The following is a 117,004-nucleotide window of genomic DNA, read 5'->3' on the forward strand; positions in this document are numbered from 1 at the left end:
AAAAAAAAAACACCCTCCACAAGGGCACCTCGTGACAACATTTTGTCATGCTGGGCTCGGTTCAAACACACTTGAAGGGGGCAACCATGACCTACCCCCCAAAAAAGGCGCAGGGTCACCATGTGACTCAGGGGACGTGCCAAATACAAACACGCCTTTGGCCTTAGCGGCACCTCACCTGGGGGGCGCTCACAGGATACCCCCTTTCACACGCCCGCTACAAAGGGCCGCATCTGGCCTCACTGCCCGGTCAGTACCCTCACATCATGGGTCACACGGAAATCTCGCCGTCAGAAACTCATACGCAAGCATTTCTCCTCGGCGACGACTTGGCGCCACCTGCTGGGGAAGACGGGAAAGGGCTTCACAACTGCAGTCCTCTCGGCACCCTGCACTGACACACACTGGCTCGCACACAGGTTCCTGGAAGCAAGTTGGCAACGGTGAGGTGCTCTGCTCTGCTCGATCGTTCCATTCCAACAGACATATTTTCAATCAGAATGGATGTTTTCTTTTAAAAAACACAAATCTTATTTAGGTACCATAATATTCACACACGGAGTGCAAGAAAATAAACTACCGTGCAAACCTTTACGTTTCAAAAAATATCGCTTCTCTTTCCTCACTTTATTTCACACCGTTAATCAATTTGGCCTTTCAGTATCACAGGATTCAAGACATCATCAACGATGACCCTTTCACATTTAAGACACGGAAAACGACACATCAAGTGACTGGATGCCTCAAGAATGGCCGCCTCTAGCTGAGGATCGCGGGAAGAACGTCTTCTCGCGATACCCCTGCGACTCCATGGACGGACCGGCTGCTCCTGAATGATGGGCTCCCGGGAACTGACTGCCTCAAGAATGCCCGCCGGCAGGTGAACGGCTCACATCCTGAACGCACCGGGTCACCGTGCCGGTGCGGCAGTCCCCGAGGCCTCCTTTGCCAGGGCTGCGGCGGAAAGACGGGACACATCCACACCCGTGACTTCAGTCCATTCACCGACGGAATCGTGGCCGCCATGGACAGCCTCCATGATTTGCTGGGTTTCTTTTTTGACTTCTTTTCTGACGAGATGTTGTGGGACCTGAAATTTCAGCACCAAGGACAGAAGCACAGTGTGTATTCCTGCACGGCCACAAGAGGGCAGCAGAGGATCGCTTTGGCGCGGAACTTCACTGACTGACGGCGTCTTTGCACGTTTGCTCACCCGACCGTACTCTCTTGTCTGTCCAAAGGCAAGAAAAACGCTTGCAAATCCGTTACCGCAAAATGGCAACTTTCAGCATCTCCGCCTCCTCCTGCACGATCACGGGACTTAGCTCACAGGGCACTCCTAGGCGTTAGGTCCCTCCCTGCAATTTACCTGAGCCTCACTATTACATGGACAGCCTATTTGTTTTCGAGAACACCTCTTGCACTCTTACTTATAAAAATTTAAAACTTCACACACCTGCCCTCTTCTTTTGGGTGCTTAATCCTCACACAAGGATATTTGCTTCTTTGATCTTTCACAGAGAGCGGAAGGGAGGGATGAAACACGCAACACACAGAGAGGAAAACCCATGTCACGGACACACATCCGTGATTGCTTACCTCCCGTACTCACAGGGGATCAAACCCAAAACCCACAAGCGTGTTCTTCGCTGGGAATCGCGCGAGGGAACCTCCCGCGAGCACCCACACATTCTAACCCATGACCGCAACCGACAGGCCACATTCCTGCTTCCTGAATTAACAACATTCGTGACTGCCACGACCTGCGGCAGAGCCTGGACTCTGCCTCCAGAGACGCTGTAAGATGGCACCGCGCAGCTCAGTACGCGGACAGGGAAGTGCTGCTCCACGTGCTGCTGTTCAGATGTAGGACTTGCTCCGAAAAAGTGGTCCGTCACACAGGAAAGGCTCCCCGATCTCCACCCCGCCGCTCAAATCGGGAATAATTCATACTGCTTGCCCTTTAGCTGTGACCTAATGTGGGTGCGGGCCCAAAAATCCCTTATTTTACTAGGCATGTAGATGCAAAGAATCTAAGGAGATATCCTCCTCAGCGTACAAAATTTAGGGATACTTTTGGATCGTTTCCATTAAAACTTCTATGCTGTTCCCATTATTTACATGAAAATGAACACAAAAAGCAGTTAAGTACTTGGAAGGCAGATGTTTGGGGACATGGTGAACCGGGCTGAGATTTGGGAAAAAGGCAACACACTTGGAAGCTTACAGAATTTCTAAAAATAAAACCACAACCAATACCACATGCACAGCTGGGGATGCTCAACAGCCTCCTGTGGCCGCTTCAACACCTAAAGCTGAGGCCTTTAGGCTGACGTTCCCTTCCTAACACCAGGGATCGACATGGGAATCTCCGAGGAAGAAATGCGGGACGGCTATAGGTTCTTTCTTCACTTCAACAACACTTTAATGTCAACATGCAGAGTGCAAACCTGCGGTCCTCTTTCTTCACATCTTTGCAACGCTACATAAGTTATACATCCACAGGCTAAAACTATACTCTTGGCAAGCTTCACATATCAACAAATCCCCCCCCCCCTTTCATCTTCACTCACTTTAGAGAGGATGGCTGGGGAGGAGATACCGAAACCCCGGAAACACCGGACGTGGGATCACACCTGCATGACGACTCACGTGGCCACGTTGTCACACCTAAAACACACCATTTTTGGGAGAACGTGCATTTACACTGGGGAATGGGACACACAAAATGGCTCGGCACGCGATAACACATAGGAGAGCCTGACGGGTGGCTGTGGCTCCTCACAAATAAAAGTCACGGCAACAAAGGGCAGCCGAACCTCAACGGCCTCGCCTGTGGCCCTGGCTGCTTGTCTGGCCCACTGTGTCGCCTCCCGCATCACACCTGGGGGGAGCTCTCCTCACGTCCTACACACGCAAGTCGCCCACTCGTGGCCTCGCACCCGGCCGGCGCTATAACCGCTGAGCTAACAGACTACGGCTGCAAGTGATCTGCTGCTTCACTCGTGTACCAACACCACTTTTTACAGAATGCACATTTTTAATAATGGCCTCAAGAAACATATTGACCATAAAAAATTTATCTTTGGACTTGGGGCTGTTCGGACACCTTCTATTCTGTTCCGTGCGTTTCTCTATTGGGCCCGAACACTGTGCCTCGGTATAACCACGAGGAATCTCACGAAGGATCTCACTTCCTTTGCGAGGAACTGGAAAATTATACACGGTGGGATGCTCGGCTGTTTGTGTGGATGTGTGCACACAAGTTTTAAAGTGCGGTACTGTGAACATTCGTGAGCCTAAAATCTCACTACGACTGAGGAAATAAAGTTCGGCATGGTTACAGTAAAATCTGACATCTTTTGGGGGGAGAATAGAGGGAGATTCCACACTTGACAGTTTTAGTTTACATTTGTTCTTATTGATCTCAGACAGAGAGGGAGAGGGACAGAAACAGAAGCATTGATGTGACAGAGAGAAAACATCAATCAGGTCATGTGCGTGCCCTTACCACCAATCAAAATGGGACTTCTTGGTTCATAGGTAAATAATCATTGAGCCTCGCTCGCTGGGCTGGCTGTATGTTGCTATTTCCGTTACCTGCTTATTACAAAGAGAATGCGGCCCTGACTGTGTACATTACGTGCCAAGGTCATGAGAAGCTTTACGTTGCTGCTGTTCTAAGGTTGCTTTCCGCATCGGGCCTGTTTCCATCACGACAGCACCTGGGAGGTGTTGTATGACTACAGGTCTAGTTCGACCTTCTGCAGATGGGTTCATTACACAGCGGGAAGGTAAAACCATAGAAGGCTATGTCTCTACAAGGGGGCCAGTGATTTACCAAACGTTCTGCATTGATCACGACACATCACCCCCAACAGTTCATTGGGGGGAATAAACAGTGATACGTACCAAGTTTACAAACATTTCCCAAGTAAAACATTCACACCTAGGAAGTTTTCAACGTCCTCATTTAATTAGACTTAGGAAGGGAACCTTGTACGCGAAATGTCATTGACTAAAATAAAAAGTATGTATAATACACATATTTCATACATCAAACAGAAAACTGCTTTGCTATGATTTATTATTCAAATAATAACTATATACAACAAGTTTGACATCACTTTCCAACCCACTGTTGTGTAAATGGATGTCCAGACAGCTCTTGTGTCTTCCACGGAGTCGCCGTTAAGTAGGTGGTGTGCGTGCACATGGAAAACAGGGTTCTGGGGTCCTCGACCCAATCACAAGGGACCTACGGGAGGATACGGGGAACCAGCGTGGTGGCCACAGGTTACCACAACTCATCTCTACAGGCCACTGCGGCCACAATTGTCTATCGATCCCTCGCTCTATATGTCCCGTGGTCTGTATGTCACTCGGTCAACGATACCAGGTGATTCTGCTCGCATCTTCTCACACCAGGTGACTCTGGGAGCGGCGGTGAGGGCCACTACAGGGGAACACGTGCGGGCCCCTCCTCTGTCCCTTCCACACCTCCCTCACACCTGGCTTTCCGCCGCTCCTCCCGGCCTTGCCCCCGAAGGCTCGCCCCTGACGTGGTGGCTTGGGATTCCCTGCGGGGACCTCCCTAAACCGGCCTCGTTGTGTTGTGTCACGACCTTGGCAGCTGGGGTACACTTAAACATTTTATTTTTATGTTCTAAAACATCGCGTTCAAACACATCAGCGTGGCTGAAGGCTCTGCTCATGATAGTGCTTTTCTTGCCTTTCTAGAGAGGGATGCTGCTTTTTCACACCCTCTAGACCTTTTCCTTCTTTGTACTTTTTTCTTGTGTATCTTTTCGTTCATTCTTAACAGAGAATATCTTTTTCCCATTAATTTTTTTAGACACAGTGGAAGGGAGGGAGGGAGGGAGGAAGGGAGGGAGGGAGGGAGGGGGAGGAAAAAGAAGAAAAAAGAAACAAGAAAACATGAATATGCCAGAGATGCATGGATTTTGGGCTCTCACAGGAGACCAGACAGCGGCTGGCCGTGATACCTGCATCCCAGGTATATGCTCTGGACCACGAATCGCACCAGTGACCCTTCCGTGGGCATCCAAAGCTCTAACTACAGAGCAACACCGGCCAGGGACGTATCCCTTCTGCTTAGCGGATGGGAGCAAATGTCCCCCTTTCAATCTAGGTCTCACACTCATCGCTGATGTTTCTCTCTCCCTCTCTCTTCCTTTCTCAAATAGTAAACATATATATTTCTAAAAAAACCACTGTGTTCACACACAAAACTTTAGGTTGAATCTTTTTCTCCTCGTACTACCATGTTCCCATGATAACCCTACATATGGAGGTACCATCAATAAAGGCAGCCTACAGAGTACTGGCTGCATCAGTAAAGGACGCCTGTCTACTACTGACTGCCTTGTTAAGGGCGGCCTCCCGGTACTGACGGCTTCAATAATGGCAGCCTCTAGCTTACGGACTGATATACTGAATGCACAGGTTCACAATGTAAGTGCGGGACCAAACACCTCCCTTTGCAGGGCTGGGGCGGGAAGGGGTGCAAAATCCAGACCGGTGACTTCAGTCCAGCTAGGGAAGGAATGATTCCCGCCCTGGACAGACACACTCGATGATTTTGAGGATTTTTCTTTGTTTTGGTTTTTGTTCGTTTTTTTGTATTAGGGTAGAATTATTGGTTGTGTTAACTGGAATTTCAGCACCATGGACACAAGCGCACGGTGTTATTCCTGAAATGGCCACAACATTAACCTGGTAACTAGTAACCGGTAACCTGGTAACCGGTAACCTGGTAACCAGTCACCTGGTAACCAGTCAACCAATAACTAGTAACCTAGTAACTACTAACCTGGCAACTAGTGACCTGGCAAACGGTTACCTCGTAACCTGTTACCTAGTTACCAGATAACTAGCAACCAGTAACACGTACCCTGAGAACGAACAACCAGTATCCTATTAACTTCTAAACTAATAATTAGTAACGTTAAGAAAGGACACCTGCGTCCTGCCTGCATCATTAGTGGATAATGGCGGCCTCTCCCAGAACACTGCTCCTCTCAATACTGCAGCACCTCGCTGTACGGACTGGCTGCCTCCATAATGGCGGCATGCACGGTACCCACTGCCGCAATCCTAGCGGCCTCCGTAAAACGGCCTGCCTCGAGGACGGCGGCCTCCGACCTCCACGCCGCCTCGGTGCAGGCGGCCTGCACCTGCCTGCCTGCCAGGGTAAAGGACGCGGGCCCCGTAATGGCTGCCTCGTTAGCGGGGGCCTCCGCCGTACGGAAGGTCTCACTAATGGCCGCCTGCAGCCTACGGCGTCCCTCAATAACGGCGGCCTCTCGCGAGCCCGCTGTGTCTCGCGGCACTCAGCACCTCGCTGTACGGACTGGCTGCCTCCATAATGACGGCATGCACGGTGCCCGCTGCCGCAACCAGAGCGGGTTCCGTAGAACGGCCTGCCTCGAGGACGGAGGCCTCCGATCTCCACGCCGCCTCGGAGCAGGCGGCCTGCACCTGCCTGCCTGCCAGGGTAAAGGCCCCGGGCCCCGTACTGCCCGCTTCGATAGCGGGGACCTCCGCCGTACGGAAAGTCTCAGTAATGGCCGCCTGCAGCCTACGCCATGCGTCTATTAAGGCGGCCTCTCGCGAGCACGCTGCGTCTCACGATACTTAGCACCTCGCTGTACGGACTGGCTGCCTCCATAATGGCGGCATGCACGGTGCCCGCTGCCGCAACCAAAGCCGGCTCCGTAGAACGGCCTGCCTCGAGGAAGGCGGCCTCCGACCTCCACGCAGCCTCGGTGCAGGCGGCCTGCACCTGCCTGCCTGCCAGGGTAAAGGACGCGGGCCCCGTACTAACTGCCTCGTTAGCGGGGGCCTCCGCCGTACGGAAGGTCTCAGTAATGGCGGCCTCTCGCGACCACGCTGCGTCTCGCGGTACTCAGCACCTCGCTGTACGGACTGGCTGCCTCAATAAGGGTGGCTTCTAGGTTTCCAAGGGGTTCATGTCAGTGCAGCAGCCGAGGCCTCCCTTTGCAGGGCTGCAGCGGGAAGAGGTGAAGAACCCACAACTGGACTTCGGTCGTTCCACAGATGAATGATTGCCGCCCTGGCCAACCTCGCTGATCTTGTGACCGTTTTTTTTCCTGGGTAGAATTTTTGGTCGGGTTCACTGGGCTTTAGCTGGCATTTCAGCACCACGGACAGAGGCACAGTGAGTTATTCCTGTATTGGCCACAGGAGGGCAGCAGAGGATAGTTTTTTCACTGACAGCTTCCTTTGGAGGTCCAGTGTAATAAGTATATGGTTCCACAGACAGACGTGTATAGTATAATCAGTAACTTACTTGGAAGAAAATGTAAGCGTTCATCTCATAAAACCAGTATATAACTCTGCTCTACGATTACATTCTGATAAATCAAAAAATAAAGAGTCCTTACTCTTAGCACATTTCTACAGGATTATTTTATCTTTCATTCTGAAACAGACAGCCATAGGTATCGAGCAAACCCCTTAAGTTACACGAAAACGTTTCCAAATGATGGTGTTGCAACACCAAACTATTATCTACAATATTTTAATCACAAAAAATTGCTTACAACTAATGTACTAGGATAAAAAAGTGCTCAGTAAGAATAACTTTAATGTCACAGAATTACCTTCAAAAAATATGGAACAATATTGGAATTTACTAGGATCCTGAAAAGAGCGACTCATTTGGATGCTTCTCAAATACAGAGTAATGCACATTTTGCAACACAGATTCATTTTTTGGAACACAAATTCACCTTTTACCCTTCAACTTCATCTTTAGCAAAGCAAAGTCATCTTTTGCAAAGCAAATTCTCTCATTCCAATGACAATTCACCGTTTCCACATATGACCCTCACCCTAACCCTGACACCGACCCCGACGCCTCACCCTGAAACCCTAACATCAACCCCAGCCCTAGCCCCGGTCCCAGCCTTGACCTCTAACCCTTGACTGCCCTCAAATTTATATTTTTTAAAGCGAGTAGAGGGAGCGTCAGTGGGAGGATGAGGCGCAGCCTGCCCAGCGGATCTTGCCGAGGGACTGGCCTGCTTGCATGCCCTGCAGTGGCGGCGGGCGCAGCGGTGCTCCCCAGGGAGCAAGGGCGGAACCTGGGTCCCTGCACGCCATCTGGCATGGGGCATCCCGGGTCTCCGGCCCGCTGACCGCCGTCGTTAGGGCCCTCAAGATGATCAAGGGCATATCAACCGCATGTTTGACAAGAACCTGCGGGACCTGATGCGTGGCATCGGGGAGGACAAGCCCACAATGACGCTGGAGCCTCCCCCGACACGTGCCTCTCCTTTGGCCTCCATCTTCACAGCCAGCAGCACGGCCTCATCTATCTCTCTGATTCTGACCCTACTGCCTCCCCCTTATAAGGGCCGCTTTAATCACACTGGGACCTGTGGGGAATCCAGGGTGATCCCCATCTCAGGACATAGAAAAGGCTTGGATTTCTCCCTGGAGCTTCTGGAAGGACCTGTCTTGTTACAGCAGCTGCAGGACAATTTAAGTCTCACCTCCTTCCCCCAATCAGCTCCAAACAGCCACTGCTCCTTTACCATAAGCCCCTAAAGTGTTGCTGTCACAAAGGCTGCTCCACGACACAACCCCTCGTTCCTCTGAAATACATTAGCCTCCAACTGCTCTTCTGCCACCATCTTGCTCACTATCCACCTTGAACAACACCAGCCCTGGGTTGTCCCCACTGGGACTGGAAAAGTCCATCACACCACTTAGGAAATAAGTCATGGAGATGTAACTGCAGCATAGACAATAGAGACAGATGTGAACTAGACTTATGGAGTGATCGCTTTGTAAGGTATGGAAACGTTGAATCACTATGTTGTACACCTGAAAGTAATGTATTACTGTATGTCATTTAGAGTTAAAAATAAATTCAAAATAACAACTAAAGTGCATACAATTCATAGCTGCTGTTGCTCAAGGGTTAGAGCATTTGCTTGCCAGACATACACTCACCGCTCTGGTTAACAACGGCACCAAAGAACATATTAGGCAGGGTGGGTGGGTCACCATAAGGGGAACCTCAGTGCAGCAGTCTACGGGGGCCTCTCTTTGCAGAGCTGGGGCGAGAAGAGGTAAAGAACACAGAACCGTGCCTAGAGAATGATTGCCGCCCTGGACAGCTTCGAAGATTTTGTGGGGGTGGAATTTCAGCACCACGGACAGAGGCACAGTATGTTATCCCTTGAGTGGCCACAGGAGGGCAGCAGAGGATTATTTTTGCGCAGGAATTGGCTGACAGCGTCCCTTAAGGGCTAACATACTAAATACATTGATCCATAGACGTGTACAGTATAATCAGTAACTTAATTAAAGAAAAAAAATAAGCGTTTATCCCACAAAACCAGTGTATAAGTCTGCTCTATGATTACCTTCTGAAAAATCACAAAATAAAGAATGCTTGGTCTTAGCAAGTTTCTACAGGATTATTTTTTCTTTCATTCTGAAAGACACAGGCATAGGTATTGAGCAGAACCCTCTGAGTTACAACAACAGGTTTCAAAACCAAAGGATTAACAAGAATCTTTTATTCAGAAAAAAATGTGTTTACAACTAATTTACTAGGAGAAAAAACTACTCAAACTTAATAACCTAATGTCACTGCAGTAACTTGAAAAAGTACGAAGCAATACTGGAATTTACTAAGATCTTGGAAAGGGCGACTCATTTTGAGGCTGCTCAAATACATTCAAATTCTACATTTCCAAAGCAAATTCACCTTTTCCACCTCTGACACTGGCCATAACCCAGACGCTGACCCCTCACACTCACCCTCGGCCCAAAACCCTAACCCTAACCCCAGCCCTAGTCTCGGCCCCAGCCTTGACCTCTGACCCTTGACCGCACTTCCGATTTATATTTTTAAAAGTGAATAGAACCCGTAGCTGGTGTGGCTAACTGGTTAGAGCAAAACTTGCCAGACATACACTCACTCACTACTCTCTACTTGAAAGAGGCACCAAGGAACATCAGGCAGGATGGTGGGTCACCTTAAATGGAACCTCAGTGCAGCAGTCTCCGGGGGGGTGGGGGGGGCTCGCTTTGCAGGGCTGCGGTGGAAAGAGGTGAAGAACCCAGAGCCGTTACTTCGGTCCATCCTGGGAGGAAATGATTGCCGCCATGGACAGCTTCAGTGATTTTGTGGGGTTTTCTTCTTTTTCTGAGTAAAATTTTTTATCGTATTCACAGGGCTTTAGCTGAAATTTCAGAACCATGGACAGAGGCACAGTGTGTTATTCCCTGAATGGCCACAGGAGGGCAGCAGAGGATTACTTTTGCACAGGAATTGGCTGACGGCGTCTTTTGAGGGCTGGAGTAGTAAGTATATAGAATCATAGATGAACACAGTATAATCAGTTACTTACTTAAAGGAAAATATAAGCGTTTACCCTATAAGACCACTATATAAGTCTGCTTTATGTTTACATTCAAATAAATCAAAAAATAAGGCATGCTTGCTCTTAGCAAATTTCTACAGGTTTATTTTATCTTTCCTTCTGAAAAAGACAGAAACAGAGATCAACCAGAACCCTTTCAGTTACAAGAACACGTTTTGAAACTACTGTGTTTCAACACCAAACCATTAACTAGAATCTTATGTTCAGGGGAAAAAATGTGTTTACAACTTATTTCCTAAGAGAAAAAAAAATAGTAATAATAACCTAATGTCACAGAAGTAACTTGAAAAAATAGGAAGCAATATTAGAATTTACTAAGATCCTGGAAGGGGTGACTCATTTTGATACTGCTGAAATTCAAATAGACAAATTCACCTTTTGCAAAGCAAATTCATCTTTTTTAAGGTATTTTTTAAATTTTTATTTTTATTGCTTTCGGAGATGGAGAGAGAAATACAAAACATCAATGATGACAGAGAATCATGGATCGGCTGCATCCTGCACGCCCCGTACTTGGGATCGAGCACGCAAACAAACCATGTGACCTTGACATGAATCGAACCTGGGGTCTTGCAGTCCGCAGTCCTATGCTCTATCCACTAAGTCAAACCACCTAGGATTCACCTTGATTTTTGTCTGTTTGTTGTTTTATTTTGGGATGATTTCTAACTACTCATTCAATGTCTTTCACCGGTTCCACACTATACTGAATTTCTGATTTCTCCTTAAGTAGGCTGGATCTGAAACTCTTTACCCCTCCACACAAAAAAGATTTCCCCCCCCCTCCCCTCCTGATCAGTGAGTCCCAGGGTGACGGCAACAGCACTAAAATTTTCTTCCATTTTACTCTGACCACAGAATGTGTGTTCCCTGTGTAGGGCCCTCTTTTGAGATAAAGTCGGGGAGCTTGTTGGTTGTCTCTCCCCTCCATCTGTCCTTCTCAAGTGGCCCTAAAGAAGGCTGGGTCAGGCTGTAAACCTGCAATTTTCCCAGAGGTTGCTGGAGTCCACAGAGATTGTCTACTATCCATTGGACAGTTATGAGCCTCCTGCAAAACTTGTTCATTTAGAACCCCCATCCTTACCTCCTTCCACAGAGTTCCCCAGGGATGTCCAGGCCCAGTACACTAACCCCTACACTTACTCTTTCTTCCTTCATCTTCCCTGACCCCACACCCCATCAAGCAAGGCTCAAGCTTCAAAATGCCGCTCTCACAACATTGTAACATTCTGTCCCAGGAGAGCCTGGCTGAGGGAGCAGCACCCCCAGATGCACAGTGGAAAGCCATGGCCAAGCATTATGGATGGAGATGCCTCTGAGAGGTCGGTGGAGGGTATTTTATCAGGAGTAGGGAGCAGCTAACAGATGCCTAGGCAAACCCCACCTCAACCCCCCTACGTATGCTGTCCAGGCAACTACTGTCTCTCAGCACCTTCCCCAGAGGCAACCTGGTCTCCCTTGCTCATCCCACTATCCCTTCCGGAGCATCAGACCCAGTTCCCCATCTTCAGAGCTTAGTGAAAAGAGGAAATAGCCAGATTCCTCCAATGCTTCATTCATTCAGGCAACAAATGTTTTCCAAATGTGTCCCTGGGAGACAAGTATTCCTTCCAAAACCCATTGTTACATTTCTTTGGGGTCAAATCTCATTTTGTTCACCACGGAGTGGGCAGGAGAGAACATATGCCATTCCTAGCATTCCTCTCCACGGCCTCCCACAGACGGCAGGTGAGACCTTGGAACCGCCCTCCTGCAGTGGGTTCTTGCCATTCCCAGCTGTTGTCCAGGCCAATAATAACTGATGTGGCCAAACACCCAGGCCCAGGATTACCCATGGACACCATCCCTCCTTGCACCCCCACAACCTCCTTCATTCCTTAGAGGCCACAGTCCAAGAAGAAACACTCAGGGGCCACCTGAAAGGGGAGGCATCTTAAGGAAAGTGCCAGAAGGACTCACTACCCACAACTCCACCTTCATCAGGATCTGCCCTTGGCCTTCCTCAGAGGCAGAGCAGCCACAGTACTGAGGGGCCGGACCTACAGGCCGCTTGGCTGTGTTCCCTGAACTCCTTCCTGGCATGTATTTGAGATCCTCAAGCTGTAGCAATCGTTCCGATGACCTTCAGTGGGCTTCCGTAAGCATGGAAATCTCCACCCCACCCATATTTTTAAAGTATGTTTTTATTGATTTCAGAGAGGAAGGGAGAGGGAGAGAGATAGAAACATCAATGATGAGAGACAATCGTGGATCAGCTGCCTCCTGCCAGCCCACACTGGAGATCGAGCCAGCAACCTGGGCCTGTGCCCTGATCGAAAATTGAACCGTGACACCGTGACCCCCTGCTTCAGAGGTTGACACGGACTAGACAACCTAATAGCCACGGGCCACCAGCACCTGCCACTGAATGCCCCTTCCCAGGAAAAAGCACAGCAAGGGAGGGCCTGACCTTCCATCTGCCTTAAGTGTCACCCCTCACCCTGCTGTCCTAACCACACGCCTCTCAATAGAAGCCTTGACCTGACTATGGGGCTCACTCCCTCCTGTCTACCATGCTCCACATCTGCAGGGGCAGCCAGAGCCAACGCCAGCCAGTGGCTGAGCACGACGTCCAGGCTGTGTCCAGAGAATCCCTGGAACGACTCACAGGTGTCTGGCCTTGGACGTCTTCCACATCTCCACTCCCCAACGGTGGGGACAGCTCCAGAGCACCAGGACCCACATGCCTGGAGACAATCTCTTTCTAACCCTTTGATCCAGTAGCAGGAGCCATATTCTACTAAGAGACAGTGATCTCATGGAAAAAAATAGTCATCTGAGGGCCAAACAGCGATGTCAAGTCACTTAGTGTAAGTGTGGGTGCTGCTGAGGCTTCCGCTCAACTATAAGCGATGAAGGAAGCACTGCACCCCTGATTTTTAAAAGAAAACCACACCACCCTCATCTACTTACTGAGACTATGGATGGAGATAAATGAGAGATGACCCCACACTCAAGGCTTCATCTTCTCAAATTTATTGAAGCTACAAGGGGAGATAAGACATGCCACACAGCCTTGAGATTCGACAGGAAGTGAGCCGTGAGCCATGAAAAGCTAGCAAACTAGACATTTCCAAAGGAAGGAGCAGCCACCTCTAGCTGAAGGCTAAGCTAGGGCTTTCACACCGAGGCACCAGCCCTGAAGCAGAGCCTTGAACGCGGCCACATTTTCCTTAGACACTGAGGCAGAGTACAACCCAGGAAGGACTGAGCCAGGATGCCCAGGGCACGCTCACACGAACCAGGCAGGGGGCTCGCCATCGTACGAAGAGACGGGGGCCAGACTGAGCAGTTTCCTGGACTGAGTGGAGCCATATGGGCAGAGACCCAGGCCACACAGTGAGCACATGCAGCCCGGCCCGCTGCCCTGAGCGCTGTCCCTGAGGTGCGGGCCTCGCCTGCAGTCCCCAGGGACTGACCTCGTTTCTCTCTCCCAAGCTCAGGGAGACAGATCCCTCTCTCTTCTTCCAGAGTGTGCAGTGCAAGCTGATCACCACACACCCGCTTTCTCAACAGCAGGAAATGAAGCAAACTGCTTTGAGACTGCATTCTGCCTTGAGGGAGGGCAAGCTACGGGCTATGGTCATTTTCCTGTCAAGGTTAACTTGTTTTGGGAAACAGTTTAGTTCCTAAGGGTGCTGGCTTGTTGGGAAATGGGTGGGACCCGGGCGCCTGGGAAGGGTGGAAATGAGGAATGATCAGAGCCATGTGGATGGCAGGGGAGAGAGGGTTGGACTCAAGGGAACTCAGAGAGTCTTCAAAAGGATGCCAGACCTGGAATTGTTTCCTGCCTCTGCCTCTCTTCTCCCCATTGTTAACGTAAGAAACATCCAAACCTCAAAAAATACTTTTAAGAATTTATTTGAATCAAACTGAAGACAATTACCAGAAAGATCTCAGAGAAGGACACTTCTGGAGGCCTTTTTGCATTTCCCAGACGAGGGCTGGTTACAAGATAGTTAACAAGATTATTGCTCGATTGAGGGTACTTCTGCTTATTTTTTCCTTCTTCTTTTTTAATAATTTTTTTAAGTTATGGCTTGTTACAAAGGTGTGTGAACCTAGATGTGAAGAAGAAGAAGAAGAAGAAGAAGAAGAAGAAGAAGAAGAAGAAGGAGGAGGAGGAGGAGGAGGAGGAGGAGGAGGAGGAGGAGGAGGAGGAGAAGGAGAAGAAGGACAAGAAGAAGAAGAAGAAGGAGGAGGAGGAGGAGGAGGAGGAGGAGGAGGAGGAGGAGGAGAAGGGGAAGGGGAAGGGGATGGAGAAGGAGGAGGAGGAGGAGGAGAAGGGGAAGGGGAAAAGGAAGGGGAGGGGGAAGGGGAAGGAGGGGGAGGGGAGGGGGAGGGGGAAAAGGAGGAGGAGCAGGAGGAAGAGGAAGAGGAAGAGGAAGAGGAGGAGGAGGAGGAGGAAGAGGAGAAGGAGAAGGAGAAGGAGAAGGAGAAGGAGAAGGGGAAGGGGAAGGAGAAGGGGAAGGGGAAGGGGAAGGGGAAGGGGAAGGGGAAGGGGAAGGGGAAGGGAAGGGGAAGGGGAAGGGGAAGGGGAAGGGGAAGGGGACGGGGACGGGGACGGGGACGGGGACGGGGACGGGGACGGGGACGGGGACGGGGACGGGGACGGGGACGGGGACGGGGACGGGGACGGGGACGGGGACGGGGACGGGGACGGAGACGGAGACGGAGACGGAGACGGAGACGGAGACGGAGACGGAGACGGAGACGGAGACGGAGACGGAGACGGAGACGGAGAAGGAGAAGGAGAAGGAGAAGGAGAAGGAGAAGGAGAAGGAGAAGGAGAAGGAGAAGGAGAAGGAGAAGGAGAAGGAGAAGGAGAAGGAGAAGGAGAAGGAGAAGGAGAAGGAGAAGGAGAAGGAGAAGGAGAAGGAGAAGGAGAAGGAGAAGGAGAAGGAGAAGGAGAAGGAGAAGGAGAAGGAGAAGGAGAAGGAGAAGGAGAAGGAGAAGGAGAAGGAGAAGGAGAAGGAGAAGGAGAAGGAGAAGGAGAAGGAGAAGGAGAAGGAGAAGGAGAAGGAGAAGGAGAAGGAGAAGGAGAAGGAGAAGGAGAAGGAGAAGGAGAAGGAGAAGGAGAAGGAGAAGGAGAAGGAGAAGGAGAAGGAGAAGGAGAAGGAGAAGGAGAAGGAGAAGGAGAAGGAGAAGGAGAAGGAGAAGGAGAAGGAGAAGGAGAAGGAGAAGGAGAAGGAGAAGGAGAAGGAGAAGGAGAAGGAGAAGGAGAAGGAGAAGGAGAAGGAGAAGGAGAAGGAGAAGGAGAAGGAGAAGGAGAAGGAGAAGGAGAAGGAGAAGGAGAAGGAGAAGGAGAAGGAGAAGGAGAAGGAGAAGGAGAAGGAGAAGGAGAAGGAGAAGGAGAAGGAGAAGGAGAAGGAGAAGGAGAAGGAGAAGGAGAAGGAGAAGGAGAAGGAGAAGGAGAAGGAGAAGGAGAAGGAGAAGGAGAAGGAGAAGGAGAAGGAGAAGGAGAAGGAGAAGGAGAAGGAGAAGGAGAAGGAGAAGGAGAAGGAGAAGGAGAAGGAGAAGGAGAAGGAGAAGGAGAAGGAGAAGGAGAAGGAGAAAAGCAATAGTCGGTTTGGCTCAGTGGATAGAGCGACAGCCTGCAAACTGAAAGGTCCCAGGTTCAATTCCGGTCAAAGGCACAGGCCCCGGTTGTGGGCTTCATACCCAGTGAGGGGCTCGCAGCAGGCAGCTGATCAATGACTCTCATCATCGATGACTCTATCTCTCTCCCTCTTCCTTCCCCTCTGAAATCAATATATATATGTATTTTAAACTGGAACAATGGACAGGGTTTGGTTAAGGCTAAGAAAAGCCTTTTAGTCGTAGAGAAGTTGTATGCCTGGCTTCAATCGATCCGAGCCTATGAGGTAGAGTGAAAACAGGAGGTGTTTCCTAAACCTGCATCCTATTATGAAAAGCTCTGCGTGCCTGCTACTCTGTAAGAGCCCAATTAGAGATTACAGGAACTCCATCCCTGGTGACCCAAATGGGCAAAGAAAAGTTACCATCGATGGTGAGTGTGTCAACCATCTGGGCACAAAAAGAGTCAGAGGCCTCAAAGGGGGGAGTGCTGACCCTTCAGTATTCACAGAGGGTGACTCTTACTCACTCACAGTCCAGACGAGGACGTGTTCCCGGTTTGCAGGGAGCAGATGGGAGACGAGAGAGAGCCTCACAAGAGAGGCGGGGAGACTCGTGTGGCGAACTCCGATTAGCACCGAATGTTCTTGTGCAAGGAAAGGCCTTGGTTGAGAAGCCCTCTGACGCATTCCGGCTCGGGCTGTTCTGAACTTTCCACTCACTGCCCATTAATTACTGTGGAGCCGGCAAAGAAGGAGCCTGTCCTGGATCTTCGGCCAAACAATGTGCCACAAACAGGGCCAAGCCACGCACAGCCTTGCTCAGAAGCTTGGGTCTTATCCTAAGAGTGATGAGGGTCAAGAGGGAGTGAGAACGAGTGACGTCATTGGGCCTGGCCTTGACAAGCCTGTGGGAGAGAGGAGCCGCGGCTGTGAAAATCAGGAGGGATGGCCTGCTCCTGGGGAATCAGGCGCCTGTACGGCTCCCTGGTGCCTCCTGCAGCCCCGGCTCCCAACACGCCCTCTTCAGCTCCTTCCGGGGGCATTTCCCGACTTTACCTTTCGGAGCCAGCACAGCCGTTGCTGGAAGGCCTCCAGTCTCAGGCCAAGCTGTGGAACACAGGGTGGGGAGAGGGACGCGGAGGGGGAGAGTAGGTGAGGCGGGCTGCGGCTGGGCTCGCTGAGAAAATACAAGGCAGCCTTGTGTGGGGCGCAGTGGGTTACACAACACTTTCCACCTGGCCAGGAGCCGGGACGAAGGAACAGGGGCTGCCAGGAAAGCCTGGGAACTGCTGCTGCTGGAGGAGCTAGGGCGGGGCTGCAGGGGCCAGAGCGGAGGCTGCAAATGAGGCTGAGCTGCGGGAGCCCGTCACCCTGTTGGCTCTTTGGCTGGCAGGTGCCTCATGAAGACCTGGCCCGAGTTTTCAAATATGCGGGTTTCTCAATCCCCCTTGGGCCCACAGTGCTCCTCCCCACCACTCCCCAGCCTGCTGGTTCCTTCTTGGCCAGTCCGTTCCCATAAATGGGATGTTTTGGGGCACAGGGGAGTGGAGGGGACAGGTATAAAAGGAAGTGTGAGGCCCCAGCTGGGCACAGGAGCACAGCAAGAGGCCACACCATGTCCCTCTCTGCTGCGGCCAGGATGGGTGTGAGGGTGGCTCAGACAGGTCTCTGCGCTGACCACGGGTCTGGGTTGTGGGTGTTCAGGCTGAAGGGCCCAGACAGCCTACAGAGCCACTGCAGGAGGCGTATGGACCCGCTGTGGGGAGGGCAGAGGCAGTGCAGGGAGACGAAGCAGAGCCAGGGGAGAGGGAGAGGAGGGGAGAGGAAGTAGAAGAGGGGAGGAGGAGGGGAGGAAGGGCAGGTGCACTTGCAGGGTCTGACCCTGGTTCTCCCACAGGCTTTGTGATCCTGCTGGTGCTGCAGAGCTGTAAGTAACCCCCTTGGGTCCCGGGAGGCGGGGGTGGTGACGAGAGTGGTGAGGAAGGATTGGCAGATTAATGTTTGTTAAAGGGAGGTGATGGTTGTCTTGATGTTTATTTTAATAGTGTCTACTTTTCTGCATAGTTGAAATTTTTCAAAATACAAATATTTCAAAGGCTCGGGTTCAGTGAGGCCTGGGGGAGCCCAGTGCCAGCGTGGCCGGGAGATGCCCGCTGTCCTGCCTCCAGGACCAGGAGGCAGAAACGCTTCCTGGGCAGCAGGAGGACTTGGGAGCCCTGCCCTGGGGCCCAGCTTGGGGGAAGGGCTGAAGGGCCCGGGGCTCACAAGCCAGGACGCCCAGAGGAGGCAGAGAAGAGGCAGCAGAGCCTCTCAGGTCAAGGACCCCCTCGGGGCCTGCCGGGTCCACCCCAGAGGCCGGGGTCTCCTCCAGGAACCCTTCTGGACCTCACTCCTCTTTCTCAGCCTGGGGGCTCCCAGAGGCAGAGGTGCCGGAGCCGCCCCTTCATTCACATTCTAACTTGGCTCACAACTCTGCCCTGAGGGCTGAGCTCAGGGCCCAGCGAGAGGGTCCCTGCCTGGCGGAACCCTGGCCGAGGTCCCACCCCACCCAACGTTTCTCCAGGTGCCGCCTACAATCTGGTCTGCTACTACACCAGTTGGTCCCAGTACCGAGAGGGCGTCGGGAGCTGCTTCCCAGACACCATAGACCCCTTCCTCTGCACCCACGTCATCTACAGCTTCGCCAACATCAGCAACGACGAGATCGACACCTGGGAGTGGAACGATGTGACGCTATACAACACGCTGAACGCACTCAAGACCAGGTTGGGCCAGGGCGGGGGAGGATGGAGGAGGGCGGCTGGTCCAGGGCAGGGCACCTCTGCTCCAGCCCATGGCCCCCAGCACCCGCCTCTGGGTGGATCATCCGAGGCCTTAGCTTACGTGGGAGGCGGTGACGAAGGTGGGTGCTGGGCAGTGTTTGGGGTGATGATGGAGGCGGCTGGAGAAAAGGGAACCACTGAGCTCTCAGAAGGGAGGCCGCCCCGTCACTGTTGCTGTCGCTGTCGCTGTCCCTGAGGGTGTCTCCCCGGGGGCATGGACCTTGCTGCGGCTCCATTTCCCCATATCCTGGGGGGCGGGGGGAGGGATAGGCAGCCCACCTGAGTCTTAGAAACCGAATCTCAGGGCTGGAAGGACCTTGGAAGCCAAACCTGGGCCACCCGGTGTCTCAGCACTTACGCCACCTGCCTCACGCCTCCTCCTGCCCCACAGGAACCCCAACCTGAAGACCCTCCTGTCCGTGGGAGGATGGAAATTTGGTTCTCAAAGGTAGGACCCCTCCCCAGACGAAGCTGGACGAGGAGTGCAGAGGCATGAGGGTCGCAGAACCCCAGACTGGTTCAGCACAGGGGCCGACATACCATCAGGGCCCCACCTCGTGTACAACCAAGAAACCAGAACCCACAGAGCCAGAGGGATCTTATGGTTCCTTTTTACCACCTCAGACCTGAGGCTGGAGTGAGGGGGTGGAAAGAATGGGAAGCGGGTGGAGAGCCTGGGTGGACTTCCCGGGGTGGGCGGCGTGGGAACAGGGCGTACAGAGAGGGCGGGGCGCAGCCACAGCAGCTCCCATTTAGTGAGTGGTTACTCAGTGTCAGGCCATTGGCACATGGAATCCTCACCAAGATAGTCTATTCATCCCCACTTTACAGATGAGCTCACTGAGACCCAGGTTACAACCTGTGCGAGTGGCTTCGCTAGTGGGTGACGGAGTCTCCCTTGGAAACCAGGGGTGTCTGGCTCCAAAGCACACGACTGGAAGTGGGTCCCACCGTGGCCGTGTCTCCTGGGGCTGTGGGCTCAGGCTCCTATTCTTCGGGGCACAGAAACCCCCCAGAGGGGACCGTGCCCAGCGTCTAAGCACTAAGCACTCTTCCGTGGTGATTTCGTTCCTAGATTTTCCAAAATAGCCTCCAACGCCGAGAGTCGCAGGACTTTCATCAAGTCGGTGCCACCGTTCCTTCGGACCCACGGCTTCGACGGGCTGGACCTGGCCTGGCTTTACCCTGAACAAAAGGACAAGCAGCATCTCACCTCTCTGGTCAAGGTGCTGGTTGGGTCCGGGACAGGGGCAGGGAGGCGGGCGGGACCAGAAGGGGTGGACAGAACTGTCTCCCACTGATGTCCTGTGAGGGCGGGGAAGAGGAACTGAGGCCTCCATGCTTCAGGGTGCTGAGACCTGACCCCAGAGGAGGACCCGCAGGCCTGTGTCCAGAGACCCCGCAGAGCAAGAAGACGCCGTGACCACGGTGGGGCGGGGTGGGGTCAGTAAACAAGCACCCGTGTGTCATGCCCACTTAGTGGGTGTCACTGTGCACAGTCCCTATGACGGGGACACTCAGGCACATCCAGGGAAGGCAGCCCAAGAATTCCAGGGACCGGGGAGCGGCCGTCCAGACAGATTGCCCGCAGCACCCGGCACGCTCACTCTGGTCTCGTGTGCCTGCGGGCACAGCGCAGACCAGAGGGCAGATTCGGCCACAGTGCCCTAGAGTCCAGCTGGGAGCTCGCGGTCCCTCCAGGGCAGGAGTCACTGGGTGACAGGGTGGGGGTGGGCACGAGATAAACCCAGGAGAAGGTAAGTAGGTCTGGGGACAGGACCGCTGAGGTGCCACCAATGGTTCCCCGGGGCCCTCAGGGAGCTGTGAGGTGCTCAGAGCTGGCCTCCCACCACGGGCTCTCTCCCACCCCCGGGGCCCCTTTCACCTGCTGCCTCCCTCCCACCAGGAAATGAAGGCTGAGTTTGTAAAGGAAGCTCCGAAGGAAACCCAGCCGCTGCTCCTGAGCGCCGCAGTGTCCGCCGGGAAGGTGGCCATGGACAGTGGCTACAACATGTCCCAGCTGGCCCAGTGAGTCCCCGCCACTGCCCTCCGTGAGAGCCAGAGGCAGCTCAGGAGGTCGCACTCCCTCTCTGTGTCTCAGTCTCCCCCTCCGTCATGGGAATAAGACCACCTGTCCTTCCTTTTCACTTGGGTCTTGGACCGACGGTGGAGAGGGTGGCTAAGAAGGAGTCTGTGGGAAAGGAAGCAGGAAGAGCTTACACACCAGCCAGCCACGCCCGGCGCTGTCCGCACGCGGCTGAGAGTGCTCCGACCTGGGCGGGCTTTTCCTGTCCGGGTGGCCATGGCACCCTGAGAGGCTCACATAGGCGGGTCCCCCAGCTCCTCAGCCTGCCCCCCGACCCCCCAAGTGAGGAGCAGACACAGCCAAGGGCCTGATGGCAGGTGGGGCTAAGGCCTGGGCATCAGGAAGCCAGGAGTGAAGGACAAGGGCTCCCCTATGACATCAGAATCTTCTTTACCACCTTCGAGAGGCGCAGACTCGGAGCCTAAATGGACCGGGAGGAGGGTAGAACTCAGGCATTCGCCCCCAACACCTGACGCTCAGGCCCACGAATCTACCTGCTGCCTCACCTGTGTGTGTGGTCCAGGTCCGGTGCCCTCTGTCCTGCTGTCTGTTGATGACATTTTGAAAAAAATATATTTTTATTGATTTCAGAGAGGAAAGGAGGGAGAGAGAAAGAGAGAGAGAGAGAGAGAGAAACACCAATGAGGAGAGAGGATCATGGATTGGCTGCCTCTGGCATGCCACACACTGGGGATCAAGCCCGCAACCCGGGCCTGTGCCCAAACCAGGAATCAAACCTTGACCTCCTGGGTCATAGGTCAACACTCCAGCAGTGAGTCACACCGGCTGGGCGATGGATGACACTTTCAATCTGCTCTCAGCACAATGAATGTATGGGCTGGAGGGGTCCGATCTGGGAGCCTGGACAGCAGGTCATGGGCAAGACTGGGTTTGGGTGGATGGCTCGTCTCTCTAGTCTGCCCTGCTCACATCTCGCAGGGCTGGCAGCTTCTCTAGTTCCCACCTCGCTGTCCCTCTGCTCCCACAGACACCTGGACTTCATCAGCCTCCTGACCTACGACTTCCAAGGAGCCTGGAGCCAGACCACGGGACACCACAGCCCCCTGTTCCGAGGCCAGGAGGTCCCCAGTTCGGACAGATACAACAACGCTGTGAGTGCGGGAGGGTCCTGCTAGGCAGGGGCGAAGGGCCCAAGTCAGATGCTGGGACTGAGGCCCAGGGGCCACGCGTCTCCACAGTCTGAGAACAGAGGCGGCCACCCCTCTGTGGAGGAGCCAGACCTCAACTGACGGTTCCGGGGGCCACGTGCAGGCCGAGGGGGGACGAGAGGATGGCTGGGGCCGGGGCCGAGGAGGCCAACCGGGTCTAGACCTGCCTTCTGCGCACCGTGGAGCTGAGCCCGCCGCCCGGTTCACAGCTGTAGGAGCTGACCCTCCTCCCTGTGCTCAGGAGGCTTTTTGACACCCACGCTGTGCGGTGCCCTTTAGACCGAGGTTGTGGGTCCCTGCGAGGAAGGGGAGCCCAGGTGTGTGTAGGACAGACTAACGGCTCCACTGCCTAACCCCCCCTCCCCCGACCCAGGACTATGCGGTGAGCTACGCGCTCCGGCTGGGGGTCCCGGCCGAGAAGCTGCTCATGGGCATCCCCACCTTCGGGAAGAGCTTCACGCTGTCCTCTTCGAACAGCGGAGTGGGCGCTCCCAGCTCAGGGCCCGGGCTGCCCGGCCAGTTCACCAAGGAAGTCGGGATCCTCGCTTACTACGAGGTGTGGCTCCGAGAGAAGGGAGCTCCTGGGGAAGGCCAGCCGCCCACCCACCCCCTTCTGCTCTTTCACTGTTCCCGGGGACCAGCGTCCAGCTGAGGGGGAGTTGGGCACACGGTCTCCTCTGGCCGCCAGCCCCAGGTGCTCTGGTTTCTGGCCGCCTCTGCTGCTCGCGGCCCGGCAGCTCGGGGACATGGGCCGCTGATCCGCACATGCGAGCCGGAAGCCGGGCGTCTGCCCGAGGGCGCACGTGCCTGCGGGGCTGAGAGAGGCTGGAGGAGTTGCACCTTGTGCCCTCCAGCCCCTCACCCTGACTGTCCTCTGCTCAGATCTGTGACTTCCTTCCTGGAGCGACCGTGCATCAACTCCTGGACCAGAAGGTCCCCTATGCCATCAAGGGAAACCAGTGGGTGGGGTATGATGACCAGCAGAGCGTCAAAACCAAGGTAGGTCTCGCAGGCCAGGCCCCAGGAGGAAGAGGCAGAGGAGGCCCAGGGTACCCTGCTGGAGGGCGATGCTGAGTCACCTGGGGAGGGGCCAGGACAGCAGGTCCCCCCTACGCACATCGGGCAGGAACCCAGCGCTGTCCCCTGGGCCTCCCTGCCAGGTGCAGTACCTGAAGAACCGGCAGCTGGCAGGAGCCATGGTGTGGGCCCTGGACCTGGACGACTTCCGGGGCACCTTCTGTGGCAAGAACCTGCTCTTCCCTCTCACCAGCGCCATCAAGGAAGCCCTGGCTGCCGCTTAGCGCTCCGTCCAGCACACGCTGGACAGGCACTGCTCCCGGGGGCCTTCCTACCCAGGAGATGGTCACCTGCCCCGCTGAACCTCGGTCTCCTTCCCGGGCCCTGCACAGGGGCCAGCTCTGAGCTCTGGGCTCAGCTTTGTGGACATGCAGGGGGGCGGGGCTGTGGGCAGTGAGGGCTGGATCCCCACAGTGTCAGGTAGGGACAGCGCACACGCTGAGGAGTGAAAACGCTGCTCCCTCCCCGGCCTCCTCGGCATAGGCCCCCACGAGCAAGCTCTTCCACCCAGCACAGACGTCAAGCAGGAAGCAGCGACCACACACGTCACGGCCTCCGCACAGCCCGGCTTCACACCTTGGCCAGGAGCGTCCTCGTGCCTCCCTCCCAACTCCCCGCTGATCAATAAAGCTCCACAGCATCCGTGTTGGCACTTGCTGGCCCGTCTCTGAGACCCATGCGCTCCCCTCTCCCCTCTCTTCCGGTTCCTCTCTCCCAAGCTTGGGGCCTGAGCTTGCAGAAGGGGCGGCCAGCGTGGCCACCGCTGGTGCCTTGGGAGCCCCCAAAGGAGGCCGCCTCTTCAAACCCGCCTGCCGTGGCTTCACCCGGCAGGTCTGGGAGCGTCCACTGAAACGCACTGTCATCCAGACCTCTCGACTCAGCTCCTGGGGAGAGAGCCCTGTGTCTGGAAGGCCAGCAGGACGGAGAAGGGGGGACGCCCGATCCTAACCTTCATCTGCCAGGGGAGAGGGGTAGGAGCCAGCACAGGGCCGGGGTACAGAGCTCTCTCACCACAGCAACCCCCTCCCCTCATCTCTCTCCTGGGACACTGGGCCCTCAGTCCAGCAGGGCTCCTCAGACAGGCTGGCCTGGGACATGGGGTGGGCAGGAGGGGACGTGTGGGATGATGTGCTGTGTAGCCAGAGAAAGTCCTCGAGGATTCATTCGTGGAGGCCCTGGTGTTTGGACTCTGTGACTTGGCCAGTGGTTTGTGACGCTAGTTTCAGGCGTGCGGAAGGAAATTCCTGTTGCCTGCATTGAAATCTGAACCAGCTGGAGCTGCACAGATGCAACTGGTCTCAAGGTCACAGCTCAGCCAAAGGCAAAGAAGGTGGGGACCTGGCCAGAGCCTCGGGGTCCGGGACATTTCCCCGCTGGCCGGTGGGGCCAAGCCTTCCCTAATGCCTGAAAGAAACACAAGCCACGCGTGCTTTCGCATGATGCTATACCCCGCCACACAAGGGTCTTGGAAAGCCCGGGCTATGAGCCCTCCAGGGCAGCCACCCCCTCCGCCCTGCCCCCTGGAGCCAGCCTCCCGCTAACTGGGACACGCCCGGCAGGGTGACTCAGGGTCCTGCCGTTAGTCAACTTCACTTATAGCTGCAGACTCAGCGCAAGGGATGGGGCTCGGTCTCCAGGGCCCACCCCCTGCCCGGCAGGACCCTGAGTCACCTGGCACAGGCCCCGCACGCCACTCCCCGACAAGGACAGCCAGGGGTGAGAGGCAGCCTCACGCCGTGGCCTCACCCCGGGGACGGAGAAGACTGCCTGCGGCTGAGGACCTGCACAAGTTTCATGTGTGCCTAATTTTCCATGGTGGGGCATACCGTACATGCTAAAGCATGCCTGGCCTGTATTTCTTTCCTTTAAAGAATTGCTACATTGCCCTAACCGGTGTGGCTCAGTGGATAGAGCGTCGGCCTGCGGACTGAGAGGTCCCGGGTTCGATTCCGGTCAAGGGCATGTACCTTGGTTGCGGGCACATCCCCAGTGGGGAGTGTGCAGGAGGCAGCTGATGGATGTTTCTCTCTCATCGATGTTTCTAACTCTCTCTCCCTCTCCCTTCCTCTCTGTAAAAGATCAATAAAATATATTAAAAAAAAAAAAAAAAAGAATTGCTGCATAGTGAAAACTGTGTAGCCACCGCCCAGGACAGGACATGAGACCTCGGTAACGCTCCTGAAACTCCTGCCACGGTCTGCGTTTGCATTCGATGTGGGTGGGATGACACCATTGTGCTTGGTGGGTGCAGACTCACTCAGTCACCTTCACACCCCACTGCTGGGGCAGCTCTCTCCCGAGGTGCCAGCTGTGGCGCAGGGTCCTGTGGGGACGTTTCCTGCAGGGCTGTCTCCCGAGAGCCTCGGGGCGGCACCGTGCGGCGTGGAGGGTGCACTTTTTGCACTGTGCCCGCTCCCATCTCAGGTCTTCCAAAGGGACTCCTCCGCCCGCACGCCCAGCAGCAGCGACAGCTCGTGTCTCCGTCTCCCTGACACCCAGAGTTGTCCGGATTACTGCATGGTCACCAATCTGACATGTTCGTGGAGGCATGAACCAGTGAACAGAAACACGTGCCTGCCTCGTTTGCTCCCCTGCCAATGCCCACGCCAGGCCCTGCTTTGAAGCGTCTAGAAGGTTCCGAGTGCTGGCTTCCTCCATGGTCCTTCCCACGCCTGCCTTACTGACATGAACCCACCCCAGGGCTGGGGGTCTGTCAGCTGCGCTGTGATAGGTGGGGCAGCGGAGGCCCCAAGAGGATCCTGCCAGCATCTCAGAGAGGCAGTGACAGGGGCCCTGGACGCCCTTCCTGGGATCCGTTGCTGAGAGACCCACCTTGGCACCCCAACTCCTCCCTCTCTAGGGCCCTCGGCCCCATACAACACAAGGGAGACCCCCTGGGGATGGGAGGGCAGGGGCACAGCTCCCAGGGGAGGCTATTTCAGGCTGTCTGGGCCCCAGCCCCAGACTCCGGAGCCTGGGCACACGTGACCCCCGGGAGGCCAAGGCGGCCTGAGCTGGGTTCACCCTCCAGATGGAAGCTCATTGCCACTGCCCTGACCCCTGGCACAGGCCACTGCCAGCGTCCTATCTCACCCATCTGTGCCTTCCTCCCATCTGGGCACCAGCACCCCGGCTGCTGGGAGCCAACCCGGGTGATGGACGACACAGTGCCCTCTCAAGGGACCCTCCGTTCCTCCCCCAGAGCTATTCCTGGCCTGGGCGCCTCCCCACTCCCAGCCCCCACCTGGCCTGACCCCACAGCTGGGAACCATTTGGCTGGGGGTGGGGCAGCCCTGCCTATATAAGCCTGGTCCTAGGTGTCCCAGCACCCTGGAGGCCCAGACCCTCCACGCTGACCTCGGCACACTCAGCCTGACCACAGCCAGCCCGGCAATGACCGCGACCTCGCAGGCCCCTGACTATGGTCAGGAGGAGCCCGCCTCCGAGGTGCCCAAGGTGCCCACAGAGCCCTCAGGAGAAGGAGCAGCATCGGAGCCCACGGGGGAGGAGCAGGCTCCCATGACAACCCCTGAGGCTCCTGCCCCCGCGGCCTCGCAGGCCCCTGACCATGGTCCGGAGGAGCCCGCCTCCGAGGTGCCCAAGGTGCCCACAGAGCCCTCAGGAGAAGGAGCAGCATCGGAGCCCACGGGGGAGGAGCAGGCTCCCATGGCAACCCCTGAGGCTCCTGCCCCAGAAGCCACTACACCTGCACCTCGAAGTGAAGGTAACCAGAGGTGGGGCAGGCGGAGGAGGGAGGCAGGCATGGCCGAGGATGGGGGCACTCTGAGCCACACCCCTGTCCTCTCCCCTCCTTCTCCCGCAGACGTGCCCAGTGCCCCCCTGAAACTGACCGTCGAGGATGTGAGCGACAGCTCGGTGACCGTGAGCTGGGAGCCTCCGGAGACGCTGGGGAGTCAGGGCCTCCAGGGCTACGTGCTGGAGCTTCGCAAGGAGGGAGGTGAGCTCTGGGCGAAGCCCCGCACGCACCAGGGAGTGGGCTTGGGGGCCTCAAGCCCCAGACCCCACTCAGTGCAGGGAGAGGCGAGGAAGCAGGAAGCGTGTCCCCAGGAAGCGCTTGACCACCAGCTCCAGGGAGCCCCTGAGTGACAGCACACAGGATGGCGACAGGGGGCATTCCTCTGCGGAGAAGTGAGGGAGGGGACGCTTCTCGGAAGACCCCACGGGGGGAGGGCAAGCAGGAGGCAAAGCAGAGGAGCTGGGGGTGGAGGGAGAGTTGGAGATGGTGAGTAGAAATGAGACACATTCCTGTTTCCACCTCCATGGCAGCCAAGTTCGGCCTGGCCCCGGTCTCTGACCCACCTTGCTATGCAACTTGGCCACTGTGCCCACCCCCTGAGCTGGAGAACCCCCTCTGGCCACTAGCCCAGGCTCCTCCATCAGGTGTCCTCAACGCCACAGACACGAGGGGTCGGGAACGGGAGGAAAGGGGGACGAGGCCCAGCTCCTCGGCGGGAAGGGTGCCCATGCCTCTCCCTCCTCAGCCTCGGAATGGGTGCCCGTGAACGCCCGGCCCATGATGGTGACCCAGCAGACCGTGCGGAACCTGGCCCCAGGAGACAAGTTCTTCTTGCGCGTGGCTGCCGTGAACCCTGCGGGGGCCGGCCCTCCCGCGACGCTGGACCAGCCCATCCACATCCGGGAGATCATCGGTGAGGCCTTGCGTCCCATCCCCAGCCTGTCCCAGCACTCATGGGATGGATGGAGAAACGGAGACCGATGGGCAGAGGAGACAGGCAGTCATTCCCGTGCCTATCACGCGGGCGCAAGCCACGTGCTGCCGCCATCTGGCCTTTAGAAAGTTCCAGGTTCACAGCAGCGATGACCCTCTGAAGGTCCAGTAGCCCATTTCTCTGAGTGCCCAATGCCCAAGCCTTGGGAAAAGGGTTCCCTGACCCAAGAATGAAGGCTCAGGCTCCCCAGGTCTCCTGCCTCAAGTCCCAGTGCTAGACTCCTTCTGCCGTCCTCCTATCTAGTCTTCCCCCCGAGAGCCAGGAAAGCTCACCCCTGCTCATCCCTGCTCATTCCTCTGGCCTGGGTTCCAGGGCTCCCATGGGGTCCAGGTCTCTGGTGGGAGGAAGACAGGGCCCTCAAACGGCCCATGACGATTTCTCCATCCCCAGAGGGCAGCACCGCCCTGGGGACCCAGCTGTTTCCCTTGCTAAGATTTCTATTTGTGGGGTGCACCAGCCTCAAGCCTACCCCTGTTCCCTGCCAGAGCCGGTCAGGTTTCAGTCTGTTCACGGCCGTGAGTCATTCCTTCGGATCCAAGGTCTCTGGGGACAGCCCAGGGCGCAGTGAGGAGAGACACAGGCCAGCAGGTGACTGAGGCCTCCTCACATCGTCCTTGCTCTGCGCCTCCAGCCTCAGAGGGGGACCCACAGGTCTGAGCAAGGCCTCCAAAAACAGGGCTTTTCAAGGCCACAGGACGGTCAAGTTTGGGTTCAAGGAGATAATCTCAGCTCCAGGGCCCGGGAGATGTGACCACGGCAACTTAGAATCCTTGGCTGTCAAGCTGGGCCCCAGCGTCAGGGACTCGGGAGACCCAGCCTCTGGTGCAGCCCCTCCCAGAACCTGTCTCCACACAGGACCTCTCCTGCCTCCAGGGAGCGGGAATGTTCTCCCTGGTTTTCAAAAGCCAAGGGTGCTCCCAGCCTTTGACTCTGCAGCGCAGACACGGAGACCTGTAGGGAGGGCCCGGGACCCGCCCTGGGCCCCAGGGAGCTCCGGCTCTGCCCATCGCTGACAGCCAGCCTCGGCCCCTGCTGCTCCGCTAGAATTCCTCTGGCAGCCGAGAAGGGGATTTCCTGGAGAGAAGAGGGGAGAGACTGTGAACAAACAGGGACCAGCCAGCCCTCCTGGTGGGCAGGGCAGGGCGGAGGCCTGTCCAGGTTCCTCAGCTGCTCAGCTGTCCCTCATTGGCCACCTGCAGCTGCCAAGCATTCCACCCTGAAGCTCCCAGAGCCCAGTGCCCACACAGCTAATCCTCGGAGACACAGTGTTCCTTCTCCCTGTCCCCTCCCTCCACCCGAGAGCCACCAGCTGCCGCCACCTGTCCGCCCAGAAGCCTCAGTCACCACCCCACCCTCGCCTGGGGCAGCGGCTTGGCTGTGCTGCTCCCCTGGGAATGCCCGTGGTGCAGGAATGCCCGTGGTGCGAGCTGCACCTCGTTAGGAGATGGTAAGGACCCTGGTGTCCTGTCCTCACTAGATTCCAGAGAGGCTTCCCGACTGACAGACTGGACGGTGTGTGTGCGGGGGAGGAGGGGCAGAGAAGAAGGGAATTGTCTGCTCTGGCGTCTTTTAGGAAGGAGACCTCCTAACCCTCCCACATGACCAGGAGGCAGAGCACGGGCACTTGGGGTCTTGAAAGGTCTTGGACTCTTGGGTTCAGAAGCCTAGGCTGTGCCCCCTTTCTGGAATGCAGGCCGGTGGGTGAGGATCCCCGACGTCTGGACCCAGGAATCGGGGCTGCAGGAGAATCCCAGTCAGCAGGGTCCAGGAGCCTAGGGAATCCAGATGCTTCTCCATCCACGCCATGGAGGCCCTTCCCTCCTGGGACTTTCTGGCTTAGTTCCCCAAGGGCTTTAGGGGGGTTGGGGCCCCTCGACTTCAGGAGCAAGCTTCATTCATCCCACAAGATGGCCCCACAACACACCCAAGAGCCCTCCTGCCCAGCCCACAGGCCTCACCAATCAGCAACCCGCTGCTGTGCTGAGCTGACTCTCACTTTGATGCAGAGGCCCCCAGGATCCGTGTGCCCCGACACTTGCGTCAGACCTACATCCGCCAGGTGGGAGAGATGGTCAACCTACAAATTCCCTTCCAGGTGTGTGTGTGTGGAAATCAGGGTACCAGCTTGGGTGCAGATCAGGGCCCCTTTGGGGTGGTCAGAAGAGCCCAGGAAATGTCAGGGTCTCTGGGGGGGTCTGCCTGGGATCCCCAGATGCCCCCCTCCTGCACGTTGTCCAACCTGTGGATGATGCAGCTCGCCCAGGGCTGGCTGGGCATCCACATGGTGAGAGTCTGGGCAGCAGCTGGGGCTCCAGCCTCTGCTACCCCTCCTGGGAAGACTGGTGGGGACAGCTCTCTGCACACAGCTCCAAAGACCACAGCATGGGGTGGCTGTAGGGTGCTGGCACCTCCTTGCACACCCTGAGGGCTCCTCCCTCCCAGGGGAACCCCAAGCCTCAAGTCTCATGGACCCACAATGGCAACGCTTTGGACAGCAAGAGAGTGAGTGTGCGCACTGGAGACCAGGACTCCATCCTCTTCATCCGCTCGGCCCAGCGCTCAGACTCAGGCTGCTATGAGCTCAGTGTGCGGCTGGAAACCCTGGAGGCCCGAGCGGCCATCAACATCCTGGTCATTGGTATGGGGCAGGGGAGGCAGTGTGCCTCGCCAGGGGCCTACACACCCCCACCTCCTACACCGCAGCTGACGCTCACGGGGTCAGGCCAGGGGAGTGCGATAGGAGCAAGATCCTGGGGGTGGGGGTTGTCCGGCCAGCCCAGCCCAACCCCTCACTCCCCCTGACACTGCTCCTGCAGAAAAGCCCAACCCGCCCAGCAGCATCCGGCTAGTGGACGTCTGGGGCTGCAATGTGGCCCTCGAATGGACGCCGCCCCAGGACACTGGCAACACTGAGCTTCTGGGCTACACGGTGCAGAAGGCGGACAAGAAGACAGAGGTGAGGCTCTGGGCCCACCTGGGTGCGGAAGTGTGAGTGGGGCGAGGGAGGAAGTGGACGAGGTGGGGGGAGGCCCAGCCCACTGAGAGTCGGGGACTGAGTTCAGGTCTGCCTACCACTAGCCTGACTCCTCCCGAGGCTTTTGGCAAGATCCCTTTCATCTCTGGGCCTCATTTCCCCCATGAAGACTGCAGGGGGCAGAGGGGAGGGAGGGTGCTCTCTGAGGACCCCAGAGAGATCACCCGAATGACCCAGAGTGACCCAGAGGCCCCTCCTCCCAAGTGAAAGTCCCTCAGGCCCAAGGTAGATGCTGCAGCCTCCCAGGGAAGTAGCAGCGGGGTGAGCAGGGAGGGTGAGGAGGGTGGGCTGTGATGACAGGGCCGGGTCCACGCAGCAATGGTTCACCGTGCTGGAGCGCTACCATCCGACCACCTGCACCGTATCCGACCTCATCGTGGGCAACTCGTACTCCTTCCGGGTCTTTTCGGAAAACCTATGTGGACTCAGTGACTCGCCTGCCGTCACCAAGGAGCTGGCTCACATCCGGAAGACAGGTAGGTCTGGGCCTGGATAGGAAGAAAGCCAGTCCCAGCAAGGCTGACTCTCTTCCCACCTCCATCTCCACATCCACCTTTTCCTGGGTGTTAGCTGCCCTCTCTGAGTACTTCTCATGGATGCTACTTCACACACAGCTATGCACAGCCATGCACACACACACAGCCACCCACAGCAATGCACACACACATATCCATGCACAGCTACGCACACACACAGCCATGCACAGCAATACACACACACACAGCCATGCACAGCTATGCACACACACAGCCATGCACACACACATCCATGCACTGCCATGCACACGCACACATCCATGCACCGCTATGCACACACACATCCATGCACATCCATGCACAGCTATGCACACACACATCCAGGCACAGCTATGCACACATATGTACACACACACAACTGCAAAGGGATGGATGTGGTGGACTGACTTAACAAAGACATCCGAGTAGTCCCATGCAAATAAGAAGTGTCCCTTAGGCGAGGGAGACTGCGTATTTATTCCAAATATGCCATGTGGCTGCAGACATCATAGTGGTCACTGGGCCTCACGGGCACTGTCCCAAAGGAACCAGTATGAGGGCAGTGGGGACAGTGAACTCTGGCAAGTTTGCTGATTACACAGACCTCCCAACCCTAATATAACTCCACGTGGATGGACAGGAGAGACGCAGCCTTTACTCTCTCCACACGGGGCAAGACCCCTCACGTCGAATGTTAAATCCCAGGCCTTTTCTCCGTCGCCCTGCGTGCTCCAAGGCCCTTCCCACGTGTGTGGGAGTCTGTGTGGGCGCCGGAAGGCACACTCTTATCAGCAGCCTAAGCCGCACAGAATTAGGAAGAAATTTTTGTTTAAAAAAGAAAAGCCAGTTATTTCTCCAAAGACAAACAGAAATCAAATGTAGTATCTCCGGGCTGCTGGCCTCCACCATCAGCCAAGATCATCTCCTCTCTCTGGCTCTCCTGCCCACCCTCTCTCAACTCCCCTTGCTGAGCCCCCCAGATCTCAGCTGTGCTCTGCCCCTGGCAGACATTCTGTCCCTGCGTCCCCACACACTGGCCAGGAGCCTGGGGCCCGCCACGGAGCTCCAGAGGCGGGGCAGGATGGCATGGATTGTCATCGTCCTCTGGACGCTAAGATCGTCCTCCAGGCCGTCAGCGCCACAGTCGTCAGAAGATGCCTAGATGGAAGCTGTGGCGATCATCTGGGGAAAGGGCTGAGGTCCGTCCTAACATATCTCCTCCTATAATCTCAAATTTACCCCATTTTCTCCCATGAACCCAGAAATTGTTGCCAAACTTAAAGGGTTTGTTGAGAGAGACTTCTCAGAAGCCCCTTCCTTCACCCAGCCCCTGGCTGATCACACCACCACCTCCGGCTACAGCACCCAGCTCTCCTGCAGTGTCCGAGCATCTCCCAAGGTGAGGCGCAGGCCCAGCTGTGCCCTGGGGGCGGAGGACAAGCAGGGTGGTGGGGCTGAGGAATCTGAGCAGGCATCTCAGCCAAAGCCTGAGGATGGCCTGGGGGAGCTTGTCCCAGCCCACACCCTTCCCGCCTCCCTGTCCCCGTGCTCCCAGCCCAAGATCATCTGGATGAAGAACAACATGAACATCCAGGGGGACCCCAAATACCGCACCTTCTCTGAGCAAGGCGTCTACACCCTGGAGATCCGGAAACCCAGCCCCTTTGACTCCGGGGTCTACACCTGCAAGGCCGTCAACATGCTGGGGGAGGCGTCTGTGGACTGCCGGCTGGAGGTCAAAGGTGAGGGTTGGAGGAGGGTCTCTCCTTAGGGACTGCCATGGGGGAGAACAGGAGATGTACCTCTTCTCCCGCAGGACTAGCGGAGGCTGCGCCCTGAAAATCCGCAGGACCGGGCAGGGCGATGGCGCTGGGGCTGCTGGGACTGGCCTTGCTCGGGAGGGTGGCCAGATGTGGGAGAGGAGTAGCAGCGTCCGCCTGGGAGGTAGCCTTGAGCTGCTCTGGTTTCTCCACCCCCAACCTGGTCCCCAGAGGACCCCCAGCTCTAACCTGTGGGGTCTCTTCCAGCCTTAGCCACACACTGAAGAGCGCGGAGGAGGCTGTGATGGAGACACAGGTAAATGGCTGACCTGCTTCCTGTGCTGAATCTGGGCAGAGGCGGGCAGATGAGAAGGGGAGGGGCAGTCAGTGTGGGCACAGGTCTGCAGTCACACACACAGTCCAGAGACGGGGGCAGCCGGCAGGCAGGGCAATGCTGGTGGGGCCTGGGGGCAGGGATTTGGTGGACGGTCCAGTCCCGGCTCTGAGTGACCTGGGGCTGGACCTGTTTAACGTCAGAAAAATGGGGTAACAGCGCGTGCCCACCTTCTCTGCGAGGTGGTTCTTAGGCGCTGGACAGGGAGGAGGGGGCAGAGCCCAGACGCGAGGAAGGAGAGAGGGCCCGCTTTCCCTGCCCTCCCCGCCCCTCGGCCGGTTTGCCAAGACCAGGGTGATGGAGCGTGTTCTCTGCCAGGTGCTGTGGGCCTGAGGGGTCAGGGCCACCAGGCTCGTATCCAGCGCCCTGAGTCTCCAGACCCCTCTCTGTTGTGACGACGGACAGCTCTGCCCCCTGGCCCAGCCTCACCTCCCTCCACCCGAAGCTGCAGCCCAGGGCCCAGGAGTGGGCCTGGCAGGCCCCGGACAGGCTTACTGGGCACGAGGGCCCTGGACGGTGCCAGGATGGCTGTGCCTTGCAAAGAGGTGCATGCTGGGCAAGAAACATCAAATAAAGGTGCATGTGTGCTGTCGGGGCCTCTGTGACTGATGATCGTCTCGTGGGGGAGGCGTCACCATTAGGGGGTCTCCCCATGTGCCCCACGCGGAAGGGCCGGTGGGAGGGGACACGGGAGTCAGGGGGGTTTCTTGACAAGAGATGTCTCAGGATCTTAATCTCACATTCAGGGCTTGCAAGCCCAAGACAACAGCTGTAAGAACACACGCCCCTCGCTGACCTCCCCATTGAGTCCTCTCTGCGAGGCTGTCTGGCGCCCTCAGGGGTGCCTAGCAGTGGCTCTCCATGCGGGTTCACAGTCTTTTATTACTCAGGTGCCCCCCTGGGAGCAGGGCACAGCACCTCTGAGAGAGGCAAGGCCTGGAATCGAGTCGCTACTCACACAGAATCCTGCCCCTCCACCCTCTGCACCCGGGCTCTGGCCTTAGCGGGGCGAGGGGGCGGGGGGGCCCTTCCCCAGAAACCCTGAAATCCCCGGCTCTGCAGCAGAGCCCACAGCCCCTGAAAACCGGACTAAATGCCAGGGGTCCTGGGGCAGCTAAAGGCCAGCAGGACCTTCCCGCCTCCTCTCTCAGGGGCTGGCTCCTCTGTCTGGCTCCAGCCTGTCATGCCCCATCCCAGGCGGGCACAGTCAGCCACGTCCCTGGTCCACCCTCAGCAGGCGGGCACAATGCTCTCAAGAGCTGACAGTCTCCATCAGGCCCAGAAGCAGCAGGGAAGGGTGCTACCTAGGAGAGCTCAGGCCTGTCAGGGGGCTGGGGGACCTGCTGGGCTGGTACCCATATGACAGGAGGTCACACTCCAGGCTCCTCCTGGGACGCTCAGTGCTGCCACCTGCAGGCTGGGGCGGCCCACACCACCACTCCACACTGGCTGCTGGGCTCCAAGCACCACCCCCCAGGCTCCAAAGGCTGGTGAGGAATAAAGCAGATGTTGGAAATGGTGTCTGGACTGGCTCTTTCTACCTCCCTCTCAAGTATGGCCTTGGGCTGCTCAGGGCAAGGGGGCAGGCGCCTTGGCACCCAGCGTGGCCGGGAGGCTGGGGCTGTGGGAGGTAGGGACTGAGGCTCCTTCATAGCTGCCCCTCACTGGCTCAGGCCCCCTTCTCCTACAGAGAAAGCAAGGCCAAGACGTGTGGTTTCTCTTCTTCACTCATCTTGGAGGGGGTGCCCTCCCTCCTGAAGCCTGGTCCCAGGCTGCGTGGTCACAGCCGCTGGGGCGAGAGCGCCCCCGCCTGCAGGAGCGGAGATGGCCTCCCCGCCACGGGGACCTTTGCCTGAAGCAGGGGCTGCCCGTGGGACAGGCAGGCAGGTGGGGTGGCTCAAGCCACTTGCCTCCTTCCCTCAGGTTACCTGGTTTGTCCCCATGGACGGCGCCCCACACCCCAGCCCGGGGCCGGGGAAGGCCCATGGAGACAGTTAGACGGTGGGGAGTGCGGGCCCGCTGAGGAGCCCTGGCTGTGGGCAGGTAGAGTCTAGTCATCCGGCCTCTCTTCCGGGGGGTCCTTGTCCACGGGGGGTGCGGGCTGGCAGCGGAAATGGTCATTCCAGATCTTGAGGAAGGTGACCCGGAACTTCTGGATGCGGAAGGCGTAGACGATGGGGTTCATGGCGGAGTTGCCGTGCGTGAGGAAGATGGCGATGTAGGTGAGGAGGCTGGGCTTGTGGCAGCTCGGGCAGAAGAGGGTGATGCAGTTCAGGATGTGCAGGGGCAGCCAGCTGAGCGCGAAGAGGAGGAGGATGAGCGCCAACGACTTGGCGATCTTCAGCTCCTTCCCGTAGTACTTGTGCGGGTCGCCCGAGGAGGCCGACACCTTCTTGCTGAGCTGCCTGCGGATCAGGTAGAACACCTCCAGGTAGACGAGCGCCATGAGCAGCAGCGGGGGCAGCACCCACACGAAGAAGTTGAAGTAGACCATGTACTCCATGCTGATGACCTTCTCAAACTCGCACTTGATCACGGGCTCCCCGGCGCTGCCGTTGGCCGCCCAGGCCCGCTGCACTGCACCCAGGTTGTTCCAGCCAAACATGGGCGTCAGGCCCACCACGAGGGAGAGGATCCAGCAGCCGGCGATGGCCACCGCGGCCCTCCGGGGCGTCACCACCGTCTTGTACCTGGGAGGGAGGGCAGAGAGTGAGTCCCCCTGAGGCTCCCCGGCCCCCCCAGAAGGGGCCACCCCCGCCAGGGCCCAGGGAGCGTGGAGTGTGTGTCTTTGGCTGAAGTGCCAGTTGGACATGCACTGCCTCACCGCTCTTGGTTAATGACAGAAATCATAACAGAAAGCAGAGGATGCACTTTAGGAGTTTTAATAAAATCACCAACGTGAACTCGCTGTGTGTGCTGGGCGTGTCCCCTGGTGGCCTCAGCCCTGTTTCCTGACCGCCCTCGTGGGTGGGAAAGCACCGGCAGGTGAAGAAGCGGAGGTTCACAGCGTCCTGCGACCTGCCGGCGCTTCCCAGCTCATGTCCCCACTGGCCACACAGCCCCTGCTGCACAAGCCCCTCCCCTGTGCCGGCAACACTCATGAAGCATCCACACCCTCCTCTGGGCTCCTCCACTGCCCGGCCAGGCCCCTGTCGCCCCCCTTCCTCCCCCCCCGCCCCCTCCCCCGTGCCCAGCTCCTCCTCCCACCCCTCCCCGCCCCATCACTGCACAGGGCTTGGCCTCAAGAACCCGCTGTGCACACCCAGGCCCCTTGGGAATTGCTCTCAGGAGAGAAAGCTGTGTTCCTGTGCCTCTGCTGCATGTTCAGCAAGCTCTGCGTGCTGTGGGTCCCGGGCGCTGCTCGGCACTGGGAGTGAGACGAGGCCCCGCCTCTCTCAGCTCACCTTCGGGAGAAGACACAGATAACACAACAGTAAGGAGACAGGCAACAAGGCGGCTGCAGGCGTGGCCTGTCCGGGAAAGGAAATACACGGGACGATGTCGAGGGACCGAGCGTCCACACGTCATGATACACGGACGCTGCGAACATGTGCATGATTCAGAATCTAACGAGGTGACGACCCCGCACCCCCACTGAGGCCGAGGGTGTCCATGTCCCCACTTCCCGTGAAGAAGCCCAGCCAGCAGCCAGCGTGTCCTCTGGCCACACACAGCCGCGAGAAGGGGCCAAAGGCCGTGCCTCTGGCTCCGTGCGAGGAGCTGGCTCAGCACAGCCTCTGTGGTCATTTTCCAAAGCGGCTGCCAAGCCAGCGGGCGGCTGCCCTGCTGAGCCTGTAAACAGCTCCTGAGGCCCATGGGTGTGAGGGGGCCTCACTCCAGCTGCTTCTCGGTCCCGTGCCTGTGGCTCTCTCTCACCTTCACAGCGATGACGCCCAAGGCCCTTCCTCCTGGGCCTTTCCGAGCACCACGGCCCACTGTCCTGCGAAGGCCTCGCGGGAAGGGAAGGGGAAGGCGGTTTGGGGGTGGGAGGAATCTGCAAAGCGAGGTAGATGGGACCCTCATTTCTAATCTCCGTATCTTCCCGGTGGGCACCCTGAGGACCCCAGGTGACTCCCCCATCCTCCCCTCCCCTGGGATCGTGTGTCCTGTGTCCCCACAGCACAGCCCGGAGAGCTGCCCCACAGGCCGCACCTGCCTGGGCTTCCCTTCGCCTGGACCTTTGCTCTGCTACAGCCGAAGCCGTTCCCTCCGCAGGGACCCCAGCAGGAAGGCCCGCCTGGGGCATAAGCTGAAAGGAGACCAGGTCTGCCCCCCGAGTCGACAAGCTACTACATCAAGTCTTCCTCTGTGAAATGGGCCTGCGGGACCCACGTCAGAGGGTGAGGACCAGATAACAAGCGTAATGCCCAGGAAACACCCCAGTATTCCTGTGCCTGGGCTCCCACACCTCCAAGCCCCTGGAAACACCACCACCTGCACAGCCTCTGGTAGCTCGAGGTGCCAGCAAACGCAAGCTCTGCCAGCACGTGGCTCAGGCTTGTTCCTGGGACCTCAGATATCTCCCCAACAAGCCTGGCCATGAGGCCACGGGCCAGACCAAGGGAGCAGGTCATCCGTGAAGAGAGAAGAAAGTGGAGGGAGACAGAGACCCGGCCACCCTCAGCTGCAGGGTTGAGAGAGCGTTTACTGTCTACAAGCCCTTTTACATTCATGCCTTGGGGAACCCCGTAGCATCCTGGGGGAACCCCAATTGGAGATTCAAGACCCAGAAGCGGGCAATCATGTGCTGTGTCTCCTGGCAGATCGAGAAGGTCCCTTTCCTACAAGTTTAAACATGGGAACGTCTGGACCCTGTTCAAAGAGGGACCTCCCAGAGATGGGGGTGGGCCGTGAGGACCCACCGAGAGAGGAAATGGTACTGACTGTCCAGGTGGGAGGCGGCGGGGAGGCAACTCCTCCTGAGAGAGGGTCCCCCTCCCCCTCCTGAGAGAGGGCCCCCTCCCTTCCCTTCCTGACTTCCTGGAGCCCCTGGGTCACCTCGTTCCTGGGCTCCTCCAGGGCCAGGTCCCAGCAGACCCTGCAGCCAGGGTATCAGTTCTCATCTGTTTTCCTTGCTATTTTCTCCATGTGGGAACGGGCCAGACACAGGACCTTGGCTGAGGTGGGGCAGGCTCTCACAGGAAGGGCTGACCCCTGCCCCCCAGGCTACAGAGCAACCCACCTCTCCTTCACGTGGGAAAGAAAAGCGGAGGCTGCGAGTCCCGGGTGCACGTGGGGTGAGGCATGTGATGTGCCTCCAACACTCAGGGTGTCCCTCCCAAATCAGGGTGCAAGGCCTGGCCACCTCAGGCGTGCTGGGAACTAGCCCTCAGGAGCGCCGGCTGCCTCCGGAGTGAGCGGTCCCAGCCAGCGGGAGGAGTAGCCACAAAAGCAGTGACACCCCAAGTGGGGCCCTGTCCACAGGCGGCTCCTTGAAGACACACCGTGAAGGGACCGGCCACCTCCAGTCCCTCAGGGCCTGAGACCCACACGGTGAGCCTGTGCTCGGGCTGAGCGCCGCCCTCTCTGTTATTCTTAGAAGCAGAGACAACACCAGCTCCATGGCACCAATCAATCCACTAGCATCTGTCGAAGACCACAACGTGGAAGGACAGTGTGGGGTGGGGGGTGGGGGACAAACTCTCAGAGGGAGGGCAGAGCTTGAGGAAAGGCAAGGAGGAGGGTCCCCGATGCCCAGAGCGAGCCTGGCTGGACGGGAAACTCGTTCCCACTGTAGCTGGTGCCAGAGCGAGTGAAGGGCTCATTAGTGGCGCTAGAGGCCAAGGCTACAAACCCTGCATCCAGAGGGGCTCCAGGAACAGTGACTGGTGAGGGGGTGGGGCCAGGGCGGGAGGCAGGGCCGCAGGTGTGATCAGGGATGGTCACCCAGGGCTGCGCGGGTCACTGTCAAGCTTCTGGGTTTGTTCTAAGCCCTATAGCCCCTTTGCTGGACTGAAGACTGAGGAGCAGAGCGGCTGGAGCACGCTGGTCCTGAGCCCTGCTCTGAGTCCCAGGGTCTGAGCCCCGACGGTGGCATTTCCCAGCCCCTGAGCCAGGTGGGTCCTCGGGAGGCACGGCAGTGCCCACAGGGAGGGTCAGAAGCCAGGACAGTTCCTGCTTCTCTGTCCCGGAGGCCACCACGCATGCCAGGCAGCAGCTGCGTCTCCTTGGCTCCGCCTCCCACAGGGAGGCCACCACATTCCAGCCCTGGGGTCCCGGACCCGCCTCCCCCTGCGCCTGCAGCCCAGGGTGGGGTGGCTGCTGGTGGTGCTGACCTCTGCGACCTGGCTGACCCTGCCTGGCTTCGGGTGCTTCCCCACGGGTGCATTGGAAACCCCTGCATGACCCCATGTTCCTGGTTAGACCCCAAAGGTTCGTCACGACACTGGAGCAGGAGAAATGAGTGTAGTCACCACAAAGAACTCCCTGCCAGAGAGGACTGCCAGCCTCTTCATAGACGGGTGTTGACTCAGAAGGAAAAAGAGAATCGTAAAGGGGGTTGGGAACGGCACGGTGTGTGAAGCCAGGGGTGAGGAAGCGTCCAGCCAACTGCTGAAACCCGGGCAAGGCCCCCGAGGCCTGACCGTCCTCCGCTTCCCTGTCACCAGCTCCCGCACGGGGCCCACGGCTGGGTGGGGGACCAGGGGGTCAGCACCCTCTGCCGCCCTGAGACTTGGGTGGCACCAGCAGAGCCCTGTCTGGCGTCCTTCTTCCCTGGCGTCTGAGAGAGGCTGTTGCAGGCTCCGTCCTCTCCCCCCGCCTCCCTCCTCAGCAGGAATCAGCCACTTGTAACTCAAAACGGGGATCTCAAGACCAGGAAGTAAGGCTTTCAGACCATTTAAACTACTTCCTGCCAAGAAAGCCTTCCTCCCCAAGGAGCACAGGAAACCAGACACAATCAAGGGCAATCAGAGGCGCTGGGCACACTCCAGGGGCCACGTCTTTAGCATTAACTTTGCCCAGAGGAGTCTGGGTGAAGGGCCCAGGAGGGGCTGGACGTCTGGGTCCTGAGATCCGGCTGAGAATCTCTGCCTGGGCCCGTGGCATCACCCGGCATCGGGGAATGTCTGCGTCACACATCCCAAAGGGCACGTCTGAGCCTGGCCGCCCGCAGCGCTCGGGGGAGGGGGCTCCTTGGAGGAGGGAGCAGAATGGTCCCCAGGTTCTCAATGTCATGGGCCTTGGGAGCCGCTCCTGGTCACTTGGGAGGACAAATAACCCACGGCTGGCTGGCGCGAAAGACGAGTCTCCCTGGGTGCCTCCCACCCCTTCCCCATTCAGTTCCCGCCCCTTTCCTGCCTCTGGGCATCTGGGCGGAGCAGGAGGAAGACAGCTCCTGCCCCAGGGAGCCCTGTCTGATGGGAGGCACAGCCCCTGAGCAAAGGGAACTCCCAGGGGAGGGGCCAGCTGGTGCTGAAGCATCTAAGGCCACACCCCACCCTCAGAGGTGGCACAGGGACCGACCTCATGGGTGCCTTGTCCCTGGTGCTCCCACTCGGACAACGAGGGCGTTGGGTTTGCTCAGAAGTTCTGACCCAGAGGAGTCCACAGGGAGTGGGTGCTGGGAGGAAGTTCCTGACCCCCGAGGCCGGGTGCGGGCCCCACATCCAGTGGCTGCGGTCCTTGGGGAAGAGGGCGTCTGAGCCGGCGGTTACCCCGGGAAACTGTGCCCTGACCTCAGCACTCCAGCCACTTCCTGCCCAGAGACTTGGCTCTCCAGCCCCACGTAAAGCCAGGATGCTCCCACCTGCTGTGGTGACTTTCCGACTCATCGGGCGGGATGGAAAAATCCATCCTTCTGCGCAGCGAGTCAATGACCTGTGAGAGGCTGTGCAGCCAGGCCTGCCCGGGGCGTCCACAGCACCAGGAGGTAGAATTCCTTCCCAGTGACGTGGAAGGCCTGGCGACATGGGGGAAGGAGCGGACCGGACCGTGGTCACCCACAGGAGGTGGCAGAGTCCCACAGCCTGGCTGGCATGCAGGAGAGAGCTGAACTGTGTAACGTCTCATCTCATCGTCCCGTCCCGGGCTGCAGAGCGCAGAGAGGGACCACACTGCCCAGCGAGGGGGGCCTGCACCTGAAGCAGCCAGGCCAGGACCCCAGAGCGGCCTCCTGCCTGGAATACTCGTGCTATCGGCAGGAGACCAGGGTCCGGGTCAGGCCGGGAGGGAGTGAGCTGGCCTTGGTGAAACCCCTCCCCTTGGCGGCAGCTGTGTCCTCAGCAGGATGATGTGGGACTGAATGCGAGGCCAGCTGGGCACCCAGGGAAGGGAGGGAGGAATAGAGAACCAGCGTGGGTGGGAGGAGTCAGGCACATTCAGTTCCCCGGAAGGGCGCCCCCCTAAGGATGTCGCACTCTAGCTACTCGCCCAAGGAGGGGAAGATGGGGCGCCCCATGGGATGGAGAGAGAAATAAACATTTGCTGAGGACTCAGATCTGAGTTCAAACTGTGCCCCCCCCAGCTAATAGCTGGTGCCTCCATCTGGTCTCAGTTCCTTGTCCTGGGTCTGGTCTGGGGCCCAATGGGGTGAGAGGCTTACTCGGCCAGCTCACTGGCCACGAGCGGAGCAGTGACTGAGCCAGGCCCCCCAGGTGAGCAGTAGCAACTGGTGCCAACTGGTGTCACACCACACACACACACACACACACACACACACACACACCTCCCGCAGGACACCCCTGGTTGGGACAACAAAACAAAACGATACTTGTTTCACTTTGGGAGGCTGTCTGCATGGCTTCAGTATCCACTTTGTACCCAGCTCCCCCACCCAGCTCCGCCTCAGGACAGAATGCACTGTGTTCCTGGTCTGTCTCACTGGTGTCTGAGTCGAGCAGGGACTGGGTGGGAGTGGGAGCTGGCCCAGCACCTCCCCCTGACCCCTGCTTTTACATCAGGAAGTCCACCCTGGGGTCTAGCTTCAGTGGCTCCTGCTGCACCACAGCCCGGGCACATCTCTCTCCTCCTGGCTACACACAGGCACTCACTGAGCCGCACCTGCAGGGTGGTGACGAGGTCTCAGCCAGGACCAACCAGGAGCCAGCGCTCCTCAGCCAGCTGTGCACAGAGGAGCTCCTGTCGCCCCGCTCCCGCCCCCACCCCTCCAGCCATGGGGCTGGGGCAGGAGGGCCTGGTGCAGTGGAAGGTGGGCGGTGGGAGGTGGGAGGTGGGAGGGACCCCGCCGGCCCAGCTGGATGCAGGGGTGGAGCGGATCCCCTGAGGATCGATCAGTCCAATTCTCTGTTTTCCTCCCTGAGCATTTAACTGCAAGTACGCAGAGGGTGGGAACCAGGCCTGGTCCCATGTGGGTTCCTCGCACCTGCCACCATCCCTGCAGGGCACACAGTGGGCCTCCAGTGACACTGAGGCAGATTCCTGCACAATGCTCCGTTAAAACCAGAGAGCGCAGAAGGAGAGGGGCGCTGGGAAGGAACAGAACGAGCCCAATGAATAGGAAACATTGCAAACATGAGAGAGATTAGCTCACCTTCAGGGTGAGAGAAGCAGGAGGGGGGTCGAGGCTTCCTGCTCCTCTCCATCCCTCCTGTCCCCCCCCCACTGTCCCCCCCCCACTGTCCCCCCCCACTGTCCCCCCCCACTGCCCCCCCACTGTCCCCCCCCACTGTCCCCCCCCACTGTCCCCCCCCACTGTCCCCCCCCACTGCCCCCCCCACTGTCCCCCCCACTGTCCCCCCCCCACTGTCCCCCCCCACTGTCCCCCCCACTGTCCCCCCCCACTGTCCCCCACCCCACTGTCCCCCACCCCCACACACAGACAGGGAGGGGGCCTTTGCAGAAGCCTCAGCATTTCTAGTCCACGCTCCCGCCTCCGCCCCCGTCCAACACATTCAGCCACGTAATTAGGAGGTCCTAGCAGGAGTCCAGCCTCAGGTCCTCTGCTGCAGGACCAGCCCTCTGCTCTCGCCCTGGTGCAGGGGGAACAGCCTGTTCTCTGGGGGTGTGGCCTGCAACCCTGAATGGAGCGGCAGGGAGCCTGGCAGCAGCCTGGCAGTGTCCCAGAGCCAGGCCTTTGAGGGGAGATCATGCAACTCATTCTCAGTCAGTTCCCCCACCTCAGCAAAGCCCTGCAGAGCACTCACATGGGCCAGGACCCTGGGTGGGGACCTCAATGACAGTGGGGGGATGGGGGGCAGGGGGAGAGGGCAGAGAGGGGGAGACGGGGGAAGGGAAGGGGAGAGGGAGCTTATTAAATCAGAGCCTTTTTTCCACCCACCATTCATGAAAGCTTGAAAGCACAGTGCTCAGAGCTGGAAAAAGAACATCAGACTGCGGGCAGCAATGGGCCTTGGGGACTGAACAGGCCGGACCCGCGGCAGCCTCGGCGGGTGATGGGGAGCCACACCAATCCCCACAACGTGGGCCATTCGGAAGGTTCTGGTCCACCAGGACCAGCTCTCAGGTCCCTGAAAGCCAGATACCACACCTGTCCCTCCACAACCCTGAGCCCTGACCCCTGACCCCTGACCTCCATGGCTTCCCGCTTCCCCAACAGAGGCCGCACTAGAGGGACAAGGTCTGACTCAGACTCCAGTTGCTGTCAGCGAATCCTCCGCCTCTCAGAGCCTGTTTCCTCGACTGTGACATGGAGTGCGTGCGTCTGCCGCCACCTCCCAGGTTTCCCAGCTGTCTCCTTCCCTCCTCGGGCCACTCTCCAGGGTGACTCGTCCAAGGTCACACCGCTGGGGGCTGAACGCGGAACTGCAACTCGGGTCAGAGCCTGCAAGGCCCTGTTCAGGCCCTGAACCCCTGAGGCCGAGGCCGTGAGGAAGTGAGGACAGAGCCTCCTGGTCCCACATTCCCCCCGAGCTTCCCCAGGCCCCTGGCACTCGGATCTGGCTCACAAGAAGCCGGCCCAACCTGGTCTACAGAGGAGCCCAGGAGGAAAGGCATCATCTTGGATCACGTAGGAAACAGGACCGCGAACCCCCTGCCATAGAGAGCATCCCCCAGCACACCCAGAGAAAAAGGCGGGACCAGGTGGGAGACGGAGCAGGCAGAGGCTCCCCCTCACAGGGCACAGGGCACGCAGCACCACTCATAGGGCTTCTGTTGGTGCCATTTCACAGATGGGAAAACCGAGGCCCAGGACGGGTCAGGGAGATCCCGAGCCACAGCGGAGTGGGCTGGTGTTGGGGTGGAGACTGGCCGTGCCCTGAAGTGTGCCTCTCCCTGAGCCCATCTCCACCTCTCACCTCCGAGCGCCTGGTGGGTTATTTCTGCTGCCATGATGCTAGCAACACCCAGATTTAGCTTCCCTGCCCTTGTGACCCAGGCAGCGCGCAGAGGAGCACAATCAGGCCCTGGGTCCAGAGAGGAAGCAGTCGGGGCCGACAGGAAACCACGCCAGCCTGCGCCCACCAGCAGCCTCGGTCCTGGCTTCACCCTCTCAGCTTGGGGGCCGATCTCCCTCGTCACCTGGTCTCAGCGGGGACACTCCCTGGGACAGTGGCTGAGAGCACGGTTATCATACAGCATCCACTTCGGGGTCTGCCAGCAGGTGTTCCGATACCATTTTCCTACTTACTCTCTTATTTTCAAGTCCCTTGATCGCCCTGCTTCTCAATATCTGTATTTGTGAAATGGTGTGGACACCAGCCTTGCAAAAATAAATAAAATTAAATTTGCTGCAAACAAGACTTCCAAGCTGCCCCAACGTCCAGGAGACTGTCAGCTGGCAGGCACCCCAACCCCGGCCCACGGTGGGTCTCACAGACCAGCTCAAAGCAGAGAGGGAGGGCCCCTGGCACTGTGCCCCGAGCAGCGACAAGACCCGCCCTCCCCTGGGCACAGGGCTCTCTGTGACTCCCAGCCGCGCCGCCGCAGTCACTTCCCCCTGGTTGAGCGCCAACACTGTCCGTCCGTGTAAAGGAACCCTCCAGCCTCACTGTGGATGGGCGTGTCAGCTGCCCACCCCAACCATGCAGGCGGACAGACAGGCGTGCGGACACCACTGTCCACCCCTCGTCCTTCTCCCAGCAGCTGCAAGAAAGGGGAAGAAGGGGAGTTTTTACCTCTGAGCCTCTACAGTCCCACGAGGCACATGTTAGTCTTTCCAGTTTACAGATGAAGAAACTGAGGCTTAGAGATTTTGCTGAGGTGAGAGCAGAGCTGAGGCTGGGAGGCCAGCGTGGCAGTCTGACCCCCATGCCCTGGTGCTGAGCACCCTAAGGCGTTGGGCCGTGACCCCAGTCCCCTGACCGATGAGGAGCTTGTCCAGTGGGCCAGGGGCAGACCAGGCCCTGAGCTCGGGGCTCTGGGATCCCAGTCCCGAGTTCCCCTCTTTATTGGCGGATTGTGGGATCTCTTCTCTCCCAGCCTCCCCCAGATGGGAGGGGCTCCCCGACTCTTGAGTCGCCTCAAAGATGTTTCCCTTGAACATTTTTCATGTCTTAACTGCAAACTGAGTTCACATTCGGGTCACATTCTGACGGGACAAGGGGGGCCTGGAGAAGGTCTCCTCCTGGCTGATGCAACTTCAGCGGTGGGGGAGGCGCACTCCTAGGCAGACCCTCAAGGCCCTGGAGCAGCCCCGGTGCCTCCCCACCTCGTGGGTCAGGGAGTTCTTGTGGGTGCAAGCCTCCGTTCCGCTGGCTGCCCCCTGCCCACTGGCCCCTGATCACCAAGCCTCACGTGCATCATCCAGCAGCTCCAGGGGGTGGGAGACAGAGAGGAAGCGGGTCAGCCCACTCCTAACTTCACACTCCCACACTCGGCCTGCAGCTCAATGCCAAGCAATCAGGCCAGGCCTTGAGCAGCTCTGAACTGCAGGCCAGAGACCAGATGGGGGAGGATGAGGGGGGAGAAGGGTCATGGTACCTAACCCTCCTCCCCCATGCACCCAGAGCCAGCTCACCCTGAACAATGAAGCTATTCTTCCTTCCCATTCCCAGAGCGCTGCCTTACAGACAAATATTTGCAGTAGGGATTGGAATTAAGCCCATTTTATAGATATGGAAACTGAGACCCAAACAGGTAAGTCGTTTACCCAAGTTCACTCAGCATTAAGTGTTGGCATCAAGGCTCGAATATGGATCTTTTCATTCATCTGTTCAACTATTCATTTGACAGTTCTGGTTACACTTAGCAGGTATGTGGCTGTTAGCCTCAGCTTTCTCAGGAAATGTGGGAAATAGTGATATGTTATATCTATATATATAAAAGGCTAATATACAAAGTGTCCCCTCGGGAGTTCAACCAGGAGACGGGGAGTTCGATGGCTCACTATGATGTGCGCTGACCACCAGGGGGTGGCGCAGAACATGGCGGGCGACCAGTGGCGGGGGAGGGGCGCTGAGGGAGCGAGGGAAGGAGGAGGAGGGGGGGTGGGGAGGCGGGGAACCTGATCGGCCCTGATCGCACGCCAGGCCTAAGGACCCTAACCGTGCACGAATTTCATGCACTGGGCCTCTAGTTGTTACTATAAAATGCTCTTGGTACCTCTTGTAAAACTGTGCAAGAATATAAATAAGAGAATCCATACAAAGTATTCAGCACGGAGCCCGTCAAACACTAGGTGCTTAAGAGTCAATCTACTCTCCTACCATCCATTCAGTGACTTGCTGGGCCACTTATCAGATTCCAGGAATGGGCAGAAACTATGCTGGGCACTGTGGGCACAGAGACGATTGGCTGGGACCACAACCTCAAGTGGCGCACCGGCCAGTGAGGGAGATTTGACAAGGGCTGTGTAACAGGGGAGCATATGGACCTGTGGGAACAGGAAGGCAAACTAGGAAGGCCTCCTGGAGGAGGTGTTGTCTGAGCTGAGTATTAAAGGATGAGTAGGAACTGGACAGACAAGAGAAGGGAACAGCTTTCTGAGGTGTTTATGTGAGTGGTCTTACCCTTCTCTCCACTCCAAGGCCTGGGCAGGTCCAGAAGAGATGGCCAGGGGGCAGGGAAGTGTTTTGAGAACAGGTAGAAGGCGCTGTGGGCGCTGTGTGCCTGGTGTGGGCCAGGCCTGCTCAGGCCTCCTGTGGGGGCAGCTGGGGAATGATCAGCCTGTGGGCCTGTGCCCTGGAGGACAGGGCTGGTGTCACCAGAAGACACTTGCTGACTTGAACATGTAAACCATGTTCCTCCCTCAGGGAGATGAATGGGAGGGAGGGGGACGCGCATGCAGGAAGGAGCAGAGCTTGGCTGGGACTCACATCTGGGCCTGGGAGAAGGAGGGGTTGGGCGGGACAGCATTTTTTTATTTCTAAAAATAAGAGTAAAGATATAACCCCTCCACACACACAGGTGTGAATGTGTGAATACACCTCCCCCTCAACCACTAATTGCCTGAAGCCACTGTGACCTCTGGCAGTGATGAAAGGGGGGGCGGATGTCCTGCCTTCGGAGCCCTGGCTCCTGGCTCAGTCCACTTGTCATACCCAGGCCTGGGCCTGCCAGCAGCTCTGAATGGTGTCTGTGTTCCTCTCAGCCACTGTCATCACGGGGGCCCTGGGAGACTGTGGCGGCGGGGGGGCACAGAGGCGGATGGGTGTTTACTCTGCAGAGGACAGGCCCGTGCTGTGTGCCTGCCCAGTCCCCACACACTCGGGACGTTTTCCTCCCGACCCACCCCCCCCCCGCCCCCCGCCCGGGCGACTTGTGGAGCTGGTGCACCCGGGCCTTGCTTCTGCTCCTGAGAGGCCAGGGCCTGGAGCTGCCCAGCATGAGGCCTCGGGAGACAAGGAGGGTTGTGGAGGGCTAGTCACAACCCTCCCCCCAGAATCAGGAGGTGCTGGGGGTCGGGAGACCAGGATACGGCCCTAACGTGCCAGGTGAGCTGCATGAGACCTTTACCGCTCTGCGCCCCCGCCCCACACGCTCTGATCTCTTGGGAATGCTTTAAGGAAATAGCCCTTCATCCTCCAGGACCTGCCTTTGCCCTGTGAGTGGACAGAACATGCCCAAGTAGCATCTTCCAGGGCTACCCCTCCCCCCCCCAGCAGGAAGGTTTTCCTCCCTTGAGCATCCTCCATTCCTCCCCAACAGGCACGGATTCAGCCACCCACTAAGGCGTGTGTTAGGCACAGGAGCACAGTGAACAAGACAGGGGACACAGGAGAGAGCCACACCTGCCCTCACGTGCTTGCAGCTCATTCTGACGAGCCCAGTGGACTGCTGAGGCCACAGCATCACGCGGTTCACGTAAAACAAGCTCCGGAGAAGTAACAGCCCCATTACTGAGCGTGGGGCCTGCCAGGCCCTTCACATGGCAGCTGAAAGCCTCCTGACCACCAGGAGGACATCGCACCGAGTCTCGTCCTAAGTGGATCCTGGCCGGGGGAAGAACCCCTGGCTCAGCCTCCAGAGAAGTGACAGCAGCTGGAGCAGCCAGAGGCTCCGAGAAGCCGGCTGGACCTTCGAGGGACCCCTTCCTTGAGCCGGGCAAGCAGGGCCCGTCTGCCGGACCACAGGAAGGGACAGGAGCAGGGGTGAACGAGAGGGGAGCCCCGGGACCTGCCAAAGCTCCACTGGAGTCTCGAGGATGCAGATCTCCCCTAGCTCCTTCCTCACCCTCGTGTTCCCGGGGTCGCAGCACCCCCTCCGCCCCCACGATGCCTTCTCCCACTTGGCACGTCCGCTCCAGTGCCAGGTGGGTCTACCGCTCACACGCTGTGGTCTTCCTGTCCTCTCCACCTCCCTAGCCTCCACCGCCGCGTCGTCCCTCCCGCCACCCGGCAGCACCACCCCGCACCCACCCAGCAGCCCTATGTGGTGGGGACAGACTCTGCTTTTCCTCCATCACCGGCTCTCACTCGCTAATTATTCAGGACTTTTTACCTTTTAAATGTGTAATTGGTTTTCTGTCATTCCCTGCTTAAAGCACTTTTGAGGCTTCTTAGCGCACTTAGAAGAAAATGTGAACTCTTGACCCTGAGCCTCAGCCCCACCCCCACCTCAGTCCTCGGCCCCCGTGAGCCTCTCGGGACACTCACTGCCCCCGGGAATCTGGAGAAGCCACAGAGGATGCAGGGGACCCCTCCCTCGAATTCTTCTCAGCTGTCTCTGCGGCTCCTGCACATGGTGTCCAGGTTCCACGAAGGCAGTGACCTCACACCCGTCACAGAATCCGTCACCTCCGATTCCGTGACGGAGCGAGCGCTCAGTGCCCGGGCCGTGCCGCGGGCGTCTCCAGGGACTTCAGGGGCCGGTTCTGCTGCCCCCAATTGCACAGCGTCCTGACTCAGTCACTGTCCCACTTCCGAGGGAGTTATTTCTCACCCGTGACTCTCCATCAGCCTCCCGCATCCTCCCTCTCCATCATGACCTTGCTTCCCGCCTCACCTCCCAGCACCGGCACCCACACTCTGCCTCCTGCCCTGGAAGCAGGCACCCTGACGGGGAATCAAACCGTGACCTCCTGGTTCATAGGTTGATGCTCATCCACTGAGCCATGCCGGCCGGGCTGCCGTTTCAATCACAAATCCGCATCCTCCCATCACTCTCCCCCTCGAGCCACCACTGATTGGCTGACGGAACCCGTGGAGGCTGCACATCGCAGCTCTGTTCCTTGCCAAGGGTCGTCGCTGAGAGCTTCCTGCTGAGCCTTTTGGGTCAGAGGCTGGGAGCAGGTCAGCACTGGGGGGAGGCGGTGACCTTGGATTCCTGGAGGAGTGACCTTGAACACCCCAGAACCCTGGGTCTCTGCTTCCTCCTCGCTGGTGAGAAGCTGGACATCAGGGCTTCCTGCGGCTCCTCTGGTGTCTCCCACTCCAGGCGTCTGACTCATCGGTACTCACACAGAGAGGCTGAGAGCAGGTGCCCAGACGACAGAGCAATTGTTCTGGGAACTGAGGCCACAGACCGCAGCCCGCGGGGCCCCAGCCCAGGAGCACTTCACTGGCAGGAAAAGCCCCAGCTGGTCCAGGAGGAGGCCATGCTGATGGCTAAAAGCGAACACACCCTAATCTACCAGATTCCTTTCCCGCCCGAGCTGGGCCAGCGGGCTGGCTTCCCCCACGCCTGGCTCTGCTTCCTGGTCAGCAGCCCAGCCGGCAGGCTTCCAGCTGTGGACAGAGGCAAGGCTCGAGGGGCTCCCCTGCCCACTGGAGTGAAGGTGAGGAGGGAGGACGGAGGGAGGGAGCGCATGGGCTGAGGGGGGGAGGGCGGGGCAGGGGACATCAGCGAAGACCAGGGGAGAGCGGTCACCCTGCTGACAGCCGTGAGGAACTCCTCTGTGAACCCTGCAGCCTCTCGGGGCTGATTCACGACGCACAGGGGCTCCCTGGTTGCAGACGTCTGGTGGACGGCGGAGCGAAACCCTGTGTCCCCGTGACCAGATGTTTGCACAACTTTCTGAGCCTCCCTGAGCCTCAGACCTCAATTTATCTTAAAAAAAAAAAAAGGGTCTGTAGAATAGGAATTTGCAGTAACGTCTACTGCTGAGAGGCTATGAGCGTTACGTGGATAAAGCAGATAGAAACACAGCATCGGGCTAGTTCTGAACACTCAGAGCTGAAAACACAACTCGACTGTCCCAGGATCGCAAAACAGCGCTGTCAGGAGCGAGAACAAGGAGGAGCCACCGAGGGCTGGAAGGACCCGTGACATCCGTGTCCAGCCCCTTTGTCTAATAGGCGAGGGGAAAGGCTCAGAGAGGTTGAACAACTTATCCAGGGTTGTACAGCTAGTTAGCAACACAGCAAGGTTCAAACTCGGGTCGTTCTGACTCCCAAACGCCCACCACCTCTCACCCCACCCCACCCGTCTGGGTCTCCTGCCCACAGAGAGGGTTAGCTCAGGGAGCCCTGCTGGCACCCCTCCCACAGCCGGCCCCTCCCCCCAGGGTAGGCGCCACCAAGAAACACTGGGGGAATGCCCAGAAGCAGAGCTGAGGGGACAGCAGCAGCCCCCCAGCATGTGAGCTGTTATGCAAATGACATGCAGAGTACATAATAATGCCCACAGGTTATTGATGAATCCACCCCTTGAGGTTTGTTTTTGTTGTGTTTGGGGGGAACTGGATCACAGCCCTGGCTGTGAACCCCTTTTCTCTCTTGTATCTCTGCCAAGTGGAAGGAAATAGCATTTCTGGTTGACTGACCAGACCAGTCCTGGCTTGGTGAGGGGCCCACGGACACGTCACCCAGATGCCTTCCCCTGGCTTGGGCAGTGTTCCTCCTTGGTGCCAGGGCCCATTCACCTGACTGGCTCACCAGGGCAGGGGGCTAGGTGGGCCCCCTGGCTGAGAGGTGACCCAGGCAGACCAGCAGGGAGCAAGGACAGGCAAGTCCCTGGAGTGGCCCCTCCCCGAGGCCCGGCCTCCAGGAGCCCAGCTTGGGACCAGCCCCCACAGGAGACAGGTTCCTCGCCGTGGGCACCGGCGCGGCGGCCTGAGCGAAGGGCAGCCGGGTCAGGGCTGCACAGGAGAAGCACGGAGGTCCAGCCCCAGCAGAGGGTGAATTAGACGGTCTGCACCCAGAAGGCCGGCTGGAGGCTCAGCCGCGTGAGCCCTTCACTCATCTGGTTCAGTCCACGTTTCCTGAGGGTCTGTCCTGTGCCAGACCCCGAGCCCGGCTTCCGCAGAAACAGCAGAAACACACAGAAAGCCGTGCTGCCTCCGTCGCTGCCCCTGAGACACTGACCCACCAAGGAGAAAAGGCAAGTGCAGATGTGACCTCACGGCACCTTGGCACCCCCTGAAAACGGGGGGGGGGGGGTGCTACTGTGTAACAGTACGACGGGGGGGGGGGGGCAGAGCTTCCCTGCTCAGACCCTCAGAGCCCCATGTGAACAGTGACGCAACGACAAACGAACCACCCCGTGCGTGCGGCGGGCGCACCACAGTCAGGCACGGCGCTACGAGCTTCCTATCCTGTCAGGCATCGCGGCAAGAAGGTAAAATGCACGTGGACCCTTTTATAGATGAGGAAACCGAGCCTTAGTGACCGCAGTGAGTGCCTGTCTGGGGTCACAGCTGGAGACTCCCAGGAGGGCTGCACGCAGGTCCATATGCTCAGCCTCCTGCCGGCACAGCCTCTACGCCCGGAGCAGCCTCGGCCCAAGAACACAGCCTCTCGGGGCCCCCGCTCCTCATTCCTCCAGGCCAGAGCACAGAAGCTGCCCCCGAGGGAGGGGCAGGCCTGCAGCCACCGCCACCCCCGGGCCAGTGGGGCACATGCCGCTGTCACATCGGGACCAGGCCTTTGATCACCCTCACACCCACTCCAGACAGATTCCGAGCCGCTTCCCTGATGTAGGGACACTATGTGCTCGGCTCAGAGGTCCCGCCACCCTGATGGGCAGGGCCAGCCTCCCTGCACAGCCCACTGCCACCCGGGACCACGGAGCACAAAGGCCCTTTAGTGCCCACCGGTGGGGTTCTGGGGCACGGTCCCTGCCTCTTCCCTGAGCAGCGGTCTCTGTCCCACCTCCCAGGGAAGCTGGAGGCTGGGGGAGGCAGGGCAGAGAGCTGCATCTCGGTGCTGGGTGTGGGGGAACCGGGGAGTTAGGGGTCAGGGGGACCCAGGCTCACTCCCTGGGTGTGGGTTTTCCCTTTACCAGCTCCACTGGCACTTCCCAGTAGGATCATGGTGAGAACAGGGAAAGATGCTGCATGAAAAAAACCTCCGAAAAGTTCCATGAATGTAACGCAAGCGGGAGATACGTGGGCGGCTGGGCCTGCCTGGGCAGACTGCCAAGTGAGGCCAGAGGCCCCGCGCCCCAGATAGGGAAGCAGGTGCCAGCGACGGCCAGAGCGCCTCGGCTGCTGACCTGACGGGACTGAGAGGGGCCACACGGGGTGTCCCCACAGGGCCGCCTGGCAGGGCGCCCAGGCGTCCCCTGGCACTTGGTGGCCCGGGCACTGCCTGGTCACGAGACTGTGGCCTGGAAGTCCTGGGCACGGAGCCCCGTGTGGACGCGACACCCACGTGAGGACGGCCACCGTCAGGCCACCCACCCCGGTGGGGCTGGACACAACGCGTGGGTCTCTGTGCTGTGACCCGCAGACCTGCAGGGGTTTGTGACGTAACAAGGACGTCAAGAGAAGGGGCCTGCTTCTCTGTCCTCCTGCCTGCAGCCGAGATCCCGGCAGTGGGAGTGGGGCAGAGGGACTCTGACTGCTCAGCTCCCAGGGCAGCCCGGAGGGTGGAGCCGGCGGGCACAGAGCTGAGTGTCTCCGGGAAGGCTGCCCTGTCTGGCTCCTGGCGGGCACCCTCCACACAAGACGACCCCACCCCAGCAACCTGCTCCCCTTATGCTCCCCTGGGACTGGTGGGCTCAGCTCGTCCACCCAGCGCTCACCTTGACTGTCCTGGTGGCCCCTCCAAACCCCACCCAGGCTGGACAGCTGGCCGTGCCCTGAGAACAGCAGCACCTTGGCTCGGGGTTCCTGGGCACTGCCCGGGCCCCATCCTCCAGCCACCAGCATCCTCCTGCTTCCGCCACAGCTCGGCCCAGCACCCAGAGCAGAGGGCAGGAGGCGCCTGGGGACTGGACACCTGGCCCAGAGGACTCTGGCTTACGGGGGGCTGTGTCCACCTTCTGTCCTCTCCAGATGGCCCTCACACTGCCCAGCACGGGCGTGGCCAGCACCCTCCGCGGCTGGGGACTCACCGGAGCGGGATCTTGACGCGCAGGTAGCGGTCCACGGCGATGGCCAGCAGGGCCAGGATGGAGCTCTGGGTGAGGATGAGCACGGGGCAGGCGACCATGAGGCAGGTGTGGAAGTAGGTCTGCGGCCCGATGTTGATGAGGATGGCGAGCGGGATGACCAGTGCGCCCACGGCCACGTCAGCCACTGCCAGCGAGGCGATGAAGTAGAAGGTGGCGTCCCGCAGCGCCTGGTTCACCCGCACGGCCCAGATCACCAGCACATTCCCCGGCACAGACACCAGGGCGATGAGCACCTCGATGCCGATGTAGGCGGCCTGGAAGGCCGAGACGGGCGGCATGGCGGGCAGAGGCCGGGCACATCGGCGAGGGGCACCTGTGGTCAGGAAGCTGGGGTGGGGAGGCTGTGGGTGGCAGGGGACACAGGGGACGGGGCCCCGGGAGTCCCTCCCCTTGGAGCTGTGCCCACTTGGCAAGACTGTGCCCGCCGGGGCTGGTGAGACCCCTGGCCCTCTCTCTGCCTAGTCTCTGTCCCTCCCCTTACCGCCCCCGAGGTTTCATTCAGCAACTTGGGACAGCAGCGCTCACTCCTCCCGCCCCACTGCACAAGCCCCACCAAGTCCCCATGCCTGGCTTTGCCCACCGATGCCCCAGATCAGGGTGCCAGGAGCTCACCAGCCTGCCTGCTGGCCGCCAAGGGGGCCCAGAGGTGGTGCCCAAAGTTGGGGGCACCTGCTGCCGCCCAGAGCTGGGGACACGGGCGCGCGGGGCTGGGCTGGGCTCCGGGCACCACGCCGGCAGCTCATGTCCTCGCTCCGCTGCAGCGCCGCCGGCCCAGCCTCGCCAGCATCACATGGTGCGCGGAGGCTCTGCCCGGCCGCTTTTAAAGAGGCAGCGCCCTGCCCTCACCTGGGACGGGGGTCTGGGGTCTGAGTCTGGCACTGGCGGGCGGGGGTCCCTTTCCCCGTGTGCACCAGCCCGCCCGCCACGCAGACGTGGGCGCCAGCTCCCAGCGGCACCCTGGCCCCGCTCCAGCTCTGCAGGACTGCGCCGCCCACCCGCCCTGGAAGGGGGCTCCCTAATCGCCTGCTTCGCCCTCTCCCGCACCCTCCGGAGCCCGATGCGGAGCCAGCACAGACCTGTCCAAGGTCACGGAAGCCGGCAGCGCTCAGCCACCTGAGCGGTCCAAGCCCCCAGCCAGGCTCTCAGCCACCGCCAGCGCGGGGCACCCAGGGAGCCCCGGACAGCCCGCCAGGTCCAGGTCCAGTCCAGGTCCAGGTCCAGGTCAAGTCCAGGTCCGGGTCCAGGTCCAGGTCCAGGTCCAGGTCCAGGTCCAGTCCAGGTCCAGTCCAGGTCCGGATGAAGCAGCGCGGACTTGGCTCAGGCGCCAGGGCACGGGGCTGAGTGACAACAGGGCTCCGCACACTGGAGGGGCGGGGGCGGCGGCACCTCGGCCCCTCCCTCCTCACCCTCCATCTCCTCCCTCACCCCCTCCGCTCAACAAAGGAAGTGATTCTGGGTGAGGAACGCCTGGAAAACGTGAGCTTTCCCTGCGCCCACCCCTCCGCCGTGTGAATCCTGCCTCCAAGCGTCCGCTCCCCTTCTGGATGCAGGATGCCGGAGCAGGGGTGGGGGGAGCGCCCCTACACCAGCTGTGCAGCGCCCCACATCCAGCCTCACCGACTGCCCCTCCCGCTCCTCAGTCCTGAAACCTGCTCCCCCAAGCCAGCCAGCAGCTCGCATCCTCCGTGCCTCACTTTGCACTCCCTCCGGAGTCCTTCCATCCTTTCTCCATCTCTCAGCACATTCCCTTGTACAGACGGGGTACCCAGGCTCAGGAAGCCACCTCGCTGCTCCCCAGGTCACCTCCATCACACCACCGTCTCCTGCCCCTCCTGACCCGCTCCCTCTCAGCACAGCCCAGTTGGTGGGAGCCCAGCCAGGGAAGCCAGGTCCACCTTCCCCACCGCGGTCCCCTCTGTCTGCCTCCTGCTGCAGATTCAGGTCAGGTGGTCCACGGTGTCAACTGAGGACTCCCAACGCCCCACCCAGCCCAGGGCTGACCCTCACGCAGGACAGAGATCCCAAAGGTGCCTTGGGGGTGCGGGGCGGGTAACTTCCAGTGCTGCCTCAGACACACAGGGCGTCGGTGAACTTCCCCGGAGCCTCATTGGAGAAGCTGGGTAGTGTAATTCTCCCACAGGCTACGCAGACGTCCTGAGCACTCCCAGGGGCACCGTGTTGGAGGTTCATCACTCCCCTGCGGCGGCATCCATCGAAAGCCTGTGCCTCCCCCAACCCCCGCCCCAGGCCCTCAGCTGGCACAGCCGGCCCCAGGCCCCAGGCGCGTGCCATAGTGAAAGACTCAGCCTGGCCCTAGCCGGTGTGGCTCAGTGGATAGAGCGTCGGCCTGCAGACCGAAGGGTCCCGGGTTCGATTCCAGTCCAGGGCACGTACCTCGGTTGCAGGATCCTCCCTGGCCCGGGCCTTGGTCAGGGCGCCTGCAGAAGGCAACCCACCGATGTATTTCTCTCACATCAATATTTCTCTCCATCTTTCCCTCTCTCTTCCACTCTCCCTAAAAATCAGTGGAATAATATCCTTGGGTGAGGATTAAAAATAATAATAAAATAAAATAATTTAAAAAAAAAGACTCGGCCTCTCCTGGCACCTGCAGCTCTTCATCAGGCAGCACCACCCCCCCTGCCTTGCCCCCAGCCTGGGGCGCCAGCCATGGATCTGGGCTTCTCTGACCCTGGAGGCAGCCTCTGGTGGATCCACCTGCCACCACACCACCTGGAGGACCTGGTCGCTCACCATGGCACGGACTCGGCAGAGCTGAGGCCCTGGCACGGCCCAGTTCGTCCGGGCCAGTCCACTCACCCTCCTTGCCAGACCCTCACACACCAAGGGCACAAGGGCAGAGGGGCAATCAAGGCAGGGAGAAGCGGGCCTTCCTTGTTCCCCCTTTCTCCTTCCTGCCCATCTAGCACACCTCTTGCTCCTCAATAAAAAGAAATATGTTCACCAGCTTCTGCATGTGCCGAGGGGAGAGGAGGCCATGGAGACGTGGGCGGTGGCGGGGAGCGGGGGCGGGGTTCCAGATTAGATTCAGAGCACCCAGCCACGTTTTACTGGGGTATAACTTCTGTGTCATAAAGTTCACCCATTTAAAGTGTGCAACTCAATGGCTTTTAGTACAGTTACGGAATTGTGCAACTATCACCCTAATTTAATTTAGGACATTTTCATCACCCCCGAAACCTTCCAGCTGTTACCAGTTCTTTCCTACCCTGCCCGTTCCCTCTCAGACCCTGGAAATGACTGAGCCACGTTCGGTCTCAAAGGATTTGCCTATTCTGCACGTTTCTCATACAGGGAGCCGTGACGCCGTGCAGGACAAGAACTGAAGGATGAAGCCCATCCACGCTCTGTTGTTTAGACCTTTTTACCCTAACATTGTGGCTGGTGAAGTACAGTTACGTACCCATTTCGCAGAGCAGGAAACTGAGACTCAGGGCGGGATGTGAGACTGCTGAGCTCGGATGCATCCAGAGCCAGGAGCAACTGCCCCGTACGGGCGGTGCCTGGGGCTCGGGGTCCCCCTGCTGGCCAGATGGAAGCCCAGACGTGGGGCGAGGAGGCTGCTCCCTGCCTGCTGGGTGCTGGTCCTGTGCTGGCTGGAGGAACCAAGTCCGTGCAAAGCTTTAGGGAGAGATCCACTGCGCCCCACCTCGGGGGGTCTGGGAGCTCACCTGGGAGCTGAAGACCCCCTAGGAATGTCCAGCAAACCTCTCCGCCAAAGAATGGGGAGACTGGGTCCTGCCGTCCAATCCAAGGCCAAGTCTCCGAAACCAGGCCCCAGCGCTGAGACCCCTCCTGCTGGGAGAAATCTCCGGAGAAAAGCGTTTTCAGCTTCCACTGGATCTGAGTGCCCTCCGTTCTGACTCTGAGAAAGTCGGGCCCAGACCCACCCGGGGGACTGCTGGGCGTTTCCCTAATTCAGTCCCCCTCAGAGGCTGTGAACTTGGGCTCTAGTGTCAAATAATTTGGGCGTCAAATGTCCCTCTGTCCCTTCTCAAGTGTCTGATGAAGGTGCCTCAATTTTCTCACCTGTGAAATGGGAGGTGTGATGCTTTCACAAGGGCTGATGGGAGGACGTAATGCTGGGCTCTAAAGTCAGCGGCACTGTGTTCAGTAGACGCTGCTTTTCTACGCTGTCACTTCCCTTAGAGAAGAACGGGCGAGGGCTCAGGGCACACAGGAAAATTCTGGACAGAAAACGGAGGCCTGTCCTGTCCTCCCTCACCTCCTTGTGCTCCTAGTGCTGTCTGCAAGGGGACGGTGGCAGCTGCTTTTGTCCCCTGCCTGGGCCCTGGCCCAGCCAAAAGCCTGGCACAGCTGTTGGAATGGCCCAGATGCCTGGGGTTTAGGGTTAGGCCCAGGACGGCGGGGGTTGGGGGAGACGGGTGGCCCACAAGGAGCATCTCCTCAGTCTCCTTATGTCTCGCAGGTCAGCTGCCCCAGCCTGGGGAGGGGGGCAGAAGGAGTTCCCCCTCTTTCCCTCCCTGGTCTCCTGCCTTCTTCCTGAGGCTGAACCCACCCCTCCCCACCCCATCCACATGCTGCCAGCTGTCACTGGCCTGAGCGGGCACTCCGCCTGCTGCGCACCGTGAATCGCCGGCATTCATGCTCTGGCCCCAGCTCCACCTGTTCCCCTCGGACGGAGCAGCAGGGCTGGGTGGCCCCATCTGTTGTCCTCCATCCAGCTCTCCTCTCAGCGCGAGAGACTACTTCAAACCCCAGCTTCACCTGCAGGAGGGTGGGGACGGCTGAGGGGAGGGTCTGAGTCGGGCCTTGTCCTTCCCACCCAGGCCCACCAGCACCTCACAAACAACCTGCCTTCCAGGTGGAAAAAGACAAAGAGCTCACCCTTCCCCAAAGGGCGTGTGGGTGTCTCCTCGCGCCCTCTTTCCACCTGTCATTACTCTGGGCCAGCGCCTGAACCAAGGGCCCGGCCGTGTGCCCTGTCAACAGGATGACCCACCGCTTTTTAAATTCATGTTTGTTGTGCAAGCGACCTGTGAGCACAGGAGAGGAGGCCCTGGGGACACCTCTTCCTGAGAAGAAGGCATGTCCTGGGCACCTAGGATGTGTGTCGCCAGCGCAGGCAGCCGTGATACAATGCCGCAGCCGGGGGCTTGGCCAGCAGAGTTATTTTCTCACGGTTCTGGAGGCTGCACGTCCGAGGTCAGGGCCCAACGCGGTCTGGTTCGGCGAGGACGCTCCTCTTGCTTGGCAGACGGCCGCCTTCTTGCTCAGCTCACTCGGCCTTTCCTTGGTGCAAGCAGGGGGACGGAGAGCTCTCTCGGGGGTCTCTTCTTTTTTGTTGTTTTTTTATTGATTTCAGGGAGGAAGGGAGCGGGAGAGAGAGAGAAACATCCATGATGAGAGAGAATCACTGATCAACTGCCCCCTGCACGCCCCCTCCTAGGGATGGAGCCCGCAACCTGGGCATGTGTCCTGACCGGGAATGGAACCCTGACCTCCTGGTTCCTAGGCAGACGCTCAACCACTGAGCCACACCAGCAGGGCTGTGAGCTTCTTAGCTCTGGGGACTCAGAAAACCGGGCCTTCCAAGCCCGGTGTCTTGGGGCTGCCCCTGACCCTCAGGTTCTCTGTGCGGGCTCCACCCACCTTTTAGCTGCTGGCCCTGCCCGCAGCCAGGCCTGGGGAGGGAGCGCACCACCTCTGTGCACTTCCTCTAAGTGGGCACTTCCTTCCAAGAGAGCTGTCCCCAGAGGTTCCCTTCACATCCGCAGTGATGGAGAGAGGGGGGAGGAGGCACCAGGGGAAGAGCTTTAAGTTCTAAGGCAGAGAAAATAGAATTTCTGCTGAGCAGAGGGAGATGGGGAGGGGGGAGGGAAGCAGGGAGGGAGGGAGGGAGGGAGGGAGGGAGGGAGACAGGGTCCAGGAAGCTTCTACTTTGGTCTTGGCATCGGCATTGGGGTTTCATGGGATGGGGGGTGGGGGTGGGGGGGTTGGTATTTATAACTCAAAACAGACCGAGCTGAGATCCCTCAAGTGCCAGGGGCTTGGCTGACAATGGACGGCGGGGGGTGGGGGGTTGGGTGTAGGGACTGAGACCTCCTCTAGGACTCCCAGGTACTGGCTTTTTTTTGAGGGGGGCAGTGTCACCATTGAAAGGCTGCGGAGCCCTGCCCACCAGGCTGGCCAGGAAGTCCCCCAAAGGACCACAGCTTTCGGGGACGGTAACACCCTCTAATAGTAACAGCTGCCTGGGTACCAGGCCCTAAGCTACATGTATTATTCTCCCCATTTGCAGACTGAGAACCCGAGGCTTGGGGGGTAAGTAACCGACCTGAAGCCTCGCAGCTGTAAGTGGTGAAGCCCTCTGCCTGGCACCTGGCTTGTGTGGTGGGAGGAGGGGCCCAGGTCAGGCACCCCACTGTCCGCTCAGCCCTCAGCCACCGAACCCTCGAACCCTCGACCCTGAGCATGGATGGGGGTGGGGAGGGGACAGGGAGCTACCAACCCAGGAGCGGTTCTGGGGGAGTGTGTGTATGTGCGCATGTGTGAGTGTGTGCACGTGTGTGTGACTGTGGGTGTGTGACTATGAGTGTATATGAGTATGTGTGGCTGTGTGTGTATGACTGAGTGTGTGTGTGTGCATGTATGAGTATGTGCACGTGTATGTGGCTGTGAGTGTGTGTGGCTGTGAGTGTGTGTGTGTGACTGAGTGTGTATGCATGTGTGTGTGCACGTGTGGGTACATGTGTGAGTGTGTGCCCTGTATGTGTGGCTGTGAGTGACTGTGTGTGTATGTGACGTGTGTGTGTGGCATGTGTGTGGCGTGTGTGTGTGTGGCGTGTGTGGTGCGGTGGGTCCATACACCCAAGCGACCCCCAGGTGAAGGCACACAGGTGTGTGATGATACGTAGAGGGGCTTCAGGGCTCCTTAAATGCGTGTTCGCTGGCTCTGAGGATGAGGAGGCGGCGGCTGCAGTCCAGGGCGGCTCACACACCTCTGCCATCTGCCTCTGCAGGCCAGTTGCTCCCTGCTCCCCGTTCTCCGCCTCGTTCTTGGTCTGAGGTCCCCCAGCTCTGATCACTATGCGTCTATGGTTTCCCTGCGGCCGCAGGGTCAGAAGGGGAGGTTTGGGAGGCCTGAGGTCAGAAGTCACGCTCTTGGCTACCAACCTCAAGGCCGGGAACAGGTCCCGGCCAGGACAGCCCGTGAGAGCAGAGCCGAAAGGAGACGTCACAGGCACCGTCTGCTCCAGGAGGAGGGAGGGATGAGGTGCCATGAGCACTGTGCACCGTGCCAACTCCCACTCTCAGGCTCCAGGCACTGCTCCAGGCTCGCCCGTCTGCAGGGAGATGGAATATTCCTGAATTCACAACTCCAGAGCGAGGCTGCCCATCTCAGAACAAACAGACACCCCCTCGCTCCCAACCCCCGGCGGCTCCAGTCCTCGGGCGGCCCCCACCTTCGGAGGGCCAGGTGTCCCGCCTCCTGCCTCTTTACTTGACAATCCTGTGCTCCTCTGAGCTACATCCTCATCTTCACCCAGTGGGTACCACCAACATCCACAGGACCAGGAATTCGCCCAAGTCACAGGCACGTGGGCCCTGACGTCCAGGTCACCCCAAGAAGGAGAGGGGGCCCCATACCCTCACTGCACAGAAGGGACTGGCTTTGATGGGGTGGCTCTGTCTCTCGGGTCAGCGTCGGTGAGTATCCAGTGACCACACCACACGCACCTGCTGAGTGCCTACTGCATACACTCTGGAGAGAAGCTGGTCCCGCCGATGTCCAGGGCCTGAGTTTTGTCCGTAACCTTAGTGGACGAGGCTGTTCCCGACTCTGGAGTCGGCCAGGCTGGTGCTGATCCTGCCTCCACCTCTGTTACTCCCGTGAGCAGACTTCTTCACCGTGACTCCCAGTCCAACACCTGGCGTGACGACCCCTCAGAGTGATGGTGGGGCTGGGTCGTTCGTGTGGAGCATTCACAAGGCGCCTCGTAAATGGGCGAGTTCTGAATGAGGGCGTAGCTGTGGGTGAGGAACTGGCAAGCATGGCCACCGTCTCCTCGCCGGTCCTGCCTGGGCCCAGGGTGCCTCCCCACCTTCCAGCCCCCACGGGGATGCCACCGGCAGCACCCAGCTGGCTCTGGGCTCAGAAATCGAGAAGCCTGCTCCTTGCCCCGGGACCAGGAAGTGGGAGAGCCGCAGTGGCAACCACAGGAAACATCACGTTCAGAAATGTGGCCACAGCCAGGAAAGATGAGGCGCAGGAGGGACTGCAGGTTTGGGGAGCCAGACCCAGCGCTGGGACAGTTCTACGGGAAGGTTGGGAGGGGAGGGGGGCAAGGGGGTGCTGAGCCCCAGTCCAGTCCAGTCCCCTGACCCGGTCCCCAAAGCCTCCCCATCGGAAAGGGCAGCAAGGCAGCCCTAGGCTGAGGGAGGCGGGGCTGGGTCTCCCCTGGGGAGAGGGGAGCCAAGATGGGGAGGACGTGAGGCTGGGGGCTGGTGAGTGGCTGTGGGGAGAAGTCCCCCAACCCCGCCCCTGCTCCGGCGGCCCAGGCGGCCCCGGCCCAGCGAGGAAGGGCACGTGTGGCTCGGGGAGGACACGCCGGGCACCGGGCCGAGGGTGGAATGCGGTGTCCGCACGGCCCGCTATGCGGGGAACGCGGCAGATGGACTTGCCCGGGAACATTTGTTTCCTTGTCTCACGGCCTCCCTGGAGAGGATGGGAGGAAGGCTGGGGACAGACAGACAAAGGAGGACGTCAGGGAAGGCAGGGAAGCCAAGCCAGGAATGGCTGTGTGGGCGCATGAATCATCAGCAGAGGGACACGGGAATGGGGGCAGTGAACGGGTTCCCTGTCAGACGTGCCTGGTGGAAGTGCATGTCCCCCTGACCTTGGCATGTGGTTGGCAGCTCGGGGCAGAGAGAACGGACTTGGGAGTCGTTCCTTGAGGAACCACATACAGAGCAGCCAGCCTCCACCCGCATTGACCCATGCAGGCGTGCACCCTGTGGGGAGAACGGGGCTCCCCGGGGGTGCAGGGAAGGGTCTAGGAAGAGAGGTCCCTCCTAAGGGGAGGCAGAGGAGCTGCGAAGAGGAAGAGGAGGGAGGGAGACAGAGGGAAGCAAGGAGTGATGAGGAGAGGAGCCAGGAGGTTGCAGGGTCGCAGGAGCTGGGAGAGCAGAGCTCAGGGGACCGTGGCCAACAGACCCACCAGTGAGATGGACACAGAGCCATCGCCTGCACTGCACCTGCCGAGGCGTCTGTGCCAGGGAAGGCGGAGGCAGCGGGTACACAAGTGAGTGAGTGGGAAGTCCCCGTCCCAGACACTTGGTGACAAAGGAGAGGCGGGGACAGAGCCATCGCCCAGGGCTCCGGGGAAAAGGGGGTTCTGGGTGGAGTGACTTCAGCACGTTTGGAAAGGCCAGCAGAGATGGAGAAGTTCGAGACGCTTGGGGAAAGAGGGACAGGGAACAAAGTCCTTCGAGAAGACGAGAGGAGCTCCAAGACCCTGCAGTTAACAGGCAACAAACTAGCTACGCCAGCCGCCAGGGAAGACAGTTTGTCATCCCCGTTTCGAAGACGGAAAAATGAAGCCCCGAGGGGAAGAGACGTGCCTCTGACAGAGGCGGTCAGTCCTGTGCTGCATGAGGCCACCTGACTTTCTGTGCCAGAAAGGCCCCTTCCAGGCCAGGGCGGGGCTGGACATCCGAGTTCCCAGGAGGGGAATGCAGGGAGGGTCCCACAGCACATTCGGGGGGGGGGGGGTCGGGGGGAGCAGGCTGTGGAGAGGCTTGGGGAGGAGAAGACACAGCCAGGAGGAAAGCAAGGCATCTCCACCCCGGCAGCAGCTGCTCCCAAATATGTCACAACTTGTCAAAGAGGCAGAAATAGAAGCTGCCCAGGGAGTGGGAGGGGGTGTGGCCTGCGGGGCTCCTGAGCCCCAAGGAGGGCAGAATGGGGGCGGAAGGGAGGGGGCAGGAGGGGGGAGTCCATAGTAAGTAGGACAGTGATGCCAGGCCTAGGTGGGCTGGCACGGGTCCAGGGAGCCATCCAGTGGCCTTCCAGCGAGACTGAGCGTGGGGGCAGACGTGGCGACGGGAAGAAAGAACCGCCCACGCGCTTGGTCCGCACTGACCCCTGAGTCCATTCTTCAGGGTGCGGCCTGGCTCACACGCCTCTCAGAGCAGCCCTCCTGCCGACCGTGAGCGCCCTGCAGGCCACAGGCTGAGTCGGAACCAGAGCGCCACCTTTCAAGGGCCACTTGGGTCACTCAGTCCAGCACCTGACTTACACACGGGGGACCAGGGAGGAGAAGGCCAGCCACGCCCTGACTTCCGATCCAGGGCTCCCTCCTCGACGGCCTTCCCTTCCTCACAGGTCGTCCTGGGCGCCGAGGGCCCAGCTCCAGGAACCACTCGGGAACTCGCACGCACGCCCCAAGGCCCAGGTGCACACTGCCCACACCCTGCGGGCCCGTCGGGCTCTGCAGCCTCATTCTGTGCTTTGTGACCACCAAGCACCTCCTCGACCCGTCCCAGGACCCTCCTGTCCACTCCAGGCCTCACCCTCGCCCGCCCAGTGGAGGCCAGAGATTCTTGGCGAGTGACCTGGCGCTGAATGACCTGGCGCTGAGCCGACTGCAGCGGGAGGGACTTCCCAGGGGTTATCTGATGCTTGTCCTCAGAGGAAAAGGACACAATGTGGGGCCTCCAGGCCCTCCCCTCCCAGCTCCTCACCTCTCCACCCCCTTCCCAGGCCCATTGGCCTCCAAACCCTCCTCTGGTCTCAGGCCTCAGGCTTCCTGACCCCCAGCCATCAATCACCCTTAGCCCTGGTGTGACTTCTTTCCATCTCTCCGTCAGGACTTCTCTGATGTCTCCCTGACTCTCCATTCGACGCCTAGAGCCCTCCAACCCCCTGCCGCCTCCCACCTGTGCCCCAGCCCACCTGGGAAGCAGGTACTCACGGTGAGAACTGGGCCTTCTCCATCCATCAGCCTCAGGGAAGGAGAGGGGCCCCTGGCTCCGCCCCAAGGCCTAAGCTCAGGCCCCAAGAGCCAACACCCCTCACACTCTGACACGAGTGCCCTGTGCAACCTCAGGCGAGTCACTGTCTTCTCTGGCCTCGGTTTCCCCGTGTGTGGGAGGAAGGAGGTGGACAGCTGATCCTCAGGGTGCTTCCCCGCTCAGGTTTTCTGATCCTGGGATCTGTTCTCACTGCCAAGCTACTGCCCCAGAGAGAGCTGATGCTGGTCGGCACCCATTGTTCCGGCTTCTGGGGCCCGTGGGAGCGTTTTCCTGCCGCCCCAGCCCGGGACCCAGCCCGGGACCCAGCCCAGAGAACAAACACTCAGCCATCTTTGCAGAAGCCAAAGGCTCTCCCTCCTCGATTCCCAGCACCTGAGACTCTGGACCAGGAACCTGGTTAGATGTTAGCCAATCAACCTGGCAGCCCAGGTCCGCACACCTGAGAGGTCAGCTGGGACTGGGAGATGCTGGGGGAGCAGAGGCGGAGGAGGGAGCAGGGAGCAGGTGAAGGGGGTTTCCACGACTATGCAAATGAGGCCAGCCCAGCATGCAAGGAACCGTCACGCTGGGACAGTAGTGGGGTGAGGGCTGCCTCTGGAGGGCCTGTGTGCCCAGGCCAGTGGGGTGGGGATTAGGGCCTGACGCCCCGCTGTCAGGTCGCAGCTGATGGATCTCCACTGCTGGGAGCACAAAGACGCTCTGTGGTGGCCCCAATGTGTTCCTGTCCATCAGAGGGTGGCTTAGAGGGGGGTTGGTGCCAGGGGAGGAAGGCCAGGTCTCCAGGTGCCGCTTCCCTGCATCGCAGCTCTGAGAGAAGCACTGTGGGTGAAGGGACAGCCCCCCATTGGGGGGCTGAGGTCAGAGACACCGGAGCTGCCCTATATTCCGAGTCCTGGGAGGGCAAGTGCCCCAGAGCAGGGCCAGGACATGGTCCCCTGGCCAGTTACTGACAGACACACAAACACATCTACACACGGAATCACTGAGATGCAGACGCACAGGGTCAGCCTGGCCTCAGGAAACCGAGTTCTGCAGGTCTGGAGCGAAGGCCACTCCCTCCCTGGGGCCACATCACCCCTCCCCGGGGCCACATCACCCCTCCCTGAGGCCACATCACCCCTCCCTGAGGCCACAGCACCCCTCCCCAGGGCCACATCTCCCCTCCCCGGGGCCACAGCACCCCTCCCCGGGGCCACATCACCCCTCCCCGGGGCCACATCACCCCTCCCCGGGGCCACAGCACCCCTCCCCGGGGCCACATCACCCCTCCCCGGGGCCACAGCACCCCTCCCCGGGGCCACATCACCCCTCCCTGGGGCCACAGCACCCCTTCCCGGGGCCACAGCACCCCTCCCCGGGGCCACATCACCCCTCCCTGGGGCCACATCACCCCTCCCTGGGGCCACATCACCCCTCGGTGCTATCGCCGCTCACTGCCTACCTTGATGAGCAGACTGTTCTGAAGGTGGTGAGTATGTTACAGGCCTGTTCACGTCTTACTCACGCCATCGACCCCGGTGCCCAGCACACATGGGCCAGACCTGTTTCTGGACGGAAAGAGTGACTGAATACCTCTGTCCCAGGCGGGCGGGGCGGTGTCCCTCCCCGTTCCTGGTGCTCTGGTTCCCTGGAGGCTGTGCGGGGAGCCAGGGACACGGCCTCAGGGAGGCCAGGTGGGGAGGAGAGGTGTCTCCACGTGCCCGGTGCCCTCTCCTTTCAACCACTCACCTGCCTCACAAACACACACACACGATCCTTTGCCAGCTGACACGCCTGTCCTCCCAGTCCACCCTTCCTCCTGCCTCTAAGTCGGCCATTCTGCACCCAGGACCTCGCACCTCGCTCCGAAGGCCCGCTGTTGTCTTCCGTGGGGTGCCCCTGCCTCATTTCCAGGTCCCGCCATCACTGCTGGGCGTCCCCTTCTCTGCAGGCTTGTCCTGAACCCTGAGCTCCACTGACCCGTCCCCCGTCCCCTCCTCTTCTCGCCTGGACCCTGCGTGACCTCCTGACCCAGCGGTGCTCTCCTCCCCACCCCGACACAGACTCTCTGCAAACTCCTGGCACACCTGCTTGATGAACCCACTCATTTGCACACGATGGCAGTCCCCATGCTCACGGCAGAGCTGGAACAACTCTCTGGCATTGTAACTGGACATTCCGGTTCTGGCCCGGCTCACCAACTAGAGCGTGAGATCCTGAAACTCCCCACAAAGCAAGCCCGGTCCTCCTGCTCCCGTTCCTCCAGGACATGGACACGCTGTCCGGAGGCAAGGCCCATTGGGTCCCCAAAGGACAAAATGTTGCTATTTCTGGGTTTCCATAGTAACTTCAGCATCCCTCCTGTTCTCAGGGCCCCTAGGGTTCGCAGGTAGTAACCTTGCAGCCCTCAAGTGAGCCTTGTCCACTTCTGCCCCCACTGGACAGCAGCACAGGTCCTCTCTGATCCCAAGGCCTCTGCTGAGAGGGGACCCCGCACTGAGAGGCCCAGGGATGAGCCAGTCCCTCCTGCACCTGCATTCGAGAGAGACCTGCAGGACGGTGGCCCCGAAGGCTCAGACAGGAAGAGGCAGAGCCAGCCAGGAGGCCAGGAGATTTAAACTGCGTGGAGGGGCTCTGCCCACCCTGCCACATGGCGAGAACTTGGAGAAACCTCGGGTCCGACTGGGGCAGAAACAGACTGAAGGAGACGACGTAGGAGGATCCAGAGGGAGGGAGGGCGGAGACGCAGGGTCCCCCAGACCCGACTGTCCACAGCTGGACAGTGGCAACATGACCAGCGTATTCTAGGCTTCCACTGGCCCTGCCACAGAAGCAAAACAAGACCCCGAATTCCTCTTCCCTCCATGTACCCCCCTAACTGGGCCCTGAGAGACACGGTCAAGGCTGCTGTGGAGACCAGAAGGGGAGGCCATGTGTCTCCTCGATCGGCCCTTCTTGTCCCTGGACACGCCTGCCCGGACGGGCAGCAGCCTGCCCTCTGGGAGGGACTCACGGAGCTGCCAGGAAGCAGGGGATGAACTGACGTAGGACCCCTTCCAGCCGAAGCCCACCCCTCTGGCCCCCACCCTAACTCTTTGGGACCAGCAAAGGGAGCAGGCAGGCCCCCCGCCAGGAGTAATTGAAAGGAGCAGATGGGAATGTGTCCCCCACCTCCCCTGCCTGCCCCAGGGGGGCTGCCGAGAAATGAAAACTAATCAAATTACACCCGACGGCCTCCCTCCCGGGCCCAGGAGCCCAGGGCTGGCCGGGGCAGGCAGGCTGGGTGGGTGGGTGGAGGCCGGGGGGCGGGGGGGGGGGGGGGTCACGTCTAATCCACTGTGAACGTCTTGATGTGCAGCAACAGCTTAGAGGGGGCTCAGGTTTCTGTGGCGTTGGCTATATTTATCTCTGGTTCCATGCCAGCGGGAAGGGTTTAAATGGCACCCAGCAGTTGGCGTGAGGGGCTGCAGGAGCTTGGGGGCCGGTGGCAGGAACGAACCTCTTCCGACCCCATGGAGCTGTATGAGACACCCCCCTACTTCTACCAGGAGCCCCACTTCTACGACGGGGAAAACTACCTGCCTGTCCACCTCCAGGGCTTCGAGCCGCCGGGCTACGAGCGGACTGAGCTCAGCCTGAGCCCCGAGGCCCGGGGACCCCTCGAAGACAAGGGGCTGGGGACCCCGGAGCACTGCCCGGGCCAGTGCCTGCCGTGGGCGTGCAAGGCGTGTAAGAGGAAGTCCGTGTCCGTGGACCGGCGGCGGGCGGCCACACTGAGGGAGAAACGCAGGCTCAAGAAGGTGAATGAGGCCTTCGAGGCCCTGAAGCGGAGCACCCTGCTGAACCCCAACCAGCGGCTGCCCAAGGTGGAGATCCTGCGGAGCGCCATCCAGTACATCGAGCGCCTGCAGGCCCTGCTCAGCTCTCTGCGCCAGGAGGAGCGCGGGCTGCGCTGCCCGCGGGGCGGGCCCCAGGCGGGGGTAAGTGGCTGCCCAGCTGCCCCGTGGGAGGGGGCGCAGCCTCAGGCCCCTACGTGGGCTCATCCAGCCCATCCTGTGTCCCGTGTCCTTTCCAGATGGGACAGAGGCAGCAGGACAAGCAGAGATGGAGGGGGGGAGGGCAGGGGTCCGAAGGAGGAGTCAGGGAACAAGTCCAGAGTCAGCCGGGTGCAGTGCCTGGGATGGACAGCTCTGCACCACCCCCCACCCCCACCCCACCTGGCACCCCATCACTTGCATAGGGAGGCCCTGGCTGGGCCGGACACCCTGATCTCAGGGTCAGGAAAACCAGGCACCCCTTTAAGCTGGTGTCGTGTCCACCCCAGATGGGAGCCAGGAAAGGCCTGGGAGCTGGGGCTCTGGGGCTCGGCGGGGGCAGGGAAGGGCTGAATTGTGACGCTCCTGAGCGGAGGGGTGACCTGGCTGGAGGGGTAGCCTCGGCACAGGAGCTTCTGCCCTGGGGACTGGACAGAGGGCACCACAGAGATGGCTGTGCCTGACCTTGGGCCTCGGTGTCCAGCAGGTACCCAGTGAATGCAGCTCCCACAGCGCCTCCTGCAGTCCGGAGTGGGGCAGCGCCCTGGAGTTCGGCCCCAACCCAGGAGGTAAGTGAGGTGGGACCTTGGTCAGCTTGGCTCAAATCCCTCAGCCTTGTCCAGCCCAGGTAGCCCCTCTTCCCTTATCCCCTGCCGCTGGCTCCTCCCCTTGGCCTCTGCAGAGTGGACTAAAGCCTTGGCCAGCTAGAGGCTGTGCCTCCTGCAGCTCCCGGCTGGTGCCTGGTGGCCCGTGGCTGACCTTCTCTGTGGGGAGGAGACTGTCCCTGCCCCAGGGGTCCCTGGGAGTCACTGAGTCCGTGCTGCCTAAAGCCAGCAAGAGCAGGGTGTCTCCCAGGACATACCATCCCAGCTCCACCTCCCTCCGCCCCAGGGCAGTCGGGATAGCTGTCTCCAACCCCAGCCCAGCCCCAGGAGCGAGTTGGGAGGAGGTACCTGTCCCACATGTGCCGCTGGGAAGGGCAGTAGCACTCCTGAGCTGGAGACGCCTGCACCAGGTGACTCCCGCCCACCTCCTCCCCACAGACCATCTGCTCCCAGCGGACCCTGCTGACGCCCACAACCTGCACTCACTCACCTCCATCGTGGACAGCATCACCATGGAGGACGTCTCTGTGGCCTTCCCGGACGAAACCCTGCCCAACTGAGGTGGTCTGCGGCCGGCGGCCAGGGGCCCACAGGCTGGCCACAGATGTCGCCACTTGGGGCCCCGGGGGCCGCCTAAGCCAGGCTGTCCTGATGCCAGGAGGCCAGCCTGCCCCCTCCTCACCTGTTGAAGGTTAAGCCACCACCCAGAGAGGGAGTGGGCGCTCTCACTCGGCTGACTGCTCAGAGCTCCCAGGGCCATCCGGGTCCAGGGAGACAGAGCAGGGGACCAGAGCGCCTGCGGGGGCCCCGCTCAGGGGCAAACTCAGGAGCTTCCCTTCGATTATAACTCAGCCTTCCACTCCCCGCCCCCCCACCCCCAAAATCCAGTCGGAGCGACAGCGTGTCCTGACCCGGACACACCGCGCACCTCCCGTCCGCTCTTCCTGAGGCAGTGGCCGGGCTGGGCCTGCCCTGACTCGGGAGCAGGAAGGGATGTCCCTGTCCCCAAGTCCCCGGGGGCCAAGCTTCTGCCGTGAACACTGGGAACCCCCAGGTTTATGTTGTTTGTTCTGTGTGTTGTTTGTGAAGCTGCCATCTGACCAAGGTGTCCCGTGCCAAGTTGCCGGGTACGGGATGGGGGAGGGGCTCTTGGGGTGACTTCCTTTGATAACTAAGCATTGTGTGGTTTTGCTATTGTTTTGTAATGTTTTTTGCTAACTTATTTGGATTTCCTTTTTTAAAAAATGAATAAACACTGGGTGCTAGATGTCCGTGACGATGTGGACAGAGGGGTGCCTGCCACTCCTGCCCCCCCCCAGTCCAGACATGCCCAGGATCGGGCGTGAGCTCCCATTGCTGGTGCTCACCAGGCCCTGGGACCCCTGGAAGCCAGGTCGGTCCACAGGCCGGGGAAGACCTGCCGGCCCCTGCTGAGGCCCGACACCCTCTAATTCGTGACACCGTGCACACACTACCACCCCACCAGGTCCTCCAGTGAACTGAGCACAGGCCTGGCGCTCAGCCCCCACCCCGGGTGGGGTGCAGCTGGAATTTGTGGGGAACCCTAATCCCTGCCTCTCCTCTGGGTGGCATCACCAGGAGCCCATAGGGACGTGGGAGATGATGGAATCCCACTGGACCCTGCCATCGTCCATCATCCGGGCAGAGGCCTGCAGCCCAGAGGATGGAGAGTCAGCAGTGGGGGAAGCGAATGGGGGCTCCCCAAGAACCACCACGGGAAGGGAAGCTGGGGCTGCTGCTTTTCAGTCTGGCTTCCTGAGGGGAACAAGGACTGGACACGTGACATGAGGGTCAACTGGGGAGGCATCAGGAGCTAGAATTTCCATGGACCATGAACATCCACTAAGAACTTTATTAATTCCAACTGCTTCAGGCTGTTTGTCTGATTTATTGCAAATTATAAGTTTCAGAATCATGACAGAGGTCAGGACTCCGCATGTGATCCCCTCCAGCCCCGACTCAGTTCTCTGGGGCCCTTGAGAGAGGGACCCCAGTTGCTGAGCAGGCGCTGGTGTCCGAGGGCTCAGCCCTCCAGACTTGCTCCTGAATACAGGGCCCCACATGCAGCCCTCCAGGATGTGCCCAGAAACTGCATAAAAAAAGGAGGAGGCAGGCAGGCTCAGGCCCTGGGCGAGGGCAAGGGCGAGGGCCGGGCCTGGTGGGACTCACAGGCTGGGCCATCCACATGGGGGCTTTCCCTCTGCGTTTGCATCCTGGTGTTTCCTCTCGCCCTCTGGGAAGGGTGCAGGGAACACCTGGGTCCCTCCCTGACTCACTGGCCTTGGACAGGAGGGCTGCTCAGGCCCATTTCCTCTGCCCAGCACCCTCCAGGCTCCTGGGGACACTGCGGCTGCCTTCAGGTGCCCCCTGGCTGGGCTGGGGCTGGGGCTGGGGCTGGGCTGGGCAAGGGCCTCCGTCTCTGTTCAGGAGCTGGGGGGCTCTGGGGTTGCTGGATATATTTTTAGTTTATTCCTCTTTAGTTACCATGGCATTTGGGAGCTGAGGTTCATATTCATACGCTGGCGAGGAGGAACCGTCCTCAGCAACGGTGACCAGGGCTGGCAGCTCCCACCGGCGGGTGTGGTCACGGCCTGCCTTGCTTCCCAATAGAGGACGCAGCTGGGGCTGCACAGTGACGGCCGCGCTGCCAGCCTCACGCTGCTCGCGACGCCCAGGGACTTTCCACATTAACAAGAGCGCAGCCTCCACCATTACATTCCAGCGAAGGATGAAGGAATAATGAGGGCAGTTCTTTAGGGAAATTAGCTTAAGTCCCAGTCTCCGGCGGGAGCACCTACAATAAATCAAACCGGGTTAATCAAATGTCTCGGAGGAAGACTCTGGGGAACCAGGCTGGAAGGAGATCATGGCTGGCAAGAGGTATGGCCAGCAGGCAGGCTGCCCCTCCCTCCCCACCCCGGGCACAAGCAGCCCAAACCGCCCTCTCAGGCCCGGGGTTTGTATGAGCAGAAGCTACCGCCCACCAGCTCTCTGCCGAGCTGCTTCCCCGAGGACAGCCCTAGGCCCGGAGGACGCGGACATGGCAGAAGAGCTCCAGGTTAGGAAAGGACCAGAGCCATGTTTAAGTTGTCGTAAAACCAGGTTGTTTATTGGTAGGGCACGCACACGCACACGCACACGCACACGCACACCCCAGGCACCCCCTCCGATGTACTGAGCTGGCACAGCGCCGAGCAGGGACCTGGCAGGAAGCTGTGAGGGCTCAGGCCTCGTGACTGCAAACACACTGACTGAGCAACAGCCTCCTCTGATCAGCAGACAGCAGCCTCGTCACCCACCTGTCTCTCCTCCATCACCTCATAAACACCGCACGGTGCCCTGAAGGACCCAGGTCCCACCAGCTGCTGCTTATGACACAACCACGTGGAGGATGAAGTGGAGGGCGGCTGCGGCCGCGCCCACGTACCGGCTCATCGGGTCCCCTGACCGTCACATGGCCTTGTGGTCCCCACTCCACCAACCGGAGCCTGGGGTTTCTCCACGACCTTCACGGCCATCACCCAAGCACAGGGGTTTTCTCTCCCTGCCCCTCATCTCCGCAGTGGCTGATGCCAGGGGGGGCAGGGCACGAGGGGAACCCCCACCCCAGCATGGGGACCTCACCTCTGAGACGTTGCCAAGAGCTGAGCCTGGCACTGCCCCACTAGCACAGCCTCCCTCAGAACCCAGGTCCAGCTGCTCAGCCACCTGCTGGGAGTGTGGCCTCCACACACCTGCCTCTGCTCTCGCTTGGATGAAGCTGGGTTCCACCCACTTCCTGAACGTGGGTCCCCAGCACTTCCCAGCACCGTGTGGGGTGAGGAATGGGTGAGGAAGAGGATTTCCTGGGAATGACATGCTGCTGGGGAACGCTGCCCACTTGGTAGAAACTTCTGGAGGAGGCAGTCCCTGCACACCCAGGGAGCCCTGAGCAAGGGGTGGAGGGACGGCCTACACCCACATTCAATGACCTAGGTCTGGGGCCCGACTCACTTAGGGGGAAGCGTCACGTTCTTCCCAGGAGAGAAGGGGAGGCAGCCTCAGCCTCCCTTCTCCCCAAACCGGAGGCCGAGGCAGTGCATACTCACTCCACCGCCGCCCAGGATTCCTGCAGGGGGCCGAGGGGCCGAGGGGCCGAGGGGCCGAGGGACCGAGGGGCAGGGTGCAGAGCAGGGCTGGCAGTGCCTGGGGTGATCTCTGTCCTGCCCAGAGCTAAGGCCGCAGGTCCCGACCCTCCCCGAGCCCTTCCCCTGCCCCCCAGCAGCTCTACCCCACCCTGGACGGGAGGCATCCCTCTGCCCTTTGGGGTGAGGCCACCACAGACCTCTGGTCTCCTCCACTGGCCAGCCTGTACCTCACCGAACGGGGGGCTGTTTCCACACCTGGACCCTTGGCCCAAAGCTCAGGGGCCCATTTCTCCCAGATTCTTCTCCAATGCACACGTGGGATTCAGCTTAGGCCAGGCCTGGGACCTCCTCCCCAGCCTCACCCAGGACAGGCCTGCTGCCGCCCAGCCCGCAGGGGGTCCTGGAGCAGAAGCCATGGAAGTCGGGCCACTGGGCACAGCCAGGACAGGGACAGGGCCAGAGGCCAGATAGCCCACGCGCAGTCTGAGGTGCCCTTTTCTTGGCAAGGTCGCCCGGCCCGCGTCGGTGCCCTGGTCTCCCCTGGAGGTCGGAGTCCAGGCCAGGCCAGGACCAGGAGGGAGGTGGAGTCACACCCACCCGGGGCTGCATGACTCCAGGAGGCCCAGCCACATCAGACGACAAAGGACACGCGGGGCCTGGGGTGGTGGACGGCCCAGGGGTAGGCGCAAATATTCTGAGATCCAGGGCAGCTGGAGAGTCGCTGAAGAGCCTGGGAGCCTGGGAGGAAGGGGTCGAGCAGGAGGGGTCCAGCGGCCGAGCCTGTGGCACCCTGGGGGCCGTGGCTAGTCCCGGAAGGCAGAGAGCATGTGTCCGTAGAGATAGTGGGAGTGCGCTGAGAGAGAGTGGGGGCGTTAGCGGTAGACAGTGCCCTCGAGCCGAAGCCGGGTGGCAGGGCACCCCAGCAAGCAGAGCACCAGGCCAGATGCAGCAGAGCGCGGGCCAGCCGGGAGGGCGAGGAGGGCGCGAAGACCGTGCGGCTGGGCTGGCCCACTTACCCCGAGCCACGAGCCACGGGCACAGGGCCAGACCGGAGGGTCAGCAGGTGTAGGTCCGCACCGTGGAGGTCTCCGGTCTCTGCGCCCCGGCCGGCCCGGCTGGGAGAGGCGGCAGCCGAGAACACACAGGGCGGCTGTTAGTACGAGCGCTTGCGCTGGGGCGGCCAGGCCACGGCCACAGCGGGTCAGTGCAGCCTCAGGCAGCCAGGCGGCAGCGTCACTCACCTTCAGGCGTGATCTTCTTAGGCGGGGCCGGTGGAGGCTGCAGGGACCCCAGCGGGGACACGCTGAGCACGCCTGCGGAGAGGTCCCGTGGCCGGAAGCGCTTCCTCCAGGAGGGCGCACGGCGGAACACCTTGTCCTCCCCCTGCGGGGACACGGCGGGATGCACCTCGCTCCCACCTGGGCGCTCGGCTGGCTCCCTGACGGAAGCTGTCTCTGGAGGGGAGGCTCTGGTGGGCTCTGTCCCATCACGCAGGTGGACTGTCTCCCTCTGCACCCGTCATCCCACCTGGGCTTGGGACCCCCCGGATCTCTCCTGTGTCATCGTGGGACACGCTCACCAGACAGCCCCCACCCAGGAGGGACCCGAGGGGCACTGGGGAGATCAGATCCCTGAGTGGTGTCTGGCAGTCTGCCTCCATGCCTGGAGCCCACACACATGTACTGCACATATGTGTGTATGTGCCTGCGTGTGTAACCAACTCCAGGGTACCCCGTGCAGTTGGTGCTGGCGGGCCCACATGGGTCCGGTCTGCTGAGGCCCCGCGGTCACACCACAAAGCGGGCTCAGCCCCGCTGGGAAGGAAGCTCTAGGAGGTCCGGCGGTGTAAGCAGGGGCCTCGGGGCCTCGGGGTGGGGGACGTGCTCACAGAGCAGGTGGAGTGAAGGTGGAGAAGCCGCAGTTAAGCGGTCTGGGGTCTTCTGTAACTCGTTTGGACCCAAGGAGCTAAGGCAGAACTGACAGGCAAGGCCAGGGACAGGAACGTGAGGGGGGTGGGCTGTGTCCTCAGGAAACGGGGGTGGGGCGTGTCAGGTGTCTCGATGGGCGCTGAGCCAACAATGACAAACCCCAAGGCCCCCATTCAGGCGGCACTCACATCATCCGGCTTCCGGTCGGTGCCCAAGGCCAAGAGGTTGTTGAACTCTCTCTCCATCGCCTGGCGTGCCTGGCGTCCACAGGAAGAGAGGGAGAGGCAGGAGGGGCTGCGGTTAGTGAGCTCTGTGCCCGGTCTGTCACCTGTTTCTAGGGGTCCACGTCCAGGGGCATTTAACCCTCCGACTGATCTGCCCCTTCACGCAAACCTCAGGGCCCTCTTACAAGTCAGCTGTGAACCGGGACGAGCCAATTAGGAAACTGTGACTTTTAAAAAAGTAGGTCACAGAACACCCTAAGGCAGGCCTCACCTACAGGGGGAAACCCCACATTTTGTATCAAGTGAACATCATGCCTTTCTGGGCGGGATGAATGAGCAGCAGCGGGCCCTGGGTAACAGGGTGTAGCGGATCTAGGGAAAGGGCCACGGTTCACGACGCCACCGCAAAAGCTCCACCTGGAGACAGCTCAGTCGCCGGCTGGTGGCCCAGGGCTGGATGGGGCACAGAGGTCCTCTCACGAGACCCGGGAGATTAACTCGGGAGATTTGGGAAATGCCAGAAATAAGCAAGTTTTCAAAAATGCCACCAGATATTAGCAACCATTTTTAAGGAAGGATTCCTACTGGTTCGAATCTGACCTCCCCAACAGCTAAGCCGTGAAGGCGTCAGGAGAGTGAGGAGGACTGGACCCTGTTCCTGTTCACGGGTGAATCCCGTTCACAAAGCCTGGTGATACGGAGACAGGAAACGGAAGACGGAGAACTCGGCCCATTTCTGGGTGAAAACAGCCCTCATGTTGCTCCATAGAGACCGTCCTTCTCGGTCCGGGGAACACCCTTTTCTGAGTGGTCGGGAGGGAGAAGGAGTGCGTCCCGCACCCGCGTGGCACTCTTGCGGGCAGAGGCGAGAGGACCCACTCCGACTGGAGACACCCAGGCTGAGGGGATGGAGTGCAGACCAGGTTGGAGGAGGACAAACAGAAAAGCCACATCTGGGGACATCCAGGTGCTCCTTAGAGAACGCGGGGTCTGCTCACCACTGTGACTGCAGAGCCCGGTGGACACACCGGCCCCGTGTTGCCAGCACCCCCAAAAGGCCACCCCGCCACCCCGAATTCCGAGACTGCAGAGCCGAACCTCACACCAGACAGAACCCATCTACTCCCAGAATAGCTCGCGTGGTGAGGCTCCGGGGCTGAATTTCAAGAGACCCAACAGCTGCATGCAGTCCAGACAGCGGCTGAAGTGACCAGGGCAGAGGCGAGCCTCTGAGGAAAGGCTGAAGGAACTGAGAGTCACAGACAGAGGCGAGGCCAGGGCACCACCACCAGAGCTGCGGCACCACCAGAGCGGAGAGCTGGCGAGTGCGAGCACCTTCCACACCCGAGGCTGGGAAGAGGCTCCCTCCCCGGCTGCCGGCTGCTCCTTCAGGACAAATACGAGGAGGAAGCCTTTCACAGAGGCAGCACTTCCAGCCCGCTGCCCCCAGGACGGTACCCAGGCCGCACATAAACAGCTCAGAGAAGTCAGCATATTCTTGGATGGTGGCCCCAGGACAACGACATGTCATTTACATGTCATCACGAGTATCCCGGGCCAGGCGGAGGCACAGGCAGGCAGGAGAGGGTGGTGCCAGGCGCTCGGTGGTGAAGCACCTGTGCCCCAGGGGCCTGTGATGCACAGGGACACCTGGAGGGACAGGACCCAGAGCCCTCCACGCCCCTCAGGGACGGAGCGGGGGCCCCTGACGCCAGTGCCGCCCACCTGGGTGTTCTGTGTGGGGATCTGCAGGACCAGGGCCAGCGTGTTGTGGTCGAAGTTCTCGTCCAGGGCCAGCAGGGCGCCGTGCACGCCGCTCTCCTGCAGGTTCCCTGCGTAGTCCCGAAGCCCAATGGACTGGACCCAGTGGACCACCTGCTCGTTGGTCCAGACCAGCACATCTGGAGGCAGGAAAAGAGAAGAAGGACCTGGGGTCCAGAGGCTTCCAGGGAAGAGGGGAGCCCCCAGACCAGAGCCCCAGCCGTCCCTGCCCTCGGCTCCACCCCATCTCCCTCCTCCGTCCTGAGCCCCCTCTCCTTCCTTCTCAGCTTTGGGGTGAGGCCCCTGCACCCAGGCGCCCACACCTGCAGTGGAGGCCCCAGTGGCCCGCTTACCCCTGATCTCGTGCTGGCTCTCCTCCCGCCTCCTCTCCAGCTCCTTCCGGTCGTAATTGAGCCTCTTCAGACACATGATGCCATACTGCAGGCTGCTTCTGCAGGCACACAGCCCACCCCAGCCTCAGGGCCACACCCCTGCCCAGCTGCCCACGTCCTCCAGCACAGAGAGCCCCCAGACGCTCTGCTCCACCTGCACGCGACCCGCCAAGGCACCTCCCTCTCTGGTCCCGGCCTCCCTCAGCCCGGTCGGGCCTCACGATGAAGGAAGTTCTCTGCATGGAAGCAGCATGGCCCTCCCTCTCCAGGACTGAGTGACCAAGACCCGACTGCCCACCAGTCAAAGGGAAAGATACCTTTTTGCGTTCCCATTTCACCTGGCTCCTCACAATAGCCTATGGATGCTGCCGGGTCCTCCCGCACGTCTGAGCTCACTGACACCCTGCCTCGTGCCACAGGCCTCGGGGCCCCTGCACTGCTGCCGGGAGCACGTGCAGTCTGCTGCCTTATGGCTTGGCTGAAATGCCGCCATGCCCACCTGACTATACGACCATCACCACCCAGCCCACCCCCAGCCTCCTTACCCAGGTCTAATTTTTCCGACCACTCGATACCAGTTAGCACGGAAGCTCCCTCCTGGACCCCAACCCCCTGGGACGTCACAAATGCTTCCTGAGATGTGCAGTTCACAGAAAGGACCGGAAGCACTCACGCTGCAGCAGGTGCACACGGGCACTCGCTCCATCACAGCGAACCCGCGGAGAACCAGAGCCGGGGGTGAGATGGGACCCCAGAGGCCATCGCTCCGAGCCCCCGCCTAATGCAGGAGGCAGCACCCCTGTGCTAACCTCTGGGGACGGAGAGCTCACTACCTCCCGGGGCAGCTCGTCCCGCCTCGGGCCGCGGGCCACGGCTGCTCCTCCTAAAGAGCGGCCCTGACGCGTGGCCTCTGGTGCTGTCGCCTGCAAAGCTGAGGAGCTGAGGAGAAACTCCCCGCCAACCCCCGTCTCCACTCCACGAGGCCACTGCACACCGCATCTTCCTCGGCCCCTCTGCTGCCCCAGCCTTTCTGCCCGGAAATGGCCTCACAGCTCAAACACCCCTTCCAGGATCTAGCGACCTGGGCAGTCTGAGCTGGTGTTAGCAAGGACTTCCTTAAACCATTTCCAGCCCTGCTCTCCAAGCCCAATGCCCCTGGGGCCCAGCAGGCGTTCACTACAAATGGGCGAGCGGGCTGCGGGGGTCTGAGGGGCTACGGGGGTCTGAGGGGCTGCGGGGGCTGGTGGAGTTCATGCTACAATGTGACGACAGGTAAGAGCTTTCAATTTTTGAGGAGCCAGACATCCAAAATTTTGTGTAAAATTTCCTAGTGCTTAAAAACTAGCAACTAAATTCACAATTTTAAAAATACCATGTGGGCCACACAAAACACATCTGCGGGCCAGGTCCCGCCCACGGGCTGCCAATCTGGGGCCTCCAACAGCAGACACCTCTGAACAGAAGATGTTTTCAGCACAGAGGGGAGGACTGGGGGAAATCCCGCAGAAGAGATCGTGGGTTCAGAGCTGGAAGCTGGGGTCGGGGACATGGGCCAGGCAAGGGCCCAGGAGACTGTACCCCGGCACGGGAGGGGTCAGTCCCCACCCTGCACACGGGGTCCAAGCATGTCGTCTCAGGGCGAACAGAACCCAGCCCACCAGGGGCGAACGAAACAGCCCTGGGAGAAACCTCCAGGAGGGAAGTTAGAGAAACGACTTTGGTCTTCAGGGTTGAAGGGGAGAGAACCAGCTTCCGCAAGAAGGAGCTGTTGCCACCCAGAAGGGCCACAGGAAGAGACTGGAGACGGAGCCCAGCGCTGGGCCCTGTCGGGAGGCCGCCCGCCTGCTCACCGGTGGAAGCTGTCCACCATCTTCAGGTGCACCCGCAGGTCCTTCTTGGTCAGGTGGTCCAGCATGCGCGCGTCCACCAGGCACTCCATGAAGTAGCTGCGGTACTGGGGCAGCCCCAGGCTGGGCAGCCACTCGTTCCCGATCCACTCGTGGCTCATGTCCCCATAGGCCAGGGTCTGGGAGGAAGGCAGTGCCAGGCTGCGGCCGCCCACAGCAGCTCTGTGAGATTAGCTCGCTCCCCCAGGGGCGGGGCGTGGGGGTTTTTGGTCCCAAAATGACGGCTCCATCAGGGACAAGGCCTCTGACCGGAAAGAGCAGCTCCCAGGGAGGCGTGTCGGGCTGTGGGCACCGCCTCGAGGCTCAGCCTCACCCCTGCTGATGGCTGCAGGGCAGAGGGTGCCAGAACTGGGAAACCGGGAGGGTCTGCTCCTCCCCACCCCACGCCCCGGCGGGGACCACTGAGCTTTGTGTCCCTAGCTCGAAGAAAGGTTTAACGGTTTTTACAATCACCAAGTTGCGTTTCTCTAAGACAGCGATATTCAACCTTTTTTATCTCACAGCACACATATGCTAATTACTAAAGTTCTGTGACACACAAAAAACATTGTATTTTTGGCAGATCTGACAAAAACGGGTGTAGTTTTGACTCATGCGTGGTGCTGTGCTGGCTGCTGTCATTCCACTGGGAAAGCTAAGGAGGGAGGTCCGGGCCCTGACTGAGGGCCGGGCAGGGCCTGTCTAACTCGGGGCACAGCAGCCCACAGGAGCACTCCAAGCACACACCACAGCTCTGCTTGCAGTCCTAGGACTCAGCACCCCGCTGCCTGCGGACAGGCTGACCCTGCCCTGACCGGCTTCCCTGAGCGGACGGCCGTGCTCACAGCCCACCGTCGCCCACACTCGCCGGGCTCGCTGTCCACAGGTGTGGTTGTGTTTGCTGCCTGTCCCCCCTAGAACACGAGCCCGAGAGGGCAGTTTGTTCACCCTGTGTCCAGAGCCTGGAATAGCTGCTCACCAAGTGAGTGAGTGAGAGGCCTTTGCTCAGCTCACAGGCCCCTGAGAGGATGCATCCAACTGGCCCCTCATCGTTCCTGAAGGGAGCCCAACGGGGAGGCCGTGTGTGCAGGCACGAGGCAGGCACACCCTTAGGGCTCCTCCCTGCCACCCTGAGAAGCCAGGACAGCAGCTAAAGGGGAACGAGGAGGGAGGGTCCCGCAGGTGCCTGGACCCCGCGTCCGGCAGGGGGTCTTACCTGAGCCCAGCTGCCCTCCTCACTGTCCTAGCAGGAACGTGCAGCGTGAGGGGAAACGGCCACGTCAAGAACCTGGCAGCATGCACCCAGACCCCATCGAGAGGGAGCCAGCACCCAGGGCTGGTGGGTGAGCAAGGAACGTGTTGGCGAGGTTGAGAGAGCAGGAGGCAGGTGTGGGTGCCATGCTTTCGGTAAGGGGGCAGAGGCCCTCCATCCTTGCACAGGGCTCAGTGCCAGGCAGGACCCCGGTCCAGGCCCACAGCAGCGCCAAGCTCTCTTCACCCCCCACGCGCCCCCCCCCCCCCGGCCTGGTCCCAGCTGTGACCGTGGAATGGACTCGGCCCCCCACCCCCACCCAACCGCTCTGTCTCACTCCTTCCCCACCAACCCTCCACCTGAGAACAAACTCAGTCACACGTCAGGGCTAATCTCACACTCGGCCGACTCCCCACAACCTTCCCCGCTTGGGGCCATCAGCCCTAACCCCAGGCCCAGTGCCGACTCACTGTTCTAGTGGATGTTGCCAGAGTTTCCATCTCTTCATGGGTGACCCAGACATTCCCGGAGGACTGCAGAGAGAGAGGAAACGCAGCTGGTCCGACAGCGGGTCCCCAGGGCCCCCCAAGGACAAGGACAAAGCTCCCTCCCGAGTCCTCCCACAGCCTGGCCCCAGCTCTGCTCGCTGTCCACCTCTGTGTCCCTTGCTGAGCACAGAGCCTGGCACTGGGACGTGTGCCCAGCGCCTCCTCAGTGAGTGAGCGTGAATGATGCAGCTGTGGACAAGAGCTGCCCCCAGCCACAGGGAGGGCCCACGGAGAGGCTGGAGGCCCAAGACAGAACTCACAGACCCCACTCCCTCAGCCACCGCCATCTGACCACACAGAACCCCGAGTCCCGGCTGGAGCTGCTGCCTGGAGACCCGGGACTATTAGCAGAGTCAGGTGGGAGATGGAGCCCCTGGTGGTATGTGGGAGGCAGGAACTGGACCTGCTGGGACCCCAGAATCAACATCACCCCCTGCAGACCAGGTGGAGCCCTGTGTGGGGATGGGAAGTGAGGGGCAGACACAGCTACCATCTCTCCAAAGACCCCTGGGAGGCTTGGCAGAGCTACTCCAGGGCCTCAGAAAGGGTCTTGGGGAGGGAGAGGCCACTCACAGTCCTGGAGGTGGGCGGGGCAGAGGGGCTGGTCAGCGACACCATCTCCTGGATGGCCAGCCGCAGCTTCAGCCGGTGCAGGGCGTTGCTGATGCCGATCTCCCGCTGGATCTCCGTGTCTGACAGGGCCGACATGATGGCCCCACTCTTGACGTTGGCCCGGCAGGCTGCCACGTACCAGGCCGGCATCCCCACCCAGAGCTGCACACACGGGCACGGGGTCACTCAGCCCCTCTGCAAGAGCTGGGCAACCCCCAGGCAAGGCCAGGCCCAGCCACGGTCTCAGAAGAGCAGACGTGAAGAGGACCATCATCAAACACGTCTCCCTTCACAGTGGAAACTCTGGGCCTGGGGGAGGAAGGGGCTCCCAGCTCTGCCCGGGGAACAGCTCCCGGGGCAGCCACAGCAGTCAACGCCTGTGGGCCCTATGGCTCAGCGGTGCCCGCCGCCCTTTGCCATCAAGGTAACCGCTGTGTGCTAAAGGGCATGGGGGTGGGCAAGTCTAAGTCCCATGTGCTGATGGGCAGGGGAGAAGCATGCTGGGAAAGTTCTGCCCAGGAGCCCCCGACCCAGGCCCTGAGTGGACCCTCTGCCTCGGTACCTCTAACCAGGAGACCACGGTAGGGCCGTCCCACTGGGCAAAGGGCAGTCCCTTTCGGCGGGCGTCTTCAAGCAGCTGGTGCCTTGCAGGGAGAGGAGCAGACTCAGCGGTCCTTCCTGTCCCGCCCCGGGCTGAGTCCAGGGACATGGCTGTGCCCCGTGCTGGGCTCCCCTGCTCACCCCCCACCCGGCTGCCCCCCTGCTCTGCGCCTGAAGCAGTGTGACTCCAAGACACGGGCAGGAACTCCTCCAACCTGAGGGCGAGAGCTCTCACTGTGCACGCGGTCCGACCAAGTTCATGTCGGTCTCCTCTGCCAGGGCCACCTAACCGCCAGCACCCAGCCCCTGCGGGACCCCACGCACCAGGCCAGCTTGGTTCAGAAAGGGCCTCCTGGGCTCTGACTACCTGAGCTCAGTCCCGTGCAGCCCAGGGGACGGGCAGGGGGTGGCAGCCAGCCTGGACGGTGGTGCTTACTTCTTTTTCAGCCGCCGGTCCCTCTCTGCCTGGGTCCCCAGCTTGGCAGGCACCAGGGGCTCCTGCAGACCGAGCTCGGAGTCTGTCAGAACTAGAAGGGAAGTAATGGCAGGTCAGCCAGACCCTCGGCTGGTCCCCCATGGCGGGTCCAGGACTGGGGAGCAGACCAGAAGGAAGCTCCTCAGTGCATGAAACCCAGGGCCTGACGGGACCACCCACCATTCCTGGAGCCTCCGCTCAGGTCCCTGCACCCAGGCCGCCCCAGCCCAGACGGTGGCCCCTGAGCGTTGGCCCTGCGGGTATTTTCCAATGGGATGGAGCCACACTGTGCGACACTAACAGCAGCAGAATCCTAACCAGAACTTGTCCCTCCTCCAAACCTAGCTGCAAAGGAGACCCGGAGAACCTGACACGATGGGCCACAGGGTTCAGAGAGAATTCTCCTGGCCCAGGTCGGATGGGGAGATGCCTCTCTCAGGGTGCCCTCCGGTGCCAAAGCCACCAAGGGAGCAAGTATGAGTCTGTCCCCTGCACCCACGGCCTCGAGCGAAGTCCATCGCCGAGGCGCTGCCCTCGGTTCAGGTGCCAGCATGGCGGGAAGGGCACAGGAAATCAGGCTTCACACAGGAGCCTCTGTGTGTTCAGCTCCCCTGGGCGGGGCAGGCAGCTCCACCCGGCCCTGGCAGAGGCTCCCACAGAGTAGAGGGCTCCCCGCTCCCCGTCCTCCTAGCTCGGCTGGGTTCTGACTCACACCTTCCCAGTGCAGGAAGGTATAATTATGCAATTATGCATTGGGCTCAAAGGATCCTTTTCTCATTGATCATGCAGGTTCCCCTTCATGAAATTGGTTAATGCTGTCCCTGCCCTGTGGGCTTCTAAACCTCTTCAGCTGATTCTGCAAGGCCCTTATGACCTAAGCCCAGCCCAGGGTCCAAGCCCACCTCCCCTCTCCACCCCTTCCAGCCACTCAGACTCAGCTGCATACAGGACTCTCACATGCACATCTTTGCCTTTCCAAGACCCCCTTCCCCTCCCACTTTGCCCCTGGATTTAGCCCAGATGTTGCCAGCAGAGCAAGCCGCTCCCAGGGCCCCCACTGCACCAAGGCCGAGCCCGAGCTCCTGGAGCACCTTGGGCACCTCAGTCACCACACTGTCCTGGAATTGTCTCTCCACCGTTACTTCTCATTAGAGCTCCTCGCAGGGATGGACCTAACACTGAGCTGTGTCCAGTTACCCAACAAGTGTCTGCTACACAAAGGACTGAGGAGATGCGGGGAAGCGAGGAGGGAAGGCAGAGGCTGACACGGTTGTGTGCCTACTACCTGCCAGGCGTGCCCTAGGGCTTCATATCATCACACAGGTGGTGCAGTGCCCACTGCCAGGCTCCTACTCGAACAGGCATATGAAATGTGGGCCCTGGGGGCCAGACGGACCAGAAGTAAGTTCTAACCCACTGCCTCTCCTGGAGGTCCTGAGCACAGAGCATCAGAACCCTCGGCTGGACGACCCCTCACAGGCCCAGCCTTCACTCCGTACAGGAACCTCTTCAGCAACGGCGGCCTGACCCTGGGTGGGAGCCCCCGGGGGACGGGCACCCGCCCACTGGGGAACAATGGGCTAACAGAAACCCCGTGGGGCTGGGGTCCCTGCGGGCAGCAGCAGAAGCCAGGCCCACACCCAGCGCCCTCCTGCCGCCGGCCCTCTGCTTGGACTCGGCCTCGTTGGCTAGGAAGGGGGCAGAGACCATGGCCCGCAGCTCCATCGCGGCTCAGCTGGGTCAGCCTGCCCTTCTCCTTTTTCCCAAACAGGCGGCCGATGGACGACTTGATGCCCTTGCGCTTGGCGCCCTTGTGCAAGGAGTCCTGGCTGCTGCTGCTGCTGCTGGGGTTGCTGCCCTGCTCCTCCACGGCACTGAGGGTGGCACAGGAGGGAGAAGAGCGCCCTTAACATGAGCGGGGGGTGGGTCAGACCTCGCAAGAACTGCAGGCAGGTCGGACTTGGGGGTGAGGGGGCGATCAGAGCAGGTGACAAGGGAGACGTGGGACTGTCCTTCCCTGATGGTGTTTCAGAGAAGTGAGATGTTGAGGCAGCTAGACGGGAGTGATGGCCTTGGGGATGGACAGCGGGAGGGCTCCCCTACCTCTTGCCTTCCTCCTGGCTCAGGGCTGGGTGGCCGAGCTTCTCGAGCCGCAACGTCCTGGGTGAGGAAGGAGGAGAAGTCTCACATTTTATGGTGGCTTTATCCTCTCGGTTCTGTTCCCGAGACACTGGTGACTGAACAGACAGTGGAGCCATCAGGGGATAGAGGGAGAGATGTGGCCGCAGGAGCACAGTGGGGAGGCCTGGGGCCTGGGGAGAAGCCAGAGAACCGACCACAGGACCTGCCTCAGGCCCCACTCACCTGCAGCTTCCTCCGGTGCTTCCGCAAGTCACTGGGCTGGAAGAGAGAGAAGCGTGAGCTCACGCACCTCTGGGGGCCTACAAGTCCACCCAAGGGGAGCCCAGGGCTCAGAAGGGGAGGGAGGGGTCAGGACCTCGCACAGGTCTGCAGAGACATCGCAGCAAAGAACAGCTGCCCAGAACAATAAGCCAGGGCCCTCTGCGGGGAGACGGTTGGGTAGTGGTGAGCTTCCTGAGCCCGTGCTCCTCCAGGGAGAGGTGTGTCCAGAACAGGACGTGCTCGTAGCGGGACGTGTGGGTGCGCACATCACGGGAAGAGGCGGAGCCCTGCCAGCCCTAAGGCAAGCCTAGCAATAACAGGGCCGCTCCTCTGCTGTCCCAAGACTCACCAGGGTCATGACCCCCATCCGGTCCAGGTCCTGAGCAGCACTGCGGGAGGCACCCTTAGCTGTGGAGCGGCCACTGAATGCAGGGGACCCACTGGCCAGGGACAGGGCAGTCAGAGAGGTGGGGATGGGGCCGCGCCTGAGCGGCTGGGTCAGATTGAGGGCCTCCATGCTGCCACTTGTCACTCGCGTCTCAATCTCCTCTGCACGGAGCTCCGTGGACTCTTTCTCCTCCTGGATCATCCTGGAGGCGCAGACCAGCATCAGCCCCGGCATCAGGCCACCAGCCCCGGCATCAGCCCACCAGCCCCAGCAACAGCCCCGAGATCAGCCCCAGGGGGCCACCAGGAGGCAGGTGTTCCTGGCCTTGGTCAGCACTTCCCCCTGCAGCTTAGAAAGATTCTTCTCTTTCCTGTGAGCTGAACTATGTAACAACCCGCCCCCACCCCAGTTTCACAAAAGCAGTTGCTGGGAACAGAGGCAATTTAGTCAGCGGAATACAAACCACCCTGGACGCCCGAGTTCTCAACCTGACTCTGCCGACAGCGGGACCGCGAGTCAGGCCCTTGGCTCTCGGCCTCAGTTTCCCAATGTGAGGAGTGGTCTACGTCCCAAACACTGGGCCTTTCACGGTGCTGCCCGTTCACAGGAAAACGGGAATAATGATGTGGGGGTGGTGCTCAGAGAGGCGCTGTCACGCGCCGTGTAGCAGTCACACATGTGCTGATGGAAAGGTGCCACCTCAGGAGGAGGACTTGCTCTGCTATGGGGAGTGTCTTCCCAACGTTAGGGGTGTTCAAGGTCTGATTGTTGTAGAATGGCTGCGACAGGAACGGCAGTTCCCTTCACTGTTTTAGTTGGGAGACTAGAAGCTGGCAGTCCTATGTCAGCACGTGTGTGTGTGTGTGTGTGTGTGTGTGTGTGTGTGTGTGTGTGTACGTGCGCACACGCGCCATGTTAACTGGCCTGTGACAGCCACAGTGTGGGCGCCCCTGACCCAGAGGCCCTCTGCAGCCCTGAAAAGCTGATGTTGTCTGGCTCGGCTCTCCCTTGTCATTGGTCATAACATTAACAAACGCTCTCGGCGGCAGGCAAAGTGCCCACCAGAGTAACTTTCTGTTGAGGCCTCGTGGGGGCAGTTAGACCCCAGTCTGAATCCTGGCTCTGCCCCTCCCTGTGCTGCTTTAGGCACATCAGTTGGTCTCTGGTTTCTGTCCCTTGTCTGTAAAGTGGAGACGATGCCATCTCCCCCAGAGATGGTGGTGAGACTGCGACAGCCTTGGTAGGTGGGATCTGCACCCTGGTGTCCACTGCAGACACCGCAGGGGCACAGCCAGCCCCGCAGGTCAGTCTGAGGTCAGTGCTGGGCCACAGCCTCAGGCTCCCTACACAGTGGCGCTCTCGGGAGCACCTGTGAGAGACACCAGCAAACTGCGCACTTTCTCCTGCGGGCGGCCCTTACCTGATCTCCTCGTTGATAGCGTCCAGCTGCTCCTGCAGCATCATGGCCAAGGTCTGAGCATCGGAGCGGCCGCTGGGGGAGACAACATCCACGGAGCCCACCAGACCCCCTGGCCCGTCCTCATCCACGTCGGAGATCTCAGGGTCACTGCTGAAGGCAGGGGTGGCCATGGGGGCCAGCATGCCAGGCAGTGGAGACCGCTCCCTGTCCTGAGCAAAGAAGGAGGCAAGAGGAGGAATTGTTCACTCCACCCAGAGCAGCAGCAGTGCCATCTCCCGGCAGCTTGTTAGAGCCTCAGGCCCCACCCCAGACCTGGGGGTGCAGAACCTGCATTTTAACAAGAGCCCTGGCTAATCTCTTTGCACATAGAGTCTAAGAAATACTACTGGACTGTCAAGGAGCCCGACGGCAACGTGCTTAGCGGGGATTCCAGAGGCAGAGATGCTCCAGCCAACACTGGCTGTGCAGCCACCGAGAAGTCGTTTCACCACCAGGTGCCTCAGTTTGCTCATCTGTGAAATGGGGTATTCGCAGGACCTGTGCCACAGGCAGTTGTGAGGACTACAGTGCTCAGCAGTGCCTGGCACAAAGTAAGCACTAGTGACACAAACAAAGGGTGCCGAGCCCCAGGGTGTCTCGGGTCCCAGTTTGCACACAGCAGGACCCTCTGGTCAACCCCGAGAAGAGGAAGCTTCTCCGAAATCATCCTGTGAACCTCTGTGGTGGACAGAGGCCCTAAGAGAGGGCACAGAGCCGAGCTGGGACAGCCAGAGAGCAGGGGGAAAGGCGTGGGGCCTGGGCAGCAGCTGTGTCATGAACAGGAAGAAGGGTGAGGGGAGAGAGAAAGAGGCGCCTTCAGACTGTGACTCCCCACCCGTCAGACGAGGAGCTCCTTCCTCCTCTCCCTGCATGTGGTGCCCTGGAGCACGTGGGCGCCCTGGGCTCAGGACAGCAGGTCAACCATCCCGGGCCAGGCGGCAATCAGACGCCTACCCTTCCTGCTCCTCCGAAGGCTCAGTGAGATCTCACAGCAGCATCTCAGGAAACTCCAGGTGCCGTCCCAGGGCCAGCTAGCTACCCTGCCATCCCGTCATCTCCCCACAGACCACAGCTTTGTTCCAGAAAGAGTGCCAATTCCATCCTGCCCCCGTCCCCGCCCGACCACACGCCTGCACACCCAGGCACACGTGCACACGCTTCGGTGGGCCCCAGGGACCAGGAGGCTGGGGGAGCGCAGCTGTTGCAGCTGCCGAGGCCCCGTCCAGGGCTGCAGCTGTCACTGGCACGGGGTGGGGGGCAGGGGAGGATTTGTACCACACGCCAGCCAGCTGTGAAACTGGAGCCAGGCACGCGGCCGGAGTGACCCCACCTCCCAGGAGATGCCCCCCTCACTCTCCACCCCTCACCTTGGCAGACTCTTCCCGCAGCGAGAAGCGGCGACGCAGGCCCGGGGCTGCCGTGCTCAGGGAGAATCGCAGGTCCACCGCGCTGCCCGTGTGCGACCTTGCGTGGGGCAGGGAGAGGATGGGCTGAGCCCAGTGCACACCCACAGGCCCACAGAGTCCCGGTCTGAGAGAGGAGTCTCTGCTCCCCACAAGCAGCCCGTCTGTGATGGGCCCAGAATGCCTCAGTCAAAGCCAAGGGTTCCCAACCCCTGAGGAAAGCAAGCACGGCAAGCGGCCTGGTGTCCTCTGGACACGTCTCACTAATTCAGGGCCGGTCTCCCCTGAGCAGCCTGCAGGAAGGGAGAGCCGGAGTGCTGACCACTGGCTCCGTCTCCTCCCTGCCCCACCGCACCCACACAGGACGCCTGCTGACCGCTGAAGATGCAGCGAAGTCTTACCACTGACACCACAGGCTCAGCACCCCTTTCCCTACCCCCAGCCCCACCCACCACACCACACGCTTCCTTTCACCTCTCTGCAGAGAAACTGGTCCCACTGCCCCCAGATCGCTATGGCCTCGAGGGTTCTGGGTAAAGGACGTTGTTGGGGAGGACACAGCCAGGCCTGCGGACCTTGATGGATTCACTCATTCAGTCTGTCCCTCACCTGCCTCTAGCAGAGAACGGGAGGCAGGGCTACGTCGCCTGCTTCACAAAATATGGAGGTAAACCCAGGAGTTCCCGCAGCCTGGGCCTAATTCCAGCACTAGGAGAGCCCCACCCCCCATCTCTTAAGTGGTCTTGGGAAAGATGTACAACCCAATGGGGATCAGTAAGGGAGTTCCTGATGCCTCACTTCAATCTCTCCTGCTGCCTTTGTGCCCGCTGCCTGCCACCTGCCCTAGGCAGCCCTCAGCTCAAACAGCAATCCTGCAGACCCCTGAAGGTGGTGTCTCAAGAGAACTAGAGGGAACCAGACCCCCTCCATGGGCGGGCCGTGGGCCGTGGGCTGTGGGCTGTGGGCCGTGGGCCGTGGGCCGTGGGAGAGCATGTAACTCGGCAGGTCCTCTCCAGGGTAGGCCCTCTCCAGGAAGCAGGAAGGATGGCCTGTGTCCACGGCCTGGGAGGTCTCCCTGTGTGTGACCTGAGCACCCCTCCGAGGTCAGAGGCTCCCTTCTAAGCTGCCCAAGGAGCGGGGTGGCTTTGACCAAGCTCTCCAGGCCTCAGTGTCCCGCCCTGAGGTCCTAGGCGGTCTTCTGGTGGGAGAAAGTCTCCTCCTCGGGGTCCACCAGGACCCCACCCAGCCTCCCGTGCTCCAGTACCTGGAGTGGATGCCATCCACCAACGGCCCCCCTCGACCCTTCAGCTGGTCCACCTCTTGGCGCAGCTTCTCAATCTCTTCAGACAGGCGGCCCTGTGCCAGGCAGACCCGGTGGGCGTGGGGGCCAGGGAGGGACAGAGAGGGGAGAGAGGGACAAAGAGGATGGCAGAGTTGGGGAGAAGCAGCAGAAGGCACTGCAGAGTGCAAAGCCAAGGCCAACAGATCACACCAAAGTCTCGGTCCAAGTGAAGAGCGAACAGAAGGTGGTGGCAGGTGGGCAGGGCTGGGGCCGGGACAGGGGAAGGAAGGACCTTAGGAGCAGGCCTGAAACCCTCACCACACCTGGCATGACCCTCGAGCTGGGCAGCAGGGGCCCATGCCCTCGGACCTCACAGACACTGCCGAGGCAGGGACAGCGGCCGAGCCTCCTGGAACCCCTATTCTGAGGCCTCAGCAAGCTGTTCTGCTGGGTCCTTCACTGGCCCTGGTCTCTGCCGCCTACTCTGTGCCCTATGCTGTGGCCTCAGGTTCTTCTTTACATGCAGGTGTCATGCACCTACTGTGCAGCTCCCGTGAGGATCAGTGAGATAACCTGCACACATCCAGCCAATGGGCTCACTCTGTCCCAGGCACCAGAGCAGCTGTACCCTGCACAGCCCCCGCCCTCCCCGGCTCGGTGGCAGGCGGGCAGCGGGTACCTTGTGGTGGTGCTGCTCCTCTATCTGCCGCTGGGAGCTCTCCAGCTCCTGCATCAGCGTGTTCTGGGGGAGAGCAGTCGTGAGCCAGGACCCAAGGGCTCCTTCCCCACCTGCTGGGACCTGGCCCTCGAGGCTGCCCTCTTCTCCAGCCTCACTATGGGCAAGGCAGAGGTACCCAGGCCCAGGCCAGCCTCCTCCCTGACTACCCTCTCACATCCAACCCTGCCCCTCTGGCCTCTCCCCTCCAGCAGGCCCTGCTCTCCAGCAGACCCCGCCCCTCCCGCAGCCCCGCCCCTCGGGCCTGGGGCACCCACCTTCTCCTCCAGTGCCGCCATGCGCTCCTTGAGATGCAGCTGCAGGCGCTCGTTGGACTCGCTGAGCAGCCGGTCCACAGTGTTTGACAGCCGCTTGTTGTGGTCCTCGTTCATCTTCTCCCGCTGGCGCACCTGCACACCAGCCCACTGCACACCAGGCCACCCCAGGGCCGTCCATGCTCACCTGTCCCATTCTCATTCTCTGTGAACATGTCTCCAACTCTCCCAACCGCCTCCTCCCACCCCTGTGTGTCTGTCCCTGGCCAGGGCCTTCCCCATGCCCGCTTCCTCCATGCCCACCCACAGCCACCCTGGGGGTAGAGGGGCCTCACCCTCGCCAGCTCCTGGTTCTTCTCCTGCAGCTGGCCCTCCAGCTGCCGCAGGTGCTCCTCAATGTTGCCATGCCTTTCCTCAGCCTGTGGACAGGAAGAGGTCAGCGCAGCCGGTGTCCGCCTCCTGTTCCAGTCACCTGTCTCCTCATCTTGGTGCCAAGTGGTCTCTGGGGATCAGGGCCTCAGGGGCCAACAGAGCCCAGCCCTCCCCCTGCAACCCTGGAGCAGAACAGCCTTAAAACTTCTTGTAGCTGTAGCGCAAGAGACTGGAAATTCTCCACACACCGAGGGAGAAACTCCACTTGAAGGCATGAGCTGCCTCCAGAGAAACGGACCTGCACTTAAGTGCATGGACTCAAGCCAGACTGCCTGAGCTCAAGTCCTGGCTCCCTCTCTTCCCAGCTGTGTGGCCCTGGGCCAGCCGCTGAACCTCTATGTGCCTCAGTTTCCTCAACTGCACAATGTGGACAACAGCTCTGACGCCTACCACCTGCAAGGACTAAATGAGACAATACATGCTAGCCATGGTTATGACCTTTGTGTCCCGACTGAGTGTCTCCTGTTCTGTTCATGATCTCCAGAGATGGAGACCCCTTGTTTCTGCTGACAAGGTAGTCCAGACCATCCCTCACCTCACAGTCAGGACAACCTCCTCAAACCCCCTACCGTGACTCATGGGAAGAAAGGAATCCCTCTGTCAGTTTGGGACATACTAGAGCTGCTGCTCAGCATCACACATCCTCTGGCACTCTCTACCCAGCCTTGATTCCCAGGGCCTGGGAAGTCCTTCAAGACCACCAAGTCCAACCCCATCATCATAGTGATGACATCATCATAGAGCCAATGGTGTCCTCACAGACATGCCTCATCGTGGACATGATGACATCATCAAAGAGACGATGGTGTCCACATAGAGATAACAACACTGGTGTCCAGTCAGGGAGGGAGGGACTTTTCCCTGGTCACAAGCCAGTCGGTGGCAGAAGCAGGCTTGGCCCTGGGTCTACCGAGGTACACCAGGCTGCAGGTTCCTCCCACAGAGCCCCCCAAGCTGCCACGAGCAGAGGCCTGGGGTCTGATGCTTACGGTACTGGCTTCCTTCTCTTCACGGGTGGGGGGGGTTAGCCTCTGCCTGGCAGCAAAGCCTCCTAAATCCCTGATTAATCCACACATGGCTATGCCATGCCCTCCCCCAGCTCTTATAGAGCCCAGTGTTCAGGCTGCACACCTCTTACGAATTATCATCCACAAAGTTAACTATCCACTTGTTAAAATCACACTCCCTTTCTTCGTCCTAAGGCTGCAGCCTTCAAGCAACCAGCGTGGTCCCTAGATCCAGATGCTTCACCTTAATAAAGGTGGACAAGCATGGACTAAACTCCCACCCACTTCCGGAACTACAGACTTGGACCCCATCTCCTCTCAGACCTCATCTTTCCAGAGGTGAAAGTCCTAATTTTCCACTCCAGACACAAACCAAAGGAAGTATTAACCATGTGGTGAAAATGACCATTGAGATTATTTGCATGAGCACAGTCTCTTCTAGTTCTCAGAGCACTTTCACACCTTCTGTGGGACTGTCCCATCCCATGGGGCAATGAGGGCGAGGACCGCTCCTCCAACCGACAGACACCGCGTGGGCTTCCTGCAGTCGCGAGTGGGAAGTGGCAGGGACACGGCGGACCCCTGGGCCCGGCCACTCACCTTGGTGAGGGCTGCTATTCTCTGGGCCAGCTCGGCCTCCACCTCCGGCAGCGTCTCAGCCTTCCGCAGGGTCTGCTGCAGCTTCTGCTCTGCCACCTCCAGCAGCTCCTGCAGGTGTCGAGCCTTCTCCTCGCACTGGTGAGTGTGGCAGGGGGTACAGTCAGGAGGGAGCACTGCAGCCCCCCAGCCTCAGCACAGTGCCAGGACAGGCCAGGAAGCAAGGAACAACCCTGGTTCTTGGCTGCCCAAGGCGACCTGCAGGACCCCAGGGGCCGCTGGGCCACCCAGGTAAGGTTCCTGCATGATGGAGATTCCCAGCTCCAGTACACGCCCCCACTCCACCAGGAGCCACTACCTGGCGGTGCAGGGACTCCTTATTGGCCAGCTCGTTCTCCAGCTTGTCATTGAGGTCATGGATGGACGTGGCCTCACGCTGAGCAGCCAGGTAGCGCTTCTCCAGTGTGGTGATTCGCTCCTCCATGTCCTCCTTCTGGGCCAGAGCCTGGGCAGGAGCAGAGGGGCCCGAGGCAAGGTCATCGACTCCCCCTGCGCCTCCCTGTCTGCACCTCCCACCAGTGCCTGGCAGGCTGTCTCTCTCCACACTGCTCTGCCCGGGCTGACCTTACCTCATCCCTCCGCAGCTACTGCCCTAATGGGACCCCACCAAGTGCTCAGTCTTACACTCCCCAGCGCTCGCCTGGCCCCCCTTCACTCCCAAGGCATCCAGGCCGTTGCCCTCCTGAGCGCTGAACGCTGCACCCAGCACGCTTGCTCACCTCCCGCAGGTCCCGCTGATGCCTGCTGCTCAGCTCCTCCGACTTGATCAGGTCCCGGCGGGCGGTGCCCAGGTCCTCCTCCAGTTCAGCCACTGCTGCTGTCAGAGTGACCAGCCGCTCCCGGGCCTGGCTCAGCTCAAAGTTCTGCTTCTCCAGCAGCTCCTGCAGCTCCTGCAGCCGGCCCTCATCATCCTCCAGGGACAGCGAGCCATCAGTCCACCATCGGTGCCCAAGACATCCTACTCCCCTGTGCCACCCAAGCAGGCCGGAGGAGGAGAAACGGCTCTGCCCAGCTTCTGAGCACACCTCAGTCCACCTGCCTCCTCCGGGCCCAGGAGCTCACGGCAGACAATGACCTGACAACTGCTCTCCTGTGTGTCTCCTGAACAGCAATACTTTCTAGTGTGACCTGCTTTCTCAGCGTCTTATAACCTAGAGAGGGGCCTGACTGAAGACCAGGCTCAGAGTCAGCATCTTCCCTGATGGAAGCTGACACACAGGCAGATGGGCCCTGACAGTTCAGGTGCACAAGCACCTTATGTGCCTAGCAGTGGATACAACAACAGAACTCTATAGATTTCTCTGCAGATGGGGTGTGGGAAGAGAAGAGAAGGGGATATTGGAAGAAGCTCTGAATTTAACTTGAGCAGTGGCTCCACTGAACAGGTCAGGGCCCCACCTCCTGCTGGGGGAAGACATGCCCCTGCTATGCGGCTCCCATGACCCACCTTCCACAGGTGTTTCAGTCCCAGCTCCACAGCCCCCTCCTCTTCCGCCGCTCCATCCCGGACCCCTGCTCCCTGCTGCAGGGCAGACAGCTGTAGGGCACAGCCCCAGCACAGTGAGTCAGAGACAAGAGAACCTCTCCCTGTTCCAGACCCTTCTGGGTCCCCTGCCTCCCTTCGGCCAGCAGTCTCCAGCCAAGACAGCGAGACAGCAGTGAGCATCTACAGGAAGCCGACGGGCAAAGGGTGAGCCAGCCTTGGCTTCCAGCTCAAGTACACGGAGGGTGAGCAGGCGCTTACCTGCTGGTGGGCACCTGCCAGCTGCTCCTCCAAGGTGGTGACTCGCTCCAGGGCCGCCCGGAGCCGCTCTCGCACCTGCCCGAGGTAAGAAGGTGAAGGGATGGAGGAAGGAACAGAGACCCCACTGGATGCAGCCGGGGGAGCCTGGGCTTGGCTGACCACTGTGGTGGGAGGCAGAGAGGCCCGGCCAAGAGCCAACTTCCAGAGGGAACCTAAGCTGAGCCCCTGACATTGGGCAACGGAGGAGGGAGCCTGTAATGAAGCTGGCAGGTGGGTGGGGAGAGGGTGCAGGAGTCACAGAGAAGGGTGCGCCAGGGCTACCTTCTCATCCAGGGCCTTGTGGTGCTCGAACAGCGACTTGAGGGCCTTCAGCACCTCCACCTCACTGGAGACCCCTGAGGGTGACTGGGCCTGGCGCTTCACCACCGTCATCCGCAGCGATCGCTCGTGGCGGGACACCAGGCACTCCAGGTGTTCCAGAAGCAGCTGGCAGCAAAAGAGAGGCAAGAGGAGGCATGAGCATGGGGTAAGGTTACAGGAGGGCTCACGTAATCACGGTACACATGAGTACAGCCATGTGCACCGTTAACATGCTGAGATACTTCCGTGTTCATAAGCAACTGCTGTCCCAACCCAATTCCACCTCATGCCAGCTGCCCTGGCCTGCCCCCCCACCCCCGGGACCCCAGGTGAAAAGCCCAGCACTGATGGTAGAATAATCTATCTCCCAGACATAAGGCAGGGATGTGCCTAGGCTGGCCAAGAGGTCCACCCCTCACACACAGGCCAGGTCACCCCACTTACCCTCGTGTTATTCCGTTCTGCTTTCAGCTCTGATATCTCTTCCTCCCGCTCTAGAAGCTGCTCCCGACACATGCTCAGCTCCCGGGTTAAGGTAGCAAATTCCTGAAAAGCCCACAGCTCCTCAGTGCAGGGGACCCCTGCAGAGCCTGAGAAGCCACGGCCCTGTGCCCCTGCCCCTGGATTACTGCCTTTCTATCAAGGCCACGGCCAGGGGTCAAGCATCTCACACCCTGGCAGGCCTGGCGTTGGGGCTGGTTCACTCCTCAGCTCCCACACTGTCACGCACACTGTACTGACACAGGACTCGATGGCACGCCCCGGGGCACCGTGACACCACCCCCGAAGGACTGGTGCTCCCCTCGCCTCCTCCGCTCATCGCTGCCTGGTTCCCCAGGCCTGGATGCCTCCCACCTGCCCCCAACCCTGGCCCACCTGACACAACGTTAAACACAAACTTCTTTCCTGGTTTTCCAGTTTCTGTCTCAAGGACCCTTTCCATACCCTCTAAGGCAGCCGTGGGCAAACTACGGCCCGCGGGTCGGATCCGGCCCGTTCGGCTGTTCTATCCGGCCCGCGGAGCCGAAAGAGCAGAGGGTTCTCTTGCTCTCCCCTCCGCTCCTCTACTTTGAATTTATATTAGTTCACACAAACACTCCATCCATGCTTTTGTTCCGGCCCTCCGGTCCAGTTTAAGAACCCATTGTGGCCCTCGAGTCAAAAAGTTTGCCCACCCCTGCTCTTAAGGTCTGGTCAACCTGAGTCCCCTGCTGTCTACCTTTGCTCCCTGACCACCCCCGTTCCCAGCCCACCCCTCTGTCACCACCTGAGGAAATCACCTCCTCCTCAGACCTTCCAGGCCTCCCCACCTGCCACCTCCAAGAACAGGGTCTGGGGAGCAGCAGCCAGCCTGGGGTGCCACCTGCTGGCCACATGAGCTCACTGCAGCTGCCAACTATGGCTGGTTTTCTTCCCGCATCAAATTCCACCGGCTTCTCCAGAAGCTTGGAAGTGACAGGGAAGGGATTCTTCAGGGAGGTGAGGGCAGTGGAGGCTCTGAAGGTTCCATCTGCTGATACGCACCTGAGATGCCCTGAGGACACTGGGCAAGGGAAGGGAGGCGTGCAGGGGTCAGGTCTTACCTGGGGGAGGGCGGAGTTCAGGTGGCGCTGCAGCTGGTCCCGCTCATGCAGGGCATCCTGGAGCCGGCCCTGCGTGGCCGCCAAGGTCTCCTGACTCTCGCGAAGGGACTCCAGCAGCTTCTCCCGCTCATCCAGCATGTTCACCATCAGCTGCTCAAAGTTGGCATCCGCATCAGCACCATGTGGGGGCCCCAGAGGGTCCCCCTCGTTGATTGTGGGCATCACCTCACACATGGTGGGGTGAGCAGGGCCTCAGCGTGGGGGACAGGGAAGGGATTCACAGGGCTGGCACCTCCAGGGGGACTCAGGGCAGGGGCCTCAGAGCGGGCAGTGCCAGGCGAGCAGACGGGTGCGCGGGGGCTCCTCCCATGGCATTACTTGCTCTTGGTCTGAAAGGGGCCAGGTGCCTGAAGCACCCCTGTGAAATGGAGCCCGAGGGCCTGGCTCAACCCCTCAGGGCTGGGGCTGGGTGCGCTGTGTTCCCAGGCAGGCAGGCAGCAGCCGAGCGTGGCCATGGCAGGCAGGAAGAGGGTGGCTGGAAGAAGGCCCTTTGCTTAGACGGAGCACTGGAGCCTGGCAGAGTCCCAGCTGGGTCGAGCGACACCCATGGTTCTGGAGGGCAGTGGCCTGTGGGAGGAGAGACTGCTGTGAGGACCGGAGGAGTGGAGAAGGCACCCAGGGAAGGATGGAGAAAAGGAAAGAGAGGTGTCAGTGCACGCCCCTCTCAGCTACGCGCCCAGTTCTCCCGGGGAATGCGCTCCACCACAGCCTCTGCCCCTGCTTCCCCCCCCCCCCCCCCCAGCTGTCAGAAGTGCAGCCGCAGTGGAGTGGTTCCCACCCACGTGGCTCCTTGGCCAAATATAGAAATGATTCAGCCAGCGGCAGGCTGCCCAGAGCCCTCCTGAGACCTGGGGTGGGAGAGAGCGAGGAGAGGAACCAGGGTCTCTGGCCCCACACTCTGGCCCAGGCAGGCACAGAAGGGGTTAAAGGGCTCTGAGAAGGGGTTAAAGGGCTCTGAGAAGGGGTTAGGGGGCTCTGAGAAGGGTTAAAGGACACCGGTGGTCCTGCCCTGACCACGGTGCAGCTTGGCTCCCTGGAGAGGCTCCTTGGTGAGGCCCGGCTGGCACTGAGGCCCAGCATTCAGGGCGGAGGCTCTGGCTCATCACCCTGCCCCTGAAACCTGGCACAGAGCAGCAGGTGTCCATTCTGCTTTCATGGCCAGATGATTCGAGGAAATCCAGGTGGATGTGGGTGGGGCAGTCACTCTCCTGGGGCAGGGCTAAGAGGTGGGGGCCCTGCTCAAGGCTTGGAATCTTCTCTCCAGGTAACTGCCATTCTGGTGCTGCGTTGGCATGTTGCACAGCCTGGCTCCAGCAATGCCTTGCACCTGGCACAGGGATGCCCAGTGATCAGAGCAAAGGAGGCAGCAGGCAGTTGGGGACTTCTCTGCCTGCAGCCAGCTTCCAACCTCCCTGCTGCTGCTGCAGGTGCCACCTGAGTCACTTTGCAGAGCCATGCTCCATAAACAGCCTTCCTTCCTTCCCTCTCCCTCTCCACCGGGGAGACACAGGGACAGCTTCTTGTCCACCCCTCAGGTGGCAGATGGGAGAGGACAGGCCACATGGGGACCCAGTGTGAGGTCAGAATCCACAGGAGAACCAGAGAAGAGCCACGCCTCTTCCACCCCAACTCACTGCCATGCCCTCCCCCAAAATGCTGATGATCTGGGCAGAAACGGGCGCTGAGGGAGGCTGGGGAAGAATGTGGGCCTGGACCAGAGGAAGTTAGAGTGCCAGCGTGAGAACGAGAGGGCCAGTGGTTCAAGCAGGCATGTGGGTATTGCCCACACATGTACAGAGGTAGACACAGAGCACAGAGACCTAGGACATACACACAGGAGGCCACACACACGCTCCCAGACACACTCTGACCCAGGGGACCCTGTCCCCAAGCTGACAGCCACCATGGAGGCAAAAAAGTAGCACCCTGGTCTGCACCTGCCCACCCCGCACCCCTGCCCCCAGAACAAGAGCCCAGCTGCCGTCTCACTGATGCTACCAGCTCCAGTGCCCAGGACCCCGCACCCTGAGTGCTCCATCTGTGAGGCTGAAAGGTCACCATGCCCTACCTCCCCAAGCGCAGCATAGCCAGGCCCTCATCCCTCCCCTCCCCGACGCCCACCCCAAGAAGAAATGAGAGCGCAGGAGAGGAGGCTGAGGTATAAAGCATGCTGATCCAGGGCAGCCTGCAGGGAGTGTAAAGCGACCCAAAGCTGGCACCGAGGAGACCACCTGGGTAGCCCTGGGCTTCTCACCACGTACCGAGACCTCTGCTGTAAGACGGACCCCACAAGGCTTGCTTTGCTCCCTCAGAGGGATGAGGTCATGGATAACAGAGCTGGGAACAGCTGAAAGCACCCATGATGCAGAGTATGAAGCACCCAGTGGTGGGCAAAGGTGGGCCTGCGGGAGGTTTTACAGCTCCTTACAGGAAAGGCCTGGAGGCTCTCAGGCTGCCCACTGTGACATGCTATTTGGTCCAACTTGGCCTCCCCAAATCGTCCTGGTCATTCTGGCAATTGAGAAGCTAGCTTCGCTGCCACCAGCCCTTCCCCAGCCGCCCTCCAAACCAGGGGCCAGGTAGCAACTCCATTTTCCCTGGCAAAATGCCACCAGGTAGAGCCAGATGCCCTGCTGAGGGCTCCCGCGGGGTCAGCAAAGGGAGCCCTGGGACAGGGCCGCCTTTAAATAGCGCAGTTATCACCTCAGCCTAACGAAGCCTCAGCTCCTGCCATCTCAGTAACACACACAGGCCCTGATTCAGAGGCGAAAGCTGCCACCTGCAAAGCAAGCATTTTTGGGGGGTGGAGGGGTTGCCAGTGAGTGAGGGGTGTGGGCAGGCTGTAAAACAGCCGACGAGGGCTCCAGGTAAGCAGGGCTGTGTGGGTGTGAGCGGGGAGGGGTCGGGGCTCATAAACACGGGACACGAAAACTCTGAGGTCTCTTGGGCTTCCCAAAACCTACCCCCATCCTTTCCCAGCAAGCAGGAGGAAGGGGTACTTGGGTCCGATGTTCTGGCTCCCCGCTGCCCCACCAGATGGCAGGCCCCGGCACTGTGAAAGCGTGCCCAGGCCAGGCTGCTGCCCCACGGAAGCCACAGGGCCAAGCCAAGCTGCCAGGTGGTGCTCAAGTCTCGATGCCCATGAGTTGGGCCAAGAGGGAGCCTCAGAGCAAAGAGCTAAGAGGAAGGTCATCCTCCCGATTCGACTGCAGGAAATGGGGAGGGAGGTGTGACGCAGGAAAACAACCAGTATGACAGCAACTGTGATTTACTAGCTTTTACCACGTGCCGGCACTGGGTTGTTGGCTGGCATATCTTACCTCACTCCAGTCCTCACGATTCCTTGCAAGGACACGGAATTCCTCCTCCCATTTCAGAGACATGGGAATCGGGACTCACAGTCACATAACCATGTTTCCACAGGGAGGGAGAGGAAGAACTAGGTTCAAATCCAGTCTGTTTTGAGTCCACAGAGGGGCCTTACTCCTTCACCCCATGGCCTTTCTCAGGCCTCTCTGACCCGCATCCAGATTGCCAGGGTGCTGCAGCCTAGGACAGCTCCCCCTCCCTCCCTGGGGGCAGGTCTCTGAGCAGCAGCCATCCTGGTCACTGATGAGGACACTGGGCCTATATCTGTGAAGCCCATCTCTCTAGCTGCTCCCAGGACTTAGTTATGAGCCATCTTTCCTCAAGACTCAGCTGTACGACTGTGGTTGTGAGAATGCATGTGTGTGTGTGTGGTCCTTAAATCCGTGTGACTATGAGAGGGAGAGCGGGGGAAGGACGTGGATGAGAATAAAAGAGTGAAAATTCCATCTGTTGCACATATTCTGGCCCAAACAAGGGCCAAGTATTTTGGTTCCACTACTGGCCTAGTGTGACCTGAGGTCAAGTAACTGGGCCCAGCCCCCCTTCTACTTACTGCACCCATCAGAGCCTCACTGCAGGGTCTCCCAAGCCCAGGGCTCCACGTGCATTAGAAATGGTGGTGATCACCCCATGAACCTCCCCCCCCTCACCGAATGTCCACTACTCATGGACCAGTCCAGCTCTCCACCCCCAGCATCTCTCCTTTAAGCAGAGTCCTGCTCTGGAGCAGCTGCTGGGGCCTCCACCATCCAGCGCTTACCCCAACTCCCTTGCCTAGAACTCCGGGTTCCTGCTTGGAAGGGCTCTCTGAGGTCCTGCATGCCCACCTCCCAGCAACCCTACAGCCTGAGCCCACTGTGTGCCTGGTGAGCCAGTAGCCAGCGAGTCCTCAGGCTCTGCCTGGCTTTGGAGCTGTACCTCCCCGGCCCAGAGCTCCTGCCCCACAGCCCTGTCCCCAGAGCATTCTCAGTTCCCAGAGACCCGTCAGTACATCAAAGGGCCTAGAAGCAGCCCCTACAGTTTGCCTCCGAGTACTTTTTGCTCTGATGGCCATCCGAAGGGCCACGTTGGCTCCTATGAGCCAGTACCATGTGCCTTCCAGAGCTAATTATAGGTCAGTGAGCCAGCAGGCTGAAGGGGGACAGATGGTGACTTCCTGTGGCTGCAATGCCCACTCCTCCCCACCATTTCTCCCAATTCTCTACCTGGGACCTGGGGCAGCTTTCCATCCTTCAGTCATCCCTACTCCCTTCCAGCTCCTCCTCTCCAGCACACACACACAGCTCCATACCACACCATGTTTCCATAGCAACCCATCCAGGACCTAAGCCCCAGGGGGGAGTATCCCTGGCATAGAGTGGCCACAGCTAGCTCCCTCACATCCTAAAGCCTTCTCGCCCCCAGCTCCCTGGCCCTGCTGAGCCTTCACCCTGCCTCACTGCCACCACAGCCCGACTGCCCGTCCTCTCCCCAACTCTCACCATTATCCTCAGAGGCTCTAAAAAGACCACAGAAACCCCTGGCAACTCTTTCCAACCCTAAGAGTTTAGCAATCGAGAGACCCAGGAGCCTGGCTCCCTGCCCTGCCCGCCCCCCCCCCCCCCCCCAATGCCTCCTTAACACCCAGTTGCCAGGTCACACACCCGGGTCTGACATCATGATGTGCCCAGACAGCACTGGCTGGAGGAGCTTCCCTTCCATGCCCCCTGCCCCCACACGCCACTGTCTTCCAGAGCTGCAGTCCCCACGAGGCCAGGTGTCTAGAGCATTCCGGGGAAAGGGGGGCAATAACCACTGGGATGTTCATCATCTCATTATTCTGAGATACCATGTACCCCAAGCAGCCTCCTCAGACCTCAGGACAAAGTCCTAGAAAACAGCCAAGGGAAACCATTCAAGCTGCTCCTCCCGGCAGGCAGCTTCCCTGGGAGTGCCGGGCTGTTGATGGTGGGGGGTGGGGGGCTGGAATCCCACCCTGTGGCTCTGCCCTTTTCTAACCCAATAGCAATATGACAAAGTGGGGAGGGGCTGTTATGAGTGCCTACAGGTTAACTGTGTGTACCTTCCAACTGCCCCAGGGCCCTAAATTGCCTTCAAAAGACCTAGCCCCCAGCACCATCTGCCATACAGTAGGTGCCCAATAAATGTTTGCTGAACAGAGTACTAAGTACCAGCTCCAGCACCTCTGAGAAGCCCGGCTAGTGGAGGGGCCGCATGGGGAGTGGGTCCCCACACTAAGCAGAGCCTCCCCTTAACCACTTGCTCACTTGCAGCAGCAGAGCAGCAACCCCAACCCCCTGCCCCTTAATGGACACCGCTGGTGCCTCTCCTCAAAGGTGACGTCAGCACCTAGTGGCACCTTGTCCTCCACCCCTTTCCTGCTCAAAGAAAAGCACCCACACGGGGCTCCAAGTCCTCCAACCGGACTAGACGGCTCTCTTCCCATCCACCACCAAAGCTGCAGGATGGGCCCTGGAAAACATACTGCGTGGTGGTCAGCTCGCACCCTCACCCTACCGCTCAGGATTCCAGTCCCGCCCTCTTCTCCAGTGGCGCCCACCTCGCCCCCACCTCAATGGGACTCGGGCTGGCACTGCGCAGACGGGCATCCCAGGCTCAGTCTGCATCTGACAGTTGGAGGGTGAAGAGCTGGCGACATTGAGAAGGGCGCTGTAAGAGACCGAGAAGGTTGACGACCCCCGCCCCAGGAGAGTGCCAAGTGCTCAGCGCCTCTGGTGCCCCCTGGCATCTTTGGAGCGGAGCTGGCCCAAGAGTTGAGGCGCTTCTCCGACTCTCCTGGGGTGGGGGTAGGGGAGGAGGAATGGGGGTGCAGCCGCTCCCGTTTTCTCCAGACCTGCCAGCTTAGACCCCTCCTCCGAGGTCGATGGATGAGCACGAACTCCACCACCCGGCAAATTGGGCATCGCCCCCATGCTCACCCCAAGGGCACTGCACTGAACAGGCCGGTGAGGGGTGGCGGCAGAGCGACAGAGGGACGGGCTGATGCTGAAGGCGCAGGAGACCCCTCCCCAAACTGTGCGAAAGCTGAAGGTGGAGACATCTACCCCAATCCAGGCCCTGACGCTCACCTGCCTGCAGTCCTCGAAGACCGGGCAGCTCGGCTGGGCAAGGAGCCCCCGGATCGCGAGGCCCCTGGCTGGACGGAGCAGCTGCAGCCTCCCAGACACAAGCCCCGCCCCCGAAAAGACCACGCCCCCGCCCGGGACGTCCCGCCCCCACGTGACTAGAGGCCACTGCAGCCTCCCTGCGGAGCCCCACCCCAGGGGCGGGGCCTACCGGCCCCCTCAAGCCCGGCCCCGGCACGTGACCTGAGAGCAGCTGGGCGGCTGCGTGGTCTCAGCTAAGCCAGGCGGCGCGTCACACGCGCCCTCCCTTTGAACCCCCCAGTGCAAAACCTAGACACCTGCTCCCCAGACGGGCCTCCGTCCTGGCCTTGTCTGGTTTGTCACCTTTCACACCTGCTCGCTCGTGCCCATTTATTTTTCCTTTGGTCACACCCATTCTTAGTGGAGAAACTTTAAGTCCAGATGCATTTCCATGGTGTGCACTCAAGAGAATTGTGTCACTTTTATCAATTCAAGCACTTGGTGATTATTAACATGAAGACAGTCTCATCGCCAAAATTCCTGATTGACAAATCATAGTATTCTCTCCATTTTCCGAACTGCTCCTTCCCCCGTCCCGTGTGGCTATTAATGCACCTTTCCAACCTGGTTTGTGATGTTCATCCCTGAGCCTGCTCAGTCCTGCACAAGGCCGTGTGCACTGCCGAAGTGTGAATTTTTATGTATTGGCACTATGGACATATTTACAGATGTGCACATGATCAATAAAGCAAGGCTGTAGTTGAGGTCAGTTGCATATATAACCTTTTTTTTTCTTTCCTCCAATAAATTCACCACTTGGCTTAGTTTCCGGGTATCTTTTGTAGAATGTAGGAAAATCTGAATAATTGTGATGTACTTGGGGGGTGAGAAATGAAGCTAAATGTACGTTTTGCCTAACCGTCAGAGCAAAATCAAGGTATATATTTAAGGAAGTGAAAATTAGAAAACAGGTTTTATAAAGGTAGTCCCAAACCTTCCCTAGGTGGTTTAGGGCAGTGGTCGGCAAACTCATTAGTCAACAGAGCCAAATATCAACAGTACAACGATGGAAATTTCTTTTGAGAGCCAAATTTTTTAAACTTAAACTTCTTCTAACGCCACTTCTTCAAAATAGACTCGCCCAGGCCGTGGTATTTTGTGGAAGAGCCACACTCAAGGAGCCAAAGAGCTGCATGTGGCTCGCGAGCCGCGGTTTGCCGACCACGGGTTTGGGGGGTCTCAGCAAAGGAAAATTCCTGAGACACTTCACATCCTTTCACTAATAAACACAAATCACCCTAGAAAAGGCAACTCAGCCAGTGAAGAGGGAAAGCTAACGCCATGTTCATCACGTGTTGGTCAACGCTATGCTGAACGCATCGTCTATTTTGTCAATCATCACACCACAGCTTGATACAAAACCTCAGACGCTGTCAGAACACAATGAGCCAAATGCATTTCACTCTCTTTTTAAAGGAACTCCTACATGGGGACGTGAAATCCACCAGGAGAGCCCCCTTCAGTTCCGGGACCAGGGACCTGTGCTTCTCTGCTCTGCCTCAGGGGCAATGTTTACAGAGATGTGCAAGGTGCTTACCGCCTTGGGTTTTGTTTGTTTTTATCATTTAAATGCCCCAATTTGGATTTTCATGGACCCAAGCTCACTTTTTGTGTGCACAGCTTTAATCCCAGCCTTGGTGTAGGCTGAGGTTAGCTGTCAGAGGAAGTATTCAGCAGATGCTCCCTAAGAACAGTCCTTAAATAGCAGGGGGCAGGGAGGATGGTAAGGAAAAAACCACACACTAATTTAGCAGTATGGTGACAAGGTTTTCCTGTCTAAAGGGTATCAGCTTAACACCCACCTCATGGCAATCTCCAGCTCATGTGGCAGAGGAGCAGGCGGCAGAAAGCAGCAAGATTATCTTGTTAGCGAAAACAAAACGAAAAAACATCCCAGCCAGGATGTCCTTCTCAGAGCACACCAGCTACAGCTCGGCCTCTGACAACTGTGCTTCTGCAAGAACGACCCAGGATGCCAGGCCGCCCAGGGCGGAGCAGGAGAGTCACCGTGCTGGTAGTTCAGGACCCCGGCTTCAACAAGGGTTGTATTTTTTAATGACCTTCAGTATAATAAATGCCTTTCTAACAATTCAATGAAAATACTACCATCTTTCCTGTAATAAATTTTGTGGTTTGTTTTACATTTTACTTAAAAACACATATTACCAGACTCTTTCATCAATTTTATAGAACTTCAGGTTGATTAGGGATAAGGCACACAAATACAATCCAATTTTTACTCACCTTTGACTTTTTCTATGTGCACTCTGCCTACTCCCCTTTGCCACCATCTACCACAAGAAAACCAAGAATAACCTTCTAACTGTGGGAGAGCTGAGAGTCGTGGATGGGAGTCCTGCCTACGTCACTGATTCCGTTTCAACCACAGGATGAGAGCAGTATCACCTACCTTGCAGGACTGTGGAAATTAGAGATATTACATAAAGTTCCTAGTACAGGACCTAGGACACAGTCATAACTATTACTATTCTCAGCCTCATGCAAAAAAATACCTAAAATCCCGAACTGGCAAAAGAATATTTATGTGATAAATATCCAAAAATTATTTTTAAAGAAAGATACACAAGCCAATCTTATAAGATTCTGAAAACCCTGTCACCTGGTTTATTTCTGGAGAAGGGTAAAGGGAGAATATTCACTTGAATTTGAGGGGTAGCTAAATTGGAAGCAACAGTAGCAGCAATTCTATGCCTCTAAGGTTCCTCTGATCCGTAGGGAATGCTTAAACTTCCTTGTTTGATTCAAGAGTCTAATTTTTTCCTAGAGCAAGATCATCCATTTTCATTGGGATAAAAGAATAAAGAACAACAAACTCAATAGCACCAAGTGTGGTTTAACACAGAAAATAGGGCCCAGTTTCTCCTTTCAGATGAAACTCTCAACATTAAAATATGTTTAGAAGTCATGGTTGTTTTTCCTCTTGATTCAACCCTCCTCCCTCCTCCAGCAGGAGCCCCAGGAACCTGAAGAGCATGTGCATCACTAACCAGAGAAACAATCCAGCCACCCCTTCCACAGGACAGGACACAGGGACTATGCTCTCAGGGAGAATGGGTACTGAGGGTGCCACCAGTCAAAGAGTCGAACGCTGTGCACTGGGTCCAGGATGACCTGCACACCCTGCTCACTGCGCAGTTTCCGCCCGCCGTGCACAGGAGTATCTTGGAACACCAGTCTCACTCGATGATGCCGCATGTCCGTGCTCACGCTGATCGTAAACTGGGAAGGGAGAGCAAAGACATTACATCCCATACCCAAATTGAACAACCTTGTTCTCCTACAGCCCCCTCTGAAATGAGACAGGCTAGAAAAAATTTGCATTGGCAAGGCCACAAGATAATCTCTGCAAAGATATAAAAAATTAAGAGTGATTTTATATGTTCTGCTTAGCTTGATATAGTATTTAAAGTGGGCTAAGGAATGCCTCTCAAATGGCTGAATAAATCAGGATATATGCACAAAGACTACCACCAAAGCCAACTTTCTAATCCTGGGTTAGAGCTGGATGACTTGAAGGGATTTTAAGCAGATAAGGTTGAGCAAGTGAAATCAAGATTCATAAAGCACACCCAGATCCCGTTTTTTGTTTTCTTGGTAAAATATACTACAAAATCTCTAAACGTTTATGCATGTGTAGGTCCACAGAGAACGATATGGGTATCAAGCACCTAGCGTGTGAGTGAGACACAGCCAGGTCAGTAACGTGGCCTACCTAGAGGAAGGGGACGGTGCCTACAATAAGAGCAGCGTGGATGACATTACACAAAACTACTTAAGAGGGGCAGTGAGTACATGCACGTATTAACAGATGCATTAAAGAACAACCCCAAAAGGTAAACTGCAGTTGCAGGCTGTCAGAAGTCTGTCAATGTATGTATGCACTACTTAAATTCTTTAAATGAAGTACGTATTATTTATTTTACCATTTAAAAAAAAGCTATATAGGGCCCACGTACGGCCTCATCCTTATCCCTAGTAGGATAATGTTTCTCACATTAATGACCACTACAAAGGAGATGCAGAAACATTCCCTTTACTACAGAGAACAGAGATAAAATACTCTCAAACATGCATAACTTCTACACAAATTTGTCTATTCCTAATATACAAGTCTGCTTTCAGACTTTTTAAAATCTTCATTAAAGATTTCTTCGTCAATGGTTAAATTTACAAAGTTCTTTCAAAACCTAGGTACAGTTAGTCTGTGCAAGAGCGGAGGAGACACCCTGTCTCCACTTACCAGGGTGAATACCATCCCCATAACAATGGGAATAAAGATGAAATTGAGGGTGGTGACCTGCAGGAGGCAGCAGTCATGGTCGGGGTTGGTGTGAACATCTTGGTACTGAACAGGAGGCTGCAACCCTCCCACGCACTTGCTCTTTAATCTAGGGGACTGAGGAGAACAGAAAATTAATCTCGTGGCTGAGAGAACATGTTCATGGACAAGACTCCACCAATGAAAATTCTATGGCTCAACTGATGCTATGAGACCCACGTTTCTGTTTTCTCCTCTTTTTCTATGTACACGTTGGTTTCCATAGAGATCAAGAAAACCTGGCCTTTGAAAGGGGGGCACCTTTGGGTGGGCAATGTGGCAGTGCGTGCAATGCTGCATTTAGATGGTATTTCCTGCTACCCAGCAAGAAATGGAAACGTACAGCTCTGTCAGAGGCTCTCCAATGTCTGGAAGACCGCAAATTCCCTGTGACCTGCCAACTGCAGACAACATGTGCTGCACAAAGGGGCACCGTGGCCTCCACTGCCAGGCACCCTGCATGGCTGCGCTCCTGGGCCCAGGACCCACTCTCTGCATTAACCTGTTACCCGTGTGTCTTTCACAGGAGCGTTCCCTCTTCGTCTTCTCTTCATGGCACTATTACAGGTTTTGTGTGTATTTTATTTTAATAAGTCAACATTATGCCCAGTTAAATTTACTACAACAAGATGCCTGACAAACAAAGAGGAGACACAATTACATACCTGCTTTTTAAACTTGAAGTTGAATTCCCACATTGGTTCCTGTCTGCTCCCAACAATCTTTCGGCACCAGAAAAGTAAGCACTGCAAGAAAAGAAAATAAACCAAAAATAAATAAAAGACAGAAAAGAAAAAATCAAAATAAGGCAACAAAAGATAATCAGCCAGCTCTACTGCTGTGGGTTCACTCTGGCACAGATAGAGACCCGCCCCCCAATTTGACGCTGTGCAACGTGAAGAGACAGTCCCAGGGCTACTCAGTCCAGAGAAGAGGGACCAATGTAAGTCAACCTCAGAGGCTGCGCAGTCAATCCTCATCTTCAAGGACAGAAACATGGTCTCTACGGACTGGGACATTCTCTGATTCAGCAGGCCACTCCACCATATTAAAACAGCCACCAGGCAAGATGGTATCCAAGGCAGGCAGAGAAGGCCAGCCCTAGAATCAACAGGAGCAAGCCACTCAGGACCCTTTGGGAACCGACAGCCAGGGTGGACACTACAGAACTGGGCTGAATTCAGCACGCCCCTCGGTGAAGGCAGGCTACAGCTAAGTTTAAGCACAAGAAGTCAAGTACCTCCCAGGGGATAAGGGGTGGGTCGTCCGCCGTGCCAGCTGTCCTGCCCTTCAGACATGCCCTGTACGTCCTGATGTTCCATCAAAAATAATGGGCTTGGCTTTAAGGGGCAAACACTTCTGCTGCCATCACAACGGCTCCAGTGTCCCACACAAGCTATGCTACTGAAAAGAGAGAGAGGGAGAATCATATACGAAAAGCTGGAGTCCGGGAACATGGGACCGCTCCTTCAGGCGTGCTGGCAACTCCCTGAATGCCATGCGACTGTGGCTGTACAAGTGGCAAGGCCATGCATGGGACAGCTGCCACTGCAGGTCCCACATCCTCTTCAGGAGATCTCTAACAACAAGGCACAGAAGAAGCGGCCAGGTAGCCTGGGCTTATTATCTGGGTTAAACATTAGCTATCATTCCACATTGCCTTTTAAGAGTCCACTTTTAAGAATTACTAGGCGGTGATAACAGAGTGAAGACACAGGTCCTTCAGGACTGGGCACTGGAGCCGCTACGATGTGTCAGCACGAGTTTGCCCGATGCTGCTCTGCTTCCAGCAACCAACCTACACCTGGCTGGTCAGCGCTGGGGCGATGCCCTCTTCATCACAGTGAGTCTGACCCTATCACTATTCAGGAAGGTGTGGGGGACTGTAACCGTGACACAATACACTGTCCACTCACATTACAAGCACAAACAGCTGCTGGGTGAAATTCTACCCCAGCCCTGTATCCATCAGCTGGCGTGATATTAAATTGAGCTCAGCTCATGGCCCTGACCACCTCCATTTGCAACCCTGGGAGGAACCTTGATAAATAACGTTGAAATCAGCAGTACCTTTTAATCAATATGTATCAGGTGGAGTATTATCACACCTGGGCTACACTAGGGGAGAAGAATCATTGTACCATCCAAAGCATAAAAACAAAATACAAAAGAGTAGGAAGTGCTATAGAACTTGTGTAAGCTGAGAATAAAAATTACCTACAGACTCAAAAGATACAAAATTTAGACAATATGAGTTTGAGGGTGGGGGGGGACTTCAACTGGCCTGAATCATAGTACCTGCCATACAAGCCCTGCCGGACAAAGGTGTGCTCACTAGGCATGTCATCATGAAGGAGAAAAGGAAGAGAGCGGACCAAGGCTAACACACCTACGTACACGTCAGAATGCCAGCAGATGCTGAAAGGGCAGGTCTACACCAGGACCCCAAAGCAGGTCAACAAGAAGGGAAACCCAGATGTCAATGTCCCGACAGAAAGAGGAAACCAGTACGATGTGCGTGTTCTACCTCTGCATCGTGACTTAAAACACTGAGAATTACAGCTGAGACCTACCATGTGAGTGTGTTCTTCCTATCCCAAACCTTCAAAACCATCTAACGTGAAAACAATGCATGAAAGTAAGATAAAGAGAATAAGGAATATGATAAAAGCATAAGGAAGCCAGGCCGGCATAGCAGGGCCGTCTTGGAGACGTGAAACCCCTGAGCCCTGGAAGTTTACGTTAGTCCCCAGCAGCCTGGTACCCGCAGGCCTAGCCCCCACCCCACCAAGGAAGCTGGAGAAAAGCCACACGAACAGGCCCACCACACAAGAGCCCCACGCTGATTCTCACTTACTTTGGAATTCTTTAATGTGCTGGGCGTGCTTTCTGGAATGGCTGGGTTTTTGGAGATTCGAGTAGCGAAGGGCTCGTACATATGGTACAGAGATCGGATCACACATGCCCGGAGGCAGCGCAGCTTCTCCATAGACTCTGGGCGCAGGCGCAAAGGCAGAGAGGCATCCAGCGTGTAGTGCCTGAAACACGACACATTACTCCTACCAACGTGTGGACTGTCTCTCCTGCTCCAGGTCAGTCTCCTATGACTCCTGGTCTCAGTGTGACTTCGCTCTCATACACACACATGACCATCGCTTCACTTCTCAGCTACTGTTGCTTCTTTGCTATGTGAAACTCAATTTACATAGACTTTATAATCCTATACTTCTCCATCCTTTTTAAAATTTCTAATTATCTGTACTTCACCCTAAAAAGGGGAGTCTTAGCTTTGCCAGGAGGACCAGATACTTCAGACCCTGTCCAGAAGGGACACCAAGTTCTCTACTTTCTTCCCACCACATTCTCACTGACAGTTCCTAACCTCACTACACTTCTGCACCCAGTATCAAGAACTAGCCCTCTTACTAGTCACACTATCACCCTCTCCTCACCCCTGCAAGTGTATGTAGGGCAGCATAAGAACAAAACTATATGGTACTTCAAGACGACCAGCAAATATAAGAAACTAATCTAGTTGGAAAGACAAAGAGGTGGGCATCTGAAGCTTTTGAAAATTCCAGCTAAGACAACCCCCTGAGGAAAAATCAAAGACAATTCTTCTGAAATGTGAAGCAACACTTTTGCTGCAAATGGATACTGGATCAGGGGAGGGGACAACCACAGGGAAGACAGTTGCCTCGATGCATTAATGATATAAATTTTAAATGAGGGTCTCAAGGAACCCAAAGCCAGGCTCACACCAGGCCTGGAGTAGAGAAAGTGCAGAGGTCGCCATCCCAGGAGCAGTTTCACATCACCAACAGCATGAAATCAGCTACACAGACAACAGGGAGCTCCCCGTGGCCGCACCTTCGGTACAACCTGGTCCAAAAGGCAGCAGTGCAAGTGACAGTCCAGGCATTCTTACAAATCAGGGAAAAATTCACAATGTCCTCAGGACGAATGTAGGAGGCCAGCAACAGCCAAATATCCATAGGGTACTCTTCACCTCCAGCCCCATCCAGGTCTTCTGAAACAGAAAAAAAGAACTATAATCTCTGACCTTTCCTTTAAAAAAAAAAAAAAAAACAACACATAGGGTCTTATAGTTTCAAGTGTACATTTCTAGGATACATGACCTGTATATTGCACTGTGTGCCCACCACCCATAGTTAAATCACCTTCCATAAACTCTGACCTTCTATTACACACATATCCCCAACACTTAGATTCTCCCGGGTCTTGCACAGCTAAGAAAAAGGTTTAAAGGTCCAAGGAAGCCTCTCAAACTCATCACTTCCTGCTTATTCCACTGCTGGAAACTTTTGCTTCCTGTTGCCCCAGTGAATAGGTCTCGTTTTTAAGGCTTTTCTTTAATAACTAGAAGCCCGATGCATGAAGATTCGTGCAAAAATGGGCCTTCCTTCCCCTGGCTGCCGGCACTGCCTTCGCTCCAGCCTGGAGCTGCCTTTCCACCTTCCTACGCTGCCCAGAGGCCTGGAGCAGCTGGGGCGGTGCGGAATGCCTGCGTCCCGCTCCGCCCCCAGCCGCTTGGCACCTGTGTATGCAAATTAACCCACCATCTTTGTTGGGTTAATTTGCATACTCACTCCTGATTGGCTGGTGTCACGAAGGTACAGTTAATTTGCATCTTTCTCTTTTATTAGTATAGATTATTTATATGCTATTTTGAAGTTTTCAAAGTAATGTTGCATACATTAAATCCTTCAATTCTGGGCTAATCCTAAAGCTAGCCTTTAACCTTTAGCTCAGACCTGTCATAGAACTATCCAAAAACCAGATTTCTTCCTTCTCTTTCCTTCTCTCTCCCTACTGCTGCCTCGGCTTTTCTAGGTAATTGCTCCCAGCAGTTCTTTGACTCAATCAGGTTCTTGAGTTGAGTTCCTCCTATCAGAGACCAAGTCCTCTAAAGAAACATCCTCTTTTCTGGTTCCTATCCTTTCTTGCAACCATTTCAGGCTCCGTCTACCATGTTTGGGCCCCACCTTGTATCACATTACTTCGCTCTCTGAAAGAGAGGGCACCAGCATTTCCTCCCCTGAGACCCATCAGAACTTTTACAAAGCAGAGAGCTATTAAAAATTTGTCTTTAGGGTCAAAATTCAGTAATTATTAAAGAACTGTGTTTTAAACATAATAATTAAGAAATTTCAAAATGTCGAAATGGAATCAGTAAAGAAAAGCTTCATGGTATGTTAACCCTGTCCCACTCCTGAGATCCACACTCGGATTCTCTACTGCTGTCACCACACACAGGACTAGTGAACCGAAGGAGAGCAAGCCCTGTACCTCTGTGCCTCTTGCTTTTCTTTTTTCTGGAGACGGGTCTCTCATGGATGCTCTCCTCCTGCGCATCCATCTCGTCACTGCTGTCAGTGACATCGCAGGGCTCACCAGCCCCAGAGAGAGCTTCCACTGCAGGAACCTGAGAGGCTTCCAAGCCGCAAAGAGATTTTACTAGAAGGAAAGAAGGAACGAGTGAGAAGGCAGAGTCCCATCCAGAGATACAAACGGCTTAGGCAGGATATCAGCATCCATGAGGGGGGAAAAAATAAAAGGAATAACCAGCATGAGAGTCTGCTGAAAAAAAGCTGAGACTCTAAAAAGAAAGAAAAGCAAGCCTTTTAAATTTAAAAAAAAACTGGAAAGCAATGGGCAAACGGACTCCTGAAAAGTGCCACCCTCAGAGGTAAAGAAAAAGGGAGTGCATTATTCTCCCACTATAAACTGCACGGGCTAAAACTAAAGGCGAGTGCTGTTCTCATTTGCATAAATTCTGAGAATCAGCGTTTTGAGTGGCACTAAATCCAGTTCAATCATGTTCCTGGGTTGGAGATAGTGGGTGTCATAAAAACGCAAGTCTCAGCGGTTGAGCGAGACCTATGAACGAGGAGATCATGGTTAGATTCCTGGTCGGGCGCTCGATCTCCAGTGTGGGGCGTTGCAGGAGGCAGCCGATCCATGATTCTCCCTCATCATGGATGTTTCTCTCTCTCTCCCCCCGTCTCCCTTCCTCTCTGAAATCAATAAAAAAATATTTTAAAAGAAAACACACACAAGTCTCAAGGATATGTAAGTACAAAGCTTGAAAGTAAGAGAAACGGGGGAGAAGGAAAAGAATATACTTTAAGGTTCTTACACTAGATAGAAGCAAACTGCAGAGCACGTGGAGGACACAGTAACCTGCAGGAAAAAGACTAACCAAGAAGGCAGTGGAAGCTACAGAAGAGCACACAGAGGTGTTTGTAATGCAGAGACGGACACAAGACATTTCTGCTACATAAAGTGCTAGCGCTCCTGGCTCACCGGCGCCCGCCCTGGAATCTATGGAGCAAACCCCGAGGAGAGCCAACTCGTTTAGGGAAGATGCCCAAAGGGCTGCAAGGAAAACACTGATGGAGCCCCAGGAACAAAACGCCCAGTTCCGCGGCCCGAGTCCGGAGGGTCGTCGGCAGCCTACCTTCCTGCTGAACAGCATTGGCGACGGCTTTCTTGACTCGTCCGGACCTCACGACCGCCGGGTCCGAGTTGGCATAATCCGCCACGGTCACTGAAACAAGCATGACCCTCAGAGGTGGCGGCCTTCTCCCTTCAGCGTCCCCCCGCCGGCCCCTGCCGCCTCCCCCACCCCCAGCCCCGGCGGCCTTTCACCGCCCGCCCCTCGCTCACCTCGACCCGAGCAGGCGTCGTGGGCCCGGAACTTGAGTCGCTTCCCTCGCTTGGGCATGGCGGCCGAGTCGGGGCGAGGCCGCCCTAGCGGGCCGGGACCCCGGGCCATGTTTGGGGCCCCAGAGCCGGCTCCGGGAGCCGCGGGACAGCGCCACCCGGCTCCGTGGCCATCCCGCGCCGCAGGACGCCGCTCTCGCGATGACTCATCAGGACTCTGCGTCGCACCGGCGCTACGTCCTCTTTGGACGCCAATCAGCGCCAGTCGTGGTGACGTCATCGTCCAGCGCCGGAGGTTGGGCCTGCGCCGGGGTTGCGCTGTCGGGGGCCCAGCTGGTCTCCGTGATTTGTACCCTTTACAGAGATAAGACTTTCCTGTTCTCAGGGAGATTGCCACCATTGGTCAGTTCTGTTGCCTCTCCAGATGTTAACCAAAGATTACTTCTGACCATTGGCATCTTGATTTTTACCTTTTTTTTTTTTCAATTAACTCGGTGTTTTACATTGAACATGTATTTATACTTGGGGAAATATCAATAAAACTATTTTTATTGGGAGAGAAACGTGGCGCCTAGGATCTAGGTCAGAAACCCGGGAAGCTGGTAGCAGGTCTTCCTCCACACTTCCTGGGGGCCCTCCCTGAGGACTGGTGCTGGGTGTCAGGTGGAGTGGTCAGGAAAACAATGGTTGTCAGGGAGGGTGTCATCTGAGAGCAGTGACCACGTTTGTCTTGCCTCAGAGGATGCATGTTCTGCCCCATCCCAGCCTCTCCACTATTCCCCAAACATTACATTTTCTTCTATTGACTTTGGGGAAAGTCCTGAACACTCGGGAGTGTGGAGTTGCGTTCCTGTGTACCCAGAAAGAAGAAATCTGAAATGGAACTACAGCTCCAGTCAAGGTGATACATGATTTCCTTGATGCCTCTTCGCAAGCCCTGGGGGAACGAAGGTGCCTCTCAGAAAGGGAGATGGTCTCTTGGATCTCTGACTTGATCCCAATCATAGATCCTTAATAAGTGCCTGTTAGGTTCTCCAGAGAAAACCAATAGGATATATAGAAAAGAGAGGTTTATTATGAGGGACTGTCCCATAAAACTATGGAGGATGAGCAAATCAAGACCCATGGTTTGCTGTCTATGAGTTGGAGGCCTCAGGAAAGCTGCTGGTGTAGTTTCCAGTCCAAATCTGAAGGCCTGAGAACCAGGGGATCCGATGTCTGAGAGCAGAAGAAAATGAATGTCCCAACTCAAGCAGAGAGAGACCAGCACACGCACCGTGGGAATCCCAGAGGAAAAGAGAGAAAGGGTCAGAGAGAACAGTTGAAGAAATAATGGCTGAAATCTTCCAGAATTTGACAAATATACACTGAGTGGCCAGATTATTATGATCTCTGAACGCATAATAATCTGGCCACTCAGTGTATATCCTATATAATAAAAGGCCAATATGCAAATTGTCCCCTTGACCAGGAGTTCAACCAGCAGGCAGGCGGGCCAACCGCCCATGTTCCCTCCCCCAGCCAGGCTGCCCGGACCCCACCCATGCACGAATTCACGCACCAGGCCTGAGATGCGTTCAGAGATCATAATAATCCGGCCACTCAGTGTAAACTTCCAAGAACTTCAACAAACTCCAAGTAAAATGAACTTAAAAAGACCCACACCAGGCCACATAATCAAACTTTCAAAACAAAGAAAGAATCTGAAAAGCAGTAAGAGAGGAGTAATCACATACAAGGGATCCTTAGTAAAATCATCAACAGATAAGAAGTTGAAAACGGCCCTGGCTGGGGAGCTCTGTTGGTTAGTGTCCTCCTGATACACCAAGGTTGTGGCTCGATTTCTCCCTCTCCCATCCAGACACATACAAGAATAAACCAATGAATGCATAAATAAGGGGAACAA

The 117,004-nt window shown here is 58.6% G+C and overlaps 6 protein-coding genes and 2 long non-coding RNA genes across 22 annotated transcripts; 3 read left to right on the plus strand and 5 right to left on the minus strand.

The window, feature by feature from the left end:
- The first annotated feature begins 17,431 nt into the window (after positions 1 to 17,431).
- On the plus strand, positions 17,432 to 23,869 carry CHI3L1 (chitinase 3 like 1). 2 transcript variants are annotated; one of them, XM_080651236.1, is made up of 10 exons: positions 17,432 to 17,727; positions 17,961 to 17,990; positions 18,627 to 18,828; positions 19,277 to 19,333; positions 19,961 to 20,111; positions 20,792 to 20,913; positions 21,960 to 22,083; positions 22,514 to 22,696; positions 23,023 to 23,139; positions 23,301 to 23,869. In XM_080651236.1, the coding sequence occupies exons 1-10, from the start codon at positions 17,583 to 17,585 to the stop codon at positions 23,439 to 23,441; spliced, it is 1,272 nt and encodes a 423-aa protein (XP_080507362.1). In that variant the 5' UTR covers positions 17,432 to 17,582; the 3' UTR covers positions 23,442 to 23,869. The 2 variants fall into 2 exon arrangements, with proteins under 2 accessions (XP_080507362.1, XP_080507361.1); XM_080651235.1 differs by having other exon boundaries at positions 17,516 to 17,727; positions 19,190 to 19,333.
- LOC308238843 lies at positions 20,907 to 28,413 on the minus strand. Of its 2 annotated transcripts, none has more exons than XR_013959629.1 (4): positions 27,772 to 28,413; positions 27,069 to 27,433; positions 21,478 to 21,518; positions 20,907 to 21,076 (listed from the first exon to the last, which is right to left on the minus strand). It is a non-coding gene; the product is annotated as an uncharacterized lncRNA (long non-coding RNA). The 2 variants fall into 2 exon arrangements; XR_013959630.1 differs by lacking the exon at positions 20,907 to 21,076 and adding an exon at positions 21,258 to 21,392.
- On the plus strand, positions 26,475 to 34,269 carry MYBPH (myosin binding protein H; the record flags this gene model as incomplete). 4 transcript variants are annotated; one of them, XM_080651234.1, is made up of 11 exons in its annotated part: positions 26,475 to 26,941; positions 27,041 to 27,175; positions 27,720 to 27,887; positions 29,975 to 30,063; positions 30,411 to 30,606; positions 30,785 to 30,924; positions 31,319 to 31,478; positions 32,780 to 32,916; positions 33,073 to 33,259; positions 33,545 to 33,593; positions 33,990 to 34,269. In XM_080651234.1, the coding sequence occupies exons 1-10, from the start codon at positions 26,611 to 26,613 to the stop codon at positions 33,559 to 33,561; spliced, it is 1,560 nt and encodes a 519-aa protein (XP_080507360.1). In that variant the 5' UTR covers positions 26,475 to 26,610. The 4 variants fall into 4 exon arrangements, with proteins under 4 accessions (XP_080507360.1, XP_080507358.1, XP_080507359.1 ...); XM_080651232.1 differs by having other exon boundaries at positions 26,475 to 27,175; XM_080651233.1 differs by lacking the exons at positions 33,545 to 33,593; positions 33,990 to 34,269 and having other exon boundaries at positions 33,073 to 33,288.
- On the minus strand, positions 28,948 to 30,347 carry LOC308238844. Its single transcript, XR_013959631.1, has 3 exons — positions 30,208 to 30,347; positions 29,927 to 30,014; positions 28,948 to 29,042 (listed from the first exon to the last, which is right to left on the minus strand). It is a non-coding gene; the product is annotated as an uncharacterized lncRNA (long non-coding RNA).
- Positions 31,947 to 56,851, minus strand: ADORA1 (adenosine A1 receptor). Of its 4 annotated transcripts, none has more exons than XM_080651238.1 (3): positions 54,918 to 55,084; positions 54,246 to 54,618; positions 31,947 to 36,361 (listed from the first exon to the last, which is right to left on the minus strand). In XM_080651238.1, the coding sequence occupies exons 2-3, from the start codon at positions 54,581 to 54,583 to the stop codon at positions 35,722 to 35,724; spliced, it is 978 nt and encodes a 325-aa protein (XP_080507364.1). In that variant the 5' UTR covers positions 54,584 to 54,618; positions 54,918 to 55,084; the 3' UTR covers positions 31,947 to 35,721. The 4 variants fall into 4 exon arrangements, with proteins under 4 accessions (XP_080507364.1, XP_080507365.1, XP_080507363.1 ...); XM_080651239.1 differs by lacking the exon at positions 54,918 to 55,084 and adding an exon at positions 55,382 to 55,853 and having other exon boundaries at positions 34,381 to 36,361; XM_080651237.1 differs by having other exon boundaries at positions 34,535 to 36,361; positions 54,246 to 54,632; positions 54,918 to 56,851.
- An 11,917-nt stretch (positions 56,852 to 68,768) lies between these two features.
- Positions 68,769 to 71,208, plus strand: MYOG (myogenin). 2 transcript variants are annotated; one of them, XM_080651080.1, is made up of 3 exons: positions 68,769 to 69,283; positions 69,822 to 69,906; positions 70,381 to 71,208. In XM_080651080.1, exons 1-3 carry the CDS (start codon positions 68,816 to 68,818, stop codon positions 70,500 to 70,502), a joined length of 675 nt encoding a protein of 224 aa, XP_080507206.1. In that variant the 5' UTR covers positions 68,769 to 68,815; the 3' UTR covers positions 70,503 to 71,208. The 2 variants fall into 2 exon arrangements, with proteins under 2 accessions (XP_080507206.1, XP_080507207.1); XM_080651081.1 differs by having other exon boundaries at positions 69,825 to 69,906.
- PPFIA4 (PTPRF interacting protein alpha 4) lies at positions 70,523 to 97,725 on the minus strand (the record flags this gene model as incomplete). Of its 4 annotated transcripts, XM_080651075.1 has the most annotated exons (30): positions 70,523 to 74,943; positions 75,107 to 75,205; positions 75,332 to 75,473; positions 76,207 to 76,275; positions 77,968 to 78,143; positions 78,357 to 78,454; positions 80,246 to 80,421; positions 81,498 to 81,524; positions 82,004 to 82,066; positions 82,655 to 82,855; positions 83,256 to 83,337; positions 83,730 to 83,820; positions 85,476 to 85,642; positions 85,872 to 86,005; positions 86,133 to 86,168; positions 86,521 to 86,761; positions 87,980 to 88,188; positions 89,386 to 89,482; positions 90,686 to 90,777; positions 91,383 to 91,445; positions 91,697 to 91,828; positions 92,029 to 92,112; positions 93,733 to 93,867; positions 94,088 to 94,234; positions 94,509 to 94,700; positions 95,237 to 95,326; positions 95,534 to 95,608; positions 95,855 to 96,019; positions 96,338 to 96,439; positions 97,477 to 97,710. In XM_080651075.1, 29 exons carry the CDS (start codon positions 97,708 to 97,710, stop codon positions 75,147 to 75,149), a joined length of 3,579 nt encoding a protein of 1,192 aa, XP_080507201.1. In that variant the 3' UTR covers positions 70,523 to 74,943; positions 75,107 to 75,146. The 4 variants fall into 4 exon arrangements, 3 of the variants coding, with proteins under 3 accessions (XP_080507201.1, XP_080507200.1, XP_080507202.1); XM_080651074.1 differs by lacking the exon at positions 75,107 to 75,205 and having other exon boundaries at positions 97,477 to 97,725; XM_080651076.1 differs by lacking the exon at positions 95,237 to 95,326.
- A 240-nt stretch (positions 97,726 to 97,965) lies between these two features.
- Positions 97,966 to 115,606, minus strand: TMEM183A (transmembrane protein 183A). 3 transcript variants are annotated; one of them, XM_080651078.1, is made up of 9 exons: positions 115,102 to 115,606; positions 114,893 to 114,982; positions 113,722 to 113,889; positions 112,282 to 112,441; positions 111,269 to 111,449; positions 109,077 to 109,157; positions 108,334 to 108,489; positions 107,081 to 107,312; positions 97,966 to 98,103 (listed from the first exon to the last, which is right to left on the minus strand). In XM_080651078.1, the coding sequence occupies exons 1-8, from the start codon at positions 115,496 to 115,498 to the stop codon at positions 107,127 to 107,129; spliced, it is 1,419 nt and encodes a 472-aa protein (XP_080507204.1). In that variant the 5' UTR covers positions 115,499 to 115,606; the 3' UTR covers positions 97,966 to 98,103; positions 107,081 to 107,126. The 3 variants fall into 3 exon arrangements, with proteins under 3 accessions (XP_080507204.1, XP_080507205.1, XP_080507203.1); XM_080651079.1 differs by lacking the exon at positions 97,966 to 98,103 and having other exon boundaries at positions 105,334 to 107,312; positions 112,282 to 112,438; XM_080651077.1 differs by lacking the exon at positions 97,966 to 98,103 and having other exon boundaries at positions 105,334 to 107,312; positions 115,102 to 115,605.
- Between the last annotated feature and the right edge of the window lie 1,398 nt (positions 115,607 to 117,004).

Source organism: Plecotus auritus (genome assembly GCF_963455305.1).
Source record: "Plecotus auritus genome assembly, chromosome: 14".
NCBI classification, from domain to species: domain Eukaryota; kingdom Metazoa; phylum Chordata; class Mammalia; order Chiroptera; family Vespertilionidae; genus Plecotus; species Plecotus auritus.

Coding starts and splice junctions, on each gene's coding strand:
- CHI3L1 (XM_080651235.1), top strand. CDS start 17,583: ATGGGATGTTTTGGGGCACAGGGGAGTGGAGGGGACAGGTATAAAAGG. Junction 20,914..21,959: donor AACATGTCCCAGCTGGCCCA/GTGAGTCCCCGC, acceptor CTGCTCCCACAG/ACACCTGGACTTCATCAGCC. Junction 23,140..23,300: donor AGCAGAGCGTCAAAACCAAG/GTAGGTCTCGCA, acceptor CCTCCCTGCCAG/GTGCAGTACCTGAAGAACCG.
- TMEM183A (XM_080651078.1), bottom strand. CDS start 115,498: ATGGTGGCAATCTCCCTGAGAACAGGAAAGTCTTATCTCTGTAAAGGG. Junction 113,890..114,892: donor CAATGCTGTTCAGCAGGAAG/GTAGGCTGCCGA, acceptor CTTTCCTTCTAG/TAAAATCTCTTTGCGGCTTG. Junction 112,442..113,721: donor GAAAAGCAAGAGGCACAGAG/GTACAGGGCTTG, acceptor TTTCTGTTTCAG/AAGACCTGGATGGGGCTGGA.
- MYOG (XM_080651080.1), top strand. CDS start 68,816: ATGGAGCTGTATGAGACACCCCCCTACTTCTACCAGGAGCCCCACTTC. Junction 69,284..69,821: donor GGGGCGGGCCCCAGGCGGGG/GTAAGTGGCTGC, acceptor CTCGGTGTCCAG/CAGGTACCCAGTGAATGCAG. Junction 69,907..70,380: donor GTTCGGCCCCAACCCAGGAG/GTAAGTGAGGTG, acceptor TCCTCCCCACAG/ACCATCTGCTCCCAGCGGAC.
- ADORA1 (XM_080651237.1), bottom strand. CDS start 55,048: ATGAGCTGCCGGCGTGGTGCCCGGAGCCCAGCCCAGCCCCGCGCGCCC. Junction 54,633..54,917: donor GGCGGCCAGCAGGCAGGCTG/GTGAGCTCCTGG, acceptor TCCCCACCCCAG/CTTCCTGACCACAGGTGCCC. Junction 36,362..54,245: donor CGCGTCAAGATCCCGCTCCG/GTGAGTCCCCAG, acceptor CCTCCCTCCCAG/GTACAAGACGGTGGTGACGC.